The following is a 114,969-nucleotide window of genomic DNA, read 5'->3' on the forward strand; positions in this document are numbered from 1 at the left end:
CTAGAATAACTATGAGCAGGTGAAATAATCTTCTTGCAATCCATTCTATGTTACTTGATTTTTGGAGCTGCATCTCATGACATAGAACCAAATAAGAAGGTTTTAGAACTTTGAGGAATCCTGCATTTCAGTTGGCCAACGAGGAAGTAATGATTTATATAATTCCTATGCTAAGAGAAAGGAATCTCCTTCCATTAACGTCCATCAAAGATCTTGCTAGGCAGGGCCGGCTCCAGGCACCAGCCCACCAAGCATGTGCTTGGGGCGGCGCCTGGAGGGGGGCGGCGCGGTGGGGAGCTCCGGCCGAGAGCGGGGCTGCGACTGGGCTCGCCGCCCTCCCTGCAGCGCTCCGGCCACTGGGGAGAGCGGAGCCGCAGCGGGCTCACCGCCCTCCCCCCCGGCGCTCCAGCTGGTCGGGGAGAGCGGGGCCCCGGCCGAGCTCGCCACCCTCCCCCTGGCGCTCTGGCCGCCGGGGAGAGCGGAGAGCCCCGGACGGGCTCGCCGCCCTGCTCCCGGCGCTCTGGCCCCCGGGGGCTCTCCGCTCTGCTCCCAGCGCTCTGGCCACCAGGGAGAGCGGAGAGCCCTGGCCGGGCTCTCCACCCTCCCCCTGGTGCTCTGGCCGCCGGGGAGAGCCCCAGCTGGGCTCTCCGCCCTGCTCCCGGCACTCTGGCCACCAGGGAGAGTGAAGCCACGGCGGGCTCGGTGCCATCCCCTGCCGCGCGGCGGGGGGGGGGTCGGGGTCGGGTGGCTTTTTTGCCTAGGGTGGCAAAAAAGCCAGAGCCGGCCCTGTTGCTAGGCATTGTACCTTCTAAACATATGTGCAGACTCTAGCTACATATCTTTCCACAAAAAGAACAGGAGTACTTGTGGCACCTTAGAGACTAACAAATTTGTTTGAGCATAAGCTTTCATGGGCTACAGCCCACTTCTTCGGATGCACAGAATGGAACATATATTGAGGAGATATATATACACATACAGAGAACATGAAAAGGTGGGAGTTGTCTTACCAACTCTGAGAGGCCAATTAAGTAAGAGGAAAAAACTTTTGAAGTGATAATCAAGATAGCCCAGTACAGACAGTTTGATAAGAAGTGTGAGAATACTTACATGGGGAGATAGATTCAATGTTTGTAATGGCTCAGCCATTCCCAGTCTCTATTCAAGCCTAAGTTGGTAAGACAACTCCCACCTTTTCATGCTCTCTCTATGTGTATATATATCTCCTCAATATAGGTTCCATTCTATGCATCCGATGAAGTAGGCTGTAGCCCACGAAAGCTTATGCTCAAATAAATTTGTTAGTCTCTAAGGGTAGGTCTACACTTACCTCCGGGTCCGGCGGTAAGCAATTGATCTTCTGGGATCAATTTATCGTGTCTTATCTAGACGCGATAAATCGATCTCAGATCGATCCCGGAAGTGCTCGGCGAGAGGAGTACGCAGCATCGACAGGGGAGCCTGCCTGCCGCGTCTGGACCCGCGGTAAGTTCGAACTAAGGTACTTCGAATTCAGCTACGTTATTAACGTAGCTGAATTTGCGTACCTTAGTTCGAAATGGGGGGTTAGTGTGGACCAGGCCTAAGGTGCCACAAGTACTCCTGTTCTTTTTGCGGATACAGACTAACACGGCTGCTACTCTGAAACATACATCTTTCCACAGTTAAGTATGTCTTAAAGAGCGCCTTTTTGCTGGGCTATGAATGTGATTAGAGTTGACATGCATATAAATTGCATATAGTTGTTTTCCTTCCCCTAACCTGTCCTCTGAGCAAGGATCATCTATCCTAAATATTTGCAAAGTGTTCAATGAGTAATAGGCAGCACATAAACAAAAAATAATTGAAAGCAATGCATCCTTTGCATCCTCTTTAAATGTGGGGGACAAAAATGGAGGGAGTAGGTTATAATTATTGATTATGGAGTCACGGTATTGACTCCGTAGTTACCATTGCAGGAGGCGCTCCATTCTAAGCCCGGTTTTATTTCCTGCCCTCACACCCCTCATTCACTTTGCTGGCACAAAAATTTGCAATGGGGCTGAAAATTCTCCTGTCTGTTCTCAGCCCAGAGATGAATGATGTAAGGGAAGTTTGAAGAAAATCTCTTTTTGAATTTATATATTGTTCTTCTACGGGGTCCTTTCTTTTCAGATAGTAACTCCGCACTGAGAATCCAGGCTGACTCCCACTGGAAAAAAAAATCCATTGATTCAAGCCAAAGTATTCACACTGCTACCTTTGGTGTTGTATGTAGGGCATGGAGTTCTGAGAGGATGTGGTAAATTTGTTTCTCAGCTGACACACGCTTGGAGCCTGCTCTGTGTGCAATGTGACTTTTTTTTTCTTTTTTCTTTTTTTTTTTTTTTTTTTTGCTGTGAGCTGCATAATTTGGCAAGAACAGCTGACTTAGTCTGTATGTCAACAGTGGGTTCTGCGCTCACAGCCTGGAGGCCAGTGTGCTAGGGAGAAAGTTCCATGAGCAAGGCTAATTAGGTCAGAGCAGATAATTTCTTCACTTAATTGTTCTCATTAACATCTTACATAAAGTAACCAGGTTTTGCAAATAATTCAAACCATCATTAATTTTTTGCTCCACATTTAGGACACAATACCAAAAAGAAATTTTTGTTAACATTAAATGAATGCCCAAGGACAGGCATATGCTAGCATAACCAGCTTTGGTGTAAGGTTTAGTTATGCAAATTTTTTAAGTTAAAAGAACACTGCCAACTATTTCTATTTTTTTTTAACTCTGTTGGCTGTTTGTAATACCCTATTAGAACAAAACATGAATTTATGTGGTTCTTCCTTCCAACTTTATCCTTTTTCACAAAAGTGCCAATTATTTATTTTTCTCTTATAACATATTCGTTATGAATATTTTAAATTAAAAACATTGCCATTAAAACATAAACTGACCAACCAATATGATCGATGCCCAAAGAATCTTCTTTTCCCCCATGAATAGTAAGATAAAATTTCGTGGAACAGATACAACATATTGTGGTGGGAAACTATATTTACTAAAAGGATACAGCTAAACTGTTATCTTGTTTTAGTCTACAGTAAATGACACAGAATCTGACTTCAATATGACTTCCTTGAAGTTGTAAAACACACAATTGGAAAGTTCACTGTCTAGTCATCAAATATTTCATTGCACAAGACAGAAATAGAATGGTCTAAAGGGTCTGTCTGATCCTTTGTGAAGGAAGTAGATTAGAAAAAACTTCAATTGACTTCAATAGTATGGGATTGAGCCTGATTTGCAAATAGACAAATGGGATAATCTTTGTTGAATTGCTTCATTCAGACAGAACCCCTTCTCTTAACATATGTCCCCAAAATGTCTTATTTTGGCAGTAATGAATTCCATCACCTGAGTCTCCTGATGCTTCCTTAACCACACCTTTATGGAAGGATTTTCCTTTAGATTCCAGAAGCATTGATTTTTTTGTTGGTGTGTTTTTTCCTGTTTATGGCTGGCTTGTTCAGATGGACTGTCTCTAAAATGTTAAAGAAGAGGTATCTTATGAAATTGGATTTTGTGGCTTTGATTCTAAAACAGCCTTAACTCTTGACCACTCCTGTAACCTAAGGGTGACTTGCTATTTAACGGTATCCTCTCCCAAGAGAAATCAGGCCAGTTTGGAGATGTCTTTAAAATGACCTGTGTGGAAGAAACTTCCACAGGGAAATAAAGGCTGTAATCATGTGCAATTTTGTTGCTTTTATTTCTGTTTTGTGCCTTGACCTCATTGACATCAGCACACACCTCCTGGCTCTTTGAGCTCTGGTCAAGTGAAAAATTCTCTATGTTAACTACTGCATCAAGACATGGCATCCATGCCATGCCTAGCTATCCCCAGGCATATAGCTTATTTAAAGCTTGGGAGACTAACATGGCTGCTTTTAAAATATACAACTCTGATTGGATTTGACCATTTCTAGCTCTGGGGTGTCTATCTGCTTGGGTCGAAATAAGTTTATATGGCCCTGACCATAATGGGGGGGGGGGGGGGGAAGATGGCAATTAAAAACAAGACCACAAAGTCTCAGTCACATTACCCCCAAACAAATTTTATTAAGTGTTTTTCATGCACCCAGTAGGTGGGTGAAAACCTCTAGAGCTGATGTGGTAGTTTGAAGCATGAAGTTGCTCTAGTAATGAGTTACCATTCAACTATTATTTAATAAACTGATACATCCACTTGACCTGTAAAGACTGAAGGACCTAGCCTTATCCTCTTGGACTTATTAGTGCCACATCATAGTACTTCTGGTTGTCTGGTTACTGGTATGTGATTTGCATTGGCTCATCTATTTTTCTCCTATTCAGTTCTGTACTAATGGGAGATGGCTGTTTATGAGGTAGTTAGTTCTTTCTCTGACAGGGTAAGCTAAGTTCCTGTGACCAGTAGCCTGTGAATTTCATGGCTTAGAATTCGGTATAGAAAGTGGAGGCCAAGCAGAGAATACGCTTATAAAGACACTCTGTTTTTAAAAGAGAACAACTTTAGTGTTAACTTTGATTCAGATGAACAATGTGTCCCAGCCAACTAGCCAAAGGGGTGACAGGACGCTAATCCAACTTGGCATCGATTCTTCTAGAGCAGTGGTTCTCAACCTGTGGCCCAATCAGCACATAGCTGCAGCCCATATGACATTCTCAGGAGCATACAGGTAGTATATCTATTGTGCGGATGTGGCCCACATAACACAATGAGCTGCACATGCAGCCCACAATGGTAAATAGATTGAGAACCATTGTTCTAGAGTGAGGAACTGGAGATAGCTAATGCTGGCTGGTGTCCCCCAACAAGACTTTGTGGAGAAGCTGGAGGCATCCTTCTCTCCTTTTAAAGATATTGTGGTAACACAGACAGGCAGAGAGACGCTTTCAGAGAAGTACCCAGGGGATTTCACTGAGAGCATCGCTTTGACATCTATTTATTTTAAAATGTGCTCTATGTCCTTTGGTGACGCTTCTAGATGCCTAGTAGCAGTCAAATTTAAACAAATACGTAGATTCTGAAGGTACCAAAGTGATCATCTTAGGCAGGCAAACAAACCATATACAGTGGCTCAATAGCTGCATCCAGCAGCAAGAAAACCCCGCATTACTGCCTTCCGATAGTCCGTAAAAGGCCTGGCTAAATCAGTGCACCTTGCACCATGCCCTGAAGAGCACCAGACTCCAGCTCTGGAGTATCTCCAAGGGAACAAGTTCCATTAGTGAGAGTCCCCAATGAAGAATGCCTTGTCACCAGTCCTAAAAAGATTTATTCTAGAAATCAACAGCAGATTGACACAGCTGATCTCAGCTGTCATGACAACTATATGGGGAGATGTGGTTTTTCAGGTTGACAGGTTCAAGGGATTAAAGGCTGCAGTCAACACCTTGCATAAGGGCAGGTAGGGAAGAAAGCATCTCTTGCTGGAGATTACAGAAGAGGATCTTGCTCTTCCATATCTACGTGATCAGATGCTGAAGCCATCTGTTGATCACTAATGACCCAATTTGGGGGGTTTAAATATTTCCTGTTGGTCAGTGGGTTACATAGGTGCTGGAACTAGGGATGCAGGGGGTGCTACCGTACCCCCTGGCTTGAAGTGGTTTCCATTATATACAGGGTTTACAGTTGGTTCAATGGCTCTCAACACCCCCACTATACAAACTGTTCCAGCACTCCTGGTGGGTTATGAGAATCTGGCTCTGAGAAATTAATATCAAACCTCCTTGGTCACCATTGCAGGTGTTTCTTCCCCACAAAAGCACTCAGGAATCCTTTGGATCATGGAACCACAAATATCTTTTTATTTGGGAGTTGCGGGGCAGGAGGGGAGAGAAAACATAACCAGATACATAATTACATACACTGATTGGGTTTTGCTCCTTTTGTCAAATGAGGAGTACAGCCCATAGTACAGTTCCAGTATATTAATTGTCTTGCTTGCTGAAGTCCAGAACTTTTAATCAAAAAGCAATCCCTACCCCCGTAAGCCACCACTCATGGATCCACTTAGACTTACTGGTTATCAGGGGGGATGGCTCTCCTGCCTGTGTGCGGCACTGCAAAAAGGTTCACGCTGCCAGGAGCCACTCGGATGTGCAGGTACCTGACCTATTTCTGTACAGGTAGATCTGCATTACTGGTCAGGTCAAGACTCACTGTGAAATCAGCTCTGCACAAGCTCTGATCCCATTATGCAAAATCACACCACACAGAGTACAGGATCTTTATCTGGGGAACCCAGAGCAAAACAGTATCCTTAGACTGAGTCTCTGCTCCCTGGAACAGAGCTCCTGGTCTCTAGGATAGAGCCCCCTGCTCTCTCCTTTTACATCTAGTAGACTCTGGGAACTGGATACAGAGCCAGCAGTCAGGATAACCCACTTACCCCAGGTCATGTCTCTCCCAACTCCTGTGCCCTTTATGAGTACAGCCAAGGTGACAATTTATTACTATTTATACCATTAGTTATTTGTATTATCATAGTGCCTAGAAGTCCCAGTCATGGACCAGGTCCCCTTGGTGGTTGGTGCCATAGAAACACAGAATAAAAGGACAGTCCCTGGACAAATTCCAGCAAAAGCAAGAAAACACCCAATGTGGAACTATCCATCTTAGGGTTTTGTACTGCTGCCCATCACCATAATAGCTGAGTGCCTTCCATGTAAAATCAATAGCAATATGGGGAAGCAACATTATAATTTATGTAAATGAGGCTGGCCTGCAGTGGCTCCCCTTTTCCCTGATAGTGGGACCAGCAAGTTCCATCCCTCTAAGTCTGCTAGTATAAGCCCTCTAAGTCTGTAACTTGCACATTAAAACAAAAATTTACATATTCTGTTTCAGGTCTGGTGACAGCTCTATGAAACCATGTGACCCAGAAACAAGGGCAGTCTCACCCATCACACCTACTTTCAGCTCTGCTTTTACATGGAAGAAATGCTGGGAATTTGGGCACAGGATTAGCAAGTGCCTCCAGCTAACCCTCCCTTGCCAAGAAGCTTCTCCTCTCTATCCCTGTTTGATGATGTTGGGGGGTGGGGGGGAGAGAGAAAACTTTGCAAAATTCCAAGCGTTTTTACATAGAAGCTTTCACTTCATTTCCTTAACCCAGCCCGTTCATTTATCAGCACCGTCAATGTGCTAGCTAAACTAACCTTCTTCCAAACAATGTATTGAGCAGTAGCAAATAACTTGAAAAACCTCTGTCAATTGTTATGTTACCAGTTTTGTTTTAATTTTAAGGAGAAAATACGTATGTCCAAATATCAACATGAAAGCCCAGACCCACAAAGGTATTTAGGCTTATTACTTTGATTTCAAATTGCAGTGTTGTAGCTGTGTTAGTCTCAAGATATTGGAGAGAGACGGTGGGTGAGGTAATATCTTTTACTGGACCAACTTCTGTTGGTGAAAGGGTCAAGCTTACACTCAATTCTGCTTCAGCTCTTGATTTCAATGGAAGTTAGGAACCGAAATACCTTTTGTGGATCTAGGCCAAACTGCCTCCAGTCTAGTACTTTCCTTTTAGCTCCTCTCCTTTTCAAAGGTTTGCTCGTACTGCCCTGGCCTGAGCAGGGCTGCTGTTCTTTTTGTGCGTGTGTGTGAGAGAGCGAACACTGCCTATTATTAAGATTATCCAACATTTCCCATTATAAGACCATATTTTCAGTGGCTTATTACTTTGCCATACTTTAACAGTTTGGTCTGAAATTTTAGATGCTTCGTGTTTGCCTCAGGCTGATTACTTCTGGAAATTTTCAGTCAAAACTATTCAGCCATTTCCAAGAATGCAGTTAGGGAAAAATACATTATTTTGCCCATGTTGAAAAATTCTGGTGACTTTTTTTCCTTTAAGAAGCTTGAGTGTCCCTATGATTTGGAGCAGAGTCATGACATTTAGCAAAGGGATGTCCCTTTGTGTCAGGGATGTGCCTTTTGCTAGTTCTGTGAAAATTCACCCAAATTTGGCCAAGTTATAAGCCTTTGAAAAGTTAGTTCAAACATGCTCATTAATGATGACTTAGGTTTTAGCAGCTAAATTCCCTGAAGCTTCTGTCCTCTCACAGCTCCTACTACCAACCAGACTGAAAGTGCAGCAGCCCTTCACAGCTCCTGTGAGTGGCCAAACTGTATATGCACCATCCCCACAGAGCAACTGAGCATGCTCCAGCCCAGTGATATAAGGACACAATCAGATTTTCAATATAATGACTTCATGCTCCCAAAATAAAATACAATTTAAAAAAGGGAACAAGATCTATGCAAAGAGTAAATAAACCAAATGATGCAACTTTCTGTTATATCCTGTTCTCTGCTCCTCTAATATGTCTATTTTAGTCCCTGATTCACATGAGTTATTCTACTGAAGAACATGGCCTGAAGATCTGTGCACAGCTCTCTATGTTGTTGCTTGAAAGGGGGTCTCCACAGCACCACACCCCCCACTCCAAAACCTACAGAAGCCTCTCCCAAAGGTTCATGAGCCGCTTGAGGGAGGAATGGCACTGATGCTGGCCAGGAGCTGGGATCTAGATCAAAGAACTGGGACCAGCTGGACAAATAAACTAGGACAAAGCATCAGGGGTGGGGAAGATCAGGGCAAGGAGTTGGGGAGGGGAGGAGGGACAACTGAGATTGGATGTTTCAGAGTAGCAGCCGTGTTAGTCTGTATCCGCAAAAAGAAGAACAGGAGTACTTGTGGCACCTTAGAGACTAACAAATTTATTAGAGCATAAGCTTTCGTGGACTACAGCCCACTTCTTCTTATGCATCCGAAGAAGTGGGCTGTAGTCCACGAAAGCTTATGCTCTAATAAATTTGTTAGTCTCTAAGGTGCCACAAGTACTCCTGTTCTTCTTTTTCAGATTGGATGATAAACCACGCAAGAGAGACTAGACCTAGTAGTTTGGGGGGCGGGGGGAAGAAGAGCGTGAAAAGAGTGGATGAGGAACTGGAGCTGTCTGAGAACAAGGAGTTGGGGTGGGTGGGGGGGAACTGGGAGTGCCTCAGCAAGGAGACTGGCACTGGAGGTGAGGAAAAGGGAGAGATGGGAACTCAGACAATGAGCCTGAGTGGAGAGCTAAGACTGGCTGGGCAAGGACACTGGGATGGGGATGAGAAGCCTGAGGGGTGGAGACTGGGACTGGGTAAAGCATGGACAATGGGACTGGGAGAACGATCCAGGGGTGGGGAAGAGACAGGACTAGGGTGGGGCAGATTGGAGGGGACAGGACAGATGGGATCAAGAGTGGGGGACTAGACAGAAGAATGAGCTCACTAAAAAGAAAAACACACAACTTTACTCTTACTGAATGCAGCCTGGCCCTTCATTTGCTCGCAATGGGCGTGACCCAGTGGGCTTTGGATCGGGTGCAGCGAGGGAGGGAATGAAGCTGGTGATGAACTTGAAGAAAAACAGCAATTAAATAAGGAGTCTTGAGAGCTAGCATCTCTCTGAATTTTAGGTGGTGGTTTTTTTATTTTTTATTATTATTATTATTATTATTATTATTTGTACATGAAACCAAAACTGTGTTTGGTTCAGGAGTCTTTTTAATTGGAGGATTTTAGAGTCACCTTCTGAGGTTGCAGTCACTTTACAAACAAAACAAAAGTCTGTCACAGATCTGTTTGCAATGGGCTTTGTCATTTCTCTCTCCTACTTCCTGGACAACGGAGCCAAACAACAACAACAAAAAAAAGAGTAGCCTTAGTAAGCCTCACGTTATATTGTTCCCGACATATCGGGAGATTTTTTTAGAGGGAAGATTTTTACAAGACTCCCATGTGCTTAAGCTTAGCAGGATCCTGGGGAGAGGAAAGGTGATCTGCAGGATAAGAAAAGAAAAAGACAAGAAGAAAAAATGTAGGAGGAAAGGACTGATCAGCCAAGGTAAGTTTATAGTAGCTCATTCATTCAAATCATTTGTGCTACAGCAAATAGGAAAATAGCTGATCTCACTCCTTAAAGATCCTTCACAGAGGGGGTGGGGAGGACCACAAACACTCCTTAGGACCCAAAAATAGGGAACTAATGATGATTTACCTTTCTCAACCATCCTGAGAAACAAACACCCAAAACTAATTCTCAAGCATACCCTCATAAGAGATCCCCCGCCCCCAGGCAGCATCTGTGATGACACCTTTGTGGTTATTTCTCTTTGTTACACAACCTCTGTATTGCTGAGGATCAAAATGTCAACTTGGAAAGAGACTGTTCACAAAAATTCTAACGTAGGATCATACTCCTGAAATTCAGGAAATAAAACTCCCAGTGAATTTCTTAGAAGCTACACCTGACGAAGCCATGTTTTTGGCTGTTGTCATTGCAAGGTGAGTTCCCTCGTTTTCATGTTAATGGAGGTCCTCTGCCTCCAGGACATCAAAGAATTAATGTAGTTTAAAAAAATTGCTTCCCCATACAGTTCCCATATTCTTACAGCTTTTGATACATACTGTCTGTGTGAACAACTGGCTAAATATTTTCTTCCAGTTAGAAGTAAAAATATTGTGGGGTCAAACTTTTACATTTCTCTAAGAAATCTATTTTGGGCTGGGTTTGTCTTCTAGTTTGTTTACTCACTGGCGTAATGGTTTCCTATTTTTATGGGTGCGCATCCATTATAATGCCTAGAGTGTGGAAATGAGCATCCCAGTCCTGCAACACGATCTGCTCAGCAGACCTCTGCCCTGCCTCATTGTGGCTATGCAGGAGTAGGAGTTGTATTTAATAGGGCAGATGGAAAATTTTCAAGTAACTAATAATCCTAATTCCCATTTTGCAGATGGGGAAACTAAGGCACAAAGAGGCTCAGTGACTTGCCCAAGGTCACACAGGAAGTCCAGAGCAGGGTAATGAACCCAGTTCTCCCATAGCCTAAGTCAGTGTGCTAGGCTGGACAATCCTTCCCTCTAATAACCCTAATGTAAACATCTTTGTGGAGCCAGCCTTCTTGTTCTTTCCTTTTTTGGAATTGTTAATGCCTTAACATGGGAGTAATTATTGCAGGGCATAGTATCCTATATGAAGTTTCAGCAAAACTAGAAGATTTTTGCCCCATATAAATGGTACTATTAAATGTCAATGGATAAGTACAAATGTCTCTTGAAAGGTAGAGTGACAATGGAGAGTGACAATGAGCACTGTAGGGATGAATCTGTAGCAGTAAATGGAAAGCATTAGATCTTCTTTTGGTAGATCTTAAGACTCAAAACCATATTTTTATTTATTTTATTTTTTTTAGATCTTCAGCTTGTCTTTTTTTAGACCTTTATTGCTTTTTTGCATGCTGTGCTAGTTAATCAGTTTATTTTCACTTGAAAATCCAAGCCCAAAATGTATCTGAAATAGAACAGAATTGTTTTCCTCTCTCAGCTCTACTTCATTAGTAGTCTAAGTGAGTTTGATGCTGCGTAAAGTTTGTAACTATTCTGTTAGCTTGTAATCACTTTTTTCCTTCTCCCCTGGAGATAGTAATTGTGCTAGGATCAATATATTCCAGCGTGTGGTTGTGGCATATTAAAAAATGAAAGGTCTAGTTATATAATTTGTTGTCAATTGTCTTGGTATGAGGGAAAATCTCATAAAGCACAGCAGCCAAGAGTAAAAAGAACAACACTATGTTTACAAGCTTGGCATTGAGAAGAATGCTTGCATGGGTTCCTAATTGCATCTCCGGGTGAGAAGAAGAGAATGGCATCCTCCCAGGCTCTTCTCACAACCCAAAACAAGATGCTCCTTAGAATTATGCAGATCTTCCTAATACGATTCTGTCTATACTCTTTGCTGTGCTTGACCTGCAGAAACTTCAACTGAGTGTGTCCCTTTTCTGTTGTCCTTTGATCAGCATTGAAATAGTTAATGCAATTCTGAAATGCAATTCTGAACATTTTAAAATTCCATCAAGATGAATGGGAAAAGCTTCTGCTTCCCTCTGGGTTCTGTTTCATGCTGTTTAGGCGGGCATCCCTGCATCAGTTTATAGTGGGGGGGGGGGTAGTGATTTGCAACTCACTAACATTTTCTTTTTAGATCGAAGTTTTTATTCTGGAGCACAAAATGGCAGCTTCCAAACAGTACCAGCTTCCCTGAGCTTCAATGAGTCAGCCTTCTTTGACATCTGTATGTAACGGTGAGCAAGGCCCGTACCATCCCAAAAATGGATGGTATTGATCTTGCAGGAGTATAGTGAGGGCAGGTGGAAGTGTACTGATTGAGCACTTCCCATTTAATGTTTCCTAATAGCAGAGCTCCTATGGAGATCTTAGATAGACTTAAAGGTATGACTCTGAAAGCAATGGTGTAGGCATAATTTGCTCTTCATTGAGATGAATACTTAGAGATGCAAGCAGTCTTGCTGATATAGACCAGGACAACTTAACACTTCCATTTGCCAGCTTTGATGAATCTGGCCTGTGTGTATGCATGACGTACACTATAAAAGCTTTGTGAACTAAGAGGGGGCTGTTGAGAGCCCATCCAAAGAACTGAGAGGTGTTTAGTAACAGCCTAGTCAAAATCCAACAGTGGAAGTGTATATGTCTTTCTATTTAAAAGGCAAGATGTAGGATATTTATAAAGTGGGGATGGGAGAATCACAGAATCTCCCTAAAGTCCCATTTATGCTTTAATTTTTAAATGTTTTATTTAAAAAGTCCTACAACAGTTTATGGGGTGTTTATGAGGACTAACCAACTTGCTAAGGATCCAGTTCATCTAAGCCCTAAGAACAAGCTTTGTTGAATCAGGATTTATGATTTCTACAGCACCATAGACATGCATGGCATTTTATTGACACCCATGACAAGGATCCTGCTTCCAGGAGTTTACAGTTTAAGATACTGCTCCTGCACAGGGATCTGTCATGCACTGAAGTCAAAGGGACTGTGTGCTGGTTTAAGGGTCCATGTGGGTAGATTTCTTTGCAGGATTAGGACCTAAAAGTTTATATTTATAGGACTAATCCCACTGGCATTAGTGTCAACACTTACAGCACTGTCTCAAGTGTCATGATTTGAGTGTGATTTTGGGGGGGGTCTTGCAAGAGAACATCAGCAGTTCAGGAATTTCCTGCCTGCAGTCTGCCTCTTCATACACTAGAGGATGCTGTGAAACTGTAATGCTGACAGACTCTGGTTGTCGGTGGGCAGTATTGAACCTGGGACCCCTGGAGCTTAGTGTATGAGCTTCTACTGCATCAGCTAAAAGCCATATTGCTGTTAGGTAAGACTGTGGAGCAGACTCATTAATCTCTAAGTGCTGTAGCAGCCACCTGCAGTACTGGGGTTCCCCATGTGCTCTGTGTGGAAGAGAATCCTGGAGCAGCATGGCACAGCAGTGACTGCTTCCCTCCTCACCTCCACCACAGTGCAGTGAGGGGGTGTTAATGAAGGTAGGATCCCAGGAGAAGCACCATGCATGCAAGCTGGAGATAAGAGGGTAGATATTATGCTGGAGCCTATCAGGGTACTTAGAGCTGGTGGGAGCAAGGTAGTAAGGAGGGCTCTGGAGAGCTGGATGGAAGAAAGTGTGTGTGTGTGTGTGTGTGGTGGGAAGGGGGACATTGTGGAGCAAGCGTACAAGAAAGCCAAGACCTATTTGTTTGTGTATACATTTTATCTGAATCTATGGTTGAATTTTCAACCTGAAATTGTCACTCCCACATTATGGATGGGCAGCGGAAGTTCAAAAATGAGAACACTTACCAGAAACCATGATTTCTTCTTCTACTACTTTTTTTTTTTTGGGGGGGGGGGGGTATTTTGACTCATGGTTTTTGAACTCTTGGGGTTGGCACTGCTGCATTAAGTTGGATCCACCCAGTGCAAGAGACAGCCCCTGCGGTGATTCCCCCACCCCCACATAGTCATGTTTGTTTCGTTATGGAAATGGGCATGGGCCTGCCCCTAGAACTGTTGGCTCCCTGGGATTCGTGGCAGGCTAGGGCTCTCTGCATGGATGACCCATCCATTGGCATTAATTCTAGTCTCCTCATACCAGCTCCCTTGCAGCGCAGCTCCATTGGAGCCATCACAGCTGTCCCTGGGATATCTGTGTGTGTAGGGGGGGCGGTGGGAGAGTGGGAAGTCTCCTCAGTAAAGGTGTCACAGCCTGAGGCTGTATTATTATTTTTTTGACTAATTTTCCATGGCCCCAGGAGTGGGATAATGTATATTCTCTCCCTGGCCATGGATACTCTTCCCCGCTGGCCAGCCTCATCTCCGGTTCTCCTTCAAGTGGCTCATGGACCTTTGGGAGAGACTTCTGTAGGTTTTGGAGTGGGGGATGTGGTGCTGTGGAGACCCCCTTTTCAAGCAACAACATGGAGATCTGTGCACAGATCTAGGGGCCACTATCTTCAGTGGGATAACTCATGTGAGTAAGGGTTTCAGGAACTAAAATAGACATATTAGAGGAGCAGTGAACAGGATATAACAGAAAGTTGCATCATTTGGTTATTTATTCTTTGCATAGATCTTGTTCCCTTTTTAAATTTTATTTTGGGAGCATGAAGTCATATAGATGGCTGCAGGTGGAAGGCAAGCTGAAAGCAGTGATTTTTTTTTTAATTTTTTTTTTTTAAGTAAGGGAAAGAATGAGGTTCCTTGTGGTTTGTGGATGTTCCATGTGCAGAGGGTGATGTGGAAAGAACATGGTGCTACATAAGATGTAGAGTGTGTTAAGGAAGGAAGTTGGCAGAGATGAAGAAGGAGGAGACAAGTGCAGACATGTGGATAGGGGCAGTGCTGCATTGAGCCCTGAAAGAATAACTGTATTCATTATGAATAATATTTCTTATCTAAAGAATGTTGGTATTTTTTTATTAAAGAAATTCTTTCTGAATACAGATTTTCATCATTCCACTAATGTCTATTTGGGAGACCAAATCAAAAGTCTGTCTGTCTTTCTGTCTCTCCAGTATTTTAAGAGACATATGCTGACTGTATTTCCTGAGGAACCGTGAGCTTCTTAAGACTACATTATAATAATGTAGTTGTTTTTGTAACATGTTCTGTACCATAATCCATATTGTGAAAGCAAAAAAAAACTAACAAATTTTAGGTTAAGGGAAAGATCATGCACTAAATAAGTCATCAGCAGGTCCCCAAAGGATCTTCTCCAAAGAGAACTCAGGAAGAATAATATTCGGAGAGAAGATGTTGTTTAAGTGAACTTCAGTATATAAAACTTGTAATCACTTATAAAAAGAAACACATTTGTCGCATCTTAAACTCCAGCATGAGGAATGTGATGTACCTGTGCCAGGAACAACAATGTCATGTTCCTTTGAATCCTATTGCAGAAATGGAAGCCAAGTCAGCAATCATCTAATGAGGCATTTCCCCCCCCCCCACACTTACAAAGGAAAAATGTCATTTGGATTGCTTCTAAAACTGGCAAAACATTGATTTTTTTTTTCTGGAAGGTTTCTTGTCAGTTGCTAAGACATCCAGGATATGAGGTGACACTTTGTAAGGTGACTAAAGTAATTTCCTCGATATTTTGTTTAGACGAATGATTTAATTTTGTTCCCTAGGCTACGTGTATATGAACAAGACTGGTTTCCTTGTAGCTATATTTCATTAATATAACAAAAATTCTGTGCTCTCAGGAAAGTACAAACTAGGACGTAAGAGATCAGAACTGTGCATTTATAATACAATTTTTGTTGGACTGTCTGCTAAAGGCATCTAGAGAAATAGAACGATAACAAAAATAAACAATATATTTTAAAGATACATATATTATTTAATGTATTCAGGGCTCAGATCAGAAGGTGGGACAAGAAGTACATCTTCCTAAAAGCTTGTGGTTTATTTGGCTAAATAAGGGGAGTGATCCTGCAAACAATTGCGTATGTAAACTTACATGAGTAGTAATGTAGAAGTTATTGGGACTATTCGTGTGAGTAAACTTACCCGTTTTCTTAAGTGTTTGCAAGAACAGGCCCAAGATATGTATTAACATTCAATTGTGAGACACTGGGTATGAGGCATAACCACATATGTGCCTTTGTAAATTTGCACACTGTCTATCTATGTGAGTAGGACCTACTTCCATGATTAAGAATTTGCAGGATGGACTCCTATATGGGTCATTGTGGTGCATTTGTGAGTTTAATATTCTTTTTCTTGCTTGCCGTATGGCTTGGATCCTGCAAATACCCACATACTTAATTTTACTCATGTTAGAATTCCCATTTAAGTTAATTGGAATTGAATCAATCCCAGTGCAGGATCAGGTCCTAGGACTTCTAGGGGGTGCACTTATGCAAATGTGAAATTCCAAAGTCAAAACAAAGCATGCCTGAGTTGCAATGGAAAATTGTGTAACAACTGTTTTGAAAGGCAGGTAAAAGTAGAATTGAAGTAAATAATTTCTCTGAGTCAGGCTGATGTTGGATGCAGAAGTTTGTTTAAAATACCTTTCTTTTTTCATGACCATTAAAATTCATCAAAGCTTGTTCACTATGTATTTTAAGTAATAAATAGTGCATCACTTTTGCTTTTCTAAAATGAGAAAGGGATCACATAGACTTTACTTGCTTTTGTGAGTATGGACATGTGATGCAAGGGACTAATAGTATTTTTTTCCCTCTCTTCCTAATAAAAAGGCCTCACCACCCTTGTCCCAAAACTCAGTAATTTTCCACTGGTAAAACAACTGTTCAGTGTTTGCCATCTGCTGTGCTGGCAGGACCCAATGGAACAGCAGTAGCAGCAAGTCAGGAACTGTAACATCATGCTGTGAATATTCATTCAACTTTCATTGTCTCAGCTGGTGCTCATCTTTTACACTAACCCCAACTTTGTTTAGGTGATGACATTAAAGGGGTTTAGCAGCTAAGGAACAAGGGCGTGAAATCCAAACTTCCAGACAATCAGGGGAAGTTGATCACAATAGATAGCCATATCCAGTATTTTTTTCTAAAAGGGGTGTTTTCTATTCTCCCGTTTCTTGCCATCATTTGTAAAGATGTAAAAAGACTTTTTTGCCCACAGTGGACTGCTCTAGGAAAGTACTGCTACTCTAGATCTACCAGCCTTCTATTCTGTATTTGCTTATTTCTGAGGGGAGAGAGCCTTTTTGTCCTTTGCTAATTCTTCTGAAATTTCGTATTTCAGAACTAGATAGAGTGGTGTCATTCTCTGCTGATAATCAGAAAGTGCAGCTTTTCCATTTCCAGTCCTCTCCAGAAACATATCCAGATCAAAATGCAGTGATTTTTTTTAAGGCTTTTGTCATGTCAGATAGACCAAACACAACATTTCTGAATGTTGATTCACACAGATGGACTCTTGGGTCCAGAGACTGACTGATGATTGAGTGCATGGGCAGAGCCATGTATTCAATCAGCTTGGATTGTAGAATCTCTGGTGCATGAACAATATCTTGTAGTATGCCTAGCACATTACTCTTGCTACATTAATAACAATGAGATAAAAATAAATGAACACCGTGACACTTTAAATGAGGCAACTAAATGAATCCTCATCCATGAGCACTAATGTGTACAGGACCCCTAATGAACTTGAAGGGCTTGTAAGTCACCACACAGTTTGGTCCACTAAAGCTAATGTACAGTGGTGTAAGGTGGGCATAATATTACTTAAAGAACCCTAATATTGACACCTCCCTCACAATTTTGAGATCTCTCTACATTTGCCAGCCCGTGACTGAACCCCTAGCTGCCCAACGGAGACGAGCGGCTGTTAAAAAGCTTTGAGGGGGTTGGCTGAGTTTAAAAGAAAGGCTCAGCTCGTGTAAACCAGCGTAGCCCTTCGGAGGTCAATGGGGCGCCAGGATGAATCTCCCCATCCGAGGAGCGGGCGCACAGTGACTTTAAGAGGGGTTGCCACTGGGCGGTAATTTGTCCGCCAGGGCACACGCGACCCGCCCCCGGGCACTGTCCTGCGGACACTGTGTCGCCGAGCGCTGAGGACACTTTGTAGCCAGCCCCCGCTGCAAGGCGCTCCCCTGCCAGGAGGAGGGCCGGGGAGGTGCGCATAGGAAGCGGGGAGCAGCTGGCCCCGCTGCATGCGGAGGGGCGGCGCGGTGCGCGCAGCGGCAGATGCTGGGGGTAAATAGAGGACTCCCGCCTGCAAAGAGCTGTCACAGGCCCCCCACACCCCTCCCGGCTGCTGCCCTGAGCTCTCGCGAGAGCTGGCCAGTAAACAGCCCTCAGATTAGATTCCCGCTGCCGCTGCCGCCCTCCCCTTGCTCGCATGAGCGGCCCAGGCGGGGGAAGTGATCGCACAGAGCGAGGCTGCAGCGGGCAGTGCGGGGACGCAGGAGCCGGCAGCCAGGCGCAGGGAGGTGAGTGCTGCAGGGAGCCCAGGCTGCAGGCAGAGCTCTGCCCGGGGAAGTGCCACGCGCCGAGCGTCTCTGTGCTGCTGCAGGTGGGAGGAGGGGAAGGAGCCTGTGTCTTTGGTGCAGAGAGAGAGAGAGATCCTGTCATTGGAGACTGGGAATCTCTCCCCCCCCCTTCCCTACCACCGTGAGGCAGCAATCGCAGTCATAGCCATTCAGGCTCAGGGAGGATAGTATTAGCTGGAGAGAGCATTAAGACGGGAGAGTAATAGAGGAATCCGTACTTGTTCCGAGAAATAAGGACAATGGCCTGGCTCCACTCCTTTCTCCCCCTTGCACCCTCAGCCCCAGTGGAGAGCCTGTGGGACACAGGGGGTCTCTCTGTGTGTGTATCAGGCTGTGTTGTGAGTGAGGGATAAGTTGAATGAGCTGAGATTTCTAAAAAGGTAGCAAGTGAGATTTAAAATCTCTTATCAAATCTGCCACCTCAAAATTCATCACCACCAGGGGGAGAGAGAGTTAAAATTCCCAATAAGGGGTTCTCCCATGTCACCTTTTCAATTTCTAACTTGGCAGGTTTATTCTTCATGTTCTCTTCCCCCAGCTCCAAAGCCTGGGTTAGAGAGAGACTCCAGGGCTGCAACTGAGGTACAGTTTTTAAAGGAGTGAGACTCACATACACAGCAGAACCCCTTTTTCAACCATGTGAGAGGCTTTAAAAACCTGCCTTTAAAATTAATCCAGATGGTTGAGAGATGCTCCCCAAAAGGCTGAAGGGCAGCATGTCTCTTAGACTTCAGAAGACAGGGAAGATCTGTGTTTCATGGGTGCCTGTCGCTGGGTGGGCTCTTTGGAGTGGGCATAGTGAGAGATGAACCCAAATCTGTAGTTGTTTTGCAGGTATGACCTCTCTGGGATGGGAGTTGAACTCAGTCAGATCTGTGACTAGATAAAGTACTATAAACAGTAAAGGTCAATAAATAGGTTCAGGTGTGTCTGGCAGGTATGAGATCCTGTGGGGTGTGGAGGCAGTCGATTACACAGTCTGGTTTAGGAGTGTTCTGTCCTATTTTAAATATGTGCCAGTTTAATCTCTACACGGATACAGCATTTGAAAAAAGAAAATCTGGCTCATAGGGCCAGATCCAAAACCCACTGAAGTCAATAGGAACCTTTCTGTTGACTTCAGTGGGTTTTGGATCAGGCCCGTAGCTTGCCAGCTCAGCTTTTTGCTTGGTTTATATTTTTAACTGAACTACAGTGGCAGTGATTGGGATAAAAGTGAAAATGCAGACAGAAGTAGAAGAGTCTTGTACATGCTGTAAATCTGATGCTTTAAAAAAACCCAAAGCAAATCAACCGTTGGGTTAGAACAGTATATTTCAGATACACACCAAAAGTCACTTTCCATTGGCATTACATGCCGATATCTCTGTGATTAAAATCTCGAATGGAAATAAATAAGTCTTTAAACAGGTTTAGCCTCTGGGTGTATTACTATTTAGTAGTTATTATTTCTTTCTTTCTTTCTTATGTGTGTCTTTAACCAGAGATACAGTTTCCTCATTCTCAGATTGTTGGTGGGATGTATTGAGCTTTGATTATTTTCTTCATTTCTGCCTTACTAATGAGTGGGTCATCTTGTTTGTAAAGTATTGATGTGGTTTGTTTGTTTGTCTTTTGTTTTTAAATACCCTATTTAAATGTTGACTGCAGTTTTGCAAATTTCTAGGCTGTGGATAAATCTTGTTTGGTAGTGTATACAATAATAAAAACATCACTATGTTTTGCTGTGCCTACTTTATGATGTGTGCCTCAGAATAAGCAGAAATCTTAAACTGTTTCATCCTCTCCACTCCAGAAGTACAATAGGTGAAACAGTATCAGTTTTGTTTTTATTTACAGCAATAACTGAAATACTTAACAATTTTACATTTCATTATCTTTCTTAGTGGTGAATGTTGGCTAAAATATTTAAGCATGAGAAACGTGTCATTTATAATGGATATGGTTTTATCTTGTGTTTTGTGCTATATGTGACTTCCTGACTTTAATTAAAATGTGTCTTGAATTAAGAAAGGTCAACTTCAGTGGGCTTCAGTGTATGCTGCTTTTTGGGTTCATTTTAAATATTATTACTTGTTAGATTTTAAAAACAAAAATCCCTAAAAGCAAACCTTGAATGGCATTTTTATTTCAAGGAAAACAAGTTAATATGAATTTAGTTGATATGGGAAGCAAATATTTATGGCAGATAGCTATTCTCATATTTCTCGCTTTGAGGCCTGATCCAAAGAAAACAGAGGTCAATAGTAAAACTCCTATTGATTTTCAATACTTTTGGATCATGCCCCTGTGCCTAGGCATACAACAGGGATAGTGTAATCCAAGCAGGGTATGCAGTCTGGATCTCGATAACATCATCCATCATAGGCCTGATTGTGCAACCCTTACATTGGTGATCACTGAGGGTCTGATCCTGTGCCCACTGGAGTAAATGGTGGACTGCAGGGGTATGACTTCTCACACACATGAGTTGGGTATGAACAATCTAACCCAATGGATTTTATCCAGCAGGGAGGATTGGGCCCATTTGGTTGGTTGTTGGTTTGTTTGTTTTTTTAAATTGTCCCTAACTTTTTATTCTGTCTATATTTATTTTGTTAATGACCATGCTTTATTCCCTCTCAAATGTAGGGAGATTATTTAAATGTGAAGCTGGTTGATAAACTTCTGAAATTGTATGATGACAGATGTATGATAAGCCTGTAAATGATGATAAAAAAGAATTACTTCTTTAAATACAGTATTCATCAACATAAAGAGTAAGCTGTAATGATATGGTAAATTGTTTGCTTTTATTTCCCCAGAAGATGCTTTGTGTATCATAGGGTAATGATAGTTGACATAAATCAAACATACTATTTTACACAAAATCACTTAATTGTCTCTCATTCATTCCTTACTCATTTTAATGTACAGCTACATTTAGAAAAGACCTGCCATCAACAGTAATTGCATTACAGTAGTATAAAAATATGGAGTTGGTAAATAACAAGTAACTGAAGCTTAATTCTTTAAGATGCACTGTGGCAGGATTTTTAAGAACTGGATAACTGCATCATAAGTAACTATCTTAGCTATGCAAATTAAAATAACAGTGACGGTAATCAAATCTCATAGTTCAGGGCATAAGCTGCAGTTCTGGGAAGAATCAGTTCCTATTCCTGTGTACAGCACTGTACACTTGACAAGGTGTATATTTGAGGAGCGGGGTGTTCATCTGCCATTGAAACACTGAATTCTGGATATTGCTCTAGATAGATTATATGCTTTGATCTGATGTGGCAAATATGATGTCTCTGTAGCTTTAAAGGGTAACTTTTGGCAGTTCCAGTGCTCGTACTCCTGCACCTGCATACTTCTCTCCAAAAGAACATTTTTCTCCAAGAATAACAGTAAAAACAAAGGATAGAGAAATAAACTGAGCTGTTAGTGTATCTCTTACGAATATTTTGATCAATTCAGGAAGCATTAAAATTAGTGACTGTAGTATTTAATGTTGTGTTTTATGCATGAACTTGGATCATTTCCTATCATGTCAGATCAAACCTTGTTTTAAAACATCTGAAACTGCCCATTAGAGAGATGTGGTCAGAAATAAAATGTTTGCTTGACAACTTTTTCTGAGCCGTTGCAGTGGAATGATGCTTAAGCTAATACAGATACTACTTATTTGTGGGGAACTATATCCTCCTTGTAAATTCAAACCAGCAAATATCAGTTTCTGAAAGAAGAAGGCCTGTTAACAAAGGTTGAGGAGAAGTGTACTTAAACGGGCCAGATTCACTCCCATTATTGCAAATTGCAGCACATACCCACATCTCCCGTAGAGGCAGCTGCACCAGAGGATGAGGAAAGACGTTTCACCCAATGGGATGCTCAGGCTTTAAATTCCATCTGGGATTCCGTAGTAACCCAGGAGATGGCAGCTGTCCAGGAGATGTGCTGTATCTCTGGTAGACACCCAGCCAATTCAGGAACTATGTGAGCTAATTCTGGGCCCCTACAGAGGAGAAGGGGTTGCAGATGGAAACCTTTGCTGCTACATCTGAGTGGACTTTCTGCTCCCAGGGGTGCAAAGCCTGGGTTCTGCTGGTGCAACTCATGGAGGTAATTGAGCCCAATGATTTTGAGGGATTGCTTAATGAGGCTGATCTTTCCTGCAGGTTTCACATTTTAGTTTGTGTTATTTGGCAGCACTGCGTATGAATTAACATCTGATTTTTAGAAAATTAATGGAGCTGAACTTAATATTGTTGACTAAAGATCTGAGTCAATCACCAGGTAACATTACTATAATACTATTGCTACTTAGCACTTTCATCCTCAAAGCACGTTACCAGCACTAACTCACTAAGCCTTACCACACCACCCTGTGGTGGGCAAGTGTTTACACTGCCATGAAAGGGCCCCCTTATTACCACAGTTATTTTTACATATCTGAGCCCACAGAAAGGTTACAGGGGAGAAGGGTTTTCCACAAGCTGGCCATGTACAGTTTACCTGGCCACGCAGCTCCCCTATCATTTCCCAAGCGTGACTCTGGGACTCCGCCTCCCCTGGTTGTCATGTATGGCATTTAGGTGCTTGGAGATGATGTCAGGGGAAGGCACAAGTATGCCTATTGTCTCCTAGCAAGTCTGGTTCTTGCCTGAGTCAACCAGGGACATTCCTTAAAGAGAATCACACAGCCGGCACTGAATTTTCCCCCAAAGGAGAGAAGACAGGAGGAACCATCAGGTTTAAGAATTCTTTCCACTACACCCTCTCTCCAAGGCAAGGCGGGAGGGTATTGGAAGGAGGAAATGCCCCAGCCATACTAGCCAGATAGAAGTGGTGGATCCCAAGTCAAAACCTCCCTCTTGAGATTTATAAGACTGGGGTGGGAGAGAGAGGCCTGCCTCACAAAGTAACGTTTTCTTAAAAATAAACAGTTGTGAAACCTAGTCCCAGCCTGGAGCCTGATCAGGGAGTTACTGCAACCTGAGCCAAACATCAGTCTAATAGTGAAAGAATTGTCTGTTCCACCTAAAAATGTAATTAGTTTTAGCAGGCAGTGTGGGCAGTGCTTTCATTCATAGCTCTTTGGATAAAATCAATCCAATGGTACGTTCGGAGGCAGTCACCATTTCTTGAGGTTAAAGGCCAACGTGTTGCACTGCTAGGCTCTACAACTTGTGCTTGGTGTTATTTAGAGCTTGGCAAAGCAGGAGAGGAGAATAAGCGAACACAGTCAAAAGGTGGTGATTTAGTATAACGTACAAACATTTTTATCAGTCATAGTTGCAGAAGAGTCAGAACAAAGTCTGTGTGTGAGTGGTAGTTCTATGCTGAAAATGTAATTTACTCAGCACAGAAATCTTTCACTGAAAAGTCAGGGATTTTTAAAAGATGAAAATGAGCTTTTCTACTAGATACCAAGCAATCGGACACAATAAAAGAGTTTGCTGTTACTAAGACATGTAATGGCCAACTGTTGACCCAAGTTACTATTTAGTGCAGTTGTGGCTCTTAATTTGCAGATGTTTGTCTAGCAAATACATGCTGAAGGAATTATTTCCTAGGGCTGGTGTCTTTTATCTCAGGTCTTACAGCAGCTGCATGTCCTAGAAAGCAGTGTGTGTTCAGTTGCGTTCACACTGTTAAGAGAAGTTAACGGGGGAAAGGAAGAAGGAATTTTCATCACTAGCTTCACTGTTTTGCAACATTCTGCACATACACGTTTATCACTAGGTTTTCTTTGCACTGTCTTGGTTGCCCAGCTGTGGTGGTAAAACGTTCTGATTGAACAGCTGGCACAGCGTTCCTCATGACTGATCTGTCGTATAGCACTTCTGTAAATTGAAAGGTTTTTTGTGTCTAAAGAAACTTGCTAAATTAAGCTTCGCCTTTGCTATTTAAAATCGTTTGTTTCTTTCACCACTTGAAAATCTTCATAGTATGGCTCTTGGTTTCTACTATAACTTTATAAAAAAAGCCTGAGCAAGCCTGCTTTAAAATGTGTGTTTGTGGGGAGGGAATCTCTCAGACATTCAGGTATACAAAAAATAAAAATAGCAAACAGTCATTGTTTAGAGCTAGTTTTAAGTGACATTTAAGGTAAAGTCTGGTGGTCTTTTTTGCTCTAACCATTAGATGTGGCTGCCTCCCAGCAATGAAGAACCATTATAAATTCATTATTTGTACAAATCAGTAAGTCTTAATGTATGTGATCTCACTAAGACCTCTGCTCTCAAATCTTTCTTGAGCAATGGGATAGACTGCCATTTGTCTATGCAAACTTGTTATAAAGTATTTGGCTTAATTAAGTTCTGCTGTATATCATTCATCTTGTGTGGTATTCTCCCTCTCCTCCCTCAGAAGATATTCAGGTGCTTCTGTTGATGATAAGGAGACTTCATTTAGAATATAAGAAAAGTAATTTGCATTTCTGTAACACTTCCTATGTAAGCATCTCAACTCAACAGATATGGCAGTATAGAAAGTTTGGATGTTGTGAGACAGTTTCTCAGTTGCAGGGTAGTTTGGAAAACAACCCAACATGTGTCTTCCCTCATTACAAACAGTTCAAAACACCTCTAGCAGTCTCTTGGTAGATTATTATATTTTGGATAATTAAGAATAGTAATTGGAAAACATGAAGTAAAATAGTGATACTAAGATTCATAAAAATTGTGATCTCCTCGGACGGGGACCATCCTGAAGTGTCTGTACAGTTCCTAGTGGACACACTTACATTTGAAGATTAATTACAATTAATAATGAAAAGTTAGGCAGACTTTGATAGGAAGAAGTAAAACATGAATTTACAGTAGTTCTGACATTAGAGTAGTCCCTGTTTAGAAGAAATTTACAGTATTGCAGTTAAATGTAACCCATTTCTTGTATTCTCTATCTGAACCGCAATATTATAACTATCATTAAGTTAATACTCCTGAGGAATTCTGCACCAAATAATTAAAAATTCTGTGGGGAAAAAAAAATCTGCACACAATATTTTAAAGTTCTGCAAATTTTATTTGTCAATAAATAAATGTGGAGACTTAAACATGGCAGTGGGGAGCACAAGCCACTGGCTGCACAGAGGTGGGAGATCACCCTGGAGCTGCCCCCTTCTTCACCTGAACAGACTCAGCAATAAGGCTGCACCCAACCTTGACACAGCACAATGGCCAGACCTGCTCCAGAAGTACCCTGGGCTCTGCCCCTCCATGCCAGGTGCACCAAGTCAGTAAGCAAGAGAGATGGAATCTCTCTGACATGCCCAGCCATTGCCCCCAATCCAGGTGGGGGACAAGTAGGCTCAGTCCAGCAAGATCCAAGTGTGGGGGGATCCAGGTGTGAGATGAGAGGTCTCTGTGTGGGGCAGTCTGGGTGTGAGCAGCTTGGTGGGGGGTCTGGGTCAGGGGGAATCTGGATGCACAGGGGCTTTTTGGGGGGGGGTTCTGGGTGCAGAGAGATCCAGATGAAGGTGGTTAGGGCTAAGCAGAGGAGGGTCTGGGTATGGAGAGTTCAGTCTGGGTGTTGGGGGAATGGGACTTGGTGAGGGACGTACAGATGCAGCTGATTGGAGTTCAGTGGGAGGGTCTGGATTTGGGGGGCTCATCAGTGTGGTCCAGGTGGGGGGGTTAGGTTTGTCAGGGAGAGGGGTTGAGTGCAGGGGGTTCAGTGGGGTTGGACTGGGTGCAGGGGGTAGGGTCTGGATGCAGTGTGGAAGGGCTCAGAGGGGGGTCTGGGTGCTCCATATATAGGGGGTGAGGCTCAGTGTAATGGGGGTTAGGTGCAGGGGGGGCTCTGGGTATGAGGGGGGGTCTGGATGCAGGGGAGTTGGGTGGATTGCGGGAGCATCTCCCTATAAAGGGACCCCTCCCTTGTGACTGAAGAGCAATGGGTGCAGGAAGTGGGGGTGCAGAGCTTCCTGCAGCTGGGGAGTTTTCTGGGGGTGGGTCTGATCTGGCCTCGACTGCTCCTTGCAGGGGAAGAGGAAGTCCCATTGTTCTCTTCTTCCCCCCCCCCACCCCCTCAGCTGAGCCTGGTGCAGGGTAGGAGCCACCAGCTGCAGCATCTCCAGCCCTCTTCCCCCACCCAGTGATTGAACTCTCCACTGGCTGCTCCGGGTGCCCGAAACAATGCGCCCGCGCTGCCGGGCAGGGGTGCATGATGGCTCTTGTGGCTTCCATTTGCTTTCCCTTAATTTTCTGCGGGGAAGCAAAGAAATATGTGGGGGACATGAATACTGTGCATGCATAATGGCACAGAATTCCCCCCACAAGTAATTAAGGTAGAATTACACAAAACTTGACTGTTAGCCACCAGTTAAAGCTAAGGGATTAGCTACAATGAATGTAGAAATATTGCATCTCCTACAATACTTTTCAGCAAAAGGAGGAATTTTAAACTACTATGTAGAATTTAGAGCGGAAGAAAGGTTGTTACAAACAGTATCTTTTTTTCTTTATATAAGTTTTAAACCTGGGTGATATCTCTTCTATATTATGCTGGTAGGAGTGCAAGAATTTAAACAGACAGAACATGTGCCTTAATAGAAATGTTTGATGCCAACAAAAAAATAAATAAATAAATTGTGGGTGGAACTGATTTACTTTCTTGTGTTTAAAACTTTTTAAAATGACAACTGTTTTTTCAAAATGAAACCTTTTGCAGTTTTTTGATTGGGGTGGGGAGAGGAACTTTCTCCACCTCACCCCTCCAGAATAGTCAGGATTTTTAAAAATTGTTTTCAGAGGGGCATGAGATAGGATCTTGGCTCCTCCTGTTTTTCTCCACTTTCCCCCATTTCTCTTATTTCCCTTTTATTACTGAAAAAAGACTGAGGAAAATAATTGAGTGTTTTTTGATTTTCAGGAGGTCTTTTTCGTTGATAAAAATCAATGAAGTTGGAAACGTTTTGCACAAATTCTTTAAAAAATATTAAAGCTTTTTGTAGCACCTACTGACTACTTTACAGTCCGTTCCAATTACAGCTAACTATGCACAATAAGGGGCCTGATCTTGCATTCCTTGTACAGGAAGGAACACATGAATGTTACCTGGAGCTCCAGGTGTGTAAGGAATGCAGTAGTGGGCAAAGATTCCAAGTGATGTGGCTAATTCAATGATAAGTGCAAAGTAATGCACATTAGGGAATAAAAATATCCCAACTATTCATACAAAATGATAGTGTCTAAACTAGCTGTTACTATTCAAGAGGGGGATCTTGGAATCATCATGGATTGTTTTCTGAAAACATTCATCTGCCAAAAAAATAAAAGCTAACAGGATGTTAGGACCCATTAGGAAAGGGATAGATAATAAAACAGAAAATGTCATAATGCTGCTATATAAATCCATGGTACATCCACACCTTTAATACAGCATGTAGTTCTGGTCACCCCATCTCAAAAAGTATAGATTAGAATTGGAAAAGGCAGAGAGAAAGGCAACAAAAATGATTAGGGATATGGAACAGCTTCCATACTAGGAGAGAATAAAAAGACTGGGACTGTTCAGCTTAGATAAAAGATGACTAAGGAGGGATATGACACAGGTCTATAAAATCAAGACTGGTATGGAGAAGGTGAATAGGGATGTGTTATTTACTCGTTTACGTAACACAAGAACTAGAGATCACTCAATGAAATTAATAGGCATTAGGTTTGAGACTAACATAAGGAAGTACTTCTTCACACAACTCAGCCAACCTGTGGAGCTCATTGCCAGAGGAAGTTGTGAAGGCCAAAAGTATAAACTGCGTCCAAAAAATAATTGGATAAGTTCAGGGAGCATAGGTCCATCAATGGCTGTTAGTCAGTTTGGTGAAGGATGCAATCTATGCTCCAGGTGTCCCTAAACCTCCAACTGCGAGAATCTGGGACTGGATGACGGGATAGATTGCTCAAAACTGCCAGGTTCTCTTCATTCCATCTGAAGGTTCTGGCATTGGCTGCTGTCAGAAGACTGAATATTGGGCTAGATTGGCCATTGATCTGACCCACTATGAAAGTTCTTATGTAATAACCGCTGTATAGGAAAACAAAATTAATGAGATTAAAATTTTTACTTAAATTTTTCAAAAACTTGTGTGAATATATACAGAGGGATGGAGTTGCCCAATTTAGGATTATAATATCTTCATAGAATATTAGGGTTGGAAGAGACCTCAGGAGGTCATCTAGTCCAATCCCCTGCTCAAAGCAGGACGAACACCAACTAAATCATCCCAGCCAAGGCTTTGTCAAGCCGGGCCTTAAAAATCTTTAAGGATGGAGATTCCACCACCTCCCTAGATAACCCTGGACACAATACTCTAGGTGTGGCCTCACCAGTGCCGAATAGAGGGGAATAATCACTTCCCTCAATCTGCTGGCAATGCTTCCACTAATACAGCCCAATATACCGTTGGCATTCTTGGCAACAAGGGCACACTGCTGACTCCTATCCAGCTTCTCATCCACTGTAATCCCCAGGTCCTTTTCTGCAGAACTGCTGCTTAGCCAGTCAGTCTCCAACCTGTAGCGGTGCACGGGATTCTTTCTTCCTAAGTGCAGAATTCTTCACTCGTCAGGTTATTGAACCTCATCAGATTTCTTTTGGCCTAATCCTCCAATTTTGTCTAGGTCACTCTGGACCCTATCCCTACCCTCCATTGTCTCTACCTCTCCCCCCAGTTTAGTGTCATCTGCGAACTTGCTGAGGGTGCAATTAATCCCATCATCCAGATCATTAATAAAGATGTTGACAAAACCGGCTCCAGGACCGACCCCTGGGGCACTCCTCTTGATACCGGCTGCCAACTAGACATCGAGCTGTTGATCACTATCCATTGAGCCCGACAATCTAGCCAGTTTTCTATCCACCTTATAGTCCATTCATTCAATCCATACTTTTTTAACTTGCTGGCAAGAATACTGTGGGAGTCCGTATCAAAAGCTTCACATACTAATCAATTTGATCCCTTAAGTCCTTTGCATATGAATCTCCGATAATTTCAGTGGGAGCTCTACACATGGGGTGAAATTCTAGACCTGATTAAGTTAATGGCAAAACTCCCACTAACTTCAGATAGGGGCAGGATTTCACCCAAGAACTCTTACTACTTATGAGGAGAGGCTGAGGGAACTACTACTCCTATTAAGATGCTCAGATATCACAGCAAGGAGTGTGGTATAAATACTATGCCTTGATTTATTATTTTATACTATGGGATCAAGCCCCATTATGTTAAGTGGTGTTAAAACACGTTCAGAGACACTGCCTCTACCCTGAGACCTTACTGTCTAAGACCCCCGTCTTTCAAACACTCGTTTCACTTTAACCATGTGACTTAGTCTTACTGGGAATGAATAATATAAAATGGACTTGGCTTGTTTAAAATAAAAAAATTTATATAAATACATTTCCTCTTTATTTCAGGTTGACTTTCTATTACTTTTTAGTTTTGTTAAACATTGAAGTTTGTTACACTCCCAGTGGCCCTATTGAGATGGTTTAAAGTTAACGTGTATTTGCATAAGTCTTCGCAGAGTGTGGGCATCAAAACAAGTATATCAGTGATTCCCAAGGAAGAGAGTGGGATACAATCAAATATAGTCAGACAATTTCAATTTTAAAAATAATGAAGTGCCATTTAGCCTGATATGACACTATAACCATTGTCCACTAGCTGATTGAAAGGATTTTGTAAATTTTGGAGAGTCAGAAATGGAAAAGAAGAAAAAGTAGGAGGCATAATTAGCCAGATACAATCATTTAAATTTTTTTTTTGAATTTGTATAACAATTTAAAAATCTAATTTATTTTTCATGATTTATACAGTTTACTTTTATCAGATCTGGCAATGAAAGGAAAATAGCCAATTTCACTTTTGTTTATAATCCAGTTCTAGTCAGTTTAACTTTCTGGTTTTTTTTAAGCACTAGAATTCAGTGCTGTATAGTGCAGCTTTTGGGTAGCAAACATTGCAAGGAAAAAGTTATTTGCTTTAAAAAAAAATTGTTGGAACTCTCTCTCTTTTTCAAAAATTTCATTGAAGCCTTTCTAGGAAATTTTGGGTCAAATTTGACTTGACTGTGTCAGGGACGTACTGGCCGCCGCTTCCCGCAGCTCCCATTGGCCAGGAACAGCGAACTGCAGCCACTAGGAGCTGCGGGCAGCTGTGCAAATGTAAACAAATGTCTCGCGGCCCGCCAGTGGATTACCCTGACGCGCCGCAGGTTGCCCACCACTGACTTAAAACGTCTGGGAGTACTCAACAATAAATCATCCAGCGCAGATCATCATTATTTCCTTAATCGTTTCCACCTATTTGGGAGGGCTGATGTCAGCCTTCTCCCTTCTTAACCTGGTCCCAGCCAGCCTCACTGGCTTCCCCTAATATGAGAGAGAAAGCAGCTGGAAAAGGAGCATGGTTTGGCTCCCAGCTGTACCAGACGGTAGGAGCTCTGAACCCCCTCTTCCCCAGATTCCTTAAGGGATGCTTTCCTCTAAACCCCCTTCCAATTCATTTTACACAATAACCATATCTTTTCTGTAACAAGTACCTACTCTGGATACCTGCCACATTTTTTTTTTTTTAGTTACTTAGTTGTGACACTTTAACCTAACCTCCCTGCCTACCCCACCTGGTTCCTGCCCATTTTCTCCCAGCCAGCCAGAACAAAGGACCACCACACATAGGGTGAGGACATTCCTTTAGTCCAGTGGTCCCTGCCCCCCTAGGTGGGTGTAGAGGAATGTCCAGGGGGGTGCGGTAGGGTGCTAGCCAGTCTCCACTGGTGGCGGTGAGGGAGCACCACCCAGCTCTGCTCTGGCCCCATTCTCTGGCTGCAGCTGCAGCCATAGCTCCGCTCCCGGTCCCGGCCTTGGCCCCGCTCCTAGCCATGGCTTGGCCCAACTCCGCTCCCAGCAGGGGGTGCAGGGGCACAGGTACATTCCATTACAGGCAATGGTGGGGGGGGAGAAGAGGAAAAGTTTGGGCACCACTGCTTTACTCTAAAAAGCACAATGTTTTCTTGTCTCCATAATCTAAATGTTTTTTTTTTTTTGTGAAAAGCAGTCTAGTCATAGACTTCTAAAATGTTATATTTAAAAACTGCTGCTGGACAATGGACGATGAAAAAGTATTCTACCCTTATGCAGAGTGGTTAGAATATACTAGAGGAGAGAGCTACAGTGCATATATATCTGCCTTGTCTGCAGCTGAAGTGTGCCGGGTGAGATTCTGCAATGACTGAGGAAAATCTAAATGCTTTTTCCCCCTTGCCCTTTGCTGCCAAGGCAGCAGGGCTGGGTTTTATTGCAAAAAGATTGGTTAAGTAACACTTCTAATGGTAAAGTAAATGATTTCCAGATATTGCAAACTAATAAACCACAGTCAGTGCAGTACAGATGAAATTCCATATTTGTCTTGGATGGAAGGTCAGACTTCTGTCTGGAATGATTGAATTTGTACTTTGGGTGCAGCTTCCTTGTATTCAAGGGTGGTGATCATCTTGTCAACAAAGCATCTGATTTACAAGATGAAGTCACTTACAATAAGTAGACTTTCCATATAAATGTGGAGTGTTATTTTGCACATGGTCAATTAACTTCGGCACCTGCCTATGCTTTTTCTTGGGTTTTCTACCCGCTTAAAAAAAAAAAGAATATAATATGCTGTGTGTTTGACGGTGGGTGGGGGAGAAAAGGCCAAGGGAATCTCTTTTTTTTATCAAACTCTTATTTAAACGATGCAAAATTTAGCTAGCCAATATTATTTAAAGGGGAAACTGCATTCATTACATTCTAATATCTCTGGTGAAGATGTACTGTGCCGACAGAGCGCTCTCCCATTGGCATTACTCTATCTCAACGAGAGGCGGAAGCTATGTCGGCAGGAGAGCATCTCCCACCAACTTAGCAGTGGTGTGGACAGCACTTAGGTCGATGTAACTTGTGTTGCCCGGGGGGTGGCTTTTTCACATCCCCGGGTGATGTAAATTACATTGACCTAAGCAGTAGTGTAGACAAGCTCTAAATGAGTATTTACTAAAGAAGCAGAAGAAAGTATTTTAAAAACACTGGGGCGGGGGGAGGAGAGAAATACCTGTTGTTGTTTCTTCACACCTCCAAAAGTCCTGTGTGGCTCAGTTAGTTGCTCAAAGAGAATTGCTGTTTCCCAGAAAAAAGTCTGGTCTGTTGATATAGGGCCCAATCCTGATCACATTAAAATCTGACAAAATGTTCATTGACTTCAGTGGGAACAGGATTGGAACAAGAGCTTTTTGACAAAGGAAATAATAATCTGCATTTTGATTGCATGTTACTTTCAAAAAGTGATATGCAAAGGATTCAAATGATCTTTTTTTGTTTGTGTATGAAATATAAAGAGAGCCTTGAAAGGAATTTTTTTTTAAATTACTTTTTCTGCCCCTCCCCCCCCCCTTTTTTTTTTTAACATTAGAAATACAATTCTTATTTGCCCTTTAAGTTCCTCAGGCTGCCTTTTGCAGTAGCAAATTTCATAGCCATAATTAATTAATTCACCTAATTTAGGAGCAGTTCACTAAACACCCAAAATTCAAAAGGACTGAAACCCTCCTTGTAGGACACTCATTCTCTCTGTTCTCCTTAGTATATCTCTATCTGCTTAACAAAGCCAACTGCACTAAGATTAATCATGCTAATAAGCTTTTGTCATGTCAGCCAAAGAATGTCCGTGTTAGAGTTTAATACCAATGATCAAGTTCCGCCAACATTGATCTGAATCAGTGGTGGGCAGCCCGCAGGCCGCACGCGGCCCGTCAGGGTAATCCGCTAGCGGGCCACCAGACAGTTTGTTTACATTTGCACGGCTACCCATAACTCCCAGTGGCTGCAATTCGCAGTTCCTGGTCAATGGGAGCGGCGGCCAGTACGTCCCTGCGGCCCGCGCCGCTTTCCGCAGCTCCCATTGGCCAGGAACTGAGAACCACGGCCACTGGGAGCTGCGGGCAGCTGTGCAAATGTAAACAAACTGTCTGGCGGCCCGCCAGCAGATTACCCTCCCGGCCATAGGTTACCCATCACTGATCTGAATTGTACTTGTAGTACTTGCAATTTAGTTGAATTTCTAACAAACTAAAATCAAAGGTCCATTTCAGTCAGTGGGGAAGGAAGAGAAATAGTCTGGTTTATTACATGACCTGTGCATTCAGGTTCTGAATCTGTCACCATCTGGTTCCTCTTAAAATTACCCAATATTCTAAAGTGAAGTACAAGTTAAAAATAGTCATTTAACTGTTTGTGAGTTTGGATTAAAATTTTCCAGGAAAAAAGCCAGTGAAGGCAAGGCTGCTGTGAAGTCCCAGCTGTGCTGTGCAGTGTACATGCACTGCTTTGCTGCTGCCCCCAAAATGATTTTGAACACTGTTCCTTTTTCTTTTGATATTCAGTTGGCATAACCTTGATAAAATATCACTGCAGTCGCAAACAAAATCTTGTTAATTCAGAGACTGTATGTGGTACATGATGTAGTTGGACTGTTCTTAACTGTCTCGGGAACAGCATCAGAATCTGCTTTGTAATAACAGTTACTAAAACTTCTGAGCCCAAGAGATACCAGTGATAGAAGCAGATGAGACTCCCCTGCAATTAATGCACTTGTACTCGTGAAGAATCTGGCTCAGTCTTCATTTAAACGGTTGATTTTTTTGTTTGTTTTGTTCAATCTTCTCTTATTTAAACTGCATAAAGCTTTTTTCTATCTCTTAGTTTTGAATGCTAAATCTTATGAGCAACCATAGATACTTAGAGTTTGGTATTTTTTTTTCCTTAAGTGCACAATCTTCACTTTTCAAACACGTTTCATTGTGAGAACATGCAGATGTCTTTCCAGAGAAATAGCTTGCCTCTCCCAAAGGTTCAAATATTGACCTTATTTCAGTTCTTACTTGTGAGCAGCTGGTGACATCTGGGATTACAGAGATTCAGTTTCTCAACTCTTCCTTTGCTGAGTACGTAGTTTTGATAAATTACATATTTTGCTTGATTGTTTTTTTTTTTTTTTTAAAGATCTTCAAATAAAACTTTTTCCTTTCCTCTTACCAAGATTTAAAATAGGCTCTCTGTGTTGTATGTATAATGACTTGGACAAAGTATGGCCATGTGACTATGGCACTGTATACAAAACATAAATACATGGAAAGAAAACTAGAGATTGGGTCTTGAACGCTAGGCTCACACCATGATTTTGGCTAATTCACTTAATTTTGCTGTATCTCAGTTTCCCCATCTATTAAATGAGAATAGAGATCTTTATCCTCCAATGTGAAATGCTTTGATCTCTACAGATGGTAAGCACTGTATATATGCCCAGTATTGACTTTCTATTATGAAGACAGGGGAGTGGGAATTCCCAGCTCTGCTACAGCCATCCTGTGTGATGCAGGTGTCTCTGGCCAAATCCTGCCCCAATTTACATCTGTTTGAAATCCACAGAGTTCTGGTAACTACAGGATTTAGCCCTCTCAAGGTCAGTTTCCTGAGTAGCAAAATGTGGATAATACTACTGACCCACTCATATAAGAGATGTGCTGTATGGCTCTGTTAGTTAATATTTGCAATGTGCTTTGAGATTTTTGGATGGAAGATTTTAAAGAAATGAAACATCTGCTGCTGAGGAGGTAAAATAAACCCCCAAACTATAGTTCAGTTAAAGTATCTTTCTGACTTTATTAACACAAAGAATATTCAAAACAAGAACAAAGCAACTCAGAACACTCAGTAACAACCACCAGAGACCTTTGCAACTTTCAACAAGCTGAGAAGGGAGAAGACACACCCTTCCCTCTAGGTAGCTGCCACCGCAGCAGCTTCCTCTCTACTTTTATAGCCCCATTAAGGATCTTAGTTAGTTAGTCTGAGGACAGGGTGCTGGAACTAGGGTTGCTGGGGGTGCGGCTTGAAGTGGTTTCCATTATATACAGGGGTTTACAGTATTGTTCATAGTCTTTCAGCACCCCCACTATAAAAAATGTTCCAACACCACTGTCTTAGGATGCATGAGTTAGAATAAAATCCAGCTCCTTTTCCTATAGCTGTCTTGATGTCTAAGGGCGAAGATGGTACATATTAGTGAAAACTGCCACTAGACTAAGCAGATTGGCCTCTGAATACAAATGGGGAGCTGATCGGTTGAGTAAATAAGTGCTGCTTTCATGCAATCGCTCTTCTGACCACAAGAGCCCTTTTAAAATAGTTTTAGTAAAAGTTATAATTCCAGCACTCATTTTTATCATCTAGGAATAATCATAAATATAAAGCAGTCATACGGCTTGACCCTGATTTTGGAGCAGCTCCACACGATCAGCCTTAATGTTTTCTTTAGCTTTGATAATGTGGCTTGTTACTTCATAAAGCATAAAGGGAAAATGGTGCTAGCTCTGTTCTGTGTTGTGAAATAAAAATGCTCGCTCTCACCATTTTAAAAAATATTTGCAGCAAACTATATTTCTGATGTAGTTACACATATGTCTTTACAAGGAACCTTGAAAAATATCCAAGTGTCATGCGTTTGGCAATATTTTTAAAGAGAGCTGATTTTAAAGTATTTGACACTGTTTGCATATGAGTAAAAGAATATGTAAACATTGATTAGAGAGACATCCAATTAAATATATTCTACTGAACTCCTAGTGGCAACACTTTGCTTTTAGCCAAAGGGAAATGTAACCACATCGGGAAATGTTATTGCCAAACCTAACTGGTCACTTGCATTAAATTGTTAATATTCAGAGAAATTCTTTTCCTTTTGTCATCTTTTCTTTATTTCACTTTATGAAACCAAAATATGTGCTCATCCTGTGCTCGGGGCACCTACGTAATATACACTTGTCAGAGTAAAGTATCATAATTACTTATCTCATGCTATCAAAAAAATACACAAATATGCACCAATATATACAATGATGACTCAGATGGAATAGGCATACTAATAATAGCTTCCAGTCACTGCAGTCAGATCTGGCGGGTTTGTCCATTTGGGTATTTGCAGGATACGCGCTAAAACATTTAACCCAGTGCCCCAAGAGAGAAATTAGTTTTATTCAACCAATTTAAATAATATAAATTATTTTAAGGGAACTTCTAAAATGGATTCATTAATAATGTTCCTGTGAGGTAGAGAAATGGTATACCTATTTTACACATGGGTAAACTGAGGCACAGCATAAGTGTTTTGCCTAAAGTCACACAGGAAATCCTTGACAGAGTTGAAATAGAACTCAAATATTTTAAGTTACTTAATACAATTTCCTCTGTCTTAACCACAGAAGCATCCTTTCTCTTTGTACATGCATAATGTGCATCTAAAACAAGGCTAACTTTTCATTTGTTCATTTCTTAAATGCTAGTATCAGTAGCCAAGACCCAAGCATGTGTTTTTTGTTTTTGCAGTAGGGATTGTCCAACTTTATCACTAGCAGATGACATATTCAGCACTACCTTTGCAGGTAAATCTCCTATTAAAGACAATGGGAGATTTGCCAGGATAAGGAATGTGTAAGAAGAGCTGAAGAAGGCCCTGGGGTTGGACGTTTCTGCTGTTGTGTCTTAAGTCAAACATGTATGTTCTTCCAGCCATCGCTTTCATTAGTGACAAGCTGGCTAGCAAACACTAGGTTGTGTGATCAAACTGCCCAGATAAAAACATAAGAAATGTCAGCCCGGAATGCGTGGAGGAGGCTTCTGCCCATGTCAACACCACTGTTTGATCTTGCTTGTCCATGTGTAGACTCTGAACAGCATACAGGAATTAAGCAACACATGCTAGAAAGCTTATTTTAGGCTTTGTAAAAGTGGCCATAGTTATTTATCAACAATATGTAACAGCTCATCAGTAATATGGAGAGGTACAATATATGAGACATCATCTAGGAGACTGTCTCTAATTTTTAAATATGATTAACCTTGTATTCAATGAGATCAATCAAAAGAATGGTCTCCCTTGTTAATATAGTTTGAACTAGCAGAACATGGGAATATATTAATAAACTTACTATGTTTTCGAAGCCTTTTAATGTGCTCCTCTTCACAGCGAGCAGGCAAAAGTTGGTTTAAATAGAATGTAACTAATCGTCATTGGGCAGTTTGTTCATGCTATTTGTACTTGCCCACACGTTGGCATGCAGCAGTCATTTAACAGGGAAACAGTTTCATTGAAATATTGAGTGGTAGAGAGTAATATAAAGGAAAACGCCACCCATTTGACTGAGCTGTCTCCAGGGCAAGCCCAAGACTGGAGTGAAGTCCCACAAAAACGGAGGCCCATCACAAACCTTAGCACCTTCCCCTCTAAGGCCAGGTGTACACTTAAAAATTAGATCAACCTAACTATGTCGTTCAAGGCCATGAAAAATTTTGTGCCTCAAGCTCTCTATTTAGGTCGACCTAACCCCTACTTTAGACACAGCTAGGTTGACGGAAGAATTCTTCCATCTACTCACTCTCAGAGAAGTCTATTAACCATGCTGATGGAAAAACCCCTTCCATCGACGTAGGTAGCATCTATAGTGACAACTATAGTGACAACGCTGCAGCTTTGCTGCTGTCACTCTTATAGTGTGGACATAGCTTTGCCTTTTTTGACCTGTCTGCTCCAATATAAACATATAGCAATGTGTGTGTCTGTGCATGTATTAAAAAAAGTCAAAACAAAACACTCCACTGCACACACTTCTCTCCCTGGGGGAAGGATGAGAGAACAAATGTGTGGCATATGTTATCATGTTACTTAATGCACTCAGATACTACAGTCATGAGAGCAGTATAAGAAGCTATATAGAATAGAATAAGATTTCTCTCAGACCAAGCATCGGAGAACTCAGAGGTAAAACACACACGTTGCTGGGGATGCCCTCGGATTCTCTGAAATAGATCTGAAAATAAAGTTTGAGTCCATTTACCTTTCTGAGCCTGTGACACCTTCTTGCTGAAGAGTGTCTTTGCTTGTGATCCTGAGTGTAGCTACGGTGCTACTGTCTGAGTGCAAAATTAGAATAGTATTGCCCTTGATTTTATACTCTAGAGTTACCAGATACTAAAACAGGATGGAAATGTTTTCCCTTTGCATCTGTCTTTATTGTTGTAGGGACCTCGCTGCTAGTCGCATGGTCCCTTCCTGAAATAGTCTTTCTTCTGCGGCATGGGTGGGCTGAACCTGGCTGTATGTGAGGGGGTGGAGAGGAGCTCTACCCACCACATCCACCTCCACGGCTCCAGGTCCAGGCACTTGGAAGGTACTTTCAATCATTGCCACTAGGAGGCAACCTAGTGACCGAGGATGTGGAAAAAGCTAATGTACTCAATGATTTTTTTGCCTCTGTCTTCACGAACAAGGTAAGCTCCCAGATTGCTGCACTGGGCAGCACAATATGGGGAGAAGGTGACCAGCCCTCTATGGAGAAAGAAGTGGTTCGGGACTATTTAGAAAAACTGGATGTGCACAAGTCCATGGGGCCGGATGCGCTGCATCCGAGGGTGCTAAAGGAGTTGGCGGGTGAGATTGCAGAGCCATTAGCCATTATTTTTGAAAACTCAGGGCGATCGGGGAAGGTCCCAGATGACTGGAAAAAGGCTAATGTAGTGCCCATCTTTAAAAAAGGGAAGAAGGAGGATCCGGGGAACTACAGGCCAGTCAGCCTCACCTCAGTCCCTGGAAAAATCATGGAGCAGGTCCTCAAGGAATCAATTATGAAACATTTAGAGGAGAGGAAAGTGATCAGGAACAGTCAGCATGGATTCACGAAGGGGAAGTCATGCCTGACTAACCTAATTGCCTTCTATGATGAGATAACTGGCTCTGTGGATGAGGGAAAAGCAGTGGATGTGTTATTCCTTGACTTTAGCAAAGCTTTTGATACAGTCTCCCACAGTATTCTTGCTGCCAAGTTAAAGAAGTATGGGCTGGATGAATGGACTGTAAGGTGGATAGAAAGCTGGCTAGATCGTCGGGCTCAATGGGTAGTGATCAATGGCTCCATGTCTAGTTGGCAGCCAGTTTCAAGCGGAGTGCCCCAAGGGTCTGTCCTGGGGCCGGTTTTGTTTAATATCTTTATTAATGATCTGGAGGATGGTGTGGACTGCACTCTCGGCAAGTTTGCAGATGACACTAAACTAGGAGGCATGGTAGATACACTAGAGGGTAGGGATCGGATACAGAGGGACCTAGACAAATTAGAGGATTGGGCCAAAAAAAACTTGATGAGGTTCAACAAGGACAAGTGCAGAGTCCTGCACTTAGGACGGAAGAATCCCATGCACTGCTACAGACTAGGGACTGAATGGTTAGGTAGCAGTTCTGCAGAAAAGGACCTAGGGGTCACAGTGGACGAGAAGCTGGATATGAGTCAACAGTGTGCTCTTGTTGCCAAGAAGGCTAACGGCATTTTGGGCTGTATAAGTAGGGGCATTGCCAGCAGATCGAGGAACGTGATCGTTGCCCTTTATTCGACATTGGTGAGGCCTCATCTGGAATACTGTGTCCAGTTTTGGGCCCCACACTACAAGAAGGATGTGGAAAAATTGGAAAGAATCCAACGGAGGGCAACAAAAATGATTAGGGGTCTGGAGCACATGACTTATGAGGAGAGGCTGAGGGAACTGGGATTGTTTAGTCTCCAGAAGAGAAAAATGAGGGTGGATTTGATAGCAGCCTTCAACTACCTGAAGGGGGGTTCCAAAGAGGATGGAGCTCATCTGTTCTCAGTGGTGGCAGATGACAGAACAAGGAGCAACGGTCTCAAGTTTCAGTGGGGGAGGTCCAGGTTGGATATTAGGAAACACTATTTCACTAGGAGGGTGGTGAAGCACTGGAATGTGTTACCTAGGGAGGTGGTGGAGTCTCCTTCCTTGAAGGTTTTTAAGGCCCGGCTTGACAAAGCCCTGGCTGGGATGATTTAGTTGGGAATTGGTCCTGCTTTGAGCAGGGGGTTGGACTAGATGACCTCCTGAGGTCCCTTCCAACCCTGATATTCTATGATTCTATGATTTGTGTGTGTCCCACGTCTCATCTCTCCAGCAGGCTCCTGCGCCACACAGCATCTGCTTTATCCACTGACTGGCTACTACTCCAAAAATCATAATCAGAAAAGAATCTGTCAGCAGTGGGAATTGAACCAGCTCCCAGTAACACAGTTCTATCTGCATTCATAGATGTTTAAAGCCAGAAATGACCATTAGATCATCTAATCTGACCACCTGCCTAAAACAGGCCACAGCAACTCATCCAGTTTCTACTTTGCTTCTCCTTTAGAGCTCCTCTCCTTTGCTAACATAGCTTTACCATGCGTATTTATTTTATTTTACATGATTTGAAAGTGCCTGTCCAAGACTTGGAAGACTTTGGATACATTAAAAATGCAACCATTCAAACAAGAATAAATTCAGTGGTCTTTTAACCTCCACAACAGAAATATTGAACCAAAAAATGAAAATCAAGCCCCAACAATACCCTTCTCAGACCACAAATTCCAGTCCTGCTTGTGCTCCTTCCTCCCTGAACTCCTTGGAAAATAGATGTTCTTTGCAGCATGCCCTGAAGATCAACAGATTTGGGCTCTATTGGGTCATGGGTAGAACGGAATTCCAGTGTCAGGCCATTTTCCATAAAAGTCCCTTATCAGAAGCCACTTCTCTTACTATTTTTACTACTATTTTTATAGTCTTATACATAGAAACCCCACACTCTGTTAGGGGATATCTTTTCACGATGATGGTACCACAGGCTCAGAAAGGTTATCTGTGTAAAAAAATATATTTTTAGATACTTTCCCACAGTTTATTCATGGTGAGAAGTGGTACATTCTTTTTGAAGGAGGGTCTAAAAAGAAATGAGTGTTTTCCTTAGAACCAGAAACGCAATAATTAATTAAGAAAAACAGAGCAAGTTTGTGAGAGGCCTCTGAACATTTGATCTTGCTTTGTTCTTAATTATTTCATGGCCCAGATTTTGCAGCAAAATGGTTAAGAGTGTGCTTAAAGTCCTAGTGAATTCAGTGGGGCTTAAAATAAGTATTTTGCTGAATAGGGTTGGACATAAGCACCAGCCTAAGGTTAAGCACACGCTTTAGTGCTTTGGGCCAGAGAGCAATTCTCTGTTTTTAATCCTGTTAAAAGGAGTTTGACTACCCATATTTTGTACTTCAGGTTGAATCCAAGATGAGTCCTATGACAAGGAAGAAAAAATATCGTAAGCTAAGGTGATGTGTGACATGCAGTTTTAGTGCACACAACTGTATTTATCTTCTAGAAAAAGCGCTACATAATTTTCCTTGCTTGCCAAAAATAATGAAATTTCTAAACAAAATTAAATTTGTTTCAAATCTCGCAGTAACCTTTGAGAGAGACACGTTAACACAGCCCAGGATTGGAAGTCAGGATGCCATCATCCTGATTTTCCTGCGAATACACAGCTCCCATTATAGCTGGCTGAAATATGGGTGCTCAGCACCTCTGAAAATCAGGACCTTTTATTCTATTCCCTGTCATGGTGGCCCTTCTTTATGACCCGTGGTGGTGGTACAGCATAGATGCCGCATTCCCAGATTCCTTCTTTCTAGAATGGGGATAATAATCCTTACCTATCTCACAGCAATATTCATTAATATTTGCAAAGCATTTTGAAAGCTTAGTGCCCCCTGTCCAATCAAAGAGCAAATACTTTCTTTTGAAAATAGTTTGTCAAGAGAAAAGCTCTGAAGAGACTGAGCTTGGTAAGACTTGAGCAGAACAGTAAAGCTTTGACTGTATATATTGGATACATGATGTCTCAAAATTGTACTGTTATCATAGGAATAGAGAGAATCACTATTGATAGTGGAATATAGAGGCTATAATTGCAATATGTATGTATTGTTATATGTTTAGATACTGAAGTGACCTTATTGGTAGTTTGGTGGTTCTAAATGTTAGGTAACCACCCTCTCCACTGCTAACCAAAACAAATACTGAGGTATTTTGAGTCAAATGTTTCTTTACTACTTGAGCTGGATGAAAGATTAACTTTTTTTTGTACATAGCTTTTACCCGCCCAGTCTGTTTTCCTGTTGGGGAAATGAATTTGCATTTGTCAGTCCTCCTACTTGCTGCTCATTGAAAGTAAAATAGCAGTGAATCACAGGTTGTTGTTTTCAGGAGGTTGCTGCTGCTGTACTTAGTTGAATAGCAGGAAATCCTTAAGTGCAACAGAACTCCAATATTCAGTTTATAGTCCATATTTGGAAATATTTCCTTATCATTACTGGTAGTGTGTTGTAATGAAAATGAAAATTAATTTCCTTGGGCCCAATGACAAGGCAGTGAGTAAGGTCGTTTTACTTAGTCCTCCCTGAGTTCAGACAAACAACTCCCTGAGAACTCATTTGTACTCTGTGCCTGTTTTGACTAGAGAAAAGGTGTTTTTTTTTTTTTTTTTTTTTTTAAATAATGTTGCTAACAAAAGGGGTCTTTGGAATCAACACCTAGAAGAGATACAGTTTTCCGCCACCACAACTTTGTTAGCTGATTGTAGTTTAATGAAGGGTATGTCATGTAGATAAGGAAAAGCAGGTGAGAGTATGTTGAGTATTTACAAACCTCAACTTTTTTGTAGGCTAGATGTAGGATGATAACACTTTTCACCTAGATTTAGCTGCTCATGGTTGATACAGTTAGCTGACATGACTGTGACAGTGTTAAACTGTGGCTACTCTAGGTATTGAGGTATGTTTTAAATCCTGGTATCTAACTCAATGTTTTTTAAAAGCACCTTTAAAATCACACTCCTAAGTGACATAAATTTCCCCAGCCTAAGTGGCAGTGTGCTCAGCGCTATTGCTGCTCGTGGAGGTGGTTTTGTTATATTGATGGGAAAGCTCTCTCCTGTTGGCATAGAGTGGCCACATGACCCATCTTACAGCGGTGCAGCTACATCCGTATAGCTGTGCCACTGTGAGCTCACTAGTGTAGACATGGCCTTACTCACAGAACAGTTACTTTTTCCATGCTGAACACAACAGACGGGCATTTGGATAAATTTAACTGGTTAAATTCCTAGCTCTTTTCTAGGCTCTCATTCTCAGTATTCTGAGAATTCCCAGTGTCTCCATTAACAGAGCTGCAATGTCTGATGGATTGAATGCTCTATCTAATAGGTCTTTTTCATCTCTCATTTCTACATGTCTATGAATACCTTCTGCAGATTTTTTTTCAGAATCTTAGAGTTCAGATATTGGGAGTGTCTACTATTTTGATATATTAGCTATGGCCAGACGAGTCATGGAGCTATATCTGGTTTTAACTGTAAGTGGTTATAATGGGCGACTTATTATGGACATTCCACAGGGAGGGCAAGAATTACTTAAAATGGCCAAAACATTTGAGTGCTTTTCATCTTTAAATAGTAAAGCCTGTTCTGAGAAAACTAATTTTACTATGCATTGCTTGGTGTTCACGCAGATAGAACAAATGTAATTCATTCTCTGTCTAGCTCAAGATAGTAAAACTCCTGTGAACCTGGTTACAGATAGCTTAATACATATTGGAAAATAATGACAAACTAAAGGTTTGTAGATTCATAGATTCCAAGGGACCATGGTGATCATCTAGTCTGATCTCCTGTCTAACATAAGCATAGAACTTCCCCAAAATAATTCCTAGAGCAGATCTTTTAGAAAAACATCCTATCTTGATTTAAAAATTGTCAGTGATGGAGAATCCACCATGACCCTTGGTATGTTGTTCCAGTAGTTAGTTACCCTCACAGTCATAAGCGTATGTCTTATTTCCAGTCTGTATTTGTCTAGCTTCAACTTCCAGCCATTGGATTGTGTTATACGTTTATCTACTAGATTGAAGAACACATTACTCAATATTTGTTCCCCATGTAGATACTTATAGAGTATCTGGGTAATAGGGGAAATAAGTAAAGTAAATGAACGTTTAAGGATAAAGGAAATGGTAGTGAACTAATCCTTTCATTACTGTGTACTGAAGTTTTGGGTTTCATTTTCCCTTCTGTTAAATATAGATGGTTGTAAAAACACATTCCTAAGATATCAGTAAGGACCTGTATGGAAATATTATCAAGGAAGGAAAAGTGTATGTGTTAAGCATCTGATTTGTTATACCTGACTGTAAAACGTGCTACTTAAAAGTAGAAGGGGAAACAAAATTAGAGGCTTCGAAGGATGGTACTATTGTGAAACATGAATTATGTAGGGATATAACTTTTTTTTGTACTGGTCAGTGTCCCTCAAGGGAGCATTTGAAAAGTTTTACTGATCTGTGAACTAAACTTGTGGTTAACAATACCTGAGCAGTTAATATTTCCCAGGTCACCAGAATAAGATTAATTCTTAATGGGTCTGATTCAAAGTTCACTGAAGTCAGTGGGAATCTTTCCGTTGACTTCAATGGACTTTGGATCAGGTCCTATATCTTTTATTTCACTCAAAAATGCGAAATCATATTTTTCAATAGTATAGAGCAGTGGTGGGTAACTTGCTGCCGCAGGCCGCACTCAGCCCATCAGGGTAATCCGCTGGCGGGCTGCCAGACAGTGTTTACATTGACCGTCCACAGGCACAACTGGCCACAGCTCCCGGTGGCTGCAATTGGCCGTTTCCGGCCAATGGGAGCTGTGAGAAGCGGTGGCCAGCATGTCCCTTTGGCCTGCGCCACTTCCTGCAACTCCCATTGGCCGGAAATGGCAAACCATGGCCACTGGGAGCTGCGGACAGCCGTGCATGCGGATGGTCAATGTAAACTCTGTCTTGCGGCCCACCAGCAGATTACCCTGACGGGCCGCAGGTTGCCCACCACTGGTATAGTCTTATTATCTATCCCAGGCAGTTTGCAAAATGTTGCTCCACAATTGACATGTCCACATTAGTCCATCAAGGTGGGATTTTTCTTGTCTGCATACTGCTCTGAGACATAATACAACAAAGATTTTAGATCAATGTTTTTTTTTCCAGTTTCTGGATTGTCATGCAGCTATGATAGTGGATTTTTAAGCCTTTGTAGAAAGAAACATTGAGTTGGTGAAGATCAAGTTTTAATAAGTTTGATATACATGAAGATTTGAAGTCTGTGCAAGAAAAGAGTAGATGCAAAAGAATGTGCAGAGCGAAAAGGTGAGCAACACAAATACCAAATTCGGCACAAGTGGCAAATGACAGTGCAGAGACACACCTTTCTTCAGGGTGGATAATGCAAGCTGACTTTTTTCTCCCTCAGTTTCATCTTTAGAATATTCATGGACAGGCATTGCTAAAGCTAAGACAGAAGTGGTAACCTTTTAGTGTAGGGGCTGATTTCATATTTTAGAAGCTGCCTCTGGTGTCTGGGTAATTGCTTCTCCTCCCCCGTGTCTCGCTAGCATGTCACATCACCTCATGCTGCTGACTCTTTGATTGCTTCATCCATTGTAGCTGACCCTGCCCACTGCCTTTTGGTGTGAATCATGTAGTTATTTGTGGCTTTTGTGGGTTTGGTTTGGTTTTGGTCTCCTGCCTCTGTCTCTCTTAAAGAAGATTTGAACAATTTAGAGAGGGGAGGGCTGGTTTTCATTTTCTGAAGTTCTTAATTTGCCTTTTCCTTGCTAGTTTCATAGATAGCACTTTGCATTTTTTTAAAAAATATAGCACTAGGCAGCATTGTTTTGGTGCTCAATTTTGCTCTGTTATGTTTGTCAAGCAACTGTACAACAGTAAAGGTAATGTGGTTTCTTCTTCAGAAGAGCTGATGCTTCGTTGTTGTATATAGTGGTGATAACTGGGTTTCTGAAGTTAATTGTTTTACTGGACTGTGTGCTTTTACATTTAATTTAATTTATAATTAATGGAGATATCCCATCTCCTAGAACTGGAAGGGACCTTGAAAGGTCATCGAGTCCAGTCCCCTGCCTTCACTAGCAGGACCAAGTACTGATTTTGCCCCAGATTCCCAAGTGGCCCCCTCAAGGATTGAACTCACAACCCTGGGTTTAGCAGGCCAATGCTCAAACCACTGAGCTATCCCTCCCCCCCTTGAATGACTCCCTCAGCATAACTCTGTTTCACTCCTCTTTGCCTTTTCCCTTCTATCCCGCCTGTCTTCTTTGAAACTGCAGTTGGCATATCTAATTTCAGGAGAAAGTTGGGATCAAGTGACAAAATGTATTACACTGAGAGCACTGTGGAAGCTATGATTTGAAGCGAGAAACTATTTCTCAATATTGTCCTTACACACAGGTGTGTAATGTAAGTGATATGGCTCCATGATTTGAGTGCAGTCTTGACTGCTTACATCAGCAGAGAATTAGGCCCGTGATCTCTAGGAATCAGGAGCGCCAATGCGTACTGGCTTACATTAATGAGTCTTTATTGACCATTTAATAAAGGGCCATAGTTGTCACAGGAACAGGCATTCCCTATCCTCAGGTCTACATACATAAGCATTGCATTTTAAAACCAAAAGAGCAGAAAGGGGTTTCAAAAGTTTTCCCCACTAAAATGTGAGAGACCCAGTAGTCTGAATAACTCATTTTAATGTGTAGTACTGTAGGCATATGTTTGTTAAAATTGTGGAAGAAAATCAGAAGTTTTTGTGTTCAATACAAGAGGCTCCAATTTGTCTATTGTTTTCTCTTAGCAACAATGTCCATCTAGTAAATATCCCCCTTGACTTTCAGAGCAGCTAAAAACTAACTTTTAAAATTTCATAAATACAGTTTGCAGAAATGGTAGTGGCTGGGAAGAATATTTGCATTGTCTGGTTCAAATGCCATTTAATTTGATGAGTGATAGAAAATAGTACCATCTAATGCAGTTGTTCAGACAGTTTATCTTTAATGAGACTGGTAACCTCAGTCCAGTTCTTGCTGGAGAGCTGTCCACATCAAGAAAACTACCACTGCAACTCTCACTAATTTACCCTGTTGCTGGCAGCCTCTCCAAGAGATGTCAAGTATCGAATGGGCTTGGAGACTATAGTGTCCCCAGAACATAAGAAGCGTATTTGAGAAAGATATCATTCCTGTGCTCATGCTGTGCTTGTTGAGTGAATAGATGTCTTCAGTTTTCAGTGTTTATAACACCTTTTCATAAGCATGAATTCCCGTTAAAAGATTGAAAAAAAAAATATTCAAAACAAAACACGAGGTTTGAGAGAAGGATCTGAGGTCATGGTTATTCTCTCTAGCCATGTACTTATAATGGCCCTATCAATGTCGTTTCTGAACGTTTCACAATATTAATGGATTTTATCCTTACAACATTTCTGTGAGGTAGGAAAGTATTACCACCACTTTATAGATAGGGAATTGAGGCACAAGGTAGATTAAGTGACTTGCCCAAGGTCCCACAGGAAGTCTGTGGCTGAGCCAGGATTTGAACCTACATTTCCTGAGTCTAAGTCCAAGGCCAGTGTCCCATCCACTAGATCATCTTTCCCACTTCCCTCCGCCACCCACACCTTCAGTGTAAATAGCTATTTTGTGTAAGTAGCAATGGGGCTCTAATTATCATGTAGTGACTCAGGACTCAACAACTCCATGCTTGCTGTCAGTTGGTAGCTACCCACAAGATCTAATGCTACCTCACCCTTAAGTTCTTCTGGCCTTTCTGAATTGGATCTCATCAGAATCTCTGAAGTCTGGAGATGATGCAGTGCTCTGAATATGAGAGAGACAGGCTTTGTGTGCTCATTTCTCTCTTGCTAGGAAATGCTACCAATTTTCCTGAGGGTCAGTTTCATTAGAAGGCAGTCGTTCTCAAGTTGCTTTATCGTTCCATCTTTCCTCTTCTGGCTTCCTATAGCAAGTGGTTCCATCTCACAGACACTATGATGCTCCAGTATGCTTTGGTTTCATCAAAATTTCGGTGTCCATGTTAACACTGAAGAATAATAGTTTTGGGGCAGGGGGCTTTGTATGGCCATTTGTGTAGCAGAAACTGTGCTATGTGGAGGTTTTCACCAGTGGAGCAGTGATTTCAGGAATTTGGCTGGGGACTGACAGATTTAAATCCAGCCATACAACTGATTTGAGAGTAGACTGAAGAGGTAGTAATTGGTGCTTAGTTTTTCTAATTGGACTGTGAAAGGAAAGATTTTAGATTTAAAAGCGTGGACAGGGTATGGATTAAGCAATTTTTACTAGTAGTAAATGTAAAGTTTCATGTTGATCAGATTATGGTGATGTCTCTAAACCATAATCTTTGATATCAATTTTTCCAGAGTAATAGACATGTTGAAAAGGGCTTAGGGCTTTGGGTTTCTCAGCCAGAAGGCTTTAAGCAAAATATGACTAGTTGGTTTAAATGCTGTTCTTTGTAGTTCCATAAACCTAATGCAACTCTGATGGCACTTCAGGAATTGAATGATTCCATTCTGTAAAAGGCATGATCTTGGGTGGATTAATGGCTCTTTTATGGGCATTTCCAAGAAATGTGGGTGGCACCTTTTCAAAACATTTTGATTGATATAGTGAGATCAGTGAATGCAGTGTTCAGCCAAAATTCTGAGTAGGCCTTCCTTTGATTTTCCACCCCACCCTCTGCCCGCATCAGTTGTTTTATAAAAGGCCAGATTTAAATATTTGCTTGCCTCTTCCCAAATGTGTGGGGTGGGTGTGTGGGTGTGGGTGTACACACATGTGGAAATTTAGGGCACAACTCTGAAAGGTGCTGTGCACTTCCTGCAAGACCTCTGTGCTCCTTCATCTCTCACTCATGGGAGTCAAAGGAGTTGATTAGGATTAGGCCCTTAGTTGAGAGGATGGTTTGGGGATGATTTTGTTTACAGTGCTGGAACTGTCTACTTGAATGTGACTATCGCAATGTAAGCAAAATGTGTTCTAAACTTTAGTCTGAAGGAAGAATTAATTGCAAAATAGAGTGGGTGGGGGGGAAAGGCAAATGGGATTTTGGAAATGGACACTTGCAACAGTAATTCTCCCCTTTTCTTGGTTGTTTTATGCTATATTATGACAGTAATGGCAAGCTTCTTATCTGTTAAATAGCTTTCTCTGAGATCACTAACTTACTAATCAGGAGCTCTTCTGTATTTTCTTATTTTAGAACTACTCTCAATTAGAATCAACCATTCTATTTATAGTCTAGTGCTTTAGTGCCAAAATTGTTATCTCCTTTTTCCAGGCTTAATGAAATCAAGTGACTGAGACTCCCTGTTTTGGTAATGTCTGCATAGGAGCACGGAGAAAACAAATGAACAGGAAACAAAATTATATTGTTATTTTAGCCAACCAGGAGTACTAGACTTGCAAATGATGAATACCCGGCTGGTACAACCGAAAAGTCTTTATACCTTAACTAAAGTTTAATCCATTTTGAGCTTGGGTTAACAATACACCGCTACCTCGATATAACGTGACCTGATATAACACGAATTCGGATATAATGCAGTAAAGCAGTGGTCCGGGGGGCGGGGCTGCACACTCCGCTGGATCAAAGCAAGTTCAATATAATGCGGTTTCACCTATAAAACGGTAAGATTTTTTTGGCTCCCGAGGACAGCGTTATATCGAGGTAGAGGTGTACAGTCAGTGGCAAAATTCCTAAAGGATCAAAAGGCTGTTTTTGCCATATCTTGGATCATTCCTGGAAATAATTTGATCACTGATATCACTCTGTGTTCTGCTCTGTAGAGGTAATTGGAATTGTTCAGTTTGAATGTGTGCATATACTGAACTTCAGTAGTAAAATCACCTGGTCTATGTTTCCCTTTCACTGTCTTTGTCAATAGAGAACTGTAGTGAAACTCTTACAATGTGTATGGACACAATAGGAATACAGTACACTTATATTTAATCAAGACTTCCACCTATCGGCGGAGGGACTTGAAACGGCATATAATTAATAGAAATGGCTAGAGAATTTGTAGATCAGTTTTCTGACTTTTGGAAAACTTGCTACCACGAGAGAGAGAGAGAGAGAGAGAGAGTATGCGCACCTGGTGGTAATGGTGTAAGAGAGGATAACCTCTTGTATTTTTTATTTGTCTGGTATTTATCTGTAGTTAATAAAGATTATGATAGGTTAACTGAACAGATAGCAGGTCTCATTGGGAAAAAAATCAAAGGAGATAAAATACTGATAAAAAATTCAGAAGTAAACCTCTACCCCGATATAATGTGACCCGATATAATACGAATTCGGATATAATGCGGTAAAGCAGTGCTCCGGGGGGGCGGGGCTGCACACTCCGGCGAATCAAAGCAAGTTCAATATAACGCGGTTTCACCTATAACACAGTAAGATTTTTTTGGCTCCTGAGGATAGTGTTATATCGGGGTAGAGGTGTAGCTACGGGATTGTAAAATCTGCTGTATTGCTGGTTCATCAGTATCCCCACTGTGTAGGTATAAATACAAGAATAATGTGTGTGTAAGTGCCACATGGGCAGTGCCGTAACAAGGGCGAGGCGAGTGAGGCACTTGCCTCGGGCACACAAAGCCAGGGGGGCGCAGAAAGCGATGGAGAGAGGAAAAAAAAAGCTGCTGGCAGGCACAGAGATATTTATAACCCAGGTGATCTCCCCCCCGACCCCACCTGCTGCCCCCCATGCCTCCCCCGAGTGTCCCCCGGCTAGGGTTACCATATGTCCGGATTTTCCCGGACATGTCCGGCTTTTTGGGCCTCAAATCCCCGTCCGGGAGGAAATCCCAAAAAGCCAGACATGTCCGGGAAAATAGGGAGGGAGGGGCCGGCAGTGCTCGGCCGGGGGCCGGAGCCGCTGGGGCCGGCAGTGCTCGGCTGGGGGCTGGCGCCCCAGGGCCCGAGCCGGCTGGGAGACGCCGGGGCCAGAGCCTCTTGGCTTGGGCCAGCCGGCCGCCAGAGGGAGCCGCTCAGCCGGGGAGGCCGGACTGGGCCGCGCCTCCTCGTGCCCCCGCCCCAGCCCCAGCTTGCCTGCTGCCTGCCTGCTTCAGGCTTCCCGCGAATCAAATGTTCGCAGGAAGCAGCGGAGTTGGGGCGGGGCCGGGAAGGGGCAGGGCTGGGGGCGGGGAAGGGGCGGGGCCAGGTCCCATGGAGTGTCCTCTTTTTGGACACTTAAAATATGGTAACCCTACCCCCAGCCCCCACTTGCTTCCCCCCACCCCCTTCCCGGCCCCGGAGCAGAGCAGCTCCATGCTGCCTCCCTGCCGCAGGGTCCTAGTGCCCTACATCTTGACTGCCAGGGCAGACTGACTCTGAGCCTGCCCTTCCCCCTCAGACCCTTTCATTTTCCAATGGGACCCTCCAGCAGCACAGCCCCCGCCCCCGCCTGCAGTCACCGCTCCTGCCCCATGCTGGGCAAGGAGGCAGCCTCATTCCCAGTGAAGCTACAGTCAGGGGCAACAGCAGGGGAGGAGACGCACGCAGCACCCGCCGGCACCCACCACGGGGGAGGCGAGGGTGATTCCTGGACCTGAGAGGGGCCCTAGGAACACATGCAGTGACAGTGGTGGGGGTGAGTGTGCTGCCGGGGAGAGGCGGGAAAGGGGAGCTCCTCCCCCAGAGCTTGCTGCTGCCGGCAGGGAAAGGGCTAGTGGGGAGTCCTCTTCTCTGTCCCCTGTCCCGGAGCAGCCTGCCTGCACCCCAAACTCATCCCCAGTCCTGCCTCACCCCAGAGCCCACACCCCCAGTAGAGCTTTCAGCCCCGCACCCTCAACCCTCTGCCTGAGCCCCTCCAGCACCCCAAACACCTTATCTCCAGTCCCAGCCAGAGCCCTCACCCACCACACCCCAACCCTCTGCCCCAGCCCTGAGCCCCTCCCACACCCCAAACCTCCCATTCCCAGCCCCAGACAGAGCCCTCACCCTCCACCTACTCTCTCCCTGAGCCCCTCCCACACTCCAAACCCCTCATCTGCAGCCACAAGCCACTGCCCTCACCCCTGCACCCCCTCCCATCCCCAAACTCCCTCCCAGAGCCTACACCCCAATCCCCTGCCCCAGCCTAGGGTCTGCACCCCAGACCTCCTCCCTCACCCAAACTCCCTCTCAGAACCTACACCCCAATCCCCTGCCCCAGCCTAGGGCCTGCACCCCAGACCTCCTCCCTCACCCAAACTCCCTCCCAGAGCCTTGGGCGGGGGAGAGGGGGGATCTACAAAATTTCTACAAACCTGCCACCCCTGAATCTGCCCTGCAAACCTGAACTCCCAGCACTCTCAGGACACATGCTGATCCCTAGTGGCCATTGCTGATATGTAGCACCTCCCTCCTCTCTTAACCTGTGAGTCCCTCTCTGGATTGGAACTGGACTGGAACCAAAGACCATCTTGGAAGCAACATTACCAGCCCAAGAACTCAAAAATCATGAGTTGACCCCCCCCCAAAATCACAGCCTCTACTGCCACCGCTTCATTCATTCTTCGGCAGCAGTTCGGCAGCAGGCCCTTCCGTCTGAGAGGGACTGAGGGACCCGCCGCCGAATTGCTGCTGAAGAGCCGGCCCTGGGGGAAGGCGCAATTTTAAATTCTTGCCTCGGGTGCAAAAATACCTAGTTATGGCTCTGCACATGGGCATAGTCCAAAATGCACAGTTAAAATATTACTATCCACATAGTATTGTAAAACCCTACTACTTGCTGCACAGCAGGTACATTTCCAGCAAAGAGACAATTCAATTAAAAGTCAACAAGACCGCATGCCATCTTCACAAGCTGCCTAATTGTGTGTGTGTGACAGGTCAGATTAAAAAAAAAAAGGCATGTCCATGGATTTTCTAAAAAAAAAAAAAAAAAGGGCGTTACAGTATATGTCCAAAGATCAGTCATTGATTCGGGTATTTGTCAGAGGAGGCTGACTCAAAATCCCTTTTTGAAGCAAAAGGATTATACAAACAAACAAGAAAGTAGCTTTTCAGGAAGGAGCCATCAGCACAGAATGCTTCCTCCCAGGTCTCTCTCTTTCTTTTGGGGAATGGCAGAGCTTATACACTGCCTTATTTCCCAGCATGCTTTTACCCAGCCCAGGAGGACTAGAACATGACTGCTAGGAGAAAAGAACACTTCCTAACAGCCCTGCTCCCGTGGATCTGAGAGAGCTGAGCTGGCTTTGCTCACCTCCGCTGTGGGGAGTTCCAGCTCATGGAACGCCAGCCCTAAAACCACTCGGCAGAATGGGGTGGGATTTTGGTCTTTTTAACCAGCCCCCAGACTGCTTCCTAGCAACCATGTCCTACCCCTCAGTGACCACATCCCCTGTCCCGCACGTATTTAAGACGCAAACCTGGAATGACTGTGTGCTGGTCTAGGAGGATTCCCTCACAGCCTGAAAAGGCCTAAACACCGCCTTGCAGTGATTGCCACATGTGAGGAACTTCTCCTGAAAACACCTTTCTGAATGTCCTAAACAGTTCTTCTTTACCAGCTTGTCAATATGGCATGTTAATGGGCCTGAAGGAGATGACCTGGAAAGGTATTTGCCTTGTGATTGAAAACTCCCTCAGAGTCTGATCATTTGCAGTTGGGGAGTTTCATGATCCATTTTTTATTATTTTTATAGTAAGAAAAATCTCTCCATAAACTAAGGAAGTTGCCTTTTTGAGGGGATGATTTCTAGATTATGTATTATCCAAGTGTCAATACTCAGTTCTATTAAATGGGTTTTAAAAGTAAGATAGTTGGCAATCAAATTTTGACGCCTGGCTTATCTTATCTTTCTAGGTGTCTGCTCATTTGTCATTTTCACCATTTCTTTTTGGCAAAGATTTGCATTTCTTCAATCTTAAAACTTTCTTGTGCCATCCATACATATTACATTTAGAGAGGTACATGGATGGCATCTCTCCTCTTGACTTACTTTATTTTTATATATTTGTTTTGGGCAGGACTCTAGTCAGCCAGTGGTAAATCTATTAATGCATGGACAAGTACATGAGGGTTAGTTGCCTGTAGCCAGCATGGTTCTCTGCTATGATTCACTCCTTGTTTTGCCAATAGAATGGTTTCTGTTATTTGTTGGTGAGTGGGTAGCATATCCTCCCCTGCTAAGTCTCTCTAACTTTACAATATGAAGTTTTTGGATTTGTTTACGTATAAGGGAGGTGTCTTCCCCATGAATTTCACATTGCCTCTCATTTTCTGGGGGAATAAAAAGTTTCTTTGAGTAACTTTGTGCTCTGTTTCAGTACATGTTACTATGGCAATGACTGCAGGGACTACAACATCCTTTCCCATGAGCAACCACACCCGGGAGAGAGTGACTGTGGCCAAACTTACACTGGAGAACTTCTACAGCAACCTAATTTTACAGCATGAAGAGAGAGAAACCAGGTACTGTGGCTGGGTTCTTTCACACCTTTAACTTTTTATTTATACTGGCCTTGTGTGGTGTTTCTACAGACCAAGTGTGTGCTTTAAAGTCATTTTAGTCCCTGCACAAAGTTTTTCTTAGAAAGTTGTATTGATTTCTAACCAAATTTATTAACCATTTGAGGGTACATTCTTTTGAGGGTGTATATATATCTCGGCACTAAGGCCTTGTTTGGGCTAACATATTTGTTAAAATCTCTCACTGTTGCACTAGTGTTAGTGGTACTAATTGCAGAAGCACTAATATAGACCCAACCAACTTCATTTTAACCTCCATATCATCCATCCCTAGTTTCCAGCTACATCACAATGTAAAGCTACTGATTAAAGTGTCAAAATACCAAGTCTTAATTTATTGAAACATAGTATTCATTATAATAAAATATTTGTTTCTGTGGTAACAGATTTTTTTTTTATTGAGGTTATACAACCAAAGAACAGGTTTTAATATCTGTTGAGCTGCTTCTTATTTAGTTGGTACTCTATTAATTGGGCCTCTCACTCCCAGTTGGGAGGATAGATTGTCCACTGGGGAGTCCTATTTAGGAGATTCTACTATATTTCTCAAAATGGGAAAAAGGCTTGATTTTTAACTAGAGAAGGGCTCAAAATGAAACCCTAGAACTTAACATGCTAGCACTCATTGTTCAAAATCTTTACTCACATGTATGGTCCCATTCACTTCAAAAGGCTCATACTTGCACCCTCATCACTTTATTCCCATGTATCTAGGATTTGGACCTTTAGACACCAATCCTGCAAACCCTATGCACATATATAAACTTACCCATGTGACCCATTGACATCAACAGGTCTGGTCACATGTGAGTAAAGGCACAAGTGAGTATGTTCGTAAGTGTTTGCAGGATTGGGGCCTTAGATGGCTCTTTGGGGCAAAGACTTGTCATCTTTTATGTGAAATGCTATGTAGACATCTGGTGCTGTCAAAATATAATAACTAACATACGCTGACTGGGGCAAATCGTCATGTATGCCTTTGTGTGGAACTTCCACTGTAGTCAATGGGAGCTCTGTGACTAGAGAGCTGACAGACATAGGTACACGGTGTTCGCTTTAAAACGATAGTGCAAATCCGTTGTTTTTATATAGGATATCTTTTCCAAGAAATGGGTTCGTTGAGCAGTCTAAAATTGCAAATTTTTGATATTACACTTCCATTCTCCAGTTTGTATCAAGGATAAAGAGGGGAGATATCCCATCTCCTAGAACTGGAAGGGACCTTGAAAGGTCATCGAGTCCAGCCCCCTGCCTTCACTAGCAGGACCAATTTTGATTTTGCCCCAGATCCCTAAGTGGCCCCCTCAAGGATTGAACTCACAACTCTGGGTTTAGCAGAGCATCAGACCGGGTTTAGCAGGAATTTTTGTACTGTCTGTGAAGGAAAGGAATTTTTGTACTGTCTGATGTATTTTTCTTTTCTTTTCTTTTCTTTTCTTTTCTTTTCTTTTCTTTTCTTTTCTTTTAAATGTGTACTTGTATGTCTACCTGTGCAGGCAGAAAAAGCTAGAAGTGGCCATGGAAGAAGAAGGTCTGGCAGATGAAGAGGTAATATCAATTGAAATACATTTGAAGGCCTTATCTTTCATGGATACTGTTCAAAGCTGGTGTTCGATGAGTATATGGTTGACTGTTATCAGTCATAGAATCATAGAATATCAGGGTTGGAAGGGACCTCAAGAGATCATCTAGTCCAACCCCCTGATCAAAGCAGCACCAATTCCTACCTAAATCATCCCAGCCAGGGCTTTGTCAAGCCGGGCCTTAAAAACCTCCAAGGAAGGAGACTCCACCACCTCGCTAGGTAACGCATTCCAGTGCTTCACCACCCTCCTAGTGAAATAGTGTTTCCTAATATCCAACCTGGACCTCCCCCACTGCAACTTGAGACCATTGCTCCTTGTTCTGTCATCTGCCACCACTGAGAACAGATGAGCTCCATCCTCTTTGGAACCCCCCTTCAGGTAGTTGAAGGCTGCTATCAAATCCCACCTCATTCTTCTCTTCTGGAGACTAAACAATCCCAGTTCCCTCAGCCTCTCCTCATAAGTCATGTGCTCCAGACCCCTAATCATTTTTGTTGCCCTCCGTTGGACTCTTTCCAATTTTTCCACATCCTTCTTGTAGTGTGGGGCCCAAAACTGGACACAGTATTCCAGATGAGGCCTCACCAATGTCGAATAAAGGGGAATGATCACGTTCCTCGATCTGCTGGCAATGCCCCTACTTATACAGCCCAAAATGCCATTAGCCTTCTTGGCAACAAGAGCACACTGTTGACTCATATCCAGCTTCTCGTCCACTGTGACCCCTAGGTTCTTTTCTGATGAACTGCTACCTAGCCATTCGGTCCCTAGTCTGTAGCAGTGCATGGGATTCTTCCGTCCTAAGTGCAGGACTCTGCACTTGTCCTTGTTGAACCTCATCAGGGTTTTTTTGGCCCAATCCTCTAATTTGTCTAGGTCCCTCTGTATCTGATCCCTACCCTCTAGTGTATCTACCACACCTCCTAGTTTAGTGTCATCTGCAAACTTGCTGAGAGTGCAGTCCACACCATCCTCCAGATCATTAATAAAGATATTAAACAAAACCGGCCCCAGGACAGACCCTTGGGGCACTCCGCTTGAAACCGGCTGCCAACTAGACATGGAGCCATTGATCACTACCCGTTGAGCCTGACAATCTAGCCAGCTTTCTATCCACCTTACAGTCCATTCATCCAGCCCATACTTCTTTAACTTGGCAGCAAGAATACTGTGGGAGACTGTATCAAAAGCTTTGCTAAAGTCAAGGAAAAACACATCCACTGCTTTTCCCTCATCCACAGAGCCAGTTATCTCATCATAGAAGGCAATTAGTTTAGTCAGGCACGACTTCCCTTTCGTGAATCCACAGTCCTATTATAATATGACACGGAGATTTTTTTTATTATATAAGTTTTGCTGTTGTAAACAAACAGCATATTTTAGTGTTTAGCCATTAATAAGCTTTACATTTTTTTAATAAAAAAAAGTTGCTCACACCCCTGTTCAGTATTTATGATCCAATATGATAGAGACACCCAAGAATAATGTAACATAACACTTGTTTTTTGGAGTACAAATCTGTTTGAAATTCAGTTAGGAGTTGGGAAGGAAAGAAAAAAGGGCCAGAAACACTTGGATGATACAGCCAGAAGACAAAATACACAGAAGAGAGGATCTAGGTTATGGGCTCTGATTCAGCAAGGTGTTTAACTATGTACCCAACTTCAAGCATGTGCCTAGTTCCACTGAAGTCAATGGGAGTTGCACGTACTCACCCGAGGGCTGAATTTGCCACAGTGGCTTTATATTTTAACTGAACCAAACCTTTGTTTTTTAAAACACTAGGCCTAGCTTTTCCTTCCCTTGCACCAGCTTTATAGCAGTAAAGGAGTTAACCCTACTTCACAGCAATGTAAATGAGAAAAGTATCACACCCACTGGATCTTTCAACATTTCCTCCATTAAATTGCCATGCTGTGGTCATTCACATCATTGTTTCTTGTATTGCACTTTATGTGATGCAATAAGAATACAATAAAATCTATCTCAAACAGTTCCTGTATTGGTGCATTTAACATAACATCTCTCTTTAGAGAGAGAGTAGAGAGCAAGTGAGCATATAATGCCATCTTGTGGCTTTAAATGATAATAAAAATATAGTATAAAAATGTATGACTTCATTGCCTGACCCTGATGGGCCTCAGCGTCTTTAAAACTCCTGTTAACATCACTGGAAGGTGAGGTGCTCAGCATTTTTCAGAATGAAGCCCTTTGACACTTTCATATATTAAAATATATTGGGACTTGCAATGACCATCCAGTTGCCTGCCTAATACAAATAGATTTTGGTGTAGATGGTAAATATTGATCTCTGCTGCCCAGCAGGCTACCCATGGCTGCCTTTTGCCTTTTCTCCCCCTGTCCAAGTCATGGAATCTGTGCTTTTGCTTTTCTTGACCTTTCCCACCTGTCCAGCCCCCAAAGTAGAATTGTCTTCTGGGCCAGTGGATTTTACCCAGTGACATCTGTAGCGGATTCCGACCTCTTGTGTGTGAATGGTCAAGTTTTGAAGACTCGCTGGAAAAAATACTTTGAAATGCCATCAGTTGGTATCTGTCCTCCCACTCATACCCAACCTCAAGAGTTGTAATTGGGTTTATTTAGGTCATTGCACAGTGGTATGTACTTTAAGCAAAGTCTCTTTCCTCTCTCTCATGTATAGTGGAAACCAGTAACTAAACTTCCCCTCAGACTTGTCTGTGTAAATTTTTTTTTTAAACTGTCTCTCTTTATGCAAGTAGCACAAAAAACACACAACTGGGGCTGGAGTACAAGTGCAGTAAGAGCTGGGCAAGAATCTGTTTTCCTGTCCTGTGGAAGATTTTGAAAACATTTTCTGTCCTGAATCCGGATGAAAAGTTGAAATCTCAAATATTTTTGTAAACTGAAAATAAAAAAAAAACCCATTTGTTTTGGGTCAGTTGAAATATGCTTCATTTATTTCAAAATGTTTTGTTTCAATTTCAACTATTTAATTTTTTTAGTATAACTAGTTTGTATTGCAAATCAGAAAAAAAACATTTTGAACAGGAAAACCAGAATTTTCCATTTTTAAGATGATGAAACTAAAAATTTTCAAGTAAAAAACAAAAACAAAACCATTTTAACAGACTTTTTCCTGCAAAAAGTATTGGTTTTGATGAATCAATACTTTCTGACCAAAAAAAATTTCATTGAAAAATTCCCCACCATCTCTATAATTGTTCATAAAATACCAAAGTTGTTATCGTAAAAAAGGAGAACTGAAGCAATTTTAATTTTTTTTTTTTTTTTGTGGAAGCCAATCTCTAATTACTAGGATGAGTTCTTCCTAGGGGGGACAGAATATTCACACCTGCTTTTTGTGGGGTTTCTTGCACCTTCCTCTGAAGCATCTGATGCAAGTCATGTGAGAAACAGAATATTGGACTAGATAGACCAGAGATCTGATGGAGAATTACATTTCCTATGGTCTAAAACTTTCTTTTTCTAAAATATAGTTTTATATATTCAAAATATTTTCAGTTATGTATGTTACTTAACTTACAATAAACTTTGTAATTATCACGTGATATGTTTCCTTAGAAAAAACTACGTCGGTCACAGCATGCACGCAAAGAAACAGAATTCCTGCGACTGAAGAGGACTAGGCTTGGCTTAGATGACTTTGAATCGCTGAAAGTTATAGGAAGAGGAGCATTTGGGGAAGTATGTGCCCTTTTTTCCTGGAAGTGGGTTAAGCTAAATCAGAAAAAGTTATATTTATTCTGGAATAAGAGTGTCCACATAGGGAGTTATTCTAGAATAGCTATGTCAGAAAATTTGCAAGTGTAGACAAGCCCTTAAGGTTTTACTGTACAAATTAGCATTCTTGATCTAAAGAACGTGATATTTGATTTGACTATGAATTTGTCAAAATACTGATCATCCCAAAGAGAGATCTAAAATCTATTGATCACTAAAGTTAAAAAGACAACTTCTGATTTGGTGTAAAAGTGTATAATATGGATTATGTCATGTTTAGTATCAGAGGGGTAGCCGTGTTAATCTGGATCTCTAAAAAGCAACAAAGAGTCCTGTGGCACCTTATAGACTAATAGAAGTATTGGAGCAAAAACGTTCATGGGTGAATACCCACTTTGTCAGATGCATGTGGTGGAAATTTCCAGAGGCAGGTATAAATATGCAGGCAAGAATCAGTCTAGATGTCACGTTTTTCTTTCTTCCATCTTCCTGATTTTAAAATCAAATGCATCTTTTAAGTGCCAACAGTTTTCAGTCCTCCAAGATATTACAGTTAACAATTTTGTGAGGTATATTAGAATGATGGTTTTCTATTTAATTTTAGGTACGCCTCGTCCAGAAGAAAGATACGGGTCATATTTATGCAATGAAGATATTGAGAAAAGCTGATATGCTGGAAAAAGAGCAGGTATGTGGAATGGAATGCTCCTAGGTTTATAGTAAATACTTTTTGTGTTTCTGTTGCTTATACTAGGAAATTACTGAGATTATAAATTCGTTGGAACAGGGACCATTAGTTTGTCCTGTGTTTGTTCTGCACCTAGCACAGTGGGCTCCTAGTCCATGACTAGTTCTCCTAGGCACTATGGTAATACAAATAATAGTAAAGGTTAGAAAATAAGGTAGTATAATGGCATTTTGAAAAGTCTTGTATTTATAAGCTCCTGGGAGCAGGGACAATGCCCTTTTTCTTCAGTTTTTATAGTACAATAGGGCCTTTCATTTTCAGTTTTTATTTTATTTAATTTTTCCTGGGAATTTATCAGTGTTTATTACCACAACAACAAAAACAGGTGAAAATCAGTGCAAAAAAGTATTAATATTTTTTCTGGGTAAATATCGGGTTTATTTTGGTGGACGGAAAGACAGGAGAAAAAAGTATTCAGTAGATTAATGCTTTGAATTCTGTATATCAATGTGGTTTGCTGCAGAACTAAAATGGAACTCAAAACACAATGTCACCTTTGAGTTTAATAAAACAATATATCTCTAGTCCCCAAATAAAATTGCTTATTTGAATAAACAGTTTACTGTTGTAGACTTAGAACTATTAGCCTATAAATATTTACATTTTAATAATTGGGCCACACCATTTGCAACGCATACACTCAACTTCATCCTTTTCTCCTACTTATTTAAAACTTTAAAAAAATTAATCACGATTAAAAAAAATTAATTGCGATTTAATCACTGTTTTAATCACACTGTTAAACAATAGAATACCAATTGAAATTTAGTAAATATTTTTGGATGTTTTTCTACATTTTCAAATGTATTGATTTCAGTTATAACAGAATACAAAGTGTACAGTGCTCACTTTATATTACTTTTGATTACAAATATTTGCACTGTAAAAATGACAAAAGGAATAGTATATTTCAATTTGCCTAATACAAGTACTATAGTGCAATCTCTTTATCATGAACGTGCAACTTACAAATGTAGATTTTGTTTGTTTGTTACATAACTGTATTCCATAACAAAACAATGCAACCTTTAGAGCCTACAAGTCCACTCACACTACTACTTTCAGCCAGTCGCTAAGAGAAACAAGTTTGTTTACATTTACGGGAGATAATGCTGCCCTGCTTCTTATTTACAATCTCCCCTGAAAGTGAAAAAAGGCGTTTTCATGGCACTTTTGTAGCTGGCATTGCGAGGTATTTACATGCCAGATATGCTAAACATTCATATGCCTCTTCATGCTTCGACCACCATTCCAGAGGACGTGTTTCCATGATGATGATGCTTGTTTAAAAAAAAATGCGTTAATTAAATTTGTATCGGGGGTAGTCGTGTTAGTCTGTATCTACAAAAACAACAAGGAGTCTGGTGGCATCTTAAAGACTAACAGATTTATTTGGGCATAAGCTTTCGTGGGTAAAAACCTCACTTCTTCAGATGCATAGAGTGAAAGTTACAGATGCAGGCATTATATACTGACACATGGAGAGCAGGGAGTTACTTCGCAAGTGGAGAACCAGTGTTGACAGGGCCAATTCAATCCGGGTGGATGTAGTCCACTCCCAATAATGGATGAGGAGGTGTCAATTCCAGGACAGAAAAGCTGCTTCTGTAATGAGCCAGCCACTCCCAGTCCCTATTCAAGCCCAGATTAATGGTGTTCAATTTGCAAATGAATTTTAGTTCTGCTGTTTCTCTTTGAAGTCTGTTTCTGAAGTTTTTTTGTTCAATGATAGTGACTTTTAAATCTGTAATAGAATGACCAGGGAGATTGAAGTGTTCACTTACTGGCTTATGTATGTTACCATTCCTGATGTCCGATTTGTGTCCATTTATTCTTTTGCGGAGGGACTGTCCGGTTTGGCCAATGTACATGGCAGAGGGGCATTGCTGGCACATGATGGCATATATAACATTAGTGGATGTACAGGTGAATGAGCTCTTGATGGTGTGGCTGATGTAGTTGGGTCCTCTGATGGTGTGGCCAGAGTAGATATGGGGACAGAGTAGGCAACGAGGTTTGCTACAGGGATTGGTTCCTGGGTTGGTGTTTCTGTGGTGTGGTGTGTAGTTGCTGGTGAGTATTTGCTTCAGGTTGGGGGGTTGTCTGTAAGCGAGGACTGGCCTGCCTCCCAAGGTCTGTGAGAGTGAAGGATCATTTTCCAGGATAGGTTGTAGATCGTGGATAATGCGCTGGAGAGGTTTTAGCTGGGGGCTGTATGTGATGGCCAGTGGTGTTCTGTTATTGTCCTTGTTGGGCCTGTCCTGTAGTAGGTGATTTCTGGGTACCCGTCTTGCTCTGTCAATCTGTTTCCTCACTTCCCTAGGTGGGTATTGTAGTTTTACGAATGCTTGATAAAGATTTTGTACGTGTTTGTCTCTGTCTGAGGGGTTGGAGCAAATTCGGTTGTATCTTAGGGCTTGGCTGTAGACAATGGATCGTGTGATGTGTCTTGGATGGAAGCTGGAGGCATGTAGGTACGTATAGCGGTCAGTAGGTTTCCGGTATAAGGTGGTGTTTATGTGACCATCACTTATTTGCACTGTAGTGTCCAGGAAGTGGATCTCTTGTGTGGACTGGTCCAGGCTGAGGTTGATGGTGGGGTGGAAATTGTTGAAGTCCAGGTGGAATTCTTCAAGGGCCTCCTTTCCTTGGGTCCATATGATGAAGATGTCATCAATGTAGCACAAGTAGAGGAGGGGCACTAGGGGACGAGAGCTGAGGAAACGTTCTAAGTCAGCCATAAAAATGTTGGCATACTGTGGGGCTATGCGGGTACCCATAGCGGTGCCTCTGACTTGAAGGTATAAGTTGTCCCCAAATCTGAAGTGGTTGTGGATGAGGACAAAGTCACAAAGCTCAGCCACCAGGCGTGCTGTGGCCTCATCGGGGATACTGTTCCTGACAGCTTGTAGTCCATCCTCATGTGGAATATTGGTATAAAGTGCTTCTACATCCATGGTGGCCAGGATGGTGTTTTCAGGAAGAACACCAATGCATTGTAGTTTCCTCAGGAAGTCGGTGGTGTCTTGAAGATAGCTGGTAGCGTAGGGTCTGAGGAGAGAGTCCAAATAGCCAGATAATCCTGCTGTAAGAGTGCCAATGCCTGAGATGATGGAGCGTCTAGGGTTTCCGGGTTTATGGATCTTGGGTAGCAGATAGAATACCCCTGGTCGGGGTTCTGAGGGGGTGTCCATGTAGATTTGTTCCCGTACTGTAGCTGGGAATTTCTTGAGCAGATGGTGTAGTTTCTTTTGGTATTCTTCAGTGGGATCAGAGGATAGTGGCCTGTAGAATGTGGTCTTGGAGAGTTGCCTGGCAGCCTCCTGTTCATAATCCGACCTGTTCATTATGACTACACCACCTCCTTTGTCAGCCCCTTTGATGATAATGTCAGAGTTGTTTCTGAGGCTGTGGATGGCATTCCGTTCTGTACGGCTGAGGTTACGGGACAAGTGATGTTGTTTGTCCACAATTTCGGCCTGTGCACGTCTGTGGAAGCACTCTATGTAGAGGTCCAGTCTGTCATTTCGACTGTCAGGAGAAGTCCGCGCAGAGTTCTTCTTCTTGTAGTGTTGGTAGGAGGATTCCTGTGGGTCAGTGCACTGTCCAGTGGTGCGCTGAAAATATTCCTTGAGTCGGAGACGACGAAAGTAGGCTTCCAGATCACCTCAGAACTGCATCGTGTTCGTGGGGATGGTGGGACAAAAAGAGAGTCCCCGAGATAGGACAGACTCTTCTGCTGGGCTAAGTGAGTGGTTGAAAAGATTGACAATGTTGTTAGATGAGTTGAGGGTACCACTGTTGTAGCCCCCTGTGGCAGGTAGGAGTTTAGATAGCTTACTGTCCTTTTTTCTCTGTAGAGAAGTGAAGTGTGCATTGTAAATGGCTTGTCTCATTTTTGTAAAGTCCAGCCATGTGGAAGTTTGTGTGGAAGGTTGGTATTGTATGAGAGTCTCCAGTTCTGAGAGCTCATTCTTGATCTTCTCCTGTCTGTTGTACAGGATGCCGATCAGGTGGTTCCTCAGTTTATGGTGAGAGTGTGCCACACTCTCTCAAAGAGTCAGTGTAGTATGTTGATTGCAATGGATTTTTTACCTTCAGTCCATTTGATATGATGTCCATCTGTTTGCATTTGGAGAGGAAGATGATGTCTGTCTGTATCTGTGCAAGTTTTTTGTGCACAAATTAAATTTGTGACTGAACTCCTTGGAGGAGAATTGTATGTCTCCTGCTCCATGGTTTTACACGCATTCTGACATCTATTTTGTGTTATGGTAGTCTCTGACGATGACCCAGCATATGTTGTTTGATTTAAGAACACTTTCGCTGCAGATTTGACAAAACATAGAGCGAGTTCCGATATCAGATTTCTAAAGATAGCTACAGCACTCAAACCAAGGTTTAAGAATCTGAAGTGCCTTCCAAAATCTGAGAGGGATGAGGTGTGGAGCATGCTTTCAGAAGTCTTAAAAGAGCAACACTCCGATGCAGAAACTACAGTACCTGAACCACCAAAAAAGAAAATCAACCTTCAGTTGGTGGCATCTGACTCAGATGATGAAAATGATCATGCGTCGATCCGAACTGCTTTGGATCGTTATAGAGCGGAATCCATTGTCAGCATGGACGCATGTCCTCTGGAATGGCGGTTGACGCATGAAGGGACATAAGAATCTTTAGCACATCTGGCATGTAAATATCTTTCAACACTGGCTAGAACAATGCCATGTGAATGCCTGTTCTCACTTTCAGGTGACATTGTAAACAAGAAGAGGATAGGATTATCTCCTGCAAATGTAAACAAACTTGTTTGAGTGATTGGCTGAACAAGAAGTAGGACTGAATGGACTTGTAGGCTCTAAAGTTTTGCATTGTTTTATTTTTGAATGCAGTTATTTTTTGTACATAATTCTACATTTATAAGTTGAATTTTCATGATAAAGAGATTTCACTACAATATTTGTATTAGGTGAATTGAAAAATATTATTTTTTACCGTACAAATATTTGTAATCAAAAATAAAGAAAAGTGAGCACTGTACACTTTGTATTCTGTGTTGTAATTGAAATCAATATATTTGAAAATGTAGAAAGCATCCAAAAATATGTAAATAATTCTATTGTTTAACAGCATGATTATTCATGCGATTAATCATGATTAATTTTTTTAATCACTTGACAGCCCTAGTTTAAACTGAAAAAGAAGGGGCTTAAGTACAGGGCATTCTGTCAGTACTCTATATGCAAGAGGCTTTTTGAAAAAAATTTCTTGGCCCAAATTAAAAATTGAGATATGGTTGTTAGACCCTCTGCTGGTCAAATGTTTTGTCCATCCCATTGTTTGTTTTAAATAAATGTTCCATTGAATAGGTACATGACTGAAACATAACCTGTGGCATTAAACATAATTGTTATGTCTACACTGCAGCAAGTGTAACTTCCGACTCAGGTAGACATACCCACGCTACCTCTGGCTGAGCTAATGTGCTAAAAATGGCTATGGCAGCACGGGTGGTGGCACAGACTAGTAGCCAAAGTACAGTCCCACCCTATCTCCTGGGTTATACACTCACGCGGCTAGCCTGTGCCGATGCAACAACACTGCAGTTTTTAGTGTTAGCTCTATCAAAGCAGGTGCAGGTACATCTGTCCCAGCCAGAAATTACACCCACAGCAACAGTATAAACATACCCACAGGGAGCATACACTTGCTGAATGTTCCACTGCCTAATGTGTTCTGTAGGAACAACGCATTGAAGATAAATGCAATAAAATCTACAGTTGACACTGGGAGAGATCATCATGATTTGTTTTTAAACTAAGTTTAATTGTTTGCAATATCCTCATTCTGAAAAGGAGGGAGGGAGGAAAGAAATCTTTTTCAAGGTAGTAATATGGGATAGCTTAACTAGGGGTAGACAAATAACTTGAAGCGAGTAGGCTGCTGTGGGGAGGTGACAGAATGAGGAATATGAAGTCTACTGTGGTCACAGAAATATTTCTGGCCAGTAGAGTTGAGTGGGAGGAGGGGTGTAAAAAAAATTGTATTAAAGTTCAGGTCTCTATTGCTTGGTGAAAATAGCTCTGAAAGCTGGAAACATGTAAGAGGATTTCCTTCTATTTAATCATTTCTTGTATCGCATGCATGAAAAACCTTCAGCTGTCAGGGATTGTTGTTCAGCTCTTCATATTTCAATTTCTTTAAGAATTAGGAAATGCACAGTGGGATACAGCGCTTAGCTGCATTATCCTTAAGTTCTAGTGAACCTCGCTGAGTTACCTCATACCATATAGTCTTTCTGCACCAAGCCTCTTCTCCGCTGAAATGCTCCCCCCTTTACAGTGCCACAGTTCACCCAACTGATAGTGCTGCAGACAAATATAGTACATCAAGTTCCTTTTCCACCTGTACTATGCTGTAGACTGTTTCCAGGTAAGAGTTCCAAAGCCTAGGATATTTCTCAGTGCATTTTGTGAACAGTTGATTAATATTTTTCAAAAGTTTTGCTAGTAAGTTGTATTCAACCAACGGAATATCATTTGGGATATTTCACTGCAGCTCAGGCACGTGTATTTTACCTATATCTTCTGCCAGACAAACAGGCTCTGAAGTAAAAACTGCTGAAATTGGCAGTACCAATGTATCTCTCATTTCTACAGATGTGGTTAATTTAGCAACCAACTCATTCTTATTAGAGATGATTCATCCTCAACCATGCTATAAGGAACCTATTATACAAACCAGTTATCAGCTCACTTGGGATACATAAATGAGAGGTCCGATAATTATTGTCAATAATAATACTCCACCCATCACTTTACCTCTGTTTCATGATTTAAGACAAAATCCTACACTTTACCCAATCCTAGTACCAGGCTTTCACATTGACTTTCAAATTACATTCCAGACATTTGTAGGTATCTATGAATTCACAATTGGGAAAGTTACATTACAGACCCGACCTTGACATGGTTTTATACTTTAATATATAAAAAAAAAGCCTTTCTTGAAATAAAAAAATCCAGTAGCCAGTTTCAGTAAAACATCCAAAGAAATTCCATTTTTCCACAAGCTCTGTTCAACTACTGAATATTATGCATCCAATGAAACACCCTTTACAAACAGCACTCTACATTTGGGAATGTTTTGAGATGGTCTCTTAAATCAGGAGTTTACACAGCAGTCATGATTTTTTGGAGGCAGAGTTATTCTCCCACAGTTGGCTTCACAGGGATTCTGTGTGGAGATGTGTACCAGGGCCGGCTTCTTCCTGCCTCTGTTCAAGCCCACAAACTGCTTGGAGACCTTTTACTGGTAAAACACTCCATGCAGTTTATTTACCACAGTGTTTCCACCACTCTTATATGCTGTACCGCCTTATGCTTACTGTCCTAGGGAGCCCTCAGCTCTGGAAGCAGGGGAGATCTTGAGATCTCTCTCCCTTTTTCTGCTTCCCCTCTCTTCCTTCCTTCCTTCCTGTGCCTGTTACATCATCTGCCTGATGGGCTAGCCTCTTAGTTCTCCTCAACCCATCAGTTAGGCACAGCTCTTCTTAATGAGGTCTACTCTAGAGTAATTAATTAGTTACAGTGACCAGAGTGTTGGCTCAGCTGCTGTTGCCCAGCACCCTGACACAGGATTATAAACAGTTTCTTCATCGGAGATCATGAACAATGCAGTGATTGGTACAGTAACTTAATATTAAAGTAATAATTGTCCTTGATATTAATGACAATTTGTTTATTATCTGTGCATGTAGGTGGCCCACATCAGAGCAGAAAGAGATATATTGGTCGAAGCGGATGGTGCTTGGGTGGTGAAAATGTTTTATAGTTTTCAGGATAAAAGGAATCTTTACCTGATCATGGAGTTCCTACCTGGAGGTAAAAAGCAAACCAATGAGTTCAGTGGCTCAGTGATTAAAGTATTTATTCCTTTTTTTATGTAGTTGATGACAAAAGCAATCTTAAATACTTGATGCTAATGGGATTTTTATGCTATGTTAAGTTCCAGTATCAGTGATATCCATATTCCTGCATTTTATTTTTTTTTGAGCCTTTAAAACATCTGTAATAATAGTTGTGGTTTTGGATTAAATAATTCCTGTAATCAGATGTGCTGCTGTTCTCTACTGATGCCAATAACTGTGAAAGTGGCTATTACTGAAAACAATTACTGTGTGGTATATGTTAGGAGATACGTAATTCAACTGACTCCACTTCACTGAGTACCCTACTTAAAAATCCAGTTAATAATTTTCAGCTGGTTCCTGCTAGGTCCAATTTGCCAAACAGGCTTTGAAGCAGAGTAACAATGGGTCTGTTGGGCTAGCAGTTCCTTGGAGTATTGGCCTTGCAGTTGAAACATGCAGAAGGCAACTGTAGGATTCTAATGGAATCTACCGCTATTTCCAGTAGGGTTATCCTTGGTAATTAAACTGCACTGGTCTTTCTAATGTGTTTTTCTCTGTGGGTAGGTGATATGATGACCTTACTTATGAAGAAAGACACTTTAACAGAAGAGGAAACACAATTTTACATTTCTGAAACTGTGCTGGCCATAGATGCCATTCATCAGCTGGGATTCATCCATAGAGATATTAAACCAGATAACCTCTTGCTGGATGCCAAGGCATGTAACTTGTTTGTAAACTATTTAAATTTAAACCTACTGTCTGATGCCAATCTCCCTTAGGGTAGGTCTACACTACCCAGTAATTCGGCAGCAAGCAAATCGAACTTCTGGGTTCAACTTATCGCGTCTTGTCTGGACGAGATAAGTCGAACCCGGAAGTGCTCGCCGTCGACTGCGGTACTCCAGCTTGGCGAGAGGAGTACCGCGAAGTCGACGGGGGAGCCTGCCTGCCGCGTCTGGACCGAGGTAAGTTCAAACTAAGGTACTTCGAACTTCAGCTACGTTATTCACGTAGCTGAAGTTGCGTACCTTAGTTCGAATTGGGGGGTTAGTGTAGACCTGCCCTTACACTAGTGTTAATCAGAAATAACTCCATTGAAGCCATTAGCATTACACTAGTGTTTAAACTGGAGGGAGTGAAGTCAGAATCTGCCTCCCATATTTTATCTTGTAGAACATCTATACAATTAGCATAACAAAAGTAGCACTAAATTGTTTTACTTTACTGAAAGTGTTTACAATGGGGATCTTCTTAGATGCTAGAAAAGACCCATCCACAATGTCCAATGTACTTGCAGACTGTAGCCTCAGGCTAAAACCACATTCACATACATTAATTGTTGTTGTAGTCTGTTACTTTAAGAAAAGCATGACATACAAAATATACTGACAATGCTACATAAATGTTCAGTTTTTCTTTTAAATGATCATTGTAACTTTTGATGCAATTATTTCATTTGGCTTTTTGTCTGTTAACTGATCAGAAGGGAGATTTACTGGTTAGAACAAAATTTTGAGAGCCAGGAAACTAAACTAGTCTGTTACCTTAAGTGAGTCTGTTGACCACCTCAAATCTTTCTAAATCCAGCTATAAAACTGGATTAAAACACACTATCAAAATTGTTTAAGTATATTTCATTCTAATTGAGACTTCATAAGTAAACAATATTGTACTTTTCCATTCTTTTCCCCTCTAGCCCCAAGCATCAAATAAACAAACAAAACTCCTAAATTCTTTGGAATAATTAAGCATAGTTCATTCATTACAAATCATTCTTTCTTGATGTACAAAGATTCAGACACTATAACGTCCTCTAGATAAATAATCCTGCACAAATGTGCAGTTCATGCATTTCTGAAGCGAGCAGGTAATGTTATTAAAACGTGTTGCTCCCTGTAACACTCAACTTTCCCAACAATGTTTTTATCTTCTCTGATTCTGTAGGGTCATGTGAAGCTATCTGATTTTGGACTATGCACTGGTTTAAAGAAAGCTCATCGAACTGAATTCTACAGGAACCTTACACACAATCCACCAAGTGACTTTTGTAAGTATAAAGGTGTTCTAGTTAAAGTGTTCAACGGCTTTAGACTGCAGCCATTCCACACTGTAATTGTAAGCCTGTTAGGTTTCACAGAATAAACAAGACTGGGTTGGGTTGAGTTTTTTTGTTTTTTTTTTTTGGACGGGAGAACAGTACACAGAATAGCTAGGAATTAGAGGAAGGAGATGGTGTTGGTGATTGTGTAGGTGGCACTTTTCTCTGAGTCTGAATTGAACCCATTCCCCATAATGTTAGAGGACCCTGTGCTGCTGGAAATATTCTTCCAGCTGATGAGGACATTCTAGCTGAAATCAGTAATGATCTCATGAAACTTTTTTCACAATGGTAAGGGTGTCATCCTATTTGCCCTGGTCACATTTCAATGGTAGGTAACTAATTACATGCTACTGATCTAAATTCCCCTTGTGGTTTAATTCGGATTCCTGGTTCTTGACTTCCAGCTTTGCTCTGCAATGACTGCCATGGTCAGAGGTGCCTGTATTTTATTGGTGGAAGGAGTAATCACTGTATATACATTACCAGGCCCGTCATAAAGGTGTTGAGCTTCAGTTAGTGTTTGTAAAACATTAAGAAATCCTTGGATCCTTGTATCAAATATCATTATTGTTGCTGTTGCACTTTAAACAATCCCCATCCTGGCAGTTTAGGATTGTTTGACATTACTTCCCTTTTCCCTCTCCAGTTCTACCAAAAAAATAAAAATCTGTAATAAAGCATTTTAAAGGTACAAAAAGATTATTTTGTAAAAACGACATATCAATCAGGCTGATTTTTTTTTTCTTTCTTGTACTCTTTCACAAGTCTTTTAATGTCTAATAATTCTGTTTTGTAAATAAGCATTTCAGAATATGAACTCAAAGAGAAAAGCAGAAACGTGGAAGAAGAACAGACGACAGCTGGTGAGTCACTTCACAGTGGAACCTAGTTAAATTTTGTAGAAATAAAGTTGTCTGCACATACCTCTTTGTAAAGACAAACATGAGACAAATTTAAAAAATCTGCATTAATGTTCAAGTTGCTGCCTTAATATCTCAAAGGCCCAGATCACGCAAACATGAATGTACTTAACGTTGTGTGAGTAGTTCCACTGTAGTCAAGAAGCAGTGTGGTTTAGTGGTTAAGGCACCAAATTCAGTCACAAGACCTGAGGGCAGATCTTCAGTTGGTATAAATATTCATAGCATGGAGTCATGGAAACTTATACAGATCTGCCATTTTGAGCACCTATTCCTGACTCTGCCACTGGACCTGCTGTCAAGTCAAATTCACTACTTTGTGCTTTTGTTTCCCCTCCCACCTTTCGTTTGTCTTGTCATTTAGACTGGAAACTCTTCAGAGCAGGGATTGCCTCTTACATATGTTTGTATATTACCTTGCACAGTGGGGTCCCCCTCTCAGTTGGGTTTTCTAAGTGCTATCATCATACACTGAATTAATGCTAACAGCAAGTGTTTGCATGATCAGTGCCTAAGTGAGGACATTCAAAAACAGTCCAACAGCAAAGGTAACTCATCCACATTGTACAACTGTGTTCATATAATTGATTCAATGCTTTGTAAATCACAAACTATCATATATTAAACTCATAAAATAATAACACAAGTATGTCTTTGCTGTATTTGAAAATATTAATAAATATTTATAAATAGAAAAAATAATAAACATTGTATATGTGTAGTACAGCCAAGCAAACATTGCTTTCTGATCCTTAACTTTGGCATTTCTTGACTTGATAAAATTTACCTTAGAGGTTGAGCTGGTTTAAAAAATCTGAAACATTGGGTTTTCAAAACACCTATTTACTTGTGTGTTTTATAATTTTATAGGTTGTGTCTTCACTGCACGGTTAACTTGGGAGATTGGCAGTTGGGTGTGAGCCCCTGGGTGGGTCTAGTTCGGGTGTGAGCAGCCAAACCGTAAAGCCATATTTGAGCATGTCCACTAGACTGAGTCAACACTGGCACTGCACTCGCTTGTGTGAGGCACTAGGACTTCTGAGGTCTCATCCCATGGTTCTTTGCACTGCAATAAAACGAGACGCTCTGTGATTGTTTCCTAGTGAATTATAGGAGAACTTGTCTGTCTTTCTGGGCACGGAGGGGGATCTGTGGAAAGGCATTGGAGAACTATCAGCAGTTGAGTGAGCCTGCATCCTCACTGCAAAGTAGGCAGGTTACCAGCCTGAGTGTAATTAGCATTTGGGCTTTAAGTAGAGATGAGTGACATTCAAAATTTCCATCTGTCAGGAAATTCCTGACCAGCTCTAGCTTTAACCTGTACCCCAGGATAGGCCAGTGAGCCCAGGTACAAAGCACACACCACTTTTTTGTGTGTGAATGGAAGCCACGTTAGGGGAAACACCAAACTAAGAGCCTGAGTTAATTCTGCAGTGCAGATACACTCATATACAGAACAGTTTTAGTGTTTCAGGAGAGTCAGATGTTGAATGTACACTTTTTCCGACTACTTTTGTAATTTACTAATTACTAATTAGTAGGCTAAAATGTATAAAGAAATGTGATCTAAGAAATCATTGATATTTCAGTCTGTATGTACTATGGTCTCTTCACACTTGGGGGTGGGAGGTGGCAGTCTAACTTCAAAGTTATTTTTGGTTCTGTGCTTGTGTATCTAAATGAACAGTCTCTTGGGTTTTATGTATTCTGATTTCTCAAATTACTTATCCTTTTGCCACTAAATATCAGTACTCTGTCTATTAATTCCAGTAAGTTTTTTTTTTTCCCACAGAACTTTAAAATGGTGAGCGTATAATCCATATAAAGAGCCCACCCAACCCCTACTTCTTTTTTTTTTTTTTTTCCAGGCATACTCTACTGTTGGGACCCCAGATTATATTGCTCCAGAAGTATTCATGCAGACTGGGTACAACAAGTTGTGTGACTGGTGGTCTTTGGGAGTGATTATGTATGAAATGCTAATAGGTATGTTATCATTACCAACCCCAAGATAGATTTTAGGGTCAGAAGGGACCTTAGATGACTGAGTCTGACCTGCTGTATAACACAGGGCATAGAATTTCATCTAGTAACTTTTTTCACTGAGCCCAACAGTTTGTGCTCAACTAAGTAGATCTTCCAGAAGGGCATCCACTCTTAATTTGAAGACATTAAGAGATGGAGAATGCACCACTTTCCTTAGTAGTTTGGTCCAGTGGTTGATCACCCTCACTGTTAAAAATTGTTACAGATTCAGTCCCCTTAACCTTTAATTTTACAATTCCAAAGGTATTTTGTAGTTTTCAAGGAGAGAATTTTTTTAGTTGACGTTGCCATGCAGAAATTTTTGAGGGAGAAGTAGCAAAGTGACTTTGGTTTATGTCAGACTGGGCCTTGGTACACTTTTTTCTAATGTTGGAAAAGCTCATTAAGCTTTTTTCCATTTATATAGGATATCCACCTTTCTGCTCTGAAACGCCACAAGAAACGTATAGGAAAGTTATGAACTGGAAAGAAACGTTGGTATTTCCTCCAGAGGTGCCCATTTCAGAGAAAGCAAAGGACTTAATTCTAAGGTTAGTAACTAAAACTTTTTGTGGCCATTCAGACCCATAGACATGATCCTCTTCCATTACATTCATTTTCCAGCGTGTGGAGAAACTCATTTCTGCAGGGTGGAAAGGTGCTGAACTCATCTCCTTCTCCCCATATAACCATTTCCGGAGGCCAAGCTTACAGGGATGGAAAGTTCAGCTCGCTGGGCCAGATTCTGCTATCACTGAAGTTAATGAAAAGCTTCCACTGAAGTTGATGGGAGCAAGAGTAGGCCCTAAGGAGGGAAGTCCTGAATTACACTAATTTATATGTATTAAAGACCTGATCCTGCTGTGCTGAGGCTGACAGAACCCCCATTCAATGGAAGTTTTGTCTGTATTAGGACTGCATGACTGGGCCCTGAAAGAATATAAGAGATGTGGAGAGAGGAGGAATAAAGGGAGGATCATGAAGATGCAGGAAAAGAACAGTGATAATAGATTTTTTGTGTAATACTTGGTCTTGTAAAGCATTAGATGCATGGACTGCATAGGCTGCATTAGTCTTTATTACATCTACCTTTCAAAAGATATAACTTTAGAAACAGTCTTTTGTGACAAGCACCATAAAAATTATTAATAATGGTCCACAGTTATCTGGGAGAAATTATTCAATCAAGTGGAAGATCAAAGCATCTTTTAATTTTAGACACAGAGAAAGTTTTAGGTTGAAAAAGAAGTTGAAGGACCCCAGCCAGATACCTCTCCCACTTTGCCCTTTCTCCTATCCACTTCATCCATTCTTGGTAAATATTTCAATTTTTCAGTTTTTCAGTTGCACCTCACAAAAATTTGTTCCAAATTCTCATCTGAATGCTTTGCGTGAGGGAATCGGAATAATGCAACTTCAGATCTCTTGGCGTGTCTGTCTCCAGCAATAGAGACAGAACAGATCTGAAGGAAAAAGAATGTTTTAAAAATCAAATTTTCAGTTAGAAAAACTGAATAGCATCCAGCACGTAAAGCACATCAATTCAGAGCCAACAAAACAACGCAGCAGATATAATGGAGTTTGACTTAATCAGCGCTTCTCAAATGCAGCCACTGTGGTTGCATGTGGCCACCATGGGCTTTTCTTGCAACCACAGCCTCTTGGGCTGTGATGGGGAATAAGAGGGGCAAAGCAGTGCCTCCTTCCCTCTACTCCCCATTGCTCCTGGATGCACTGCCTTAGTGTTGGTTGCTGAGGCCTCCAGCAGGAGTTGGACCCTGTCCCCCTCTGGAGGCACCTGGGGCACAATGCTGGAGGAGCAGTCACTTGGTGAGTTCCCTTCTGGCCGTGGAGCTTCGGGCTCCAGCCCTGAGCTCTGGATGTATGGTGGCGGACCCTAGGCTCTGTCCGCGCAGCTTTGGGCTGTTCCCAGGCCCCCTCCCCTCAGTGTCAGGCTCCGGCCCCCAGCTGCCTCACCTGGCCACACTCATCCCAGTTGCCCATGGCCCCCCGTCCTCCCTCTGACCCCCTCCTCCCCCATCCAGGGCTTAATTTGCCCCCACATTTGCTGGGGCTGAGTAAATGATACTTGTATGTTTGTTAATATCACTTTTCACAACTGACTTACTAGCTAGCAATAAATAAATTACAATAATTTGGATGTGTATATGTGCATATTTATTTCTTTTTCCTAAAGCTAATTAAGTATTTTAGGAAAAAGTGTGAGAGTGGCCACCAGCAAGAGTTGATGACCGCACTCAGAAGTCACTAAGTAATTTGTCCTGAAAACCCCAATATAGAGATTGTTGGGCTGTATGGATAAAATCACATTTTCCAAAAGCCATTTCTTGGTGGCTAATATTGATTGACCTGTAGGGATTTGATTTCAAGGATTAGTTTAGAAATAATTTTTCTTTGGCTTTTTATTTTTTGGTGGAAGGGTACTTTGATATTTTCAAAGTTAGGAAATAATTTCACATCTCAACAAGTGCCATTCAGATGTAAGATAAGAATATTACTCTTGTGGGAGTATAGCTTAGTCAATTTATAACCTGAATGACTTGTCACATTACTGAAATGCCTGTCAGAACTTGCTTTGTGCTGGCAAGAAGGAGGTTTTGTTTCTATGAAGGTTTGGCAGGTAAAATGTTTTATGAATCTGGATGTTGTGATCATTTAGGTATAGCCAGTTACCCATATTGATTCTTATAAATGAATTGCTCTGAGTATGTTAGCCACTGCCAAACGCACACTCTTGTCACTCGGTTGCCTGAAATAATGGAGAGAATCTTCCATCTGCTGGACAACAATTGCTGCTGAGCACAAATTGTCTACCACTTTCAGTGCGGACAGATGACTACTTGAAAGCAGAAGTGGAATCTAGTTAAACAATCAACTTTCAGAAGCAACATTAGTTTATACAAAAGCAGCATGTCCGCCAGCAAAGGAGTTTATGGGAGGGCAGCACACTGTCATGCAGCAAACTGAAGGCCCAATCTGCAAATTGCTGAGTGGACTCAACTCCCATTAGATCAATCGGTGGCTCAGCACCTAAAGGGACCCGGCTCTTTGTTTGAAAGGGCCTTGTTGTTTTCTCCATTATGGATGCTTGACAAGGCACTTGCTTCTCCAATTGTCTGGTGGCTAAACTACCAGTTCCAGAAGGCTGAATCACAGCACAGCACTGACTTGTCTGGTGGAACGTGCTGCTGTTTAATGTGGGAGGATAAGAAGGTTTTGGAGGTTGGTTAAAAAGAGAGAGTACTTAGCAGAAATGGATGCTTTAAAATCAAAATATCTCTCTTGGGCCAGACCATGTGGAGAAACTGGAAATTCCAAGAAATGAAATGTCTTCCTGTTACTGGTTTGGAATAATAACCAGCTCTGGCAGCAACTTGTTCACAAAAGCCTGGAGCTGAAAGGGAAATATGATATATTACCATTGTAGCATTGTGCTTTTATAATGTGACTGACAACATTTTATTTCTGTGATTTTTCTAGGTGTAATGGGATGTTGAACAATCCAAAGATAAAACAATTTAATAGATTTTATAAAATTTCTGCTACAGGATTGTACAATGATTTATTTTATATGCTTGTTTCTGCATTAATTGTAACATTCTTTCTTCCCCCCCTTCAGATTTTGTATTGATTCGGAAAATAGAATTGGTAGTAATGGAGTAGAGGAAATAAAGGATCATCCATTTTTTGAAGAAGTTGACTGGGGACATATCAGGTATATAAATGTGCTTTGTATATTGGATGGAAATCTTGGTAGCAATAATTTCATATGCTGCAAAGGCAGGAATAATTTATCTTAATTAGCTTTTTATTTTAAAGTGTAACTACAGTAACTCCTCACTTAACGTTGTAGTTATGTTCCTGAAAAATACGATTTTATGCAAAATGATGTTAAGCAAATCCCATTTCCCCATAAGAATTAATGTAAATGGGGGGGGGTTAGGTTCCAGGGAATTTTTTTTTGCCAGACAAGACATTATATACATATACAGTATAAGTTTTAAATAATTTTAAACAAACAGTTTAATATTGTACACAGCTATGATGATTGTGAAGCTTGGTTGAGGTGGTGGAGTAAGAGGGTGGAATATTTCCCAGGGAATGCCTTGCTGCTAAATGATGAACTAGCATTCAGCTGAGCCCTCAAGGGTTAATAGGCTGTTGTTAATGTAGCCTCACACTCTACAAGGCAGCATGGACTGAGGGCAGGAGGGCGGAAACACAATAGATGCAGGGCAGTAGCTGCAAACACTTCCCTGCAAAAACTGAACATGATGATGAACCCACATTATCCAGCTGGAGTGCACCACTCCCTCCTCCTGACAGCACGTGCATGGCTGCACAGGTGCTGACTTTCCAAAGTGCTGGGGGGTGCGTGCATGAGTGAGAGAGAGAGAGAGAGATGTGCATTGCCCCTTTAAGTACGCTGACCCCCTTCAAGTACATTGCCCTTTTAAGCTGATCAGCCAGTTCAGACACGAAGCAACAGCTTCCTGCAAACTCTCCCCGCCCCTTCTGTCCCCGAGCCCTGTGACTGTCCCCTCCTCTACTTTGTGGAGGGGCAGGGCAGGAACAGGGGGACATCCTGACATCAGCACCCCTCTCCCCCAGCAAGCAGGAAGCTCCCAGGAGCAGCTCCAAGGCAGAGGGCAGGTCAGGAGCAGCACGGCAATGGGGGGAAGGCCATCTGAACTGCTGCTGGGCAGATGCTGAGCTGTGTACCTTATGGGGAATTTAGGGGAGTTGATGGGGGGGGCTGCTGGCTCCCCCTGATTCTAATCCCCACAAGGAGGGGCTGCTCTTCCAGAGAATCCTGCAAGCAGTGGACAAAGCAGGCGGCTGCCAAACAACGTTATAAGGGAGCATTGCACAACTTTAAACAAGCTTGTTCCCTAATTGATCAGCAATGTAACATCGTTAACTGGGACAATGTTAAGTGAGGAGTTACTGTATTGGAAAAACAAGCAATTCCAGCCTTGTTCTCAGAGGAGGGAACTGACATTCATAGAGCTGATCCGTTTTTTATGCAGCATTCCCCAAACTAGAGAGAATCGAGACTAGTTTGCAGTGATGCAAGACAGAAAGCAGTGGTGGCAGGGAAATCAGAGTGATTCCTGATTTGCACTCACCTACCCCCAGCATGTTTGCTCCCATGGCTGCAGTGGGCCAGCCCTTAGAAGCCAGACACCTCTCCCCCTGCTCCCACAGCTACCCATACTGTAACAGGCTGACAGTATAGATCATGGCTTTGAAAATACATGTGGCCCATCCCCAGAGAGCAGCCAGTGGTCACCTGCATGTAGCCTTCTGACCAGGTCATTTGAGGAGGGGGGAAAAAGAAAATTAAAAAAATCCAGCAAATAAAAATAGCAAACAAAAAAATCATACACCGAAATCACAAAGAGAAAGAGAATGAAAAGGAGAAAAGGCTGCAACTCTGAGTGAAACACAAGGGCATCTCTTTTAAAACTGACTTCAGTGGCATTCAAACTATGGCCAATAGGGACTGCTGCTGCTGCTACCATCCTTTAAGGATGCAGGGTAAACCTGTGTCTTATAAATATTGTACCTTTATATGTAAAAGCCCATATTTCTCCTTGATGGTCACCTCACCCAATCCTGCAGCTCTCTTAGCTCAGTTGAAGTCAGTGGAGGTATAACATTGTGCACCGGCTGAGAATCTTGCCCTTCATGTTTACAAGGGGGATATTGTCATCCTGTAGCAAAATTAAAAGTAATGAAGCTTTTCTTTATTATTCAGTTCTCTTTTTTGTGTGTGTAGGGAGAGGCCAGCTGCAATCCCTATAGAAATCAAAAGTATCGATGACACTTCCAATTTTGATGAATTTCCTGAATCTGATATTTTACAGCCAGGTGAGACCTTGTAAATTGCAGTCTTATCTAACACATCCCAAAATATAACCATAAATTTTATTTCCATTATATTCATTTTTCCAGTATCTTGATCCAACTACTTCAGACCTGCACTGTATTTGGATTATCTGGGAACTTTGTTAGTGAATTGCATTTAAATAAATAAATAAATAAAATCTGTGAGCTACCCCTTCCTTAATCCTCTTTCTCGGGGTATGTGAAAATGTAGCTTTTAATATTGATTTAATCTAGGAGGAAAAGTGTGTGTGTGTGTGTGTGAGAAAAGGGTGTGTGTGTGTGTGTGTGTGTGCGTGTGCGTGCGAAGGTGTGTTGCCTTAATGGTAAGCAGTTATAGGATTTCACCATATAGACAATATTGCCACATTTTTGGTAAAATGTATTGCACTAATTGGTTTCAGATGTTTGGTAACATTAAAATTTAAGCCAGATGCAAATGTTATGTTCTTTGTGGGCAAAATTTCAAAAGCATCTAAATGATTGACAAGCAGCAGTACTAAGGTTAAACACTTACAATGAGAATTAGGCTCCTAAGTCACTTAAGTCATATGGGCACTTTTGAAAAAGTGCCAAGTCAGCATTTAACGGAAGATACTTAAATGTATAAGACCTGAATCTGCAAGGTGATGGGTTCCCTCAGCTCCCACTGGCTTCAATGATACTATTTATGTGTGTTGAGTGAGACACATGCTTAAGTATGTTGGCATCAAACAGTCTTTACAATTCTTCAGCTCATCCCACTCACCCAAAATCTATTTTTTTTTTTTTGTAACTCTGAAATGGCTCCTATAGAATGGCAAGTTGGTTTTCCTCTTTAATTCCAGAATTTTCAAACCTGGATGCCTGAAGTTAGGTACCTAACTCTATATTTAGGCAGCTAATTAAATTACATGGATTTCTTTTTATAAATTCTGAGGCTCTATTACTCCCATTGACTTTAATAGGCATTTATGATACACAGTATCACAGAAAATGTTGCTTATTCTTTAGATGCCTAAATATGAACTTGAGAACTTAACTTTCAGCACCAAGTCTGAACATTTTAGCTTAGAACTATAGGAACATTAATCTGAATAATTATTTTACAAGAACAATTCTGTGTTCAGCACTGGAATAATATTAGATGTTCGTAAAGTAAAATGTTAGCTCTCCTAAATCCTCACAAATGTCACAAAAGCACTAATTAGTGAAGAAATTCAAAAAGAGTATAAGTATAGAGTGGTACAGTCCTGTTGGGAAAGGTCTGATTTTTTGCTGCTGTTTTTGGTGGGATACTGTGTGTGTGTTGTGTCTGTCTGTCTGTGTGTGTGTCAGTTCCTAAAAGTTGTTGTTTTTTTTAATTGTGGTGACAGTTGGGGATCAGGATCTTACTGTGGCAGGCAATATAAAGGCTGTTCCTTCCTCAAAGATGCAGGGTGATATCCTGGCCCTTTTGAAGTTAATGGCAAAACTTCCGTTGACTTTGCTAGGACCAGGATTTCACCTGCAATCTTTATAATGCTAGAGAGAACCAACTTCAGGATTGTTTGCCTGACATTGTGTGGTGCCTTCTCTTACCAGCAATACTAATTTTTTTTTTTATTCTTTCTTTTTGACTTCTACATTCCAGTGCCAAATACCACAGAACCTGACTACAAATCCAAAGACTGGGTTTTCCTCAATTATACCTACAAGAGGTTTGAAGGGCTTACACAGCGTGGCTCTATCCCTTCCTACATGAAAGCTGGGAAGTTGTGAAACAAAACAGAACCCCATAAAATTAAAAACAAAACAAAAAACAAACCTCAGGTAGCTGCATCACCAGGCCTGCTTGGCGTAGATATCAATACAGTGACTCTGGTGCGCATCGACTTCACAAGGAAATCCTACAGGATTAGGATTTCTAAGACTACTACAGGAATTAGTTGGCAGTGCCAGCTGGCTTTTTTTTTTTTTTTTTAATATTTGAATATTTTTGTTAACTTTATTATACAAAGGTACTGGAATAAAAGGATCATACATCCCTTTGCAACTGCACTGCCTATGTGTGTATAAAGGTTAATTATGCATCTGTGTACTGTGGCTTTGTTTGTACTGTAAGCCATCTAATCCACCCAGGAGAAAAACATATCATTTTAAAAAGCAACATGGGCTAATGTTGCAGCACCATTATTTTACTGCTGACCTGGTGGGTTTTAGATATACGGTATAAAAACCATCAACTATATTTGTAAAGGTCTCCTTTGAGTGATTGTCCACATGGATTCCTCTCCTGGTGTACATGCACCCATGCACAGAGTAATTTAACCGTCATCAACAACCAGAGTCAACATTGCTCTTTTCCTCGAAGAAGCCGCTCGCCTTGGTACAGATATTTCAGAAATCCCGAGAACACCTGAAAGGGTAGCTCCACCTATGGAAGAAAGATACTCCTCCTCTTGCTCAGCAGTGAGAGCATACCAACTAGAGGACAGGTTCCACCCTATACTTAACCTTATTAATCAACTTCTGTAGCTCCACCTCTGCAGATCAGGGCCCATTCCATCATGCCCCAGCAGCATCTGCAGCTTCTCTAAGTGGCATTCCCTTTTTTGAGCTATGTAGGTCAACTACCATTTTCATTCAGTATTAATCCTTAGTAGAGAGCTCCAGATCTGATGTCCACTTTGCCAGAGCTGTCCTGCAACCATTGTTTAAACAGACTGCAAGTAGACCTCTGGACAGTGAGGTCACTGCTTGTGAGGCACCAGAAGTGGCACATATTTGGACAATTACGTAAACAAGGTTACTTGCCTTACAGTACCTGTGGTTCTTTGAGATGTGTTCTACAGCCTGACCACCTTCCCTGAGGGATGTTTGGGCCCGCTCTGGCCCTTATGCCCTCAGAACATCCAGGACGCAGATGCGGCCTCAACAGACGCTGCTCTTCAAAAGAATCTAATCTCACACTTATTAGGTGCATGCACCCCAGAAGTGGAATCCATGTGAGCCACACATCTTGAAGAACCACAGTTAATATAGAGTAAGTAGCCATTGTTTATCAAAAATGTGCCCTATGTAATTGAACTTTGCAAGATACATGAAGGTAATTTATTAAGGAGATTTCATGGAAATAGCAAACACTCAGAAAAACTGGTGGTTTGTGTGTGGGGGCAGAGGAGAAGTATATACATTTAACTTAAAGCTACCTACTACACTGACTTGTCTGTACATATTGATTGGTTTATCACCAGTGGAAAATCTACACCCTCCTAGTCATAACACTAAAAATAATTTGCATATAAAACTGCCGATGGTTAATCAAATGAATGCTCACATAGGAGTTACACTGTTAGGGAGACTTACTGCAGTATATTTAGCATAATAATCTCCCTTATCATGATAGTTGAATTTCTTTATTTTCTGAAAAAACTGCATTATTTTAATCTAATCAGCAAATCAAATTAAAGAAAATATTAGAGTACTGCTTTTAGAACGGTAGTGGGAATTCTTTTTAAAGGCAAAACTGTGACACTGTAATGATCTAAAGACAACAGAAGGTTTATCTACACTGGCTTTCCAAAAACGAGGAAGTGCAACATATCTTTTTGCTTGTTAATTTTTTCTTTTGACAGTGTTTGTCATTGTGCCATTTTCTTTCTTATTCTCAGAGTACCAAAGATCCTGAAATGGCTTGATGATTGCAACCATGTGAAGTTTTGATTTCCATGCCTATGATTTGTTAACTTCTGTTAAATGTGGAATGGGGTATATAATTCATAAGTTTTTTTTTCTGAGAAGTTAATCTATTCCAGCAGGAGAAACTGCTAAATCATCAGTTGCATAGAGGTGAGCCTGAACCAAAATCCTGTATCTGCCTACCCACGAACTGAGGAGGAAGTTTGGATTGAAATACAGCTGAATTTTTGGACTTGGGTCCATCTCGAATCAGCATGGGTTAATGAACTGAGGTACAGGCAGTAAATGATGGTCAGGGGGATTATTTTGTGTGTGTGAGAAGGGGTTAAAAATACAAAGTAATGTTGCCAGCATTCAGAATTGAATATTGTTGAGACTGCATTTGCACTGTTAATTTGCCTTGCTGACGAGTTAGGTAAATTTTATTTTTATAGGTCAATTATTAAAAACCTAAGTCATTGCATACAGTGTGGGATAATTACAAGCATTGTAACATACTGTACCTTGTCCTTTTAATGTTGTTCATATTACAAAAGCTCATTCTCAGAGTCTAAATGGCAACTGCTATATTTTTTTTTCCTGGACTGTTGCATTAGCTGTGGTGGGGAAAGTTACATAGAAGCATTATAAAAGATTTATATGAGGCTTTTTACAGCATTTGAAAATAAACATAGCATTCTTTTGTAAAGTTGCAGTTTTTTTAACCCAGTTCATAACGTTATTTTGTTTTACTTTCCAAATGCGTAGACGACAGAGGACTTCTGAGACATTTGAAGGCTTTCGGTGTTGGATATGTCCATATTGAATTCCATCATATACCAGTCAAAGCTACAGTTGCCTTCAGTCAAAAGAATTAGCCATGCTGCTGTTGCTATCATTACATAGAGGCAACCATATGTTTAAAAATAGTTATTACTATTTATTATAGCTTCCCAGGCTTTTTCCTGTGTGGACCACATTTTAGTAAATTGAGTCTCTCGTGGAGAACTTGCCCCACCTATTTGTTATGGGAAAAACCACCTCCCTTCCCCGGGCGCATATCATCTCTGTGGCAACTGTTGCAAATGATTACATGTAATATATTTTACTGGGCCAGCTTTTGGGGTTGGAAGGGACAAGTTTCCGAGCTTTACAGAGCTCTTCTTCAGGTTGTGAAGCGTGAAAGCTTGTCCCTTCCACCAACAGCAGATGAGCCAATAAAAAGTATTCCCTCCCCTACCTTGTCCCAGGATCTGAGAGAGACCAACACAGCTACAACAACACTGCAAACATACTTTCTTATTGCAAATCCATTCACAATATAGCTACTGCAACACTTCAGACAACAAAATAACATTTTAACAACCCGCTATTGCCAGGTTTTGAAAAGCAGAAGACCAAGGGTGATGGTGATAGTTTAACATTTATATTTCTGTAGCACTCAGGGTCTCGGGCTTCAGCCTCATTAGGTGGGGCTTCGGCTTTCTGCCCTGGGCTCCAGCGACTCTAACGCTGGCCCTGGTTAGCGGACCCCTGAAACCTTCTTGTGGCCCTGTAGGGGATCCCAGACCCCTGGTTGAGAACCACTGCCCTAGACAATGAACATGGAGAGAGATTCACATGAGGGTATGTCTACACTGGAAAAAATAAAGCCCTGTGGCAGCAAATCTCAGAGTTGGCCTTAGGCTGTGGCACCAAAAATCGTAGTGTAGGCATTCCTGCTTGGGCTGAAGCCCAGGCTCTGGTACCCAGTGAAGGAGGTGGGTCTCAGAGCCCAGGCTTCAGCCCAAGCCGGAATAGCCACACTGCTATTTTTAGTGCCACAGGGTGAGCTCAAGTCAGTTGAACCGGGCTTTGAGACTTGGTGCCATACGTTTTTTTGTTTTGTTTTTTTTCCAGGATAGACAAAGTGTTAAAAAGCGATTCACAAAAGTCAGAATTTGAGGTGGGGAGCTGCCCAAACTAGCCAATGGGAGATGCTGACCAGTGGGGTGTGTGCTAAGACCCATCCCCTCACAGAGATCGGCACCTAAGTTAAGAGTGCAGGGAGGTGCTGTGATGGGATGCCCGGAATGCAAACTGGATCTTGGGACCCCTGAGCCCTCTACCCCACCGACCTGGGGTATCCCTCTCACGCTGTGATGCTGTGCCAAGCCACAAACCTCTGGCAGGTACAGCACTTACCCAGACATCCACAAGCAGGGATACATCCAACTGAGTTACGTGAATGATCTCCCAGGCACTCGTGAACCATCAATAGGGAGGCTCCAGCCAATTCCCCCCAACTCTGCAGCCTTGCACCCCAGAACTGTACTGTCTTACACTGGGCAGGCTTCTGACGATTGCAAGTTCATTACCCAGTCCGCCCCTCCCTTGATGTGAAGAGGACATACACTAGACTTTGTAAACTGAGCTGAGATTTCCCAAGCACTTCAACCAAAACACAGTGTTTTCGGTAAAATGTAAAACAGATTTATTAACTACAGAAAGATAGATTTTAAGTGATTATAAATAGCAAGCGTAGAGACCAAAGTTGGTTACCTAAGAAATAAAAATAAATTCGCAGTCTGAATTCTACACCTTAAATAGGATTTGAATCAAGCAGTGTCTCACCCTGACAGATGGTACAAACAGGTCACAGATCTTCAATACATGGGCTTGAACTCTTTCCTGGCTTGGGACCACCTCCCCCAATTCAAAGTCTTTGCCCTCCAAGTCCAGACTTATTTCCTGGTGTTTAATTGGGAGCGGGGAGAGGCCAAGTGATCATGTCACTTCCCCTCTTTTATAGCTTCTTCCAGCTTGCTGGAAAGATCTTTTGACCTGGGGATCAGGCAGTCCCCATTGGTCAAGCAGTCTCTATTGTCTACATGTTCTCTCTGAGAAGTCTTCTGATATAGCTGTTGGAAGAGTGGATTCCCTTTAATGGGCCGTCAGCGTGTCTGGCTACTCCGCTGTTGTATCTTAAAGGCTTGTTGTGGGTGTTCCCAACCTCACAATATATTTCAGTAACACACACATAGCAAAACTTCATAACTTCACACACAATGATAGCACATACAATCCAACAGGATATCAATGTTCAACAGATCAAGACATTTAAAATGATACCTCAGAAGGCCTACTTTGTACAAAACATAATTATATGACAGTAGTAAATAAGGGGTTTCCAGAGTGCTGTTTTGAAGTACAGAGTGTCACACGGGCCTAGCTTTGCTTGCAATTCTCAACCAGGAGCTTCTCTTTGGAGTTAGGCACCTCTGCAAGAAGCTGGTGGCTGGGGCAGGTGCGACCTCCCTCTAAACTTTTAGCCCAGTGATTAGGATACTCACCTGGGATGTGAGAGACCCCTGATTCGAGTCCCCCTGCCTCTGAGGGGGAGAAGGGTTTTGAATAGGGATCTGCTACCTCTCAGATGAGTGCCCTCACTGGGCTATGGGATAGTCTGATGCGTGGCCCCCCTTGGTCTCCTGTTGAAGTTGTTGCAAATAGATTAGAGCTGTTGGAGCAGAGGGACTGGATCCTGGGTCTCCTACATTGTGTGCGAATGTTCTAACCACTAGGCTACAGAGCCATTCACATGCTTCTCCCCTCTCTCTCTCCAATGACTCCCCCTCAAGTGGCAGGGGGACTAGGACTGGGAGTCTCCCACATCCAGGCGAGTACTCTAACCAGTGGGCTAAAAGTTATGAGAGAACACCTCCCCCTCATTCCCTGCTCCTGGCTGTTTTCTGCAGCTTTGAAAATATTAGCCATGTTATTCATGTGTACAAAACATAGTACTTCACTAAGCCAAAGAGGCCTACCAGATCGGGCCCCACATGTGACACAAGAAGCTGAATGCCTCTCTTTTCCTGGTTTGTGAATTGCTCTGGGCCTGAGGTGCCTGAACGCCTAGAAGGAGGCAACAGTGCCATATTCAGAAGCAGAAACTTGGGTATCTAGGAAACTTTTTAGTGCAAAAACAGGTGCCAAGTGAGTTTAGGCTCCTACAGGGTTCAGATTGAGTTTTGTGAATTGCAGTGGAGCCTAAACTCTTAGGTGCCTAAAGCCAGATTAAGTCTGAGGTTTAGGTGCCTAAGTATTTCTGTGAATCTAGGCCTCGGAATTTTGCCATTGACTTCAATGGGGCTGGGACTTTCTGAGCACATCTAAAGATGCAGCGTAAAGTAGATTACTGTTACTCAAAGGAGACCTGGGCAAAGGAAATAAAAGTAATGTTTAATTGTACCTGAGACTAGCCATTCATAATTTGGGTCTTGTGGTTAGTTATTAAACTTTTTAAATCTGAGTTTGGGGGCAAGAATTGGAGAGGGGGAGGGAAGGATCAGACCAAAAATTTTAAAGAGCTATTTTCCCCCCAAAGATATTGCTAAGCTTGGTTATTTTACTTATTCATTTCACTGTTTTTGAAAGTGTCCAGGTGTAAAATATTTAATTGAATTATAATCTAGCAGCTAAATAAACAATCCTAAAGTGGGATTTTCAAACAGAATTTGGGCATTTTCTGGGATTCATTTTTGCTTGATCTGTGAAAGATGGGACAGTTACACAGTACTTTAACACCGAGAGAAAATTTTACTTACGGTACTTTAAAAAAAAAAAAATCCACATTGGATACATTACAAAATATCCTATTATTATTTAAATTGAACAAATTAGAAGCTAGCTGCTAGTTTTTCCCTGTTGCTAGCTCAGGGATTCATGGCTTGACATAAAACAATTTTGCTCGAACAGTATTGAACCTAATGTTATATTAATATGGAGTTTGAATTAATCTGTTGGCATGAAAACAAGGAAACAGTGAAGTCACTTGTGACTCAGCCTAACTAGTAGGTATTTCAGTAAGACCTGCAATTTCAAAACTTCATGTGCAAATTGACACTGAACAAACTGGGACAGTCTCTCAGCTGGAGTATATTGGCATAGACCTTAATGGAGCTATTCTGACGCTAGCTGAGGCTCTGGCCCATTGTTCACAAGTTATACAATTTTTATTAAAATGACAATGGATTTATTTCAGAGCGGTAGCTGTCTTAGTCTGTATCAGCAAAAACAACGGAGGAGTCCTTGTGGCACCTTAGAGACTAACAAATTTATTTGGGCATAAGATTGTAGCCATGTCAGGCTCAGGATATTACAGAGACACTGAACATCAAGGACTGAATAGAAACAATGGATTTAAACCATAAATTACTATTACAACGATCTATAACCCACTAACAACCTCTCCCCCAGCTGCCTTTCCCTTCTCCCAGTGACTGGAGGGGAGTTAAAGGGCCACTTCACTGTGAATGGTCCCTTGAATGTGTTAACTATTCATGCAAAACAGTCTATTCCACCCTGTATTTAGCTGTGCCACTGGCTGTACATTTTCCAGACCTGAAGAAGAGCTCTGTATAAGCTCGAAAGTTTGTCTCTCTCACCAGCAGAAGTTGGTCCTATAAAGGATATTACCTCACCCTCCTTGTCTCTCAAATGGATTTATTGGCAGCTGTTTGAGCTGCCTTGAATTTTTATGCCTCTATATCATGCCTATCCAACATGTTAAAATGAGGGTGCTAACACTGAAAAGTCCTGGAGACTCTATTATAGGTAACAATTCTTCTTCGAGTGTTTGCTCATGTTGATTCCATGGAATTTTTTGCCTTAGTGGTATCCATAGTCCTGGCTGTGGCGTCCTCTGGAGTGCCACGCTCATATGCCAGTATATGAGGCGCCACCGGCCTTACGCCCTCTCAGTTCCTTCTTACCACCCATGATGGTTGATCAGAGCACCTTTCTCTTGCTTCGCAAGTGGATAGCGGTTTCTAACAGCCCACTGACTGTCTCTTTGTATATAATTGTCAGTGCTTAGTTAGTGATTAAGTGTTTAAGTGTTCGTTAGTAAGTTAGAATCCCAGCTAGGACTTTGCCCTAGGACGGGTTCCTCCCGACACAGTTCCCCCTCGCCGGTGCCCAAGAAAAAAACAGAAGCAGCAATGCGGCTCCCTGGCACCGAACAAGGAGGGAAAGGGGGCATTGAGCAAAGGACCCAGTTCAGGCCATATGCCCGTCCTGGAGCTACAAGGGGGTACCACTCCGGTCGGACCCCCTAACTCACCCAGGGATCCACCTCCGACTCCTGGGAGCGGTAGGGAACCCCAGCACCTACTAGTGCCTTCAACACCTGAGGCCTTCCAGGCGGCTAGGGACCTAATGGGGCTTCTGGTACCACCTGTGCTGTGCCCGGCAGCAGATGTGGCTATGGCCCCTCAATCCAAGGGCAACCCAGCCATGGGGCTACCTCAAAGGACAGTGGAGCACCGCTGGTCCCCGGAGCAGAGGCGTAGTTCCCCGTCTCTGCTGCCACGAACCCTGACCCCACAGCCACAGTCACCAACCAGATGGCCCAGATCCCTGGCACCGCGTCTGTGGTCTCCACCAATGTGGCCCGATTCAAGGCCCCGGTCTCCATAGTCCCAACACCAGCATGCTTACCACCAGCGAATGCCCCAGCATAGGTCCCCATCCCCCAGATGGCCCTCAAAGCTTCAGTCTCCGCCAGTGTGGCACCACTCATTGCAACGGCACTGGTTCCCATTGCAGTTCCTTGGAGGGGCGTTGGTTGCTGCCTTTCAGGCACCAGTCTCCTGCACCGACAGAGAGTCTCCGCAGCCCCACCCTGGTCCCCAGAATCCCCAGAAGGTAATTGGTCTGAGCCAAAGTGGGAGTTTAGCCCCTCACCGAGAAAGCACTGATCTCTCTCAGCTCCAGAGACCAGCACGGGCCGCGTTGCAGCCATGCCACTGGCCTGCCCACTGGCCTTATTGGAACCCACTCCTCCCTAGCTGCTTCGGACAAGCGACCCCCTGCATCGTCACTACCAGGCTCAGAACACGGTGCAGACTCTGACACGGGGTTGGACGAGCAGGTGCCAATGCCGAGGGAGCCATCCCCAGAGGTGGAAAGTGCCCTGCCCCCTCCACCATGATGCTTTTGTTGCCGGAGGAGGTGGTGGCAGACCCTTCCCATTCCAGCACTCCAGATGACTTTAAGGAGCCCCAGGCCCTGTTAAGAAGGTGGCTTCCAACCTGAGACTGGAGGCCGAGGAGCTGGCAGAGCAGTCAGATACCCTCTTTGATGTGCTGCAGCCCCGGCACAGGTCGCACTGCCAGTCCATGAGGGGTTCTCAAGATTGCTAAGGTGCTGGGGCAAACCCCCTCATCTATGCTACCCACCTCCAAATGGGCAGAAAAGAAATATTATGTCCCCACTAAGGGATTTGAATACCTTTATACACACTGCCCCCTCGGTCGCTGGTTGTATCTGCAGCCAATGAAAGGGACTGGCAGGGTCAGGCAAGCGTCACACCTAAGAATAAGGATGCCAAGAGACCAGTCCTTTTTGGAAGGAAAATTTATTCGACAGCCCGTCTCCAGTTCCGGGTGTTCAACCATCAAGCCTGGTTGGGGAAATATAACTTTAATCTGTGGGACTCCCTCAGCAAGTTTAAGGAGGCTTTGCCACAGGACCTCGTCCAGGAGTTTGCCACAATCCTGGAGGAGGGCAAGGCGATGGCAAGAGGCTCCCTCCAGATGGCCTGGAACTCTGCCAATTCATCTGCCAGAGTCGTTGCCTCGGCTGTGGTAATGGGGCACAGCTCTTGGCTAAAATCCTTGAGTCTGTCCCAGGAAATGCAGTCCTCCATCCAGGACCTTCCATTTGAGGGCACTGGGCTCTTCTCAGAGCTGACGGGAGTCTTTGAGGGATGGCCTCAAAGATTCTCGAGCCACTCTGCACTCGCTGGGCCTCCACATGCCACAGAAGGTGAGAAAACAATTCCGGCCCCCTCCACCACCTAAGTCCTGGGGGCCTCCTCGACAAAGTGCCTATAGGAGGAAAGAAAGAGACAGGGGGTTTAAACACTGTCACCCTTCTTCCTCTCATTCACCTGCACAGTCCAGCCCTGCAAGACAACAAGGGGGCCAGACGCAGGCATTTTGATGGTGTGCTCGAGGTCAGCGCCACAGTCAGATCCCAGGATCCACCTTCTTATTCTTTCCTCAACTGCCTGTGCCCCTTCCAGTTGGCATGGTCATGAGTAACCTCAGACTGTTGGGGTCTCAGTATAATATCCTTGGGCTAAACCCTTCTCAGCCACCCCACCCCCACCCCTCTTCCCCATCCCTCTTCAGGGACCCTTCTCACGAGCAACTCCCAGTTCAAGAGGTGGAGAACCTCTTACAGCTGGGGGCAGTAGAAGAGGTCCCTCAAGGAATGAGGGGGAAAGGGTTCAACTCCTGCTATTTCCTAATCCCAAAAGTGAGCCTAAGACCCATTCTGGATCTGCGATGCCTCAACAAATATCTCAAGAAATTGGAATTTCACATGGTCTCCCTAGCCTCCTTCATTGACTCCCTGGATCCAGGAGACTGGTACGTTGCCCTTGATTTGAAGGACGAATACTGTCATATCTCCATCTGCCAAGGACACAGACAGTTCCTCCATTTTGTGGTGGGCCAATGCCATTTCCAATTCATACCATTACCCTTCGGACTCTCATTGGCCCCGAGAGTATTTACTAAGCGTATGGCACCAGTAGCCACTTACCTGAGGCATCAAGGGTTTCGGGTCTAGCCGTACCTCGACAACTGGCTTATCAAGGGACAATCTTGGGACCAGGTGCAAAGAAACCTCGATCTGGTACGTTCCACCTGTCACAATCTGGGTCTGTTGATAAACGAAAAGAAATCAACACTGACACTGTTGCAATGAATAGAGTTCACAGAAGTGGTACTCGACTCAAGGCAGGCCAGAGCCTTCCTCCCGGAGGCCCGTTTCCGAGCTATGTCTGACCTGATCTCGCATGTGAGGGCCCAACCTCTCACCACCAGTTGCACGTGCCTGAGGCTGTTGGGCTACATGGCAGCCTGTAATTATGTGGTGTGGTACGTGTGGCTCAACCTCAGACCCCTGTAGGCTTGGCTGGCATTGGTCTATATCCCCAACAAGCATGACCTGGACTGCATAGTCAGAGTGCCGGATCATATATGGTTGTCCCTGGAATGGTTGCTGAACCTCGGATCAGTGTTTAAGGGAGTCCCCTTCACGGCCCCAGCCCTGTCTGTGACCCTGGTCTTCGATGCCTCAGATTTGGATTGGGGAGGCTACCTGGGTGATCTCAGCATGCAAGATTGTTTGTTGCAAGGTGATTGCTCATTCCACATAAACATCAGAGAGCTCAGAGCAGTTCACTTGGCCTGCCAGGCTTTCCTGCCTCATCTGAAGGACAAGGTGGTCCAGATCCTGATGGACAACACCACCGCCATGTTCTATATCAACAAGCAAGGTGGAGCCTGGTCGTCAACCCTTTGCCAAGAATCTCTCTGGCTGTGGGACTTCTGCATGTGGGACTTCAGCGTATCTTCCAGGGGCCAGGAACATGTTGGCAGATCACCTCAACAGGACCTTCTCATCTCACCACGAGTGGTCACTCCATCCAGAGGTGTCAGCATGAACTTCCAGAGGTGGGGAACTCCCCAGGTGGACTTGTTTGCATCCAGGCAGAATAGGAAGTGGCATGTATTCTGCTCGATTCATGGGGTCGACAGGAGCTCCTTGTCTGATGCCTTTTTGCTCCCGTGGTCGGCGGCTCTACTGTATGCCTTCCCACCAGTGCCATTAAACCACGGAGTCCTTATGAAGATCAAGCAGGACAAGGTGAGGGTAATCCTGATAGCTCCGGTGTGGCCTCACCAACACTGGGTCGGCACACTGCTGAACCTCTTGGTGGCAGCTCCACTGTAGCTACCACTCTGGCCAGACCTGTTTTCACAGAACCACAGCAGGCTTCTGCACCTGAACCGAGCCGCGCTGCACATAACGGCTTGGCTGCTGCTTGGCTCAATGTGGAGGAACAGGAGTCCTCAGCCCGTGTCCAACAGCTGTTGGGCAGCAGGAAGCCCTTCACCAGGGCGCCCTTCACCAGGGCGACCTACCTGGCCAAATGGAAACGGTTCACGTGTTGGGCCTCAGACCAAGGTCTTCGGCCTGAACAGGCCTCGCTGCAGTCGATACTGGACTGCCTTCTGCATCTCAAGCTCCAGAGCCTATCCCTTTTGTCCATCCATGTCCAACGGGCTGCTATTTCAGCCTTTCACCCTCCATTCCAGGGCTCCAGACCTTTTAGAAACTGGACCATCATGTTGTGAGAAAACACTGACAGTGACATGACAGTCCGGTTTCTAAAAGGTCTGGAGCAGCTCTATCCTCGGGTCTGCAATCCCATCCCTCCTTGAGACCTGAACCTTGTACTGTCAAGGCTCACGGGCTCCCCCTTCAAGCTGTTGGTCTCTTGTTCTCTTCTTCTGCTCTCATGGAAGGTCTCATTCCTGCTGGTGATAACATCAGCCTGCAGGGTCTCTGAGATTAGAGCAGTTTCCTCTGAGCTGCCCTACATGGTGTTCTACAAGGACAAGGTTCAGCTACGGCTGCACTCAGCTTTCCTGCCAATGGTAGTTTCTCAGTTTCATACCAACCAGGACATATACTTACCAGTCTTCTTTCCAAAACCTCATAAATCAGATGAGCATAGATTACACTCTCTGGATGTCAGGAGGGCACTAGCCTTTTACATTGAAAGAACCAAGCCATTCCGCAAGTCATCGCAGCTGTGTGACGGAGCAGGGAGCAGGGCAAATTTAACCTGGGAATGTTGCAGGGGGGTTGCAGTGGGGATGTGGGACTTCCCTTGAAGGAAGCTACCTGAGCTGTAACCTGAGCCAGGAACGGGGGTGGGGAGAATTAACACCTTCTGCCCGGGAGACTGGACAAAGGAGAGGAGCAGCGGGAGGGGCTGGAAGTTTAGTTTCGGTTGGGGCTGGGTGGTGCAACGCAGGGAACCCCAAGCTGGGGTCTAAGCTCCCTGAACCTCCCAGAGGGACCTAATTGAGGGGGTCTGGTCGTACCTACACGCTCTGCTTGAGACGGTGTTCCTGTCCTTAAATAAACCTTCTGCTTTACTGGCTGGTTGAGAGTCGCAGTAAATCTCGGGAAGAGGGGTGCAGGGCCCTAACTCCCCCACAATCCGCAACAACTGGTGGCAGAGGTGGGATCTACTGCACCCCGTGAACGGCGCTTCCTGCAGTAAGTGACTGGGGAGCAGTAAAACGAAGGGGGATTGACGGGGACCAGGCCTGCTGAAGAGTGGGAAAGAGACGGTTATTACCCCTGGAAGTGTGTGACCAGCGAAAAAAACTTTTGCAGTAACAGGGTCCCCCGGGGGGATCGCAGCGAGTGGTCCCAGGGGTGGAGGAGTCTGCAGCTCGACCCTGGCAGAGAGGTGGTAACCTCGAGAAGGGCTGGCACACTAGGGGGCCCCCTGGGAACTGTGGGAAGCTGTGAGCACACAGGCCGGTGAGTGGCCAGCAGGAAAATGTATGCCAAGCGGCTTAAGAGCGACCTGGTGGAGCTGTGCAAGCAGAGGCGGCTGCGCATTGGGAGGCTCACCAAAGAACAGCTCATTGCCCAGCTAGAGGCGGAAGATCGCGCGAATGAACTGATCCCTGTGTCTCAGGGAAGCAGCCTGGCAAATGCAGCGCAGGCACCAGTGTCTGTCCCAGCTGGGAGTGGTCAGCCGGCTGCTGAGGGCTTCCCGAGACCCCTCCTTCCTATGCCTAGGGGAAGGGTGGGGAGGAGCCCAGCAAATACCAAAGGCGCCGTGGCCCCCCCGGCCAGCAGGGAACCCTCCCGGCGAAGCTCGCCGGCCAGCAGAGGATCCTCCCGGCGACGTTCGGCATCCGTGGAGCGGAATTGGCTGGAATGGAAGAAAAAGCTAAAACTGAGAAAGCTGAAGGATCGTAAACAACAGAAACAGCATAAACGAAAGAAAAAACAAAAACAAAAACAGAAAAATAAAAGACAGCGTCAGCATGAAAAAAAACAGAAACAGAAAAATAAAAAACAGCGTCAGCATAACCTAAAACTGGCAAAATTAAAGGGCAGCAAACCCCCGGCTGCGGTGAGTGAGGGGGGACCCAGGACTGCACGGAGCTTTAATAAGTGCATCATGGCCCCATACAAGGAGGGGGAGGACATGAATAACTTCCTGGAGGCCTTTAAAACGGCCTGCGAGCTGCACCGGGTTGATCCCGCGGACAGACTCCGGGTCCTTACCCCCTTACTGGACCCCAAAGCCGTGGCATTGTACCGCCAACTGGGAAAGGCAGAGAAAGGGAACTACGAACTATTAAAAAAGGCCCTGCTACGTAAGTTTGGGCTAACTCCTGAGATGTACCGAAAAAGGTTCCGAAGTCAAAATAAAACCCCTGAAATCTCATATCTGCAACTAGCCGTCCGCATGGAAAAATACGCCAGCAAGTGGGCTGGTGGGGCCCAAACAAAGGAGGACCTAATTAAACTGCTGGTACTGGAGCAACTGTATGAGCGGTGCCCATCCAACCTGAGGCTGTGGTTGGTGGACAAAAAGCCAGAAAACCCGCGACACGCCGGGCAGCTGGCTAATAAGTTTGTAAAGAGCCGGTCAGGGGGTGGCAGGGAAAAGCCCCAAAGGAACAGGCCCGCCGCGATGCAGAGAAAGAGTCACCCTGGGACCTCCCAAAGGGGGAATATGGGAAATCCCCTCCCACGGGGAATGCCCAGCATCAGGGACAACCGACCGGCTCGAGGGGACCCACGAAACATAAGCTGCTATTACTGCGGCCGAAGAGGCCACGTTCGGGCCCAGTGCCCCAAGCTCAAAAACAGACTGAGCAGACCGAACCCGCACCGGGTTAACTTGGTAGAGGCCCAGACGGACGAGGGGCAGGCTTCCCACGCAAGAGGGGCTGGCAGCTTATCAACTGCTCAAGAGAGAGAAGGGCCCCCGGCCAGCTTCTCTGGGGGGCCAGATGCTCCGGATTCAAAGTTCTCCGTTTACAGGGTTGGCGCGGGGCTGTCCCTGCGGAGCAAGTGCCTTGTTCCCCTGGAGGTGGATGGGAAGAAAGTTTATGAATACTGGGACACGGGCGCAGAGGTGACACTGGCCCGGCCCGAGGTGGTGGCCCCAGATCGGGTGGTGCCCAACACCTTCCTAACCCTGACCGGGGTGGGCGGGACCCCATTCAAGGTTCCCGTAGCGAGGGTACACCTGAAATGGGGGGCCAAGGAGGGCCCCAAGGACGTGGGAGTGCACCACCATTTGCCCACTGAGGTGTTGATGGGGGGGAACCTAGAGGACTGGCCAAGCAGCCCCCAGACCGCCTTAGTCGTGACCCGTAGCCAGAGCCGGCGAGGGGCACTACGCCCTGACCTTGGGAAGGATGTCCCACCGGAGGCACCAAACCCTTCCCAGGTGGGGAGGGAACACCCAAGGACAGGCCGCGGGGTGGCTGGGGCTTCCGACCCAGCCGACGAGAGGGAGCAGGTCCCCATCCCTTCCCCAGCCGCCGAGTTCCAGGCCGAGTTGCAGAAGGACCCCTCCCTGCGAAAGCTAAGGGGCCTGGCTGACCTCAGTGTGGTACAGACCATGAGGAGAAAATGCAAGGAGAGGTTCCTGTGGGAGAAGGGGTTCCTGTACCGAGAGTGGGCTCCCCCGGGGGAAGTGGAGTCGTGGGGGATCAGGAGGCAGCTGGTGGTTCCCCAGAAGTTTCGCCACAAGCTACTGTACCTGGCCCATGACATCCCTCTCGCAGGGCACCAGGGGATCCGGCGCACCAGGCAGAGGCTGCTACAGAACTTCTACTGGCCTGGGGTCTTCACCAACGTCCGGCAGTACTGCCGATCCTGTGACCCCTGCCAGAGGGTGGGGAAGGCCCGGGACAAGGGGAAGGCAGCATTGAAACCTTTGCCCATCATAGAGGAGCCTTTCCAGAAGGTGGCCATGAACATAGTGGAACCTCTCAGCAAGACGACCCGGTCTGGGAAGAAATACATCCTGGTGGTGGTAAATTTCGCCACCCGCTACCCCGAGGCAGTGCCCTTATCGTCCATTGAAGCAGACACTGTGGCGAATGCGCTGCTAACCATTTTCAGCCAAGTGGGGTTCCCCAAGGAAGTCTTGACGGACCAAGGGTCCAACTTCATGTCAGCCCTACTCCGGTGCTTGTGGGAGAGATGTGGGGTCCGGCACAACTGGGCCTCAGCATATCACCCCCAATCCAACGGGCTGGTGGAGAGGTTCAATGGGACGCTAAAAATGATGCTAAAAACATTTATAAATCAGCACCCGCAGAACTGGGACAAGTACTTACCTCACCTGCTGTTTGCGTACAGGGAGGTACCCCAGGAGTCTACCGGGTTTTCGCCTTTCGAACTGCTATATGGAAGGCGGGTAAGGGGGCCCCTGGACCTGATAAGAAACGAATGGGAGGGGAAGGCCACTCCTGACGGAGAGTCGGTGGTGGAGTATGTCCTGACCTTCCGGGAACGACTTGCCGAGCTCATGGGCCTAGCCAGGAAAAATCTGGCCAGAGCCCAGAGGAAGCAGAAGGTCTGGTATAACCGCACAGCACGGGCCCGCGCCTTCGCCACTGGGGATCAGGTGATGGTCCTCATCCCCGTGAGAAAAAACAAACTCCAGGCCGCCTGGGAAGGGCCCTTCAAGGTTGTCAAGCAACTAAACGAGGTAAACTATGTGGTGAAGCTGTCAAACCGGGCACACCACCACCGGGTGTACCATGTGAATATAATAAAGCCATATTATGACAGGGGGAATATGGTGTTGGCCGTGTGTGGACAGTGGGAGGGGCAGGGAGATGACCCTTTAGTAGATCTATTCCCTGGGACAAGAGTTGGCTTCCCCCTGGAAGCAATTCCCCTCTCTGATCGGCTAACCCCTGCCCAGCGAGCTGAGATCGGAGGGGTGCTGCATCTGTACCAACAGCTGTTTTCCAACCAGCCTGGACGCACTAATCTGACTGTCCACCGGGTGCAGACAGGATCGCACCTGCCTATAAAATGCTCCCCCTTCCGAGCCACAGGGAAAACTGCTCAGGACCTGGAAAGAGAGGTCAATGACATGCTGGCTTTGGGGGTGATCCAGCCGTCTTCCAGCCCTTGGGCCTCGCCGGTGGTGCTGGTCCCCAAAAAGGACGGGTCGATCCGGTTCTGTGTGGACTATCGGAAGCTCAATGCCATCACTGTAGCCGATGCCTACCCCATGCCCAGGCCGGACAAGCTCCTAGACAAGCTGGGAGGTGCTCGGTACCTTACCACCATGGATCTTACAAAGGGCTATTGGCAAGTGCCGCTGAATGCAGATGCCAGGCTGAAATCGGCCTTTGTCACCCCTCTGGGGCTCTATGAGTTCCTGACCCTGCCCTTCGGCCTCAAGGAAGCGCCGGCCACCTTCCAGCGCCTGGTGGATCAGCTACTGAGGGGGATGGAGAGTTTTGCCGTGGCGTATATCAATAACATCTGTGTCTTTAGCCAGACCTGGAAGGACCACATATCCCAGGTTAGACAAGTGCTGGACCGACTCCAAAAGGCTGGGCTGACCGTAAAACCGGAAAAGTGCAAGGTGGGGATGGCTGAGGTATCCTACCTAGGCCACCGGGTGGGAAGCGGCTGCCTAAAGCCGAAACCAGCCAAAGTGAAGGTGATCAAAAACTGGCCCGCTCCTCAAACCAAAAAGCAGGTCCAAGCCTTTATTGGGATGGCAGGGTACTATCGGAGGTTCGTGCCCCACTTTAGCGCCATAGCCGCCCCCATCACTAAGCTGTGCAAGAAGGGAAAGCCAGACAAAGTGGTCTGGACCGAGGAGTGCCAGGAGGCTCTCCGGGCGCTAAAGAAGGCTCTGGTCAGTGGCCCAGTTCTGGCAAACCCAGACTTTAACAAGCCCTTTATGGTGTTCACTGACGCCTCAGACACAGGACTGGGGGCGGTGTTAATGCAGGAGGACAAAAAGGGGGAGAGACACCCCATCGTGTACCTGAGCAAAAAGTTGCTACCCCGGAAGCAGAACTACGCGGCCATCGAGAAGGAATGCCTGGCCATGGTGTGGGCCCTCAAAAAACTAGAGCCATATCTCTTTGGGCGTCACTTCACCGTGCACACCGACCACTCTCCCCTGACCTGGCTGCACCAGATGAAAGGAGCCAACGCCAAGCTCCTGAGATGGAGCCTGCTCCTGCAGGATTATGACATGGACGTGGTCCATGTGAAGGGACGTAACAACCTAATAGCGGACGCATTGTCCCGGAGAGGGAGCCCTGAACTTCCCCAGGTCACTGGTCAAAGTGACCCCGCTCAGTTCAGTCTCGAAGGGGGGAGAGATGTGACGGAGCAGGGAGCAGGGCAAATTTAACCTGGGAATGTTGCAGGGGAGTTGCAGTGGGGATGTGGGACTTCCCTTGAAGGAAGCTACCTGAGCTGTAACCTGAGCCAGGAACGGGGGTGGGGAGAATTAACACCTTCTGCCCGGGAGACTGGACAAAGGAGAGGAGCAGCGGGAGGGGCTGGAAGTTTAGTTTCGGTTGGGGCTGGGTGGTGCAACGCAGGGAACCCCAAGCTGGGGTCTAAGCTCCCTGAACCTCCCAGAGGGACCTAATTGAGGGGGTCTGGTCGTACCTACACGCTCTGCTTGAGACGGTGTTCCTGTCCTTAAATAAACCTTCTGCTTTACTGGCTGGTTGAGAGTCGCAGTAAATCTCGGGAAGAGGGGTGCAGGGCCCTAACTCCCCCACAATCCGCAACAAGCTGTTCGTCATGGTGGCAGACAGGATGAAGGGCCTTCCTGTGTCCGCCCAGAGAATTTAATCATGGATCACCGCCTGCATCCATTTTTTGCTATGAACAGGCAAAAATGCCACCACCGACGATTGTAATGGCCAGAGGCGCCGACATTGTGGGTGCCCCGAGGCTGGAGCACCCACAGGGAAAAATTAGCAGATGCTGTACACCCACCAGCAGCCAAGCTCCCCTCCCCCCCACCTCCTCCTCCTCCTCCGCCTCCTCCCCTGAGCACCCACATCCCCACTCCTCCACCTACCTCCCAGCGCTTCCCGCCCAGCCACCGCCAAACAGCTGTTTGGCTGCTCCGGGAGGGTGGGAGGAGGAGTGGGAACGTGGCACACTCAGGGGAGGAGGTGGGGAAGAGGCGGGGCAGGGGCGGGGATTTGGGGAAGGAGTCAGAATGGGGGCAGAGTTGGGGCGGGAACTTTGGGGAAGGGGTTGGAATAGGGACTGGGCAGGGTCTCATGAAAGGGGTGGAGTCGGGGCAGGGTTGGGGCAGAGTGGGGTCGAGAACCCACCGGCAGGTGCAGAAGTCGGTGCCTATGCTAACCGCCCATTCAACCAGGGCACAAGCCTCAGCAGCAGCTTTCCTGGTCCAGGTGCTGATCCAAGATATCTGCTGGGCCATTACCTGGTCATCCATCTACACATTCACATCCCATTACACACTTACCCAGCAGGCCTGAGATGATGCTGGCTTCGGTAGAGCAGTATTGGAAGCTGCACAACCATGAACTCTGAGCCCACCTCCAGGGATATTGCTTGTGACTCATCTAGAATGGAATCAACATGTTTCTTAAGGTCATTTAGAAGTAAAGCAAAATTAGGTAACCGTTGAACTGGTCCAATGAGTAGTTCAGCAAGCACTCGAAGAAGAAAAAATGGTTACCTCACCTGTCTTTCGTAACTGTTGTTCTTCGAGGTGTGTTGCTCATGTCCATTCCATTACCCACCCTCCTACCCCTCTGTCGGAGTTGCCGGCAAGAAGTCTTTGCAAAGCGTCTTGAAGATAAAAGACCAACAGACACAGAGACATTAGGTTCTTTTGTTTGGTGACAGGTATTCAGAAAACTTCCATATCTGCACAGAATGAGAAAGCTATTCCATAATACTAAAGTGTGACATTTACTTTGTTTTTAAAACAAAATGGCACCAGCAAATTGAGGGGCTTTAGGGTTTCAAAAGCACCTAAGTGATTTAGGAGTACCAAGTCAATGGGAATTGTGCTTCTGTGTCACTGGGGAGCTTTTGAAAATTCGACACTTGGTGATTGTTTTATTAGAAAATAACAAAATAGAGCATCTGACCTAATAACTTCCAAAATTTAGATGAGAGGAGGGAATAGGGGTGGAAAACTTCTTTTCCAGGCTCATCTTGTTTCAACCTGCAAGGAATTTTTATCAGAGATTCATAGATTTCCAAGCCAGAAGGCATCATTATGATGATCTAGTCTGACTTCATGAATAAAACATCAAGGTCATGGCAGCAGAACTCTCTTTGCTGTAAAAGCCTGCATGCTGGTGTGGTGGATTACAATTTTTGGTTTATTTTGTTTTGTTTTCAGTATATCTATACCCTAGGAATTTTTATTCAGAGAAAAGAGTTTTTAAAGGGTTTATTTTTGCTATATGCATCTTACACAGAGAACTTGCCCCTGACCTTAAGGTGTTTTTTTAATGGTTTATTCTACAGAAGATCAGTGCTGGCAGCCTATCTTTTAATAAATCACATATATCTGTCTAAACTAAACACATGGACTATATCATCCCATTGATTTGTTTTTTCTTTAGACAGAGCTCTGTGGCCCATATCATCATGTCAGTTTTGAAGCAGAACTCTCTGCTGATTTAATTAGGGAATTCTGCTTAAAAACTGATGGTATGATGTGGCCCAGTGTACTGTATCAAAAATTTTAATGACCATGGGATAGATCTTGATGCCAATTAAGACTGCTTGGTGGTACGCCAGCAGACTTAAACTTACCTAAGGGTTTATATACCCTAGAGTTTTTAAGCCCTGTTTACTGGCTGCCCCCGCATTAGCTAGCCTGTCTGGACATGCCAAAAAATGGTATATTGGCTCTAGGGTAAACCACAAATGTTTATGCCCTGGGACAAAAGTTTGCGGACCATCCAGACTGAAATCTACTAACATGTTAGCTAATTTGAGTTAATTAGCAACCATTAGCTCAAGTTAAAAAAAAACACTTTAGACAAAACCTAAGTGTCAATCAAGTATTCTTTTGATGTAGAGCCAGCCTGTGGCCTATAGTTGGTATAGCCATCTGCTGGAGAGGAAGACGTGGCTGCATTGGGTGATCGTCAGCTGCTGAAAGAGCTTCCCCCCACCACTTGGGGGCACTGTACAGGAGCCAGGCTGGCCCCAGGATCAGGGGAACACAAAGGTGGTGTACAGCCATCTTTGGGTATGCCTACCTGAGGTATTTAGATGCTGCATGTGATTATCAGAACTGGGAGCACTGGCTGTTGGGAGTCTGAAAGGACAGGAAACAGGAAGGAGGGGGAGGAGTTGAGGAGGGGGGGAGAGTTACAGAGTGTGCAGTTACAGCTTGGAAAAGAGACTTGCACTGTAAATAAAGTTCTGTTGAAGTTGTTAATACTTTGCTTGGTGGACACAACACGACCCTTTGAGCTGGAGGTGTAAATTCCAGCTCGAGGAGACATATTCACAATAACTGATTGAACTAGCATGATACAAATAGAAGCATAGCCTCAGCAATGGGAATGGTTAGAGGGGCTTGTTGCCCGAGTATGATCCCATCTGAGACCGTAGGGATGTACTCAGGTGGCTAGCACCTCCTGCTTGTGACACCATGGCTCCACCTCTGTTTTTAGCATGGTAGCTCAGTCAGAGCTAGGTCGGGTATGTCTCCTCAAGCTGGAATTTACGCCCTCCCTGGGGTAACGTGCTAGTTAGAACTTCACAGGACTCTCTTCTTGCCCTATGTAAGAACTAATATATATTGTTGTTCAAACACTGTGAGACCTACATAAATAACTAGTAATTTGGATGCTTTTATGCTCAGTGACACACTGCTACTTAACTGCTCTAGGCTTTTGGCTTTTTTTTTTTTTTTTAACAACAAGAGAAGCTTGTGTGAGCCATTTGAAAAACAGAAGTTGCTTGTGCTTACATAAGGTGTCATCTCCTGTATTGCACTTGTAAGCTGTATTCAAGATGCACTAGTGCTTAAGCAGAGAGAAACGTGCTACACTAAAAAGACAGAGCAAGCAAGATCCAGTGCATCTGAATAAAAATGACTGTCTACTTATATACACTGGTCTCCTGCTGCACCACTGGACCAGGCTCACTCCCCTTTCTTCAGAACTAGCCACTGTTGTTCCAACCAGTAAACAACCCCCACTTATGAACACATAAATGGGGAAACAAGTGGCATACACACTATTGGAATGATGATTTTCCTTATTTACCATGCAGTGCTTTCTGCTTCTGTGCATAGACTCTGAATGCTGAGACACATGGCATCAAGCAAGGGGGAGGTTTACACAATAGAAGGTTATAATAGTAATAAAAGGAGTGTGACGCACAGGAGTATTGGTAAGAGACTGAGTTTATTCTTTGACAGGTTTCAGAGTAACAGCCGTGTTAGTCTGTATCCGCAAAAAGAAGAACAGGAGTACTTGTGGCACCTTAGAGACTAACAAATTTATTAGAGCATAAGCGTAGTTCACGAAAGCTTATGCTCTAATAAATTTGTTAGTCTCTAAGGTGCCACAAGTACTCCTGTTCTTATTCTTTGAGTTATTCTCTATTATTTATGACAAGTTAGAGTTACAAAAAAGTATATCCCTATTGCATGCCAATGGTTAGTATACACACATTCCGGTGGCTGCTGTTGCACCATTAAAAAAACAAAAACAAATACAGATAATATACGTTAAACATTTTGTCTAATGAATCAGCCTTTGGCTTGTATTCAAAACTGAAAATACTCTTACATTTTGAAGTACAGACTTGACCCCACTGACTGCTCTTATGAAAGTAGCGCTTGTTTTTGATGCCCTTGTTCAGATTTTTTGGGTTTATTACAAATACTTAACTTGTTGGGTTTTATTACAATGACAATACCGTTAATACTGATGGTTGGTGTCTGTATTCTCCTAATGTCACCTAATTTTACCATCTGATCACAATTAGCTTTTACTTTATTTTTCAGTGCTAATGAGACTTTATGCGGCGCCTGTATTTTAGAGGCATACTGGGTTCTAGATCAATGTGACATTATATATCGCTAATACATCCTCGGTCCATTAAACACCTTAAATTCCTTAATAACTTTATGCATGCAGTTCTACAGCCAAATTACACTCATTTGATCAACTGATTGACAGACTGCTGCTCAACCCAGGCACCTTTGGGACTTGTTCCAATATTCCAAACTCTACTGATTTAGTATCTGTCATTTATACAGATATACCAATGTAGCTTTGCCACATGGATTCATTTTGGTTCCAATTTATGAAAACACTTAAGTACATGCTTACGTCCACCCATTTTCAGAACAGTATGTAAATATGTGCTGAATGTCAAGCATGTGGTTCAGTCTTATTGATACTTCCTTGAATCAGGGCCTTTGTGCCCATTGTATGAAACAAACAATTTTGAATGTGACCATCAGACACTCACTAATATTTTTGTATGGTTTTGTATGCACTGGCTTTATTACATGTCATGAAGCATCAATATCTATACTGAAATTAACATTTATAAAAATATTTTCCAGAATCACAAATCAATACACTGCTTGTGTTAATTTCAATGGAATAAATGAGCTGAGCTAATCAACTATGTTAATAGGACCCTGTCACTATTAAACAAGTTTTGGGCTTCTGGAATACAGAAACCTCGGTTTGCTTAGTCCCATGCAAGCACACCATTAAAAGTCTTTTTAACCTTTTATTAAAGATACAGAAAAGAAGGGAAAATAGTTAAAGCATTTGAAATGTAAAATATTAAGTAGGCTTTCATTTTAACAATATCCCTTTTTCCCTCCATAAGAAACACCTCTGCCCCTCTAACTCTCCCTGACCCTCTGTCTGACAATCTCTTGGATGGTATTAATGATGCTAATAACTTTTATTGGGGGAAAAAGAAAGCTAGTTGAAGTCAGCTGAAGATGCTTCACAATTATATCAATTGGCTTCTTTGTTTTAACTAATTCAGTCTTTGTCTCCCATTCATTATTACAGATTATTGCAGCATTTTGTGAACCTTTACCCACATTTTAACAATTGAGCTCACAGAAAAAGCATAATGTAGAGAAATGCCAAGTTAGCCATTCACAGCAGAAACAATATTTCATTTTAATTTACAGAAAATTTACTCTGAAAACTGGGACATGTTTTCTTGTAGGACAACCAAACTGAAATGACAAATGATTAGAATATTTTCCCCAGCCTATTGTGGACACCAGTAGCAGCTGGGTTCTCTGTGCCTTCCTCACCCTCAGGCAGAGGTGAAAGTAAGCCGGTACGCCCCGGGGCGGATCGGCTTCCGCTGGCAGCAATTTAAAGGGCCTGGGTCTCCCAGCAGCGGAGCCCTGGGGAAGCGGCGGCAGGGCTCGGGCAGTGATTTAAAGGGCTGGGGGCTCCTGCCGCAGCTACCACCCTGGGCCCTTTAAATCGTCCCTGGAGTCCTGAGGTAGCGGCGGCGGGGCTCCGGCGGCTATTTAAAGCGTCCAGGGCTGCGGCAGCAGCTACCTCCCCGGCCCTTAAAATAGCTGCCGGAGACCCACCTCCCCAGGGCTCCGGGGACGATTTAAAGGGCCCGGAGCTCCCACTGCCGCTATCCTCCGGGGCCCTTGAAATCGCCACCTGAGCCCCACTGCTGGAGCCCTGAGGTAGCAGCAGCGGGGCTTTGGCGGTGATTTAAAGGCCAGGAGCTCCCGGCTGCCCCTACCACCTAGCAAAACTAGGAGAACCATAGGTACACCTATACCTGTGACAGATATTGTAATCCATGCAATATTTTTTGAGAACAGACTGTATTAAGTTTATGAATAGTTTATGTATTAACTCCTCCAGGAACCAAAAACAATGGGCAGTGATTAAGGTGAATCACTTAGATCCTAATCCTGGGGGGCTTGGATGTACTGATTCAAACTGGATTTAAACTGACTCAGGGCCTTGGACAGGACCTTCTGTCCAAGAGGGCCCCAACCCTTGCAGATGGGTATGGGTGCAAGGTTGTATAATTTTTGGTGGTGCCCAGAATGGGTCCAAGCAGAGATGTCCCATCCATAGGACGGACCCGGGCAACCGCCCCAGGCCCCATGCTTTGGGGGGCCCTGTGCTTCAGGGGGATGTGGGGTCCAGGGTGGCCTGGGGGGGCAGCAGGGGGCGACCTGGCACCAGGCCACCCTGGACCCCACATCCAACTGAAGCATGGGGGCCCCCAAAGTGCGGTAAGCCCAAACATTGGTGGAGCCGGGCCCTTGTTCCTAAATATTGGTGGAGCATGGACACCACAGACCCATGCAGATGGGTTGAAAAGACTTTAGCCTACTAGCGCTTCATAAGTTTGATGACTCTTGGTATGATTAGTGTGTGTTTAAATCGGTTTATTGTTTTCATTATGATTTCTTTGTAATGCTTTTGCCTTGAGAATAACTCTGCATGCTTACAAAGAGCTGTGTGGTAATTTGTGATTGCTGGCAATACACTGTTGTGGCACTGGCAGACCAGCCAACCTGTGTATGACCCATTACAACTTAACGAGGTCTTTGTATTAAGACAATTCACTTGTATGTGAATTTCACAGAATTTCACATCAACGCATTCATTTGCAGTAATAGTAATCAAGGATAGATGTTAAATGTATTTGGCTGTGTTTACCTATATCCTGTTAGAAGTTTAACAAAGTAACTAAATTAGCTTGTAGATGCTAATTCCCTTTCATGCCTTAATTATGTATGCAACTGTGTCCAGTTAACCCGAAGATAAAAGGTGTAAGGTACTGCAGGAAACCAATAATATTATCTACATTGTCTTCAGCTTAACTATCTATGTTATAATGGAGGACCAGATAATTGCTGTATGTAAATGAGTTTAACTAGTTTACCTGGGTATGCATTGGAAATAGAAGATTAGCTTCAAAGCAATGGTCCACAGGCAATCTGCATTACCTATTCTTCTTTGGGGGATGGTCCTGCTGTAACAATTTCTGTGAGGAGGCTTGTCAGCCTGCTAGAAGAGCTGTAAAAGAGAAGCCCCGGGCCTGATCCTGCCACTCTAGCCTGCTTAAACTTTGAACAGGGAAAGCGTAAGCCATAAGATGGAGATTTTCCAAATAATTATTTGGAAATACCCTGGAAAATGTATGGAAAGACTCTAACAGACTTTACATCTAAGCTGCCTTTGTATTCTGACCTGTTGGGATGATTCCAGAGACTTTTACAAGCCAGCAGTTTATTGCATCACTGCTGTGATCTTGATCTAAGAATACTGGAAATCATTTGTATGTATATTGACCTTTTAACCATTTGTAACTTTCTTCTTTCTTTTTCCTTTTATTATTAAACCTTTAGGTTTTAGTTACTAAAGGATTGGCATCAGAGTGGTTATTGGGTAAGATTTCAGACTCTCATTGACCTGGGGATAAGTATCTAATCCTTTGGGATTGGTGAACCTCACATATGTTGAATCAGGTTTTCAATAATTCCTCACGATATTAGACTTGGCTGTCTAGATGGGAGCCAAGGGCTGGATTGCCTAAAGAGGACTGTGTTTGACTTCTTGTTAACCAGCATAGTGCTTCAGAAGCTGTTTTGTAACTGACTTGGTGAATCTAATTACAGAATAAACCACCAGTTTGGGGGATTGTCTGCCCTATTTCTTGCAGTCTGCCCAGTCAGAAGGAAGTGGAACAAGGTCCCTGCCCAGAGACATGTGATGGCTGGAGACCTGAGTCCTGACAGGGCACTTCTGGAGTGGACAATAGAGGAGGAATACAGATGTAATTACAGTGAAACTGTGCCAACACCAACCTGTGAAAACCACAGGATCAGTCACAATGCACTACATAGTTTGTAATGTGACTGCAACATTGTAATACGTTTTTCATACATAAATGTTTGTTTATATGGGGTTTTAAAGTATGGGTCACTGTCTTACAGGGGTGCTAAAATGTTTGTAATTTGTATTGTTTTCTGTTTCTTTAGCGTTGTTTTCTGCTTCTTTACATACAATACCGTTTTAATTTTGGAAACTGAGTATATTAGTTTACACCTAGCATAACTGCTACATTACCAGATCAAAATGGGAGTCATTAACACACACATAGTTAAGCTCTGTACACACGAAGGCACACTATTTCATAAAAGCATCACACAGTGCTATTGTGGCTGACAGTTAAAACGCCCTTTAAGGCCTCCTTTAACAGAATACCCCCACAGCTGGCTTTTTAATATCCCTTGTATCTTGCTGGTCAAATTCAGCAGGCAGACAGTTCACCTACCCCTGCACCCAGCCAGTAGCCTTTCACCTATTGCTTCACAGCTATTACCCAGTACATGACATGCAGCTATAATGATTGAGATGGTTGCCTCCCTTAGATCCAATCTAGCTAGTAAACATGGCCAGTGATCCTTTAATCTACCAAAAGCACATTCAGCAGTCATCCTGTACCTGCTCAGCTGTCAGCTGAATCTGTCTTTGATGCTCTCAGGGTGTATGGCTTCAGGAGCTAGGGGAGCAAGGAATAGGCTGTGTCCTCCAGAATCACGCTTGGCATTTCAACATTGCCGATGCGAATGCACTGATGGGGGAAGACTGTTCCTGTTTGAAGCTTTTGGAAAAATCCTGTGTTCTTAAAGATGTGAATGTCATGCATCTTCTCTCACCAGCCCACACTGATATCAGTGAAGCCTCCCTGATGACTCACTTGCAACACCATGGAAAAGTATTATTTTCTGTTCATATACTCTGTGGGATGATGGCAGAAAAGGAATATGCCATCTATTGTCCCACTGCAGTTCAGAAAGCCCATTGCTGCAGATCTACACCCTATTCCCTGCAGATTACTGACTGTCACAGTTCTGTGCAGCAGAATATGCTTAATGCCCTTGCACACTTGGAAGACAATGGCCCCCACTGTGGATTTTCCAACTGCAAACTGACTGATAGCACTCTGGTATTGCAAACTTTCAGAATATGATTGCCACTTGATTCTCCGCTCTCAGTGCACCCCTTATTCTGATGTCCCTGATCTGGAGGGGTGGGGTGAGCTTTGCACACAGATCCAGGGAACTCATTCATTCTCCACCTCATTGTATTCATTTTATAGATGGCTAAATTAGGGCTACCATATGTCCGGATTTCCCCGGACATGTCCAGCTTTTCGGTCTATAAATAGCCGTGCGGGGGGGGGGGGGGTTTAAACACCTAAAAATGTCCGGGATTTCCCCCCGGTCGGCTATTTATAGACAGAAAAGAGGCGGCCAAGCACCGATGGGCACCCAAAGCCCCTTCCCGGCTCCCCCCATCCCCTGCAGCCTTACCACGCTGTCCAGTCCCGCAGCTGTCTTCCCCCTCCTCCACTCCCCTGAACGCTCCGCCCACCTGCTCCTCCCCCTTCCTTGCTTCCCGCGAATCAGATGTTCGCGGGAAGTCTGAAAAGAAGCAGGGGCAAGCGGGAGGCAGCAGCAGGTAAACTGGGGCGGGGGGGCACGAGGAGGAGAGCTCCGGGGAGGCGCGGCCCTGGCTGAGCGGCTCACTCTGGCCCGGCGGCCCCAGCGGTTCCGGCCCCAGGGCGGTGACCCTGGTTCCAGCCGAGCACACCCGGCCCGGCCCGGCTCGGGCCCCACCAGCACCGGCCCTGGTTCCGGCTGATCGTGCCGGCCCAGCCCCGGCTGAGCACCTCCTGCCCAGCCCCAAGCCCCGCAACCCTGGCCGGAGCGCAGCCCGATTCCTGGGCTCTTTAAAGCCGGCCCTGGTCAGGGGACAGGGAGGGGGGGTTGGATGGGTCGGGAGTTGGGGGGGGCCTGTCAGGGGGCCAGGGGTGTGGAGAGGGGTTGGGACAGTCAGGGACAGGGAGCAGGGGGGGTTAGATAGGTCGGCAGTTCTGGGGGGGCAGTCAGGGGGGCAGGGGTGTGGAGAGGGGTTGGGACAGTCAGGGACAGGGAACAGGGGGGGTTAGATGGGTCTGGGGTTCTGGGGAGGCTGTCAGGGGGGCAGGGTGTGGAGAGGGGGTTGGATGGGTCAGGAGTTCTGAGGGTCCTGTCAGGGGGCAGGGAGCAGTTGGATAGGGCATGGGAGTCCCTGGGGGTCTGTCTGGGGGCAGGAGTGTGAATATGGGGTGGGAGTGTGGATAAGGGTCGGGGTAGTCAGGGGACAGGTAGGGTCATAGGGGATTCTCAGGAGGGGGCAGTCAGGGGACAAGAAGCAGGGAGGCTTAGATAGATTCATTCATAGATTCATAGATTATAGGACTGGAAGGGACCTCGAGAGGTCATCGAGTCCAGTCCCCTGCCTGCATGGCAGGGGGTGGGGTCCTAGGGGGCAGTTAGTGGCAGGGGTCCCAGGAGGGGGCAGTCAGGGGACAAGGAGCGGGGGGGGTTTGGAGGTTCTGAGGGGGGCAATCAGGGGGTGGGAAGTGGGAGGGAGTGGATGGGGCGGGGCTAGAGCAGGGCTCCTCACCCCGTGTCCTCTTTTTTGCTTGTGGAAATATGGTAACCCTATCTAAATTAATACTTACTTACTTACTTACAGGATTATTTCATTAATGCTGGCAAAGTATTTTGATTGCCAGAGATGAAAGAGCAAATTATTGTAGCAGTGAAGATGGACAAACAAGCAATAGTCATGGTGGAACATGAGGCAGCCCAAGATTCCAAAGTAAAACTTAGGAAGTGGCATTTCACACCAAACTTTCAAAACTGTTTTCTTAAAAGGGGTTGTTAAAAAGGATGATATGGAAGCAGGGAGAGGGGGCAAGAATTCTGTTTCAGAGCGTGGGCTTTCCAGGGTACCAAAAAGCTACCCTTAGTTACATAGCAAATACAGACATAGCTGTTTTCTATCTTCCACATGTGACACTAACTTCCAGGATCAGCTGCAAAGCTACAATGAGAGCCCTTTGTAGGGTTGTGTAATTTTCTTTAATTTAGAAAGTTGCCTTTTAAGAGAGCCAGGTGTTGTCTCTTGATTGTGACTGCACAAATAGAAAGGAAAGACTTAACCACCAGGACTGCCACCAGCTGTGAGGTGCTTATAAAATGACAGAGACAGCTGTAACCCCACCAGTCCTCTATTGCTTAAGACTATCCTTTGAAGCAAATGGCCTTTTCAGAGAAATCTCTTTGCTCATCTATTCCTGCGGTAGCAAGTTTAAGTACTGCTTTTGTTTAAACCCTTGTTATGCTTTCATTTTCCAGTATACCAAACTACGAGCATGCATGCACACGAGTGTGTGTCCTCAGCTTCTTGAGGGTTAATAGTCAATTGATAGAGTACTTATATAAGTAATGTATCCTGCTCTAGTTGGAAGTAAATACACCTTTTCTGTTTTTCACATTTCCCTTTCCACTTTGTGATTCTAGGCAGGGACGGCTCTAGGATTTTTGCTGCCCCAAGCAGAAACAATTTTGGCTGCCCCGCCACCCGTTTTTTTCTTACCCCACCCCCGGCCCTGCCTCAGCTCCGTCCCTTCCCCAAATCCCCAGTCCTGCCTCCTCCCCCCAGGCTCTCAAGCCAAGGAGGGGGAGAAGCGGTGTGCGCGCCACGGCCACTCGGAGTCTACCCCTCCCTCCCAGGCTCTCAAGCCTGGGAGGAAGGGGGAGCAGCGGTGCGCGAATCAGCTGTTTCACGCGCCGCGGCCGCTCGGGATCTCCCCCTCCCTCCCAGGTTTGAGAGCCTGGGAGGAAGGGCGAGCAGCGGTGCGCGAGCGGCAGCAGCGGAGGTGAGCTAGGGTAGCCGGGGCACATTTTTAGGGGCCGCATTCTGGCGCCGGCCATGCCGCCCCTAAAAATGTGCCGCCCCAAGCACCAGCTTGTTTTGCTGGTGCCTAGAGCCGGCCCTGATTCTAGGCAGTGGAATATTTTCCCCTGCATTTTAAATGTAATGTTGTTTTTCCTTTGTTATGTCTCCAGATCCTAATAAGCCAATCATGCTCTGTTTAAATACCATGGCTTTATATCTGGACAACAATAGCAAGAAAAATAAAATAATAATCATAACAATGGGTCTTTATTTATAAACAACATCCAGCCCCACTTCATTTTGGATTTTGTTTCCAGCCAGCTCCAGCTACAACTGATTACCCACTCTTTGAAACTCTGCCGGCTTGGAATGTTCCAGACCTTGAAGGTGCACTAATCACACAGTCATTTCAGTTCCAAAAGCTCCATACACATACTTGCAAGCAGCTGACGTACAGTGATGTAATTAAGACACTGGACTGAGACTGGCGTTATCTGGGTTTAATTCCTGGTTTTGCCAGACGTCTTGTATGACCTTTGACAAATCACGTAATCTCTCTGGGCCTCAGCTTCCCCTGCTTTCTTTCTTCCATATTTTGTTAGTTTTGTTCACTTAGCTTGTAAACTTTTCAGAGTAAGGACTGCCTTAGCACAGGGGGATGTATTACATGGACTCTTGAGGTCCCTTCCAGTCCTACGTTTCTATGGTTTCTCCAATTACTATGTGTATGTACAGCACCTAGCACAATGGGTACCAATTTCAGTTGGTGCATCTGTGTGCTTCTGCAATACAAATGAAAAATAATAATGAATAATTGAGAGGATCTGTCCAAAAGAGCAGATTTTAAATTGTCTGAGGGAATTAATTATTGTCATGTTTATTTTTAAAGGGCAAAGACCTAGCTAATAACAATATAAATTGATTGGCAATGACTTATATTTTTGTTTCAGATTTAACACAGAATGAATTGGTGATATATGATAGCTGCATGAAAGTATAATTATTATATTAGTTGTCTTGTACTCATTAATTCTTTCACATAAGGCTGAAGTTGTGGAAAGACAATATTCCTATGGAAAACTTCATAATGTTAATGTGAATCTAACTGTTGGAGCAACACCTGATGCTGGCATTCTGCATAAAGCAAAACCATTTGTAAAAGACTGATAAGTCTTTACAATGAATAAGAGAAATAAGGTTATTTTTAAAAATTTTGAATGGTACTGGCCAGAGTTTTTACACCTGAAATGTTTCAGAGTAGCAACCATGTTAGTCTGTATCCGCAAAAAGAACAGGAGTACTTGTGGCACCTTAGAGACTAACAAATTTAAGCTTATGCTCTAATAAATTTGTTAGTCTCTAAGGTGCCACAAGTACTCCTGTTCTTTTTACACATGAAATGTGTTTGTTACTGGATATGGTACAATACATTATGAATCCACACAGCAGTTATTGACATAATGTGCACAATTCATCCTAGGATTGGGGCCCATACAAGGCCATCTTCATCACTTACATCTTGGTTTGACTGCTTAGGGTCTAATTCTGTATACAGTTATGCATATGAACGTTTGAAGGATTGGGCCTTAAAGTAAGGCTTAAGTTGTAAGGAGGATCTAGCACCAGAAGTTTTCACCCAACTGTTTTCCAGGGAACCCTGCTCTCACTTCCTGACAGAGTACAAAGTCTATGAGAGTTTTATGCAATGAAAGATCCAGGTACACGTGACCTAGGGAGCTTTTACAGCTATTCTTCCATTTAATGCAGCAAATAGACTCTCACTCTCCCTGCCTCCCTGCTGTGAGTGGAAGAAAAGGTCTTAGACTCCCCACAGGTAAAGTGATTGGAAGGCTGACCAGCATGAATTCCAACAGAAATGAAGAGAAGGAGGAAATAATTAGACTTCTCTAATGTGATTTTCACTAAGAAAGTTGTCATGTCTTTTTCTAGACTGTGGATGTGAAACCACAAAAATGAACAGGGATGGGTACTTAGTGCAAAACTCCATACAAGGAGAGAGTGGGGTATTGTGATTTGAACATGAATCTTCAGACTTCAGCCATATTTCTGAGAAAGGCATGTCATGTGACACCAGTTGAGCTGACACCTGTAAGTTGCCTGTTATGTGAATAATAGGTAGAATTGCAAGCAACCTCAGTGCAGGAAGTTGCACAGCCAAGAAAGCTTGAGTGAGAGTCCATTCAGATAAGTTGTGGATTTTCCCCAATTCCCAGTGATTTTAGTGGGCATTAAGGATGCTCAGTACTTCACAGGATCCAGGTGCATTTCATCCTTAGACCTTGAAGCACTTCACACAGTATCATTATCACCATTTTACAATTAGGAAAACTGAGGCAGAGTAACAATAGTGACTTGCCCAGGGTTACAAAGCCAGCAACAGACTTGACTCCTAGTCCCCAGGCCCTGCCCAATAGCATGCATCTGAATCAGGTCCAGATATTTTCTGCTTCTGCCACTTCTGAAATCTGTCTTTTTGGGCCAAATTCCTCTCCTAAACTTGATGGATTGTATCAGTTTCCCAAGTGCTTATGACTTTATTGCAAGTCTCACAATATTTGGTGTGGGTCAAAGCCCCAGCTCCTGGAGTCATGTGAATATGTGAGAATCTCACCCTTCTCTTTTTGTAAGTAAGTTTCTGGGCCTCATATTTGTGGAGGAAGGCTTGAGCATGTGACTCGAGCAAACCACTCATATGCTTAAAAAACCAGAAGGTAAATAAAAAGACCCCCGTGAATTAACAGGTCATTATTTGGCGGGGAGCACAGGGGGCTTCACTTAAGATTTTTGAACGCATGGAGTTGGCAGCACAGTGTGGTCTTGTCATCATGGCCCGCAAGGGCAGTGCGGGGCAACCAAGCGCCCTGATGCCATGTCCCAGCGGGCTCAGGCTTTGTGGTCCTGGACGTTTACTTGGCTACACGCGCTGGACTTGGGAGCGACAGGCTGCGACCCCGGGGCCAGCCGGTGGCAGAGGGCGAGGGCCGGGGAAGGGGGCTGCAGGGAGAAGGG

The 114,969-nt window shown here is 43.7% G+C and overlaps 1 protein-coding gene and 1 long non-coding RNA gene across 2 annotated transcripts; one reads left to right on the forward strand and one right to left on the reverse strand.

Annotated features, from left to right (window-relative positions):
• Positions 1-18,152: 18,152 nt before the first annotated feature.
• Positions 18,153-83,978, forward strand: STK38L (serine/threonine kinase 38 like). Its single transcript, XM_054037336.1, has 14 exons — positions 18,153-18,336; positions 54,501-54,645; positions 56,199-56,250; positions 59,853-59,975; positions 60,616-60,699; positions 68,519-68,642; positions 69,236-69,390; positions 70,619-70,721; positions 71,577-71,638; positions 73,564-73,681; positions 74,148-74,271; positions 77,361-77,456; positions 79,524-79,615; positions 81,243-83,978. Exons 1-14 carry the CDS (start codon positions 18,246-18,248, stop codon positions 81,368-81,370), a joined length of 1,497 nt encoding a protein of 498 aa, XP_053893311.1. The 5' UTR covers positions 18,153-18,245; the 3' UTR covers positions 81,371-83,978.
• Positions 83,979-90,676: 6,698 nt separating this feature from the next.
• On the reverse strand, positions 90,677-108,812 carry LOC128830493 (uncharacterized). The gene is made up of 5 exons (XR_008443591.1): positions 108,649-108,812; positions 100,877-100,984; positions 100,656-100,755; positions 91,862-91,981; positions 90,677-91,140 (listed from the first exon to the last, which is right to left on the reverse strand). It is a non-coding gene; the product is annotated as an uncharacterized LOC128830493 (long non-coding RNA).
• Between the last annotated feature and the right edge of the window lie 6,157 nt (positions 108,813-114,969).

This window comes from Malaclemys terrapin, chromosome 1 (genome assembly GCF_027887155.1).
Source record: "Malaclemys terrapin pileata isolate rMalTer1 chromosome 1, rMalTer1.hap1, whole genome shotgun sequence".
Lineage (NCBI taxonomy): Eukaryota > Metazoa > Chordata > Testudines > Emydidae > Malaclemys > Malaclemys terrapin.

Excerpts from the sequence above, each read along its gene's own strand:
- STK38L (XM_054037336.1), top strand. The coding sequence starts at position 18,246 with ATGAGCGGCCCAGGCGGGGGAAGTGATCGCACAGAGCGAGGCTGCAGC. Across the intron at positions 70,722-71,576 it reads CAATCCACCAAGTGACTTTT|CATTTCAGAATATGAACTCA; the intron begins GTAAGTATAAAG and ends TTTGTAAATAAG. Across the intron at positions 71,639-73,563 it reads AGAAGAACAGACGACAGCTG|GCATACTCTACTGTTGGGAC; the intron begins GTGAGTCACTTC and ends TTTTTTTTCCAG.